We start from the raw sequence: 116,518 nt of genomic DNA, 5'->3' as shown, positions 1-116,518 counted from the left end.
TCCATAGGTAGCGATCGGTCTTAATTTTGGTTTGAGTCTTAAGCGTTCGGTCGGTTTGGTAGTGTTTGTGATCGTTCGGTTTTGGCGTGTTGATATACTAGTGTTTGTAACGTTCGGTTTTGGCGTTTTGTTTCACTCGAGTAACTCTTAAGCGTTCGATCCTGATATGTTCGGTCTGAGCGTTCGACTTGGATCAGAGGTTTTACCTTGTGAACGTTCGGTCTGAGCGTTCGGTCATTGTATGTGAACGGTCGTTCATTTTCGTTAGCGTTTCCCGTATTGACCGAGCGTCCAAAAAGGTAGTTGTGGCTGTGTTTTTAAAAAATTTAGAGCGTTCGGTCATGTAATGTGAACGGTCGTTCATTATCGTTAGCGTTTCCCGTATTGACCGAGCGTCCAAAAAGGTAGTGGAGGCTATGTTTTTAAAATGTTTAGAGCGTTCGGTCATGTAATGTGAACGGTCGTTCGTTTTCGGTATTGACCGAGCGTCCAAAAAGTAGTGGTGGCTGCGTTTTAAAATTCGTCTGAGCATTACAGCGAAGATTCCCACCTTCAGCTGCCGCTGTGCGCCATTAACCGTCTGGAAAGCCACTCACAGTATGGGTTTCTGAAAAGAGAATCATTTTTGCTGACACTTTCACATTTTTGGTTGTCATCCACCGAGTGCCCATGTGGTGCCTGTACAGATTCCATCTGTAAAGTCTGGCGAGACCACTACACCAGGGAAGGGGGGATCACTATTCATTGGTGGCGGTCAGGCAGGGACAGGGGTCCTTTTGGGATTCTTCATCCTTACCTCACGCTTTTCTAACTCAACAAGATCATCTCCCATCAACCATCATCTTTATCCATATACCATGGCCGAACTCTAAACCCGATTCACACCAAGGACACGGGGACAGGGAGGCCATCCAAGATGCACAGAGACGTTACTGGAAAAAAGGGAGTCAGCCAAAGGAAAGGGGGGGACTCATTGGAGACACAAGGTTGGTAAGACCGAACCAAGCTTCAAGAGGTAAGTAATGCTTTGCAATCCATGTTTTACCGATTTGGTTATTTGCCCTTGAACGTGTCTCTGTTACGTTTGTTCGCATATGATTGTTGATAAATGCATTCCTAGTGTGGTGGATAGTTGTATATGTCTATTGTTAACGACCATCATCTTCATCCTTACTCCCCCACCCTTTAATCATCAGCTATTTTTCCATAACTACTTTGAAATCCCAAATTTGTGAACCCCTCATGCGGGTCTCGTAACAGAAGCCACCAAACTCATCTTCCATCAGCAATCATGCACCTATGTCGTCATCACCATTCCATTCCCCACTGGAACCTCCCTCCAAACACACGCATAAAGTCGAGCCTCTAACCGTTTTTTCTCACCATCTCCATGCCTTCATCTTCTTCCACACCAAACAACACCCACGGCTACTGGAACACCCTTCCATCAATCTTCATAACTGATTCCTTCTCTGCTCATTCTCATCCCCAACTCCATTGCCTCCAACACTCATCACCTTCCACCCCAGCCATCACTGATCTCAATCTCCAACCCATCCCATTCGGTCAAACAAGAACTACATCTCACGACCTTCAACAATTAGAGACCAGTACTCTCTCTGCGGAACCCCTTTGATCATCCACAACCCAGACCATTAACTGCAAAAACAAAATCCAATCCCTCCATCACGCATATCACAGACCATTAACGCATATCACAAAATCCAATCCCTCCATCCACAACCCAAACCATTAAAAAACAAAAACGGATCCGTTTTTTCCTTAAACGGATGTTGACATCCGTTTTTTCCTTAAACGGATGTTGAAAGGATGTTGACATCCGTTGAAGGATTTTGACATCCGTTGAAGGATTTTGACATCCGTTGAAGGATGTCACCTCTGTTTAAAGGTTACGTTTTTTATTCGAATACGCACCTTGAGGAAGTAACACACGCACTGCACCACTCCACACATTGCACCACGAGAGCGACACTGCACCACGAGAAGGAGATTGCTTGATAATTCTTTCCACCACCATCAACCTTTACAACTTGTAGTATCTCACACCGACAAAAGGAAGAGAGGAAGAAATATAATGTTAAAATAAAAGAAAAATATTTTACTCATATACGAAGGACTGAAATAAGTTATTAGTGGAATAGGTTGTGAATGGGTAAAATTAAAAAATAACCCTAAAAAAAATTTTACTTAAGGGCAAAATAGTAAATGGGAGGTGGAGGGAGAAAGGTGTGGTGGTGGAGGGAGCAACACCCAGGAGTTAGAAATGGTTTTGAGTGAAATTTTAAATTATTTTTATTTGTATTTTTAAAAAACAATTATTTTAGTTCTTAATTTTGAATGATGATAAAATTTTGTTCATGTGGTAAAGAATATAATGACACGAAGCTGTCATGTGTTTAATTTTTTAACTAAAATTATTTTTTTTATAAAATCCAGCACAATGAATTCTTGGGAGCGTGAAAATTAAAATTGGGAGTGTAACATCCCAAAAAAAAAATTACCCAAAATAAAAAAAAATATCAAAACTTAAATGTTGTAATAATACATAACATCCCGAACATCAACTAAAATCTATACATCAGTTTTAAGCTCAGACGCAACTGCAAAGATAACATTGAATCCTTCTAATTCGATCTTCCATCTCTTCCTTCATTTGCACAGGATCACGTGACAATCCTTCAACTGCTCCCGTATAACATCACACATTATACGATCATCGCATTCACATGCACAAACAAGCAAAGTAAGGGTGAGCTAACCTGAAACACATCATTTATAAAACTTGCATAGTTATTTCAACACAAATATCATATGATAATTAAATCAGACATCCTCAAACCAACGTACCACAATTCCTGTTGGACACTCATCCCATAATACCTAATAATCAATCCAGTACACAATAGACTCTCATCCGGATGATACATTGATGAGCAAATCAATGGAAGGTGCCCCACTTGTGATTTCATTCTTAGTCCCCTCAATATATCCACAATCAACCACAGATCAAGACATCCTACTACAGTGCACTCAACCTCAATACATACCCAGATATCATATCATTACTGAATCAAACGATAAATCAACGAACTTATATTACATCGGATACTGTTTATACGAACATTAAGATTGATCACTTAAGCTCGAAACTAAACATCAATGCTATTATACCGAATACCATTAGGTTGAATACCAAAAGATCAAACGCTGATTAAGATCAAGTGCTTAGACTTCACGTTAAGACAGTGTACTCTACTAGAACAATTACTATTACTTCGAACACTATTCGAACGATTGCTCAAAGATCAAATCTCGCACACCACAGATTAAGTACCCTTCAGACGAACACTTAATTGATCACTTTACTGGATTTAATTCTATCTGAGGGTAACCTCATCGAGACCGGATGTTCCCTACGTACAACCACTAACTATTAATGATCCTTACCTGAGACAATCATCATCCGACCCGAGCATTACCTATGAATGATCACTTCCTGAATCATGCATCATCACAACTAATCACTATTTATTAATCGATTGTTACCTCAACGACTATCAAGGCTGGTCACTCCCTATAAATGATTACATCCTCAGAGCAACATCACCAATAAAGATCATTCCCTAAGAACCATCGCTACGAGACAGAACACTATAATAAAGAACGCTTGAGTCTGGGTTAAACACCTAGAGTACTCTGCTGAACACCTCAGTACTGACCGAACGTAATCAAACTAAACCTCAGGTTACCAAATTAAGATCGGACGCTAGCTACCTCAGATCCACTAACATCAAGATCAACTGTTACCTAATAACACTCGCTACCAGAAAATAAATAACACGAAGACCGAACGTCGTTAGTAAGAACGCTCGTTACTACCTATAGATCCAACAAGTTTTACTTCCCGTCTCTCTCTTGAAGTATTCCAAATCCAACTTTATCTGCACTACCATCTCTCCCGTATCTGTACGACTATCACAGTTAGAAGCCACAGCCACAACATGCAGATGAATAACCAGAATTATCACATTATAAACCCACTACAAATACTATAACAATCCCCATGATAAATCGACTCACATGACTCTGCAGACTAGTCTTTCATAAACTGATGTCGTTAATTCGTCGTCATAACCTGCTCTCAATAACAGGCGACCCGAGCCGTCATCCATCGCGACTTCAGACCTATCTCCCCGACTCCTCAAGGACTAACGAGTAAAAACATCGATACTACGCGTAACGATGCACTATACTCAACACGAGCCGAAGTCAGTGGGCGAGACATTCACCTCCTCGCGCAGAAGAAGGTGACACTCGAATCTCCGTCTCACGCGTGAGACTAGCAAAAATGCTAAAAAGACCGACGAAGTTACAAGTAAATAACATAGTGTATGTACCACCTCTAACCGAATAAACGTGCTCAATCACGAAGTCATACATATTCTCAATAATATGTATAACTAGAATAAACGTGCTCAATCACGAAGTCATACATATTCTCAATAATATGTATAACTAGAATAAACGTGCTCAATCACGAAGTCATACATATTCTCAATAATATGTATAACTAAACCAATATTGGATCAAAGAAATAACCCACAATTCTCAATAATTGCTTCAAAATACTCCCACGGATTCATGCATTGCCGAACGTTATTTCCAACTCTGATACTGTCTGAACGAACGTTCTGAAATCAATCCTCATAAAAGGCCGAACGCTGCCGATAAACACCAAACCTAATCGAGCTCCAAGGACGAACGCTCACAGACCAAGGACGAACGCTCACAAACCAAGGACGAACGTTCACAAATCAAGGACGAACGCTCCCCAAAACCAAGGCCGAACGCTCCCAGAGCCAAGGACGAACACTCCCAAAAACCAAGGCCGAACGCTGCCAGAGCCAAGGACGAACGCTCAGAAAGACAAGGACGAACGCTACTAAAACCGAGGACGAACGTCCAAGATCCACACCGAACACTTAAAACCGAACGCTCACTTATACCAAAAACCGAACGTTCATTTATATCCAAAAGCCGAACGCTCACCTATACCAAAAACCGAACGCTCACTACGGAGCCGAACGCTAAGATCAATTACTTAGGCCGATCGCTAAACCATTGGACGCCATCCTGCATTCCTCACTGTTTGGACGAGCGCATAAAGATCAAACATCCTCAAAGAACGAACGTTCGTTAATCCATAGTATGACCGGACGCTCATTACAACCTACGGACGTTCGTCTTGAGATCAAGGCCGAACGTTCAAGATTACTCCACCAAAATACTAAGTTACGAACGAACGCTCATAAGTTACTGTTTAAATACCACTTGGACGAGCGTCCCTTATATTATGACGAACGAACTCGGACGTTCGTGCAGGACCGAACGCTCAATCAATTTGGACGAACGTCCAATTTGACCAGAATTGGACGAACGTTCTGAAGTTGGTCGACCACTATCTGGTCGAGCACTGTTGGGACGAACGTCCAATTTTGACTCACCAAAATTGGACGTACGCTCATTCTGCAGAATTCTGCAGAATCACGCAGGTTCCAGAGAAAACCCAGAAACACCCTATCTTCATCCCCTTCTTCCCAAATCCTACCCAGATTTGCAGCAAACACAACTATCTTAAAAATCAAAGAAATAAAATAAACTCCCCTTACCTCTTGAAGACTTCCTTGCAATTTTTGAGATTTATCTCCTCCCAAATGTGCAGCTCCAGATCTCTTTGTAACCTCAACAATTCTTCACTTCCTCTCCCAGATCTTGCTGCAAGGACTCCCCTCTCACCAGATGCTCAACCAGATCCTCCTCTCAGCCCTTCGGAAGTTGGTATAGCTTCCCATGGTTGCTCCTTGAACGGCTGGAAACGGAAGGGAGGAAGGGTTCCCTTCTTCTGGCTGCTCTCCCACATGGCTCTCTTCTATGCTTTTGATTCACAGCCACACGGCCCATGGCCATTCATTTTGGCAGCAAGCAATGTTTTGGAATGAAGTTTAAGAGAGAGAAAGAATGTATTTGGAAAATGAATGCTGGCTCTCCCTTTGCTAAGCTTCCAGAAGTGATAATGCACCTCCAATAAGTGCATAATGATAGTCAAAGAGGTGGGTGACCACCATGTCCCCTCCATGTCCCCTCCATCCAAAATTTACGGGTCTTACAGGGAGCATGGAAAAATTGGATTCAACTCACTTCTTAACTCTTTTTCAAAAGAAAACATTAAGAAACAACAATTTTCTCCTTGTCTCCTCTCTAGTGTCCAATACTAACACCACATTTCCCATTTATGGTCACATCTTCCACGGTTGGACAAAGAAACTGCCATGAACGTAGACCACCATTGGCGACCGTCACCATTGATGTAACGTCTCTTTCTTCATCCTTTTCTCAATGCATAAGAGCTCCTCCATATCTGACATAAGCCTCCATCGTCCAGACCGTCACAGGCACCACAATTGTCATCACCAATGTCATCGCATTTGGGCTTTCCTGCTCCATCTTCTTCTCTAGGGAAGACAACTTCTTTGTCGTTTTCCATCTCCCATTAAAGTCTTAGTGGTTTATCCTTCTCCATCGTCAACTTTGTTCTTGTTATGTCGTGTGATGCGTTCAGGGACAAGATGTTGATTGGTTTCACAGACGACACTTCTCTCTGCTTCCTTTTCTTATATTCTGAATCAAAATTTAAGTTTAAATCCCATATTAGATAGAAATGAGAAAAGAAAACACTTTATAAAGATAAAAGACTCGTTAACTCATCTCTTTAAGATCATGGTAGAAAGTGATGTCAATCCCTTGTATAATTAGACAGACACTATCCTTTTACCTACCTTTTTTTCTTTCATTGATTGTTGTGTTGTTAAAAATGTGTGTTGGCAGTGATTGAAATGAAGAACCCCCAATTTTTCTAGTGTATATCACAGTTTTGTGTGAACAATGTGATGATGAAGAAAGTGAATATTTGAATCAAAATTTATGGTCTACATTTGTTTAAAGTTTATTGTAAGACGATTTTCAATTTTACATAATAGTATATGGATCAGAAACATACTTAATTTTATTTAACTTCTTTACTATGGAATATTATCTCTAATTTTAAAATAAATTAGAGATTATGACAGGCAAGTGAAAAAAAAATCTATACCTTTCATAAATTAGCTAAAAAGGAATTGTAAAGAAGAGAGAGAATTGCAAGTAGATGAAAGAGGAAAACTCTAATATCATTAACTATATTTTGCTCTTGATAATATTTTACATTCTTTTATAAAATATAAAGATGAAATTGGTACATATTTTGAAATAGGAAAGAAATAGAATTTTAATTAATAGTTTGAAAAGAAAACACAATTAATCCATTTTTTCTAATTAAAGTGTAATTATACTTACCATACAAGTTTTAGTTACCATTTCATTAATTTAATACATTTACTATATTAAACATATATTAGGTATGTCTTTTAAAGACTTTAGATTATATTCTTAAATTAATTAAATACATCTCTATGTTATAATTTAATATTTTTTAAAAAAAATTAATGAACATTAACCAAAATTACTTTAATGATTATAGATGTTACCTTTGGCAATTTTAAAATCTTGTTGATTAGTATTTAATATTTTTCTTTTTTTGAAAAAAAAAATCCTCCATTTTATCCCACAATTATTTTTAAAGCTTATACTATGCTTATTCATTCATTCTTTTCGTAAATAAATTAACATCTCCTTGAATAAATGCATTTTGAAGAAGACAAGGGAAAAAAAGGTCCCTGACAACCTCTACCATTTTTTACATATTTTCATGCTGAGTTTAAGGTAACTGACAGTTAATTAATTTCTACCTGTATTTAGTTCATTTATTTTGCAACGTTATTCATTTGGGTTATGCAATTATAGTCTCTTTCATTGAAGTATAAACTTTTTTTACTGGTTGTTTCTCCAAACGAGATAGCTTCACTTCTTCTAAAAGAAAGAAAAAAAAAATGTCTCTATCAATTGTAACATCCCAATAAATAGTAATTACCATTAATTAGAACTAATCACATTTACAGAGTTAAACAGTGCAGTCTTAACTAAAATCAGCTAATTAAAAGCCGAACGTACAAAATATACGGGAAATCAAAATCTATACACAATTCCAAGTTCTGGACGAACGGCTCTCCAAAACTAATAAGCCGAACGTCCCAAAATACAAAAAACACTAATAGCTACAACTGGACGAGCGCTCTACTGCTCAGCTTTAACTTCAACTTCTACCAGGTTGACGTCCTCCAAATTTTCTTCTTCTAGCATCTCATCAAGTGGCACCTCTCCATCTGCTCACATCCACAACGGATGATCATTGCATTGACAAGACGGACGTACATAACCAGTAGACAACACAAGGAATTTGCAAGGGTAAGCTTAGGTAATTTAATTCATACAATCAACATATTTTAACATACACAATCAATCATACAGTTCATACAGCAATAGGCATATATCCAAACATATAATAACTCATTCAAACTCTCATAATTAACGACTGTCCGGACTGTATGAAGCCATGTATCTACAGGCGTTCTTGCACCCGGGTGGTGTGGTAACTGGGAAACACTCAACAGCTGCCACCCGAGGTTAACCCTATCAGTCCAAAGTACTCAATAGGACTAGGGCCTCCTGCCATTCCCACGCATGACCTACTTCCCCCTACATGAGGACGAGCACTCACGGAATATCAGGATGAACAGCCATCAGCAGCTTTACCATGGTCATACTACATAACTTACACATTCAGATCATATAGACGTTCCTCCTTGGAACGTTCGTTCAAATTTCATTTTCAATATTTCACTTAAAATAACGTTCACACATCTTAACCATTTCTATTATTCACATTTTCATTCTATGTTCCACTTCCATAAAATAACGAGCGCTCATCCTTTTCAAAATAAGGACGAACGTTAGTTCATTACAGAGAAATAATCGTTTCTGAACAAAAGAAACGAACCTTTGTCCTCTGACGGACGTTATGAGTAGTTAAATAAAGTAGTTGAATTGATTCCAAAAGATCTGAATAATACTTAGAAAAATTTTAAGTATAAAGACTCTAGGTCGAATGAAAAGGATAAAGACATTACCAAATTATTTATATAAACAACAGAGTATGATTTAATTCAGAAGACAAAACTGTCAGGCAATGACCGAACGTCAATTAATAATTTGGACGAACGCTATTTACGTTCGCTCATGAATCAATGATAAGGACGAGCGTTCAAGTATAAACCGTACACAGCTTAGGACGAACGCTAGGTGAATGACCGAGCACTAAAATAGAACGAACACTCATTTAGAACGAACGTTCGGTATTAGACCGAACGCTAATCAGGACGAACGCTTGATCTAAGACCGAGAGCTCATTTGGACGAACGCTCAGTATAAGACTAAGCGCTACCTATGACGAACGCTGGAATATAAAACCGAGCGTTACTAAAATACTTCAATTTATTTCAATCGTTGGACACGCTAGGCTGAGCCGAATGCTCAAACCTAACCCTTCACACAAAGGACGCTCGCTCTTCATCAGGATCCTTTCCGAATGAAAGAATTCTTATTCTAAGTCCTTTTCAAGGGAAACCGAACGGTATAAGACCGTTCGATGACGAGCGTACATTATCAAGCAGAGAATATGATATTTTCCAGATTTTTCATTTTACAATAACTTTACAGTTTTCATACGATTCATAACTTATAATTTCTCTCCACCATAAATCTCATACATTACAAAATTCATATTATCATCCCAAACCATACAGAAATTTAATCATATTCCAAATCATACGTTTCATTCTCAGCATACAGTTCAAACAATATTCATCATATACATCCAGTGCAACCATGCTCGTTCATGCATACTTAAACATCAAATATTTCATGCATTTCAGACATCCCGTACACTTCATTGCTTTCATACACATCAAACAAGTATTAAATTAAATTACTAAAGCTTCCCTTACCTGGTTCAGTAGTGCACTTCCAAATGCTTAAGGTTTCTCTCGTGCTCTCACGGCTTTCTATCCAGAATTTCACTCAACAACTTCCACTTAACTAATACACCAAAATCATAAACAGATCAGACCTCTAACCCACACATGCAACCAGAATTTTGGTTCGCATGAACTAAATAGACGAGATGCAGAGACGAGAACTTACCAGTTCAGATCTCGGTTTTGTTCGGTTCAGCGCGATGCTCACAGTGCAGGGAACGTTTCTACGGTATCTGAAATGGGATCGGAGGGGATGATGGTGAGTTATCTTAGAGAGAAGATGAAGACGGTTTAGAGAGAGGGCAGAGAATTTGAAAGCAGAAACTCTGGGAAGAAGATGAAGCATGCAGAAGGGAGAGGAAGAGTTTTCCAGAAAAGTTCATTTTGTTCCTTCCCACATCCGCACGATCGTGCGTCTCCCCTGCCGACACCTGTATCCCCATTACTGATTCCCATTCTATTTCGGTGACACTTGGCATTGTGACAGAGGGAGTGCATGTGCGTTATTAATGCACTGCAGAGGGGTTTTCCCTTCATAAATATTGATTTGACAAGGTGTTTATCATGATTAATTTTCCAGGGTTCTACATTCTCCCTAACTACAAAAATTTTCGTCCTCGAAAATTCTAAAGCTTACTAGGAAATAGGTGCGGGTACAATTTCTTCACAGCCTCTTCAACCTCCCACGTTGAATCACCAGTCTTTGCGTCCCAAACCACTTTTACAAGACGAACGTCCTTTCTTTTGTAGAGTCTAGTGCGGCTGTCTTCAATGCAGACTGGTTGCATTTCCAGCGTTCGGTCTGGACGAAGTTGGACGTCTTCCAACTCCAGTACGTGTGATGGATCAGCTACATACTTCCGGAGCTGAGAAACGTGAAAGACTGGATGGAGGTTGGACAGTTGAGGTGGTAGGGCTAATTCATACGCCACTGATCCAATCTTCTTCAGAATTTGATAAGGTCCTACAAACTTGGGTGAAAGCTTCTTTGGGCGAAGGACTCTTCCCACTCCAGTGATTGGATTCAGCCTGAGAAATACGTGATCACCAGCAGCGAACTCTAAGGGTCTTCTTCTCTTATCAGCATAAGATTTTTGTCTGCTTTGAGACGTCTTCAATCGTTCCTGGATCAGTTTCACCTTCTCGGTTGTTTGCTGGATTAATTCAGGTCCGGTTAACACACTCTCGCCTTCTTGGAACCAACACAATGGAGTTCGACATTTCCTTCCATAAAGAGCTTCAAACGGTGCCATCCCTATGCTTGCCTGAAAACTATTGTTATACGTGAATTCAACGAGCGGCAGAACTTCATCCCATACTCCCATATGATCAATGACGCACGTCCTCAATAAATCCTCGAGCGTCTGGATGGTTCGCTCAGATTGGCCGTCCGTATGAGGGTGATAGGCAGAACTCATTTGCAGTTTGCTTCCCAATTCTCCTTGCAACGATTGCCAAAAACGAGATGTGAATCTTGTGTCTCGGTCTGAAATGATGCTCGAAGGGACTCCATGCAAGCGAACGATCTCCTTAACGTATAATTTGGCCAAGTTTGTCATGGACATTTTCAAGTTAACGGCCAGGAAGTGGGCGCTTTTTGTCAATCTATCCACAATCACCCAAACTGAATCATGGTTTCTGACCGTGCGTGGCAGATGGGTCACGAAATCCATGGAAATGCTATCCCACTTCCATTCTGGAATCTCCAATGGCTGCAGCAATCCACCTGGTCTTTGGTGTTCGGCCTTTGCACGTTGACAAGTTAAACAAGACGCTACAAAACGTGCAATGTCACTCTTCATTCCAGGCCACCAAAAAGACAAACGGAGGTCTTGATACATCTTAGTCATGCCCGGATGCATGCTAAGACGGCTGTGATGTCCCTCCTCCATTATAACCCTCTTCAACTCACCATCGTTTGGAACGCACGTTCTACCCATATAGCGCAGTAGACCGTCCGTCCCAGTACTAAACTCCTTAGCCTGGTCTGTGCCGAGCGTCCCTAATATCTTTACTAATTCTTCATCCTCACGCTGCTTCAATCTGATCCGATCAAACACATCACTAGAAAGTCTAAGGTTACAGCATCTAATAACGTTCGTTCCTAAGTCGAACTGTAACCTTAGATCTCTAAAGCTTTCCACCAAGCTCAACTCTTTTACCATCATTGCCGAGACCCTGACTGTCTTCCTACTCAAAGCATCCGCCACTACGTTAGCTTTTCCAGGATGATACAACAGCTCGAACTCATAATCTTTCAAGAATTCAAGCCACCTCCTTTGCCTCATATTCAACTCCTTTTGATCAAAGAGGTACTTGAGACTCTTGTGATCACTAAAAACCTGAAACGTTGCTCCATAAAGGTAATGCCTCCATATCTTTAATGCAAACACGACTGCTGCCAGCTCCAAGTCGTGTGTGGGATAATTCTTCTCATGGATTTTCAACTGTCTAGAAGCGTACGCCACTGCCCTTCTTTCCTGCATCAGTACACAGCCCAAACCTTGATACGAAGCATCACAATATACTTCAAAAGGTTTGGTCGTGTCTGGAATGACCAACACAGGAGTGCTCGTTAATTTCCTCTTCAATTCTTGGAAGCTCTCCTCACAACGATCCGTCCAAGCGAACGGTTGGTCCTTCCTGGTGAGATAAGTCAGAGGGGCTACTATCTTAGAAAATCCCTCAATGAACCGCCTGTAGTAGCCCGCGAGCCCCACAAAGCTTCTAACCTCCGTGACCGAACGTGGGCTCTCCCAATCCAGGACTGCTTTCACCTTGGCTGGATCCACTGCAATACCACCAGCAGAAACAACGTGCCCCAAGAACTGGATCTCCTTCATCCAAAATTCACACTTCGACCTCTTGGCATACAATTCCTTCTCCCTCAACACGCTCAAGACGATCCTCAAGTGGTCTTCATGTTCGTCAAAGCTCTTGGAGTAAATGAGGATGTCATCAATGAACACTACTACAAATTTGTCCAGGTACGGTCTGAAGATCCGGTTCATGTAATCCATAAAGATTGCAGGTGCGTTCGTCACTCCAAAGGGCATCACCACGTACTCATAATGTCCATAACGAGACCGAAATGCAGTCTTATGAATGTCTCCCTCCTTCACTCTAATTTGATGATAGCCCGAACGTAGATCAATCTTTGAAAACACGCACGCACCTTGCAACTGATCCAGTAGATCATCTATCCTCGGCAGTGGATACTTGTTCTTGATGGTCAGCTTATTAAGTTGCCTATAATCAATGCAGAGCCGAGAGCTACCATCCTTCTTCTTAACCAGCAACACAGGCGCTCCCCATGGTGAAGCACTCGGCCTGATGAACCTCTTATCCAGCAACTCCTCAATTTGCTTCTTAAGCTCGACCAACTCGGCTGGTGCCATTCTATAAGGCTGAACAGAGATGGGTGCAGCAGTTGTCACCAGGTCGATCGTGAACTCAACCTCGCGAACGGGAGGTAGACCAGGGACTTCATCCGGAAAGACGTCCGGGAATTCATCTACTACCGTTCGTCCTCCACTGCTCTCAACATTGGACGAACGCTCTACTTCGTTGTCTTCATACGTCATTATCAGGAAACAGCTCGCTCCTTCCATGATGTCTTCCTTCCACTGACCGAGCGTAACTGTTAACTCCTCCTCTTCTCCATCCGGAAAGACCAACTCCTTCTTCCCACAATCAATGAGAATTCGATTGGTAGCCAACCAATCCATCCCCAAAATCACCTCTAAGTCTTGAAGGGGTAAACAAATGAGGTTGACCTTATATCTACGCCCCTCAACTTCTATAGGACATCTTACACAAACTGTAGACGTCTTGATCCCACCAGCCGCTGGGGTTGACACCACCAAGTCGAACTGTAATTCACTCTCCACTAGCCCCAGTTTCTCAACGCACGCCTTCGAGATGAAGGAATGAGTTGCCCCCGAATCATACAACACACCACACGGCTTTCCAAACAATAAGCAAATGCTGGTGATGAGTGTACCTGAACGAGCAGCTTCAGCACCCGTAATAGCATAAACTCTTCCTGTTGCTTGCGCACGTCCACCTCTCCCTTGTTGGGCTCTTCCAGCGTTCGGCGGCCTCATTGCCGCACGTCCTCCCATATTGCACTCGTTCTCCAAGTGCCCATTCTGCCTGCAACGAGTACAATATTTTCCCCCTGATAATTGTGGACAAGCCCACCGATAGTGCGGTCCTCCACACTGATAACAAGTTAAGCTCCTTGGCTGTCCAGATTGGCCGACAGTGACCAAGGCTTGTGATCCGCCAGGGGACTGAGTTGGACGAACGTATGGGGACCTTCTCTGAACAGAACCTCCCCTGGACACTATGGGTCCTCTACTCACTTGTTGTTTCTTCTTGTGTCGTTCAGCTTCTGCCATATTTTTCTCCAAAACCTTGGCCCTTTCAACCATGGCAGGAAACGTCCGTATACACAAGCTGGAGATCAAAACCTTCAAGTCACTCCGCAGTCCGTTTTCAAACTTACGGCACTGCCATTCTTCGTTTGTGGCCATCGTGTTGAAACGAACCAAGTGTTTGAACTTGTTCGTATACTCAGAAATAGACATCCCGCCTTGGACCAGTTGAAGAAACTCCACCTCTTTTGCAAACCGAACGCTATCAGGAAAATATTCTTCGTAGAATTTACTCCTAAACGCTTCCCAAGTAATAGGAGTTTGAGCGTCTGTCAAGAGAGCTTTCACGCTCGCCCACCAGTGGTTCGCTTCACCAGTCAACAAATACTCAGCGTACGCCAACCTGTTCACATCTGGGCAGCGTTTGGCGTTGAAAATTCTCTCAATATCTCCCAGCCACTGATCAGCCTCATCAGGGAGGCACTTTCCACTGAACTTAGCTGGGTGATGCTGCAGGAAGCTCTCCAAACTCCACTCGGCAGTAGGTTGAGCAGCGTTTGAAGAGGATGCTCCAGGTGTACCTCTGGTGGCAGCAAGAATCTCCATCAATTGTCTTTGCGTGTTTTCAGAATTTACACGCGAAGCCTCCAAACCTTGCATAGCAGCCTGGTTTTGCTGCATCAACGTGGCGTTCTGCTCCAGTAACGTTGTGTTCTGTTGATGCAGCCTTTCAACCACGGTTTCCAACAACCTAGTGCTGCTGGACGTATCAGACTCGTTCGGTTGAGGAGGAGGAGGTAGCCTAGGTGCCATTTGTTCTCTGGATGCAGAGAAAAACAAACGAGTGTTAGTTATGTCCAAGAGTTAAAACAATAATAACTCGTTAAACATGCAATAAGCACACAGCAAAGACACAGTGCACTCATAACCCTACAGTGTCCTTAAAAGAACAAAACTGCTCTGATACCAATAAATGTAACATCCCAATAAATAGTAATTACCATTAATTAGAACTAATCACATTTACAGAGTTAAACAGTGCAGTCTTAACTAAAATCAGCTAATTAAAAGCCGAACGTACAAAATATACGGGAAATCAAAATCTATACACAATTCCAAGTTCTGGACGAACGGCTCTCCAAAACTAATAAGCCGAACGTCCCAAAATACAAAAAACACTAATAGCTACAACTGGACGAGCGCTCTACTGCTCAGCTTTAACTTCAACTTCTACCAGGTTGACGTCCTCCAAATTTTCTTCTTCTAGCATCTCATCAAGTGGCACCTCTCCATCTGCTCACATCCACAACGGATGATCATTGCATTGACAAGACGGACGTACATAACCAGTAGACAACACAAGGAATTTGCAAGGGTAAGCTTAGGTAATTTAATTCATACAATCAACATATTTTAACATACACAATCAATCATACAGTTCATACAGCAATAGGCATATATCCAAACATATAATAACTCATTCAAACTCTCATAATTAACGACTGTCCGGACTGTATGAAGCCATGTATCTACAGGCGTTCTTGCACCCGGGTGGTGTGGTAACTGGGAAACACTCAACAGCTGCCACCCGAGGTTAACCCTATCAGTCCAAAGTACTCAATAGGACTAGGGCCTCCTGCCATTCCCACGCATGACCTACTTCCCCCTACATGAGGACGAGCACTCACGGAATATCAGGATGAACAGCCATCAGCAGCTTTACCATGGTCATACTACATAACTTACACATTCAGATCATATAGACGTTCCTCCTTGGAACGTTCGTTCAAATTTCATTTTCAATATTTCACTTAAAATAACGTTCACACATCTTAACCATTTCTATTATTCACATTTTCATTCTATGTTCCACTTCCATAAAATAACGAGCGCTCATCCTTTTCAAAATAAGGACGAACGTTAGTTCATTACAGAGAAATAATCGTTTCTGAACAAAAGAAACGAACCTTTGTCCTCTGACGGACGTTATGAGTAGTTAAATAAAGTAGTTGAATTGATTCCAAAAGATCTGAATAATACTTAGAAAAATTTTAAGTATAAAGACTCTAGGTCGAATGAAAAGGATAAAGACATTACCAAATTATTTATATAAACAACAGAGTATGATTTAATTCAGAAGACAAAACTGTCAGGCAATGACCGAACGTCAATTAATAATTTGGACGAACGCTATTTACGTTCGCTCATGAATCAATGATAAGGACGAGCGTTCAAGTATAAACCGTACACAGCTTAGGACGAACGCTAGGTGAATGACCGAGCACTAAAATAGAACGAACACTCATTTAGAACGAACGTTCGGTATTAGACCGAACGCTAATCAGGACGAACGCTTGATCTAAGACCGAGAGCTCATTTGGACGAACGCTCAGTATAAGACTAAGCGCTACCTATGACGAACGCTGGAATATAAAACCGAGCGTTACTAAAATACTTCAATTTATTTCAATCGTTGGACACGCTAGGCTGAGCCGAATGCTCAAACCTAACCCTTCACACAAAGGACGCTCGCTCTTCATCAGGATCCTTTCCGAATGAAAGAATTCTTATTCTAAGTCCTTTTCAAGGGAAACCGAACGGTATAAGACCGTTCGATGACGAGCGTACATTATCAAGCAGAGAATATGATATTTTCCAGATTTTTCATTTTACAATAACTTTACAGTTTTCATACGATTCATAACTTATAATTTCTCTCCACCATAAATCTCATACATTACAAAATTCATATTATCATCCCAAACCATACAGAAATTTAATCATATTCCAAATCATACGTTTCATTCTCAGCATACAGTTCAAACAATATTCATCATATACATCCAGTGCAACCATGCTCGTTCATGCATACTTAAACATCAAATATTTCATGCATTTCAGACATCCCGTACACTTCATTGCTTTCATACACATCAAACAAGTATTAAATTAAATTACTAAAGCTTCCCTTACCTGGTTCAGTAGTGCACTTCCAAATGCTTAAGGTTTCTCTCGTGCTCTCACGGCTTTCTATCCAGAATTTCACTCAACAACTTCCACTTAACTAATACACCAAAATCATAAACAGATCAGACCTCTAACCCACACATGCAACCAGAATTTTGGTTCGCATGAACTAAATAGACGAGATGCAGAGACGAGAACTTACCAGTTCAGATCTCGGTTTTGTTCGGTTCAGCGCGATGCTCACAGTGCAGGGAACGTTTCTACGGTATCTGAAATGGGATCGGAGGGGATGATGGTGAGTTATCTTAGAGAGAAGATGAAGACGGTTTAGAGAGAGGGCAGAGAATTTGAAAGCAGAAACTCTGGGAAGAAGATGAAGCATGCAGAAGGGAGAGGAAGAGTTTTCCAGAAAAGTTCATTTTGTTCCTTCCCACATCCGCACGATCGTGCGTCTCCCCTGCCGACACCTGTATCCCCATTACTGATTCCCATTCTATTTCGGTGACACTTGGCATTGTGACAGAGGGAGTGCATGTGCGTTATTAATGCACTGCAGAGGGGTTTTCCCTTCATAAATATTGATTTGACAAGGTGTTTATCATGATTAATTTTCCAGGGTTCTACATTCTCCCTAACTACAAAAATTTTCGTTGCAAGGATACACCAAATCCTTGCTTGAAGAGGTAAGAAAGTTCTGTTCCAAAGTTAATTTAGTTTTCGCATGCATTTAACTATTTCTTCGTGATGTGTTTAGAATTTTCAATCTCATGAAAATTTTGCTTTCTGTTTATGATTTTCTTGTGTTAAGATAACTTGAACAGCTCATTACAAATTCAGTAATTTACAATTCATGTTTAAGTCATTTCGATTTCAATTCTTTTCTTCCATTGACAAAAAATAATATCTAGTAGAAAAATTCATGATATTCAACAATGTTTCTTTACATGATAAAACGAGCATGTTTGGGTATATTAGAAGTTCTGCACACATAAGTTTTGGTTATTGGATACATAAGATTTAGTAATTGAGGATAATAAACTATTATTTTAGAATGTGCTTGAGAAAAAAATTGAAGACAGATAATGAATTTTGGGTGTTTAGTGTTAGACATACGAGTCTAAGTCTCACATTAGACAGAAATGAGAAAAGTAGATATAAAGTACGATGCATTAATTCATTGTTTTAATATTTTAGGTAGAGAAAGATGTCAATCTCTTATGTATTTAGATTCAAATTTTATTGATCTGATCTCTAGTGAATCTTTTTCGTAAACCTTACATTTAGTATGGAGGAAAAAGAAAGAAAAAACAATATTTATGAATCATTGTCACGTCCCATTAATGTGTGTGCTGAGTCACCACTGTGCTGCCATAAATGCGCCCACGCTCCAAGTGCAGTGCAATTAAAACGCACTCACATTCCCTGACCCCTCTCTGCCATGTGTCAATTCGGAAGGTTCTGAATGCAGTAGTGGAAGCCAGGTGTCAGCGCAAGAGATAACGTCCGTTTGACTATGGGAAGGGAATTAATTTTTCTGAAACACTTTTCCCTTCTCTGCGCACACCTTCATCTTCCTCAGAAATTCAAACCTCCATTTTCTCCTCCTTCTCTCTAGAACCTTGCTTCTTCTCTCTTCTGTAACTCACCATTCTGCACTCCGATCACGTTTCAGAGCCGTGAGGACGATCACTGCACCAAGAGCTCCAGATTGAACCGAACAACTTACAGTTCTGGTAAGTTTTATTTGGACGCTCGTTTCTGGAAATTCCTGCAAACCATATTCCGGTGCATGCAATGGTGTGGACTAAGTATTTTTTTTTTTTTGGTTAGTTTAGTTGGAAAGCTTGAGTGAAACGTTGAGAGAGTCTCGGTTAGACGAATCAAGATCCACTCCTTTTAGGACGTTCACTACAATCCGGGTAAGGGAAGCTTATTGGTTTGATTCATGTGAATTTCTGTACTGCATGTGTGTTATTGTGATGTTGAAAATATGATTTATGATTTTGGACTTTTGGTATGAGAATATGATTCTGAAATGATGTATGAAAGTGATGTAATGTGCTATGGTTTGAATTATTTGAAACATGAACTGTATGATGAGATGCTGCAATGAAAATGTATGGAGTTGTATCATGATATGAGTAAATTGATGTATGAAAGATTATACTGAAAAATGTGTATACTGTAAGTTGATTTTGAATATGTAAGACTATGAAAATGAACGTTCGTATCGATACGGTCATTTACCGTTCGGTAGTCTTAGTAATTTCCTTGAAGTAGTTGAACCCTTTCATTTGGAAAGGACTCCCTTTGAGGACGAACGCCCTCTTATATAGCTTTACGTTTGAGCATTTGGCCAGACGTACACTTCATGAGTGTTGCGTGAGAATTGAGAAGCTTGATATCATCCTTTTTGATCACTTAGTCAAATTGTAAGACTTAAATTTAAGTATTTTATCTTAATAGAAATCCCAAAACTTCTTTGATTTTGGGCGCGTACGTCCTGAAGTGGCGCTCGGTCTTAGCCCGAACGCTCGTCCTCAAAAGAGTAAATGATAAGTAGCGCTCGGTCTGATACCGAACGCTCGTCCAAATGAGTATGTGGTAAAAGAACGCTCTGTACCATACCGAACGTTCGTTCCTTCCTAAATTATCAACGAGCGGTAATAGCGTTCGTCCCAAATTTGAAATAGCGTTCGTCCGTAAAAATCTAAATAGCGGTTGTCCAATAATCCTAGTAACGTTCGTCCAAGATTTCAGTGACGTTCGTCCAAAAGTTTCATTTTAACGCTCGGTCATTGACTGGCGGTTGACTCTTGAATTAAATCGTGTTTGGATCCTGTATCTAAACAATTTGTGATATATCTATCCATTTGATTCGTTCCAGAGTTATTGAATTTAAATTATTCTAAGTATTATCCGGGTCGTACTAAAGTCAGTTCATTTAACTGATTCAAAGGAGTCTTTCTCGGTCTCGCTCTCGACGTTCGTCCTTGTTATGAAGGGGAGTGAACGTTCGTCCTTTTTATGCAAGTGGAACATAGAATGAAAATGTATTTAAGAGGAAGAATTAAGATGTGCGAACACTATAAGAGTTGAAATTGTGATTATGGTTTTTGAACGAGCGTTCCATGGAGGAACGACTCTTGAATGGAAATTGAGATTTTTGTAAAGTATGAATGTGGTAAGCTTAGCTGGCGGGTCATCCTGATATTCCGTGAGTGCTCGTTCTCAAGTAGAGAGGAGCATGTCATGTGTGGGAATGGCAGGAGGTCTTAGTCCATAACTGTAACTTGGACAGAACGGACTAACCTCAGGTGGCAGCTGACGCGTATTCCAGCTCTTCCACCTGGGTGCACGGACGTCGTAGCTACACAGAATTCATACAAGTCCGGACGGTCGGTTTAGTATCAGGATTTTGATTAAGTTAATGATTGAATGAAATGTATGGGTTGTGACTTATTTGATTGTGTATTTGATATGTATGAAAAGTATGTTTGATTTGAATTAAATTAAGTAAGCTTACCCTTGCACTTCCATTGTGTTGTCTGTCTATGTATGTCCGTCTTGTCAAATGCAATGATCATCCGTGTGGATGTGAGCAGATGGAGATGCTTCTCTGGAGCAAGCGCTTGAAGAGGAAGTGATTGCTGAAGATAACTTAGTTGAAGTTGAAGTGAAGGCCGAACAGTACAGGCGTTCGGTTTAGTGTAGTTAGAATAGCGAGCGGCTGTGAGCGAGCGCTCTTTTGTTAATTGTAAATATTTGAACGTTTCGGTCAGGTTTTGTAAACCGTTCGTTCTAATTATTTTGTAAACGCTCGTCAAATTATATTATGAAAGGCCGTTCGGCCATTTATGAATTTCTGTTTCCTTTTATATTAAAACTGTTTTGTTATATTGATTAATGTGATTATTCTAAGTATATAGTTGATGACTGTATAATTTTGGGATGTTACATTATTGGTATCAGAGCAGTTTTGTTCTTCTAAGGACACTGTAGGTTATGAGTGCACTATGTTTTTGCTGTGTGCTTATTGCTTGTTTAACGAGTTATTGTTTTAACTCTTGAACATTATTAACGATCGTTTTTCTCTGATCCAGAGAACTAATGGCGCCTAGACTCCCTCCTCCTCCGCAACCGAGCGAGCCTGATACGTCCAACAACACCAGGTTGTTGGAAACAGTGGTGGAACGACTGCATCAACAAAACACCACTTTAATGGAGCAGAATGCTGTTCTGATGCAGCAGAATCAGAGCGCCATGCAAAGTTTAGAGGCTGCTCGCGCTAATTCTGAGGAAACTCAGAGACAATTGATGGAACTCATCTCTGCCACCAGAGGCACGCCAGGAGCGTCCTCTTCCAATGCTGTTCACCATACAGAGTGGAGTTTGGAGAGCTTTCTTCAACACCACCCGGCCAAATTTAATGGAAAATGTCTACCGGACGAGGCAGACCAGTGGCTACGGGACATGGAGAGAATTTATAATGCTAAGAGGTGTCCAGATGATAATCGCTTAGCATTCACGGAGTACCTTCTGACGGGAGAAGCGAGTCACTGGTGGGCGAGCGTAAAAGCAATTCTGACGGACGCTCACAGCCCCATTAATTGGGAAGTGTTCAGAGCCAAATTTTACGAAGAATACTTCTCTGACAGCGTACGGTTTGCCAAGGAAGTGGAATTTCTTCAGCTGGTTCAGGGAGGAATGTCCGTTTCAGAGTATACAAATAAATTCAAGCATCTGGTAAGGTTCAACACGATGGCCACTAGTGAAGAGTGGCAATGCAGGAAGTTCGAAAATGGGCTGAGGAGTGATTTGAAAGTACTAATTTCCAGCCTATGTATCCGTTCGTTCCCTGCAATGGTGGAGAGAGCGAAAGTATTAGAAAAGAATATGGCTGAGGCCGAACAGCATAAGAAGCAACAAATCTCCAGGGGATCGATTCTAGCAAGATCAAATGTGAATCGGAATAGAACTCCCTACGCTCGTCCAGGACAGTCAAGTGGATCGCAGACAATGGTAGTTGCTGGACAGTCGGGACAACAGGGGGCAGTAAGATGTTTTCAATGTGGAGGGCCCCATTACAAGTCAGCTTGCCCTCAACTGATAGGAGTGAAATATTGCACTCGTTGTAGAAGACACGGCCACTTAGAAAACGAGTGTAATATGGGTGGACGTGCAGTGATGAGACCACCCAACACTGGAAGAAATCAAGCAAGAGGTGGTGGACGAGCCCAAGCTGTTGGGCGTGTATATGCGATTACTGGTGCAGAGGCAGCAAGTTCAGGTACACTTATTACCAGCACGTGCTTGTTATATGGAATGAAATGTTGCGTGTTGTTTGACTCGGGGGCGACACACTCCTTCATCTCGAAGGCGTGCGTTGATAAGTTGGGGATAGTGGCGAGAGAGATGCAGTTTGATTTGGTGGTGTCAACACCAGCAGCTGGTGAGGTTAGGACGTCTACCATGTGCGTTAGATGTCCTATTGAGGTAGAAGGGCGTAGATATAAGGTGAGCCTCATATGTTTGCCTCTCAAAGACTTAGAAGTAATTTTGGGAATGGATTGGCTGAATACCAATCGCATTCTCATAGATTGTGGAGCTAAGAAGTTGGTGTTTCCTGAAGAAGACGAGGAGTATTTGGGTGTGACGCTCAGCCAGTTGAAAGAAGATATCATGGAGGGCGCGAGTTGCTTTTTGATCATGACGAACGAAGACAGAGAGAGTGCGGGTAAAAGTTTTGAACGTTCGTCCAATAAGTACACTGAAGGACGAACGGTTGTGGACGAATTCCCGGATGTATTTCCGGATGAAGTGCCAGGACTCCCTCCTGTTCGTGAAGTGGAATTTACGATTGATTTAGTAACGACCGCAGCACCCATATCCGTCCAACCATATAGAATGGCACCAGCCGAACTGGTGGAACTCAAGATGCAAATTGAAGATTTAATGGACAAGAAATTCATTCGCCCAAGCGTGTCACCTTGGGGAGCGCCCGTATTATTGGTGAAGAAGAAGGATGGCAGCTCTCGGCTATGCATTGACTATCGTCAATTGAATAAGCTGACCATCAAGAATAAATACCCATTGCCTCGGATTGACGATCTACTGGACCAGTTGCATGGAGCGAGCGTCTTCTCTAAAATAGATTTGAGGTCAGGCTATCACCAGATTCGGGTTAAGGAAGGAGACATCCAGAAGACGGCCTTCCGTTCGCGATACGGACATTATGAATACGTGGTCATGCCGTTTGGTGTGACGAACGCTCCAGCTGTCTTCATGGACTATATGAACCGGATCTTCAGGCCGTACTTAGACAAGTTTGTGGTGGTGTTCATTGACGATATTCTCATCTACTCCAAGAGTTGTGAAGAGCATGAAGAGCATTTGAGGTTGGTACTTGGAGTGTTGAGAGAAAAAGAGTTGTACGCTAAGCGGTCCAAATGTGAATTTTGGATGAAGGAAGTGCAGTTCTTGGGTCACGTTGTGTCTGCTGGTGGGATTTCAGTTGATCCGGCTAAGGTACGAGCGGTCTTGGAATGGGAGAGTCCACGCTCGGTCACTGAAGTGAGAAGTTTCGTGGGACTCGCGGGCTACTATAGGCGTTTCATAGAAGGATTTTTTAAGATAGTAGCACCGTTAACACAACTGACCAGGAAGGATCACCCGTTCGCCTGGACCGATCGGTGTGAATCTAGTTTTCAAGAACTGAAGCAGAAGTTGACGAGCGCTCCAGTTTTGGTAATTCCGGACACCGCCAAACCTTTCGAAGTTTACTGTGACGCATCTCACCAAGGTTTGGGGTGCGTTCTTATGCAAGAGAAGAAGGCAGTGGCGTACGCTTCTCGGCATTGAAGATACATGAGAGGAATTATCCGACGCACGACCTGGAGCTGGCAGCGGTCGTCTTCGCTTTGAAGATTTGGAGACACTACTTGTATGGATCCGTTTTCAAGGTCTTCAGCGATCACAAGAGCCTCAAGTACCTCTTCGATCAAAAGGAGTTAAACATGAGACAAAGGAGGTGGTTGGAGTTCTTGAAGGATTATGACTTCGAGTTGCTTTATCATCCTGGTAAAGCGAACGTTGTGGCAGACGCGTTGAGCAGAAAGGTGGTACATGTGTCGTCCATGATGGTACGTGAGTTGAGCCTTGTGGAAAGCTTTAGAGACCTAAGGTTGCAGTTCAATTTAGAACCGGACAGCATCAAATGCTGCAACCTTAGGATATCCAGTAACGTGTTTGACCGGATCAGAATGAAGCAGCTTGAAGATGAGGAATTGATGAAGATAAGAGGCGCGCTCGGCACAGATCAAGCAAAACATTTCAATACTGGAACGGACGGCCTATTACGTTATATGGGTAGGACGTGCGTTCCAAATGATGGAGAGCTGAAGCGAATCATATTGGAAGAAGGACATCACAGTCGTCTTAGCATGCATCCTGGCATGACTAAGATGTATCACGATTTAAAGCAGTCGTTCTGGTGGCCAGGAATGAAGAATGATGTCGCACGTTTTGTGGCTTCATGTCTAACTTGTCAACGTGCCAAAGCTGAATATCAAAGACCGGGCGGCCTACTGCAACCTTTGGAGATTCCAGAATGGAAGTGGGACAGCATTTCAATGGACTTCGTGACACACTTGCCTCGCACATTCAAGAATCACGATTCCATTTGGGTGATAGTGGATCGTTTAACAAAGAGTGCTCACTTCCTACCCATCAACCTGAAGATGTCATTGACCAACTTGGCAAAGCTCTACATCAAAGAGATCGTTCGTCTGCATGGAGTGCCGTCCAGCATTATTTCTGACCGAGACACCAGGTTCACCTCTCGGTTTTGGCAGTCGTTGCAAAGTGAACTGGGCAACAAACTCCAAATGAGTTCAGCGTACCATCCTCAGACGGACGGTCAATCCGAGAGAACAATTCAGACGCTCGAAGATTTATTAAGGACGTGCGTACTCGATCACATGGGAGTTTGGGATGAAATCCTGCCGTTAGTGGAGTTCACCTACAACAACAACTTCCAGTCAAGCATTGGAATGGCTCCTTTTGAATCTCTTTACGGACGTAAATGCTGCACACCACTTTGCTGGTTTCAAGAAGGAGAAAACATATTGACTGGACCCGAGCTCGTTCAACAAACGACTGAAAAGGTGAAATTAATTCAAGAGAGGTTGAAGACGTCCAGAAGCAGGCAGAAGTCATACGCAGATAAGAGGAGACGACCCTTGGAGTTCGAAGCTGGCGATCATGTTTTTCTAAGGTTAAATCCAACTACGGGAGCAGGAAGAGCATTGCGTTCAAAGAAATTATCTCCTAAGTTCGTGGGGCCGTACCAGATCACAAGAAAGATTGGACCTGTTGCATACGAGCTAGCCCTACCTCCACAATTGTCCAACCTTCATCCAGTGTTTCACGTCTCGCAACTTCGAAAGTACGTAGCTGATCCCTCGCACATATTGGAACTGGAGGACGTTCGTCTTCGACAAGACCGAACGCTAGAGATGAAACCGATTCGCATTGAAGACGAACGCACCAAGTTATACAAAGGAAAGAACGTTCGGTTAGTTAAAGTGGTGTGGGACGAGAAGACGGGCGACTCTACCTGGGAAGTGGAAGACGCTATGAAAGACTTGTACCCTCACCTCTTCCCTGGTAAGACTTAATTTTCGAGGACGAAAATTTTTTTTAGTTAGGGGGATTGTCACGTCCCATTAATGTGTGTGCTGAGTCACCACTGTGCTGCCATAAATGCGCCCACGCTCCAAGTGCAGTGCAATTAAAACGCACTCACATTCCCTGACCCCTCTCTGCCATGTGTCAATTCGGAAGGTTCTGAATGCAGTAGTGGAAGCCAGGTGTCAGCGCAAGAGATAACGTCCGTTTGATTATGGGAAGGGAATTAATTTTTCTGAAACACTTTTCCCTTCTCTGCGCACACCTTCATCTTCCTCAGAAATTCAAACCTCCATTTTCTCCTCCTTCTCTCTAGAACCTTGCTTCTTCTCTCTTCTGTAACTCACCATTCTGCACTCCGATCACGTTTCAGAGCCGTGAGGACGATCACTGCACCAAGAGCTCCAGATTGAACCGAACAACTTACAGTTCTGGTAAGTTTTATTTGGACGCTCGTTTCTGGAAATTCCTACAAACCATATTCCGGTGCATGCAATGGTGTGGACTAAGTATTTTTTTTTTGGTTAGTTTAGTTGGAAAGCTTGAGTGAAACGTTGAGAGAGTCTCGGTTAGACGAATCAAGATCCACTCCTTTTAGGACGTTTCACTACAATCCGGGTAAGGGAAGCTTATTGGTTTGATTCATGTGAATTTCTGTACTAAATGTGTGTTATTGTGATGTTGAAAATATGATTTATGATTTTGGACTTTTGGTATGAGAATATGATTCTGAAATGATGTATGAAAGTGATGTAATGTGCTATGGTTTGAATTATTTGAAACATGAACTGTATGATGAGATGCTGCAATGAAAATGTATGGAGTTGTATTATGATATGAGTAAATTGATGTATGAAAGATTATACTGAAAAATGTGTATACTGTAAGTTGATTTTGAATATGTAAGACTATGAAAATGAACGTTCGTATCGATACGGTCATTTACCGTTCGGTAGTCTTAGTAATTTCCTTGAAGTAGTTGAACCCTTTCATTTGGAAAGGACTCCCTTTGAGGACGAACGCCCTCTTATATAGCTTTACGTTTGAGCATTTGGCCAGACGTACACTTCATGAGTGTTGCGTGAGAATTGAGAAGCTTGATATCATCCTTTTTTATCACTTAGTCAAATTGTAAGACTTAAATTTAAGTATTTTATCTTAATAGAAATCCCAAAACTTCTTTGATTTTGGGCGCGTACGTCCTGAAGTGGCGCTCGGTCTTAGACCGAACGCTCGTCCTCAAAAGAGTAAATGATAAGTAGCGCTCGGTCTGATACCGAACGCTCGTCCAAATGAGTATGTGGTAAAAGAACGCTCTGTACCATACCGAACGTTCGTTCCTTCCTAAATTATCAACGAGCGGTAATAGCGTTCGTCCCAAATTTGAAATAGCGTTCGTCCGTAAAAATCTAAATAGCGGTTGTCCAATAATCCTAGTAACGTTCGTCCAAGATTTCAGTGACGTTCGTCCAAAAGTTTCATTTTAACGCTCGGTCATTGACTGGCGGTTGACTCTTGAATTAAATCGTGTTTGGATCCTGTATCTAAACAATTTGTGATATATCTATCCATTTGATTCGTTCCAGAGTTATTGAATTTAAATTATTCTAAGTATTATCCGGGTCGTACTAAAGTCAGTTCATTTAACTGATTCAAAGGAGTCTTTCTCGGTCTCGCTCTCGACGTTCGTCCTTGTTATGAAGGGGAGTGAACGTTCGTCCTTTTTATGCAAGTGGAACATAGAATGAAAATGTATTTAAGAGGAAGAATTAAGATGTGCGAACACTATAAGAGTTGAAATTGTGATTATGGTTTTTGAACGAGCGTTCCATGGAGGAACGACTCTTGAATGGAAATTGAGATTTTTGTAAAGTATGAATGTGGTAAGCTTAGCTGGCGGGTCATCCTGATATTCCGTGAGTGCTCGTTCTCAAGTAGAGAGGAGCATGTCATGTGTGGGAATGGCAGGAGGTCTTAGTCCATAACTGTAACTTGGACAGAACGAACTAACCTCAGGTGGCAGCTGACGCGTATTCCAGCTCTTCCACCTGGGTGCACGGACGTCGTAGCTACACAGAATTCATACAAGTCCGGACGGTCGGTTTAGTATCAGGATTTTGATTAAGTTAATGATTGAATGAAATGTATGGGTTGTGACTTATTTGATTGTGTATTTGATATGTATGAAAAGTATGTTTGATTTGAATTAAATTAAGTAAGCTTACCCTTGCACTTCCATTGTGTTGTCTGTCTATGTATGTCCGTCTTGTCAAATGCAATGATCATCCGTGTGGATGTGAACAGATGGAGATGCTTCTCTGGAGCAAGCGCTTGAAGAGGAAGCAAGCGCTTGAAGAGGAAGTGATTGCTGAAGATAACTTAGTTGAAGTTGAAGTGAAGGCCGAACAGTAAAGGCGTTCGGTTTAGTGTAGTTAGAATAGCGAGCGGCTGTGAGCGAGCGCTCTTTTGTTAATTGTAAATATTTGAACGTTTCGGTCAGGTTTTGTAAACCGTTCGTTCTAATTATTTTGTAAACGCTCGTCAAATTATATTATGAAAGGCCGTTCGGCCATTTATGAATTTCTGTTCCCTTTTATATTAAAACTGTTTTGTTATATTGATTAATGTGATTATTCTAAGTATATAGTTGATGACTGTATAATTTTGGGATGTTACAATCATTGTTCTATTTCTAACTTTTTTATTATCATCTCTAACATTTTTTTATAGGCAAATAATTATATTAAATAGAGCATTTGAGATCTTCAATCCATATATATATAAGAGAATAGTGAAATGTTTTGAATCTAAACATTTAAAGTCTCCAATTTTACATTTGAACAACCTCCACAACAACATTGAATGTTAAAATAATTTTTTATTAAGCCTACGATTATAAATAAATTCACAAAAACTATTTTTATTATGAAAAAAAAAAACATATAAACGAGACAGATGACATAAGAGAGATCAAAAGAATAGGTAGTAAAAGAAAACCATGAATAAACCGGAGAAAAAAATCCTTCATGTATATCCAATATAAGATAATTAATCTCATACATGTTTCCTTGATGAATCTAGGTAAGCTAAATATTTGGACCATAGGTTGGTCGAATTGATCCAACTAATTAACACTCCTAACAAACACAGCAATGGTGAAATCCAATCTTTTATAATTAATCTCTATGTGTAAATGCAGAATACAGACTTAAAATCTCAAACTCTTGGTTGATTTATCATTTGGAATATTAGATAAAGAAAAACATCAAGTTAAGAAAAAAAGTAAAAGAAAAGTTGTAACTTTAAAGTATTGGGGGGACGAACTAAACATGGTGCAACCTAATGCCGGTTCAATCTTCACATCAAGAGTCAATTTTTGGTAGTTGATTCTCCTCCAATGGACTAATTCTTTTTTTTTCTGCTATCTATACCCTGTTTTAAGAACTGCAACCTATTTCTGCACAAAATTTACATTACCAGAAATCAACGACAAGAAAATAAAACAATTAACGAATGAAGGGCATTAACAAATACCAAGACCACTGCACAAGTGCGAAACCCTGAATCCACTAATCAGACTGCTAATATAGCTTCATAGGGATATTTACACGGTAAGGGCAAGTCAAAACCATTTAATAATCCAATAACCGTACTTGATAGCAAAAATTTGATGAAAAGATATTTAAAAACTGAAATTCCAAGATCTATGTACTGCAAACCTGGATAGCCCAAAACACCAGCCCGCATAAATTACAAATAATATGACAAAGGCTTTACATGTATAGCATGGAACACAAGATAAAAATATTGTCAATCAAGTGATGTGCCACAAAAACACAATTATGGATGATAAACCTTACTTGGAATCAGTAAGGCGGCCATGTAGGCTCCATCTTTGGCGAAAACCTTCAATGCCCTCAATTCCACTAGCAAGAATTAGGCGCCTATACATATGAAACCAAGGTACATAAGATGTCCACAGATTGAAAATTCTAAACATCACATTCACACACCCAAATGTCACACGATATCCAATACACATATATTGTCAAAAGTTTTGGGTGCTAAAGTGAGGAAATAAGGTCAATCAATAGAAGTATATAAGGCAATCCAAGAGCTCTTATGAATTTAGTTTATAGTTTTTAGTGCCTAAAGAGAACTTATTTTATACAAATTCACTACCAACTTCAATAAAATAAACTATGTGCTTTAGATATTGGAGATCAGTTTGAAAAAACAAAATAAAACTTAGTCCTAGGTTTTGATTTATTTTTTAAATAGATATTAGAAGTCCAAATAAGAACAAATATTCTTCTCTACCATCATAAATTTTGGGATAAGTACAGTAATATCTTTAGAAGAGTAAGATAGAGCACCACCTTCCTTAAAATAAAAGCAATGAAATGTTTAGTCATAAAAGATAATAATGTCTAAAGAAGCTGAAGTTTCTGTAGTTTAAAATCTTAGGAAAAATCATTCTTCAAGGATTTATTAAAAGCTTGCTTTATGCTCCATTAGGATATGTAAAGAAAAGAAACATTCTAGACAATGGACCACATTACAGGACTACTTGAACATACCTCTCCAATGATGTAACTTCTGCCTCAAGCTGAGAGGCCCTCCCCTTGGCTTCATCTAGAGGCATTGATAAACCCAACTTCAATTCACTATCTTGAAGTCGCTTCCGTATCTCCTTATCCTGGAGTTTATTTATTTTTATTCCAAAAAAAAGTAAAGGTGATGATAATCTAACAAACTTAATTGTCCTAAATCTTTATCTCCAACAATAACAATTAGCAAATACTACACATATTAAAGATCATTCAAAGAAGATTACATATGATTTAGTGGTAAAATGGAAGAGATGGAGTAAGGAGGAAGAAAAATAAATGAATATTCATAAATGATATCTGATAACAATGTTCTCACCCTTCGTTCAGCACATTGCTTATATAAAGCAATTTCATCTTGACAAAATGGTTCAATGTCATTGATTTGCAAGCCTGCAAGATATAATAAAGCTCATAAAACGTTCAGATAAAAAAGGCTGCAATAGACAAACATCTAATATTAAAAACAATTATCTCGTTAACATACTGCACTGTTACTGAACCTTGTTGAAGTTTTAGTCCTTTAACTTCTCCAATCTGGGCATACCAAAAAAGTGTACCCACTTTTTTTACAAGGTCGGAAAAAAATCAAGTGACTCACGTTCCTACATAACCCTAATCCTAATTACAAAACAACGAAGCAAAATAACTGCTTAATGCATGTTGTAAGGAATCGTAATTAAAAAAAAAAAAAAAAAAAAAAAAAAAAAAAAAAAAGAAGACAAAACAAACGGGGAAGGAAGGAACGAGCGCTGGAAAGCGCCAGTTTTGCTGGCCATAAGGGACAGCAAACGTTGCTTCCATTCCCCATTCAAAAACAAGAAAAAGAAAATAAAAAGGGAGTATGGGGGTGGAAATCATTCCTGCAAAACTGAGAGAAGGTGAGGTGGGGAGCTGCTGAAGTGCAAGGAGGCTTTGGTGCTGCATCTGGAGGAGTGGAAGAGTGGCAGCAAGTTCTGGGAAAGAGGAGAAGTGGAGAACTTTTGAAGTTGGAAGGAGATCAAACCCTTTGGAGATAAATTCAAGGAAGTCTTCAAGAGGTAAGGGGTGCTAGATTTTTCGTTTTGATTAGTTAATCTTACTGTTTTTGTAGAAATCTAAAAGCTTTAGAGTTAAAAATGGAGGTTTTTCTGGTTTTCTGGAAAACCTGTGATTCTGCAGAATCTGCAGAATCGCGTTCGTCCAATTCGGTTTCAAATTGGACGTTCGTCCAAAACTAGACGAATTGAACGTTCGCCCACTTCGATTTGAACGCTCGTTTTTCTTTAGCCTGACGAGCGTTCGCTCATGCTTTCGCTAATGCGTTCGTCCTAACAGTATATGACCAAATATAGGTGGGTTTCTGAGCGTTCGTTCATATAGTGGATTAACGAGCGTTGGTGATCAGGATTTGAGTAGAGAGCGTCTGTGTGCGCCTGTGAACGTTCGTTCATTTTCCGGGTAAGGGAAGCTTATTTGATTTAATTCATGTTGTGTGCTTCGTTTGAACGTTCGTTAATTACTGTATGAATATATTGCATGATGTGCTGTGATTTGAGTTGCATGAACGTTCGTTATTTACTGAGTGAAAAATGATATATGACTAAGTTTACGTATGTTGTATGAAATATATGAGATTTGGATGATATGGATTATATGAAGATTGTAAATTGTACCATGACATGAACGAATGGAATTTATGAACTTGTATAATGAGAAACGAACTGAAAAATGGATTTTTGTAAGAATTTTCCCTATGAAAATGCACATCTGTACTGAACAGTCATTGACCGTTCGGTTTTTATCTTGTTTTGGAGGAGCGTCCTCTTATCTAAAACCTATGCTTGAGCGTTCGTCCATATATTAAATTGAACGTTCGTCCTAATCTTCTATTGAACGTTCGTCCTAATCTTCTATTGAACGTTCGTCCTAATCTTATATTGAACGTGCGTCCTAGTCTTATACTGAACGTTTGTCCAAGTTGGTGTTCAGTCTTTTATTGAACGCTCCCTCTAATAGGCGCTCGGTCTCACACTGAGCGTTCGTCCAAATTGGCGCTCGGTTTTGAACTGAGTGTTCGTCCACATAGTGCTTGGTTCTGAACTTAGCGTTCGTCCTAAAGGGTGTTCGGTTTATACTGAACGCTCGTCCTAATGGTGCTCGGTTTTGAGAGGAGCGTTCGTCCTAAAAATGAGGCTCAGTCTTATACTGAGCGCTCGCTCTAAATGGTGTTCGGTTTTATTGAAATAGCGTACGTCCAACTTCAGATTTGCCACGTTCGGTCATTTATTTAAAATTCACGAGCGTCAGTTCATTTAACTGATTCTCAAGGTAATAACGTTCGTCCCAATGAACTCGGTTTCTAAGATTAGCGTTCGTCCTTTAGGGTGTTCTGTTTTAGACTGAACGCTCGTTCTAAAACAGGGGCTCGGTCTTAGATTGAGCGCCCACTCAAAATGGTGCTCGACATATACTGAGCGTTCGTTCTCTGATTCGAACGAGCGTCCTTTGGTCCCGTTTCCAGCGTTCGTCCTCGGCCTTATTGGGGACAGAACGTTCGTTTTTTTTAGTCTACAAAGAAATGATGAAAATAAATATGAAATTATAAAGGTTGAGAATATATGATATGAGAGCAAATTGTGACTTTTGAACGAGCGTTCCAATTAGGGACGACTCATTGATGAATAGTAATTTTGGAAAGTATACGAGATGAAATGAAAATATGATTATTGAACGAGCGTTCCAGGTAGGAATGACTCAGATAAATGTTGAAATTCGTAAAGTATGACTGTGGGAAGTTAATGCTGGCTGTTCAATCCTGATATTCCGTGAGTGATCGTCCTCAAGTAGAGGCGCACGTCATGCGTGGGAATGGCAGGAGGTCGACGTCCTTAGAGGTACTTTGGACGGACGTACTAACCTCGGGTGGCAGCTGATGAGAATGCCAGTTACCACACCACCCGGGTGCACGAACGCCTGTAACTACGCAGAATTCATACAGTCCGGACAGTCAGTCGTGTTGAGTTTTATTGAGTAAGTACGTTGAAGTGTATTGTTATGTAATGAATGTGTATGTTGAAATATGCATGTGTGATGAATGGTTTATTTGAAATTGTATGTTGATGCATGAGTTAAATTAAGTAAGCTTACCCTTTCGTTTCCTTGTGTTGTCTATTGTCCTTGTACGTCCGTCTTGTCATTGCAATGATCATCCGTGTGGGTGTGAGCAGAGGGAGACGAGCGTTTGGAAGAGGCGCTGAATGAAGAGAACCTGGTTGATGTCGAAGTGAAGACCGAGCAGTGAGGCGCTCGGCCAGTTATGTAGCCTGTATTAGAATGGTCGTTCGACCATCTTGCCTTGTTATTTTGATAGACCGTTCAGTATTTGTGCCGTGTAAACCGTTCGGTCAAGTCTCGTGTACGTTCGGCTTTTTCATTTGTAACTCTGAAGACGTGTGGCTTTGCGCGTCTGTTTTGTTACTATTGTAAGACTGTACTCAAGGACATTCGTCCTTGAGCGTTGTTTTGTTTTTAGTTGGAAAACTGTATCGAAATATTATTAAATGTGATATTCTGATTTTATGGTTTATGCTGTATTTTTGGGATGTCACATTAGTGGTATCAGAGCAGTTTTGTTCTTTTAAGGACACTGTAGGTTATGAGTACACTGTGTTTTTGCTGTGTGCTTAAATTGCGTTTAATGAGTTATTTTCGACTCTTTGAACAGGACTAACGTTCGTTCTTTTCTCCGTTCCAAAGAGTCAATGGCACCTAGACTTCCTCCTCCTCCACCACAGACCAATGAACATGATGTGCCCAACAACACCAGATTGTTGGAATCGGTGATCGAAAGGCTACAAGAGCAGAATGCTGTTCTGATGCAGCAAAACGCGACTAATTCACAAAATCTCGAAGCTGCTCGCGCTAATTCTGAAATGACTCAGAGGCAGCTGATGGAGATTCTTGCAGCTACTAGGGGTACGCCAGGAGCATCTGCTTCAAACACTACTCATCAGGCTGAGTGGAGTTTGGAAAATTTCTTGCAGCATCGTCCTGCAAAGTTTGATGGGAAATGCCTTCCTGACGAAGCTGATCAGTGGATAAGGGACATGGAGCAGATCTACAATGCCAAGCGATGTCCAGAAGACAACAGGTTAGCGTATACTGAGTATCTGCTGACTGGGGAGGCAAGTCACTGGTGGACAAGCGTTAAGATGATACTAACAGAAGCTGAAAGCCTTATTTCCTGGGAAGTGTTCAAGGAAAAATTTTATGAGGAGTATTTCCCGGACAGTGTCCGTTTCGGCAAAGAAGTGGAGTTTCTCCAGTTGGTGCAGGGCAATATGTCTGTTTCTGAGTACACTAACAGGTTCAAGCACTTGGTCCGTTTCAATACCATGGCTACCAGTGAAGTGTGGCAGTGCCGGAAGTTCGAAAATGGGCTGAGAAGTGATCTAAAGGTACTAATCTCCAGCCTTTGCATTAAGTCTTTTCCTGCCATGGTTGAGAGAGCAAAAGTGTTAGAAAAAAATGTGGCTGAAGTAGAACGACTGAAGAAACAACAACAACCAACTAGAGGGCCAATCATGTCCAGGCCTAATCTGAATCGGAATAGGTTGCCATATGCTCGCCCAGCACAACCATCTAATTCCCAGGCTATGGTTGTTGGTGGCCAGTCTGGACAGCACGGATCAGTCAAGTGTTTCCAATGCGGAGGACCACACTACCAGTCGTCTTGCCCTCAGTTATTGGGAGTAAAGTCCTGCACTCGTTGTGGAAGAAATGGTCATATAGAACGTGAGTGTAGAATGGGCGGACGAGCGGCAATGAGGCCGCTAAATGCTGGGAGGATGCAACAGGATCGGGGTGGACGAGCACAAGCTGTCGGTCGAGTGTATGCGATCACGGGCGCCGAAGCTGCCAGCTCAGGTACGCTCATCACCAGTACTTGTTTGCTGTTTGGAATGCCTGTTTGTGTATTGTATGATTCGGGGGCAACGCACTCCTTCATTTCGAAGGCGTGTGTTGAGAAATTGGGATTAGCCGAACGCGAGATGCAGTTCGACTTGGTAGTATCAACCCCAGCGGCTGGTGAGGTTAGGACGTCTACTGTATGTGTTAAGTGTCCTATAGAGGTTGAGGGGCGAAATTACAAAGTGAATCTCATTTGTCTACCCTTGAAAGATTTAGAAGTAATCTTAGGAATGGATTGGCTGGCTGCCAATCGCATTCTCATAGATTGCGGTGCAAAGGAATTGGTGTTTCCAGACGAGTATGAAGTGGATCTATCTGTGACGCTCGGTCAATTGAAAGAAGACATCGGGGATGGTGCCAGTTGTTTTCTGATCATGACGCATTCAGACGAACGAATTGAAGATTTGAATCATGAGCGACCGTCTAGTAAATCGAATGGAGGACGATCAGTCGTGGATGAATTCCCTGATGTATTTCCCGATGAAGTGCCTGGATTACCTCCTCCACGCGAGGTAGAATTTACTATCGACTTAGTGTCGAATGCTGGACCTATCTCTATTGCACCTTATCGGATGTCGCCAGCAGAGTTAGCTGAACTCAAGGAACAGATTGAAGAGTTAATGGATAAGCAGTTTATCAGACCTAGCGCATCACCTTGGGGAGCGCCAGTACTCTTAGTGAAGAAGAAGGATGGCAGTTCTCGTCTCTGCATAGATTACAGGCAATTAAACAAACTGACTATCAAGAACAAGTACCCTTTGCCTCGGATAGACGACCTGCTAGATCAATTACATGGCGCGGTCATATTTTCAAAGATTGATTTACGGTCGGGATATCATCAGATTCGGGTGAAGGAAGAAGACATCCAGAAGACAGCCTTCCGATCTCGATACGGACACTACGAGTATGTAGTAATGCCGTTCGGTGTGACAAACGCCCCAGCAATATTTATGGACTACATGAATCGTATCTTCAGACCGTATCTAGACAAGTTCGTAGTCGTCTTCATTGATGACATTCTTGTCTATTCCAAAAGCTATGAAGAGCATGAAGATCACTTGAGGATCGTTCTAGGTGTGCTAAGAGAAAAGGAGTTATATGCCAAATTCTCCAAATGTGAATTCTGGATGAAGAAAGTGCCATTCTTGGGACATGTGGTTTCAGCTGAAGGAATCTCAGTAGATCCGGCTAAAGTAAGAGCAGTACTGGAATGGGAGAGTCCACGCTCAGTTACCGAGGTTCGTAGTTTTGTGGGACTCGCGTGATACTATAGACGGTTCATTGAAGGATTTTCCAAAATAGTAGCTCCGCTTACTCAGCTGACCAGAAAGGATCAACCGTTCGCTTGGACCGATCGGTGTGAAGGAAGTTTCCAGGAATTGAAGAATAAGTTAACAAGCGCCCCGGTACTGGTCATACCTAACACGGCTAAACCCTTCGTGGTATATTGTGACGCGTCTCATCAGGGTTTGGGCTGTGTACTCATGCAAGAAAAGAGGGTGGTTGCTTACGCCTCTCGGCAACTGAAGGTTCACGAGAGGAACTACCCAACTCACGACCTGGAATTAGCAGCGGTCGTCTTTGCTTTGAAGATTTGGAGGCACTACTTGTATGGATCAACTTTCCAAGTGTTCAGTGATCATAAGAGTCTCAAGTACCTTTTTGATCAAAAGGAGTTGAATATGAGACAGAGACGTTGGCTGGAGTTCTTGAAGGACTATGACTTTGAACTACTTTACCATCCGGGAAAAGCAAATGTTGTAGCAGACGCTTTAAGCAGAAAGGTAGTTCACGTCTCCTCCATGATGGTCCGAGAGTTAAGTTTGGTAGAGAGCTTTAGAGATCTAAGGTTACAGTTCGACTTGGAACCGAATGTTATTAAATGCTGTACTCTTAGAATCTCCAGTGACGTATTTGACCGGATCAGAATGAAGCAGCGAGAAGACGAAGAGTTGGTGAAGATCTTGAACGCACTCGGTACAGATCAGGCCAAGGAGTTCAACACGGGAACAGACGGTTGTCTACGATACATGGGTAGGACGTGCATTCCGAATGATGGTGAGTTGAAAAGGATGATTCTTGAGGAAGGACACCACAGTCGTCTTAGCATACACCCTGGTATGACTAAGATGTATCAGGACCTCAGGAAGTCGTTCTGGTGGCCGGGAATGAAGAGTGATGTCGCACGTTTTGTGGCATCATGCTTAACGTGTCAACGAGCCAAGGCTGAACATCAAAGGCCAGGCGGTCTACTTCAGCAGTTAGAGATTCCGGAATGGAAGTGGGACGGCATTGCGATGGACTTCGTGACCCACTTACCTCGAACTGTCAGGAATCATGATTTCGTGTGGGTAATTGTGGATCGACTAACGAAGAGTGCTCATTTCCTAGCAGTCAATCTGAAGATGTCCATGACGAACCTGGCTAAGCTTTACATCAAGGAAATTGTTCGTCTACATGGAGTTCCGTCTAGCATTGTTTCAGACCGAGACACGAGATTTACTTCTCGGTTCTGGCGATCATTACAAAGTGAGCTCGGTAGTAAACTCCATATGAGTTCGGCTTATCATCCTCAGACGGACGGTCAGTCCGAGAGGACCATCCAGACGCTTGAAGACTTATTGAGGACGTGTGTTCTAGATCACGTGGGCGTTTGGGATGAAGTCTTACCTTTGGTAGAGTTCACCTACAACAATAGTTTCCAAGCCAGCATAGGAATGGCTCCCTTTGAAGCTCTGTACGGTAGGAAATGCCAAACGCCATTGTGTTGGTTTCAGGAAGGGGAAAAAGTGTTAACAGGACCAGAGCTCATTCAGCAGACGACTGAGAAGGTGAAGTTGATTCAAGAAAGGCTGAAGACGTCCAGGAGTCGACAGAAATCCTACGCTGACAAGAGGAGAAGACCCTTGGAGTTCGATGCAGGAGATCATGTTTTCCTTAGACTGCATCCGACCACGGGAGTTGGGAGAGCCATTCGACCCAAGAAGTTGTCTCCCAAATTCATCGGACCTTATCAGATCTTGAGGAAGATCGGGCCAGTTGCGTACGAGTTATCTTTGCCGCCTCAGTTATCAAACTTGCATCCAGTCTTCCACGTTTCTCAACTTCGGAAGTACGTATCCGACCCTTCTCACATATTAGAGTTAGAAGATATTCGTCTTCGTCAAGATCGTACATTGGAGATGCAGCCGGTACGCATTGAAGATAGCAACACCAAATATTACAAGAGGAAAGCAGTCAGATTGGTGAAGGTCGTCTGGGATGAAAAGACGGGTGACTCTACATGGGAAGTGGAAGATGCCATGAAGGATTTGTATCCCCACTTGTTTCAATAAGCCAAATTTTCGAGGACGAAAATTTTTGTTGTTGGGGAGAATGTAAGGAATCGTAATTAAAAAAAAAAAAAAAAAAAAAAAAAAAAAAAAAAAGAAGACAAAACAAACGGGGAAGGAAGGAACGAGCGCTGGAAAGCGCCAGTTTTGCTGGCCATAAGGGACAGCAAACGTTGCTTCCATTCCCCATTCAAAAACAAGAAAAAGAAAATAAAAAGGGAGTATGGGGGTGGAAATCATTCCTGCAAAACTGAGAGAAGGTGAGGTGGGGAGCTGCTGAAGTGCAAGGAGGCTTTGGTGCTGCATCTGGAGGAGTGGAAGAGTGGCAGCAAGTTCTGGGAAAGAGGAGAAGTGGAGAACTTTTGAAGTTGGAAGGAGATCAAACCCTTTGGAGATAAATTCAAGGAAGTCTTCAAGAGGTAAGGGGTGCTAGATTTTTCGTTTTGATTAGTTAATCTTACTGTTTTTGTAGAAATCTAAAAGCTTTAGAGTTAAAAATGGAGGTTTTTCTGGTTTTCTGGAAAACCTGTGATTCTGCAGAATCTGCAGAATCGCGTTCGTCCAATTCGGTTTCAAATTGGACGTTCGTCCAAAACTAGACGAATTGAACGTTCGCCCACTTCGATTTGAACGCTCGTTTTTCTTTAGCCTGACGAGCGTTCGCTCATGCTTTCGCTAATGCGTTCGTCCTAACAGTATATGACCAAATATAGGTGGGTTTCTGAGCGTTCGTTCATATAGTGGATTAACGAGCGTTGGTGATCAGGATTTGAGTAGAGAGCGTCTGTGTGCGCCTGTGAACGTTCGTTCATTTTCCGGGTAAGGGAAGCTTATTTGATTTAATTCATGTTGTGTGCTTCGTTTGAACGTTCGTTAATTACTGTATGAATATATTGCATGATGTGCTGTGATTTGAGTTGCATGAACGTTCGTTATTTACTGAGTGAAAAATGATATATGACTAAGTTTACGTATGTTGTATGAAATATATGAGATTTGGATGATATGGATTATATGAAGATTGTAAATTGTACCATGACATGAACGAATGGAATTTATGAACTTGTATAATGAGAAACGAACTGAAAAATGGATTTTTGTAAGAATTTTCCCTATGAAAATGCACATCTGTACTGAACAGTCATTGACCGTTCGGTTTTTATCTTGTTTTGGAGGAGCGTCCTCTTATCTAAAACCTATGCTTGAGCGTTCGTCCATATATTAAATTGAACGTTCGGTTTTTATTTTGAGCAGCTGTTGTAAAAAATTTAAGACTGCACTGTAATCTCTGTAAATGTGATCTTTTCTGATTAATGGTGATTACTATTTATTGGGATGTTACATTTATTGGTATCAGAGCAGTTTTGTTCTTTTAAGGACATGTAGGGTTATGAGTACACTATACTTTCGTTGTGTGCTTATTGTGTGTTGATGAGTTATTATTTTTAACTCTTGAACATAACTAACTTACGTTTTCTCTGATCCAGAAAACGAATGGCGCCTAGACTTCCTCCCCCACCTCAGCCAAACGAGGCTGACACTTCTAGCAACACCAGAATGTTGGAGACAGTCATCGATAGGTTGCAACAGCAGAACACAACCTTAATTGAGCAAAATGCTGCCTTAATGAGGCAAAACCAGGAAGCACTGAATAGTTTGGAGGCATCACGTCTCAGCTCTGAAGCAACTCAGAGACAGTTGATGGACCTGCTGACCTCTACTAGAGGCACCCCAGGAGCTTCTTCTTCTAACGCTGTACCTCATGCAGAATGGAGTTTGGAAAGCTTCCTGCAACACCATCCTGCCAAATTCAATGGAAAGGGGCTTCCGGATGAAGCGGATCAGTGGCTAAGAGATATGGAAAGGATTTATGATGCCAAGAGGTGTCCAAATGAAAACCGTTTGGCATTCACAGAGTATTTGTTGACGGGTGAAGCTAGCCATTGGTGGTCCAGTGTGAAGATGTTGTTGACAGAATCCCAAAGTCCAATTTCTTGGGAAGTTTTCAGAACTAAATTTTATGAAGAGTATTTCCCAGACAGTGTGCGTTTTGCTAAGGAGGTGGAGTTCCTTCAATTGGTGCAAGGCAGTATGTCCGTCTCAGAATACACCAACAAATTCAAACATCTTGTCCGTTTCAATACCATGGCTACCAGTGAAGAATGGCAATGCAGGAAGTTTGAGAACGGGTTGAGGAGTGATATGAAAGTATTAATATCCTGCATGTGTATCAGATCTTTCCCTGCTATGGTTGAGAGGGCAAAGGTGCTTGAGAAGAACATTGCTGAGGCCGAAAAACATAAGAAACAACAAGTGAGTAGGGGTCCGGTTTTGTCCAGAGGTACATCAAATGTGAGAGGGTCCCCATATACTCGTCCCACTCAATCCTCTGGCGGATCACAAGCTTTGGTCACTGTTGGCCAATCTGGACAGCCGAGAAGCTTAACCTGTTATCAGTGTGGAGGACCACACTATCGGTGGGCTTGTCCACAGTTGCCAGGAGGAAAATATTGTACTCGTTGCAGACAGAATGGCCACTTGGAGAACGAGTGCAATATGGGAGGACGTGCGGCAATGAGGCCGCCGAATGCTGGGAGAACCCAACAAGGGAGAGGTGGACGTGCGCAAGCCATAGGAAGGGTGTACGCAATCACTGGTGCTGAAGCTGCTCGTTCAGGTACACTCATCACCAGCACTTGCATGTTGTATGGAAAGCCTTGCTGTGTACTGTATGACTCGGGGGCAACTCATTCCTTCATCTCGAAGGCGTGTGTTGAGAAACTAGGAATAGTGGAGAGTGAATTACAGTTTGACCTGGTGGTGTCAACCCCAGCGGCTGGTGGGATCAAGACGTCTACAGTTTGTGTAAGATGTCCTATAGAAGTTGAGGGGCGTAGATATAAGGTCAATCTCATTTGCTTACCCCTGCAAGATTTAGAAGTAATTTTGGGGATGGATTGGTTGGCTACCAATCGGATCCTCATTGACTGTGGGAAGAAGGAGTTAGTCTTTCCAGATGAAGAAGAGGAAGAACTGTCAATCACTCTTGGGCAGTTTAAGGAGGATATCATGGAGGGGGCAAGCTGTTTTCTTATCATGACGTATGAAAGCAGTGAGGTGGAGCGTTCATCCAATGTTGATAACAGTGGAGAACGAACAGTAGTAGAGGAATTTCCAGATGTTTTTCCGGATGAAGTACCTGGTCTACCTCCCATCCGTGAAGTAGAATTCACAATTGATTTGGTAACCACTGCTGCACCCATCTCGGTTCAACCTTACAGAATGGCACCAGCTGAGTTGGTGGAGCTTAAGAAGCAAATTGAAGAGTTAATGGACAAGAGGTTTATCCGTCCAAGTGCTTCACCATGGGGAGCACCTGTGTTGTTGGTTAAGAAGAAGGATGGCAGCTCACGGCTATGCATTGATTATAGGCAACTTAATAAGCTGACCATCAAGAACAAGTATCCTCTCCCAAGGATAGATGACCTGCTGGATCAGTTGCATGGTGCGTGTGTGTTTTCTAAGATTGATTTACGTTCGGGCTATCATCAAATTAGAGTAAAAGAGGAGGACATTCAGAAGACTGCATTTCGGTCTCGTTATGGCCATTATGAGTATGTGGTGATGCCCTTTGGAGTGACAAACGCACCTGCAATCTTCATGGACTATATGAACAGAATCTTCAGGCCGTACCTTGATAAGTTTGTGGTGGTATTTATTGATGACATCCTCATTTACTCCAAGAGCTTTGACGAACATGAAGAACATTTGAGGATCGTCTTGAGTGTGTTGAGGGAGAAAGAGTTGTATGCCAAACGTTCAAAGTGTGAATTTTGGATGAAGGAGATCCAATTCTTGGGGCATGTTGTTTCTGCTGGTGGTATTGCAGTAGATCCAGCCAAGGTGAGAGCAGTACTGGATTGGGAGAGTCCCCGTTCTGTCACGGAGGTTAGGAGCTTTGTGGGACTCGCGGGCTACTACAGGCGGTTTATTGAAGGATTTTCTAAGATAGTAGCCCCTCTGACTTACCTCACCAGGAAGGACCAGCCGTTTGCTTGGACAGATAAATGTGAGGAGAGCTTCCAGGAATTGAAGAGGAAATTGACAAGCGCTCCTGTGTTGGTCATTCCAGATACAGCCAAACCTTTTGAAGTGTATTGTGATGCATCATATCAAGGTTTGGGCTGTGTACTGATGCAGGAAAGGAGGGCAGTGGCTTATGCTTCCAGGCAGCTGAAAATCCATGAGAAGAATTACCCCACACACGACTTGGAGCTAGCAGCAGTCGTGTTTGCATTAAAGATCTGGAGGCATTATCTGTATGGTGCAACGTTTCAAGTGTTTAGTGATCACAAGAGTCTCAAGTACCTCTTTGATCAAAAGGAATTGAATATGAGGCAAAGAAGGTGGCTTGAATTCTTGAAGGATTATGAATTCGAACTGTTGTATCATCCTGGAAAAGCAAATGTGGTGGCTGATGCCTTAAGTAGGAAGGCAGTAAGGGTCTCGGCAATGATGGTGAAGGAGCTGAACTTGGTGGAGAGCTTTAGGGATTTAAGGTTACAGTTCGACTTAGGAGCGAATGTTATTAGATGCTGTAACCTTAGAATTTCCAGTGATGTATTTGACCGAATCTGGAAGAAGCAACGTGAGGATGAAGAGCTGGTGAAGATATTAGGCGCGCTCGGTTTGAGTAAAGATAAGGATTTCAATGCAGGAACAGACGGCATGTTGCGTTACCGGGGAAGGACGTGTGTCCCTAATGATGGCGAGCTGAAGAGAATCATATTGGAGGAAGCACATCACAGCCGTCTTAGCATGCATCCTGGCATGACTAAGATGTATCAAGACCTCCGGAAATCATTTTGGTGGCCTGGTATGAAGAGTGACATTGCACGTTTTGTGTCCTCTTGCTTAACTTGTCAAAGAGCCAAAGCTGAACATCAAAGACCAGGAGGATTACTGCAGCCATTGGAAATTCCAGAATGGAAGTGGGACAGCATCTCTATGGATTTCGTGACTCATCTGCCACGTACAGTTCGAAACCATGATTCAATTTGGGTGATTGTGGATAGATTGACTAAGAGCGCCCATTTCCTGGCTGTTAATTTAAGGATGTCCATGACAAACTTGGCCAAGCTGTACGTCAAAGAGATTGTTCGGTTGCATGGAGTTCCCTCAAGCATTATATCAGATCGAGACACGAGATTCACATCTCGTTTTTGGCAGTCATTGCAAGGAGAATTGGGAAGCAAACTGCAAATGAGTTCTGCATATCACCCTCAGACGGATGGCCAATCTGAGCGAACCATCCAGACTCTTGAAGACTTGTTGAGGACGTGTGTTATAGATCATATGGGAGTATGGGATGAAGTTCTGCCGCTTGTTGAATTCACATACAATAACAGCTTTCAAGCAAGCATAGGAATGGCACCGTTTGAAGCTCTTTATGGAAGAAAGTGTAGAACTCCATTGTGTTGGTTCCAAGAAGGTGAGACTGCATTAACCGGACCTGAATTAATCCAGCAAACAACCGAGAAAGTGAAACTGATTCAAGAACGTTTGAAGACGTCTCAAAGCAGGCAGAAATCGTATGCTGATAAGAGAAGAAGGCCCTTAGAGTTTGCTGCTGGAGATCACGTGTTTCTGAGGTTGAATCCAATCACTGGAGTGGGAAGAGTCCTTCGTCCAAAGAAGCTTTCTCCCAAATACGTTGGACCATATCAAATTCTGAAGAAGATTGGATCAGTTGCGTATGAACTGGCTTTACCACCTCAACTGTCCAACCTTCATCCAGTCTTTCATGTTTCACAACTCCGGAGATATATAGCTGATCCATCACATGTACTGGAGTTAGAAGACATCCAAATTCGCCCAGACAGGACATTGGAGATGCAACCTGTTTGTGTGGAAGACAGCCGCACCAGACTCTACAAAGGAAAGGATGTTCGTCTCGTGAAAGTGGTGTGGAATGCAAAGACTGGCGACTCAACATGGGAGGTTGAAGAGGCTGTGAAGGAATTGTACCCGCACCTATTTCCTGGTAAGCTTTAGAATTTTCGAGGACGAAAATTTTTGTAGTTAGGGGGAATGTGAGAACCTGATTTAATTAGCACAATAATTCATTCTCTGATCATCAATTAATGCACTGTGCCACGTCAAAACTCCACTCACTTTCACACTGCATGCGCCTGCCATGTGTCACGGTTAGAGTACTCTGAGATTGTTAGTGGAAGACAAGTGGTGTGTGGAGAATGGGAGTTAGTTTCTGTGAAGGAAGGAAGTGAATTTTCAGGAAAACTCTTCCCATTCTCTGCATGCAATCACCTTCTTCCTTACGAAACTCTAGCCTTTCTTCATCTCTGACTTCTCTCTAAACCGTTTCATCTTCTCTCTAAGATCACTCACTACCAATATCTCTGCTTCCATTTCAGAAACCGTAGAATAATTCTCGGTGTTGAAAGCTTTCATTAGAACCGAACAAGTTAGAATTCTATGGCTGGTAAGTTCTCTTCCCTTAACGTTCTCTTCTTCTGTTTCTGCAAACCAAATTCTGGTTGCATGAATGAATTATAGGTCTGAACTGTATGTGATTTTGGTATCTTAGATTAAGTAGAAATCGTGGGGTGAATTTCTGGATAGAAAGCCGTGAGAGCACTAGAGAAACCATAAGCATTTGGAAGTGCACTGCTAGATCAGGTAAGGGAAGCTTTAGTAATTTAATTTAATACTGGTTTGATGTTCATAACAGTAATGAAGTGTACTGGATGTCTGAAATGCATGAAATATTTGATGTTGAGTATGTATGAAAGAGCCTGTGGCACTGGTTGTATATGAATGATAATGTGTGAAACTGTATGTTGATGCTGATATGTCTGCACTTGAAAATGGATAATTCGGGTTGATGAGATGATGAATATTGTTGGATTTTATGCAGAATGTGTAATATATGATTTGGAATATGATTGGAGTTTGGATTTATGAGATGACAATATGAATTCTGTAATGAATGAGATTTATGATGAAGATGAAATTGTAAAGTTCTAATCATATGAAAACTGTGAAATTATCTGTTTGAAAAATCTGGAAATTCTTATCTTCTCTGATTGATCATGTACGCTCGTTATCGAACGGTCTTATACCGTTCGGTTTCCCTGGAACATCACTTAGCATGAGGATTCTTTCATTTGGAAAGGACTCTGATTAAGAACGAGCGTTATTGGTGTCAATAGTTAGGCGTGAGCGTTCGGCTTAGCCTAGCGTGTCCAATTATTGAAAATAAAGTGAAGTATAGTTAGGACGCTCGGTTTTGTTTACCAGCGTTCGTCATAAGTGGCGCTTAGTATTATACTGAGCGTTCGTCCAAATGAACTCTTGGTCTTAGATTGAGCGTTCGTCCTAGTTAGCGTTCGGTCTGATACCGAACGTTCTATCAAATGCGCGTTCGTTCTATTTGGTGCTCGGTCATTGACCTGGCGTTCGTCCTAAGCAGTGTTCAGTTTCTACTGAACGCTCGTCCTTATCATTGCTTGTAAGCGAACTTCACAGCGTCCGTTCAATTTATTAATTAACGGTCGGTCTTTGACTGGCAGGGTTTGTTTCCGAATTTACTAATGCTCTGATTATTTATTTGAAATCATTTAAACTGTGATGGTCCTTTTCATTTAACCTCAAGTCTTTATACTTAGAATTTTCCTAAGTAATTATTTGGATCTTTTAGACTCAATTTCAATTAAATTAGTCAATTGTCTCAACGTCTGTGAATGAATAATGGTGCGTTTCTTTTGTTCAGAAACGTGATAACAGTGTACTGTAATACAATCCTCTGAATCTATTAAATGATAAACTTTGATTAAATTAAGAGAGTGAAACATAGAATGAAAATGTGAATAAGAGAACTGGTTAATATGTGCGAATGGTATTTGAATGAATTTTATGGGATTGGATTATGAATGAGCGTTCCAAGGAGGAACGTCTCCATGATGTGAATATGAGAAGTAGTGTAGTATGACCATGGTAAAGCTGCTGATGGCTGTTCATCCTGATATTCCGTGAGTGCTCATCCTCATGTAGAGGGGAGTAGGTCATGCGTGGGAATGGCAGGAGGCCCTAGTCCTACTGAGTACTTTGGACTGATAGGGTTAACCTTGGGTGGCAGCTGATGGACGGTTCCAGTTACCACACCACCCGGGTGCAAGAACGCCTGTAGATACATGGCTTCATACAGTCCGGACAGTTGTCATTTATGAGAATTTGGATGAGTTATATTATGCTTTGTGTATGTACTGTTATTGAATTGTACAATTGATTTTATATGTTAAAGTTTATGTTGGTGAGATGAATTAAATTACCTAAGCTTACCCTTGCGTTTTTCCTTGTGTTTGTCTACTGTTTCTGTATGTCCGTCTTGTCAATGCAATGATCATCCGTTGTGGATATGAGCAGATGGTGAGGCTCCTCTGGAAACAATGCTGGAAGAAGAAAATTTGGAGGATGCCAACTTGGTAGAAGTTGAGGTTAAAGCTGAGCAGTAGAGCGCTCGTCCTGTGGCTGTTGTTAATCTTTCTGTATAGTATTTTGGGGCAGTAGGTGTATAGTTTTGCAGACCGTTTGTCCAGGGTCTCGTTTTATTTTTGGTAGATTCTGAACGCTGTAAATTTTAGTACGTTCGGTTTTTATTTTGAGCCGCTGTTGTAAAAAATTTAAGACTGCACTGTAATCTCTGTAAATGTGATCTTTTCTGATTAATGGTGATTACTATTTATTGGGATGTTACAGAATTCAATACATTTATTCACTTAAAGGAAATGTTTATATATACATACTATACCGCAACAAGAAAAACAGAAAATACAACTACAAACTATATAAAAAACAAACTAACATTCCAAAAATAATACCAAAGATGCCGAATAAATTGTGTACCTTGAATAAATTGTTCCCTAATTTTATGCAAGAAAAGGAATTAAGGGAAAGAACAGTTGCACCTGGTTAATGAAAACGATACTTACAGAGAAATAGATTCCTGAGAAGTCCATCACACAAATCAACACCTTGGAGGACATGGGAGGCTATTTCCGGTGGTACTACAGGCGATGGAGGACCGGTCATTAAATCATCACCAACCAAAATTGTTTCATCCATAGTTGGCTGCGAATCGACTGAAACCCACACAAAAGTTTATTAGCACTATTCATCTTCCAAACATTTGAACCTTTTCATATTTTAAGGTATGTGACCTAAAGCAAAACAATTTAACATGCCAGTAAAGACAACATAGTCAGTATAACAGAGATGACGTACCATCCATGGTTGCTTTCTGGTAATCCTTCCGCAAAGAAAACACAACAATTCTGGTTTTTTCTGTTCTTTTTCTTTTTTATAGCAGCTCACAATATACGACTGCAGAAAAAAAAAACACGGATTACAATATCATAGTATAGTTGGTATTGCTATTGGTTGGCTAGCGGTGATCGGTGAGCTAAGGCTGTACAAGGGAACGGTTGATGGGTATAAAACTGCAAATGCAGGGTTTACCGTGGCCTTCACGGTTATTGTATTTCAGAAGTGTGTCTATCTTTTTGAATTTAATTCACAACATAAGGGAAGTGAATGGAGGAATAAATGGTGAGTGAAAAAAAGAAACAACCAAGTAATGTGATTAAATTTTTATAAAAATATACCAAATGACTAAACAAGTATTTCACCGTTACGGACAGTTTTTCATCATTTCTACAAACACCTTATGGGCATATAATTTCTACAAATGCTAAATGAAATGATGATGACCCAACATTCTTAAAATGTGAGGAAAGTGAAATCGGAGCACGCACCGGCACCGGAACCGGAGGAGGAGGCGATGCCGCCGGCGAGTCTGATCAGCCAGGACTTGTATTGGCTTTCGGCGAATCTGGTTAAATGGAGAATAGCTAGGGTTAACTTCGGCTATGAACTTGTCGCTGACAATGGCTTTGGTCAAGTGGTAGAGTTGCAATCGCAGGAGAAGTTTGATGACTGGCGCCAGTACAAGTGGTTCTGATTTGGGCTGAAGTAACTTGGTGGAGCTCTGGAGAAGGTTTACGCAAAAAGAGTATTTTATGCAAAAATGAAATGAAATTATTACTTAACAAATTTAATTTTAAAACTTTTGAAGGATAATATCAATTCAGAAATGAATACTGTATTTTTTATTTATTTAACCAAATTAAATAAATTTAATAAATATTCAAATGCTTTTATTTTTAAATAAGTATTTATTTTAATTTTTTTAAAACAGACCGAATTCAAGGGATATAATTTAGAAAATAGTGATATAATGAATCTTATTTATCTTAGGAAGGGGTAATGAAAATGGCTTAGGGGAAAAAGAATTTTAGTTTTAAAAAACATTTAGCAAATAAGAATAAAAAATAATAAAAACACATAATAATGATGCTCATATTTGTTATATCGGTAAGGTTCTACAATAAAATTAGAAAATTTTTCTGAATTCATAATACATTTTAGAAAAATTTAAATTGTTCCTTTACAATAATTTAGAAACTCTGGATACCTTTTTCATTTCTTTAGATTTCTTACTTAATAACTATCATATGATGTTGTTATATGGGAGAAAAAGAAAAGGAGTTATTATTTACACAGCTCTGCAACTGGTGGTTACCGAAGCTGTCATAAGCTGTTTGAGTAATTGTGTGAATGAAAATGGATAAGATATATACAGAGTTATTAATTCCTTTGCTTGCATAAAATTAGGGAACAATTTATTCAAGGTACACAATTTATTTTTCTTCCTCCTTACTCCATCTCTTCCATTTTACCACTAAATCATATGTAATCTTCTTTGAATGATCTTTAATATGTGTAGTATTTGCTAATTGTTATTGTTATAGAAAAAGGAAAAGTTGTTCTAAAACTCACATTTGAGAAAACTATATTAGAGAATTCATTACTTTCTCTTTTCATGTATTTTGTCTTTTTACCAGTCGGAGGAATCCATAAAAGTATTACATACAGAAATTCAACTGTCAAAAAAATGGGCTTGAACACTTTCCTCTGTCGCCAACCCCCTTTTCATGCTCTTGTACTATATAAAAAAACACAGCATTTCACCAGTTTAATAACCCAACATGACTCATGCACGCCTGTATTCATCTCCGCAGTCACCAATCACTTTTAGTAGATCCTTTCCTTTCGCCGTGGCTTCTCTTATGCTGCCCACATCGTCTTCATCAAGAGCAAGAGAAAATATAGCATTGGCGTCTTGAATATGTTCTGACAAGCCAAGTCTGACACCAATCATCGATCCTGCTACAGCAGGCTGCATGTTTGACAAGAGGCAAAATGAAAGGGATATATACCAGGCCTTATCAATGTAACATGAGAATGAGATTTTATAGCAATAAGCACATCAAATTCTGGAGAGAGAAGAAATCAATCAACTAAATTCACCTGATCTAATATATACTTCACTGCAACCGTTGCAATTGAAACACCATGTTTAGAAGCTACTTGTTTCAGAGTCCGAAGTAGTCCCTGGAACAAATTCCATCCTCCCCAAGCATCTACCATCTGTCAACAGATGCAAAGTACAGAAAAAAACATATGAATATAACTAAGTTATGTGGACAAAAATTCAAATCATCAACTTGAATTGTTATATAGCCTACATATTGATTCAGAGTTATTTGTCATTGATAACCCTTTTCCAGACCATCTACCAAAAAGGCTTATCTTAGCTTTACAATGTAGCATATTTAGAAGAGACATAACCTTTTTATAGAGCACAAAAGGTGCTAAATGTTTCTTAAACTACCTACAATTAAAGAAAGGTTGTCATGAAATCGTACCCTTTTGTACTTTTGGAGGGAGGGAGTGTTTATTGAAGGACCAGCAAAAGGAATAGCTATGTTGGTGTCAAGGAACTTCTCAGACAATAGACCACCCATTACCGTTCCATACCTGCATCAGAAATTGATCTAAGTGGAAATTCTTTTAGATAAATTCTACTAAACTTTCATCTAGTATTTGAAAGAACTATTTTCTATGCTGAAAATTCTTTATCCTCTAAGAAAGGGAGAGAGAGAGACGTTATAAGTTTGACTCCTGTATGCTGACAAAGCTCTGCCATTCTTTGTTGAGGACGCATATCGACAAGTGAGTGTTGTACCTGAAATCGAAGATACCAATAAGGTTCACGAACTATATAGATTATTAAAAGAACTCAAAAATTAAAGCAAGTGGATATACCTGATTGCTTACAACAGGAATCTCATTTTCAAGAATAATCTGTAACCTCTCTGTATCAAAATTTGTCAGAGCCACAGTCTTGATTTTACCTGTATCAAAATTTAACTAGCGTAGTTTGATCAAAGCAAGAAATGTGAACTTATATGTGAATTCGTAACCGTTAATCAGAAACAAAACTAACCTTCTTCTTTCAAGTCTGTAAGGTGTTTTAGCGCATCCAAGTAGCCTGGATTTGAATAATCCCACCTAAATCCATTAGAGATAGAGGTGAATTGTCACAGGAATCCTGAACTTCAGAGAGTTAGAACTATTTACAGAAGTAGTTTGGCTAGATAGTGGGAATCCAGTACTCATTTCACTATTTCAGTACAGAATCAAAATGTATGATGTTTTGTATGATGGTCTCATGGTCATGGATGATGGTAATCGTTATGATTTTCCCTAAAAATTTCAAGAATTGCAAAATGTGGATAAATAATTATGCTGCTTGAACCATGATAGTTTGTAGATCAAATAAACACAATACAGAGGGATTAACTACCAATGGAACTGAAGCATGTCCAAGGATTCTACATCCATCCTCTTCCTTGAAACATTGATGCTGTCTTTTACATAGCTAGCAGTCATCTTAACTGGCGGAGGCACCCACTTAGTGAGACTGCACCAAATAATACAATGGACAATAAGAAAATACTTTCCTTTATATTTTCAATAACAATTTGGAAATATATGGTAGGACGCTTACCAGCCAAATACTATAAAAGTAGCTGCATCTTCTTCAAATCTTCAAATAGAAGAAAAAAGTATAAAAGAATATGAAGTTACTGATCAACTCACCCTCTGATCTGTTCCAATAATTTTGGAGGACGCTCACGACGAACTCGGTTGATGAAAATCCCATATAGATCTTCAGCAGGTCCATCTGCAAAGCCCGAAGAACACAACAATGAGAACAATCCTCAAAAGGCATAACCTCTAAGAAGGCTTGCAAAAAGCTCATGTTGGGAAGAATCCACATCTAAAACATCCAACAATCACATAACACTCAAATTTGAACACATCAAATCTACTATCGCCTTCTATTCCTCTAAAGAATAACTTCAGCGTGTAGTCAAGGAATTTCCTTAAAGGGGTACATTATTTCAAACAGAAAAGCAAGTAGAAGCAGTTAACTAAGTTGTATACATATATCAGCCATATCAAAAGTAGTGAGTCCAGCATCAGCATATTTAAGCATAGCATCAACAGCATCATCCCTATCAATTCTGCCCCACCCGCCACTGGTCTGCCACATCCCATTCACAACCCGGCATATATCCAGAGAATCATTGCCATTCTTCACGACAATGCTTCGATTATCCTGTGTGCACACACATTGAAACGGCCTCAGATGCCTATATTTTGGTGTTACTACTATTCCTCTCCTAGTTGGTGTTCCATTTGGACTGAAAGTGAATTTGCCCAAAGAATGCGGCAACAACTCTGACATTTCCAAAGTGCTCAAGAACCTATAGTGACAGTAGGAAATACACAAAATAAGACAGTTCCTTTCAGCAAATTTACGTACAGTGATCGGCCATGTCGAAGGTAGATAGGCCGGCGTCGGCGTAACGAAGCATGGCCTCGACGGCGTCGTCTCTATCGATTCGGCCCCAACCGCCGCTGGTCTGCCACATCCCGTTTAGCACTCTGCATATATCCAGTGAATCGCTCCTGTTACTCACTCTCACTCGCCGATTCTCATTCGTGGCCGTGCTCACATCGGCGCACCGAATGGAGTTTGCGCCGCTCCCTCGCCGCCGCGAGTCTCTGGTGGCGGAGTTTAAGCGCGTGGCGGTGGAGAATAGGCGGTGGTGGTGGCTTAATATAACTGTCATTTCTTGTGGACCGAGCTTGACACAGAAGACGCAGAAGAGGATAACGAGAAGTAGACTCAACTATTCAGAAGGAATGGTTTCATTCCTTCACCCGTTTTTCAAATGGGCCCGCAAGCCCGTACATATTCTCAGACGAGCCCTTTTCTTACGAAACCTATGTGATCGATTATTTTCCAACTTTATATAAATTAGAATAATTATTTTAATTAATATATATCCATGATCTATAATTTATATCTATCATTCTATAATTATTAATAAAGAAAATTTATATTTTATAATAGTTTTTTAATATACCAATTTTACTTTTTCAACGTAACCTATTTTATTCATTTCATTATTTATAAAAAATACTTACAATAACTACTAATTATATTCAAATAGATTATAATTATAAGATTATAAAATTTAATAAAAGATACTTATTTAAATAATTAAATTCTTATAACTTCAATTAATAGCTTTTTAATTGTATTTTTTATTATAAAAAAAATACTATGCACCTATGTTTCATTAGCTTTTTAGCTATTCTTCTCTAGGGTAGGCAAGCTCTTCGCCATTCTCCATCTCAGCTTTGTCATTGTTAGGTCGTGTGATGTGTCTTATGTTGTTACTAGTGCCATCGACATCACTTCCCTCTCCTTCCTCCCTTTTCTTCAAGTGAAAAGACTCTTCCAAGTCTTACCCGTTTTTCCTTTAATTGATTGCTGTGTTCACTGGCTAAAGTGCAGATCCTCGATTTATCTGGTCTGTGTGTATATCCTGGTGTGTTGTGTGAACAATATGGTAAGGAAAAAGACGAAGAGTTTGAGGGAGAGCGATGAAGGAATTTATGTTTTGTCTCTGTGTTTGTATAAAGGTGAAGATGATCATGTACGCGTTATCACGATGTATTGGATATAAACAAAGTCGCACATTAGATAAAATAAGAAATGAATATGAGTTTATACACACATAAAATATTTTCATTAGTAAGAGATCTTTTAAAGTGATACCAAAAATAAATTCGTGAAAGTATAGTTCAAAGCGGGACCATGTAAAGTTGAAATTTGAAGATGGTAATGAATTTGTATCTATTATGCGTGTGTGAAAATAATTATGATGATGCTTTTGAAAATTTGGAAGAGTATAGAAATGAAATTTGTATCTATTATTTGTACAAAATTATTTATTTTATACATTTTAAAAGTTACATTAGTTATTTAAATAAAATTCCAAAAGTGTTTATACTGTTAAATGTAGTTTTTTTTTAATAATTGTATCTTTATTATTATTTTAATTAATCGGAGCAAGGTTGTCTACAATGAAAACCATTAGTATCATACAAAAGTTGATAAAAGCACACAATACAACAAAATGAGAAATGTACATAGTGTTATGTAAGAGTTGAGTTTGGTCAAGGAGAATGAGAATATATAGACTCTACTTTGGTGATTGAGAAGTAGAGGCTGGTGATTGAGATTCTCAAGTCTAATAATCCTTTGCTCCATCTGTGAATTAAACAACAAGGTAATTAAACATAAAATAAGAGTGAAAATGAACAAAAGCTAAACTATCTTTTTCTCGTATCATTAATGTCTTTATGAGAGAAAGGAAAGAAAGATATTATATATACCTGAGCAAAGGAAGCCAACTTATTCTTGGTACTGCCAAAATCCTTTTTTAATAACATCAAACTTCGAGAAAAACTGAACATCAGAATTCATACACAAAAATTAATTAGTATCAAATCTAACAGTGAAATGTATCAAAATTACAGACTTTCAAAATAACTTGAAATATAAATACAATACACTTCAAATATAAATACAACTTCAAATAATATTCAGAATAATCATATTCTGACATGCATGATAAGAAAAACTACAATACACTTGTTAATGAAGATGATATATTTATTAAATTATCTAAGGTCCAAAATTGAGTAATTAAATGACTTTTTTAAACTATAAGATTTATATGAACATTTTATATATATATATATATATATATATATATATATATATATATATATATATATATATAAACATAGGAATTAACATCAAATGTTTGTTTATGCTATCAAAATCAAAGGAAAAATTATGGATGATTAGATATAGTTATGAATAAATAAATGTAGTAATAAAATTTGTATGAGCTTATAATAAATAAATTCAAAACTACAACATTTTTGTTCAACTTTTCAAATTAAATATGTTCTCTCTCCAATAAAAACTAATATTGTAAATGATTTATATATCTAAATAATGCATTGTAGATTGTTATTTATCTATTTTGACTAACTAAATTGGAAAACTTTCAAACTTACGTACTTATATGAAGACTTGTGTTTACACATAAAATTAAGGTTTAATCCTTTACTACATCCCTATTTATGTACGAATTTCTCAATTGGGTCCTCGTTTTTTAAAGTGTATCAAAATGGTCCTTAATTTTGAAAATTGATATCAATTGAGTCCTTTCCGTTAAGTTGGCTGGACGGCGTTAAAAAAATTGATGAGTGGATGCTGTGATGACGAACGAACGCTCGTCCACCAGCGAACGAACGCTCGTCGACCTCTTACTGCTGGACGACCGTTCGTTCCACACTGGACGACCGTTCGTTCGGTGGTCGACGAGCGTTCGTTCGCTGGTGGACGAGCGTTCGTTCGCTGGTGGACGAGCGTTCGTTCGTCATCTCAGCATCCATTCATCAATTTTTTTAACGCCGTCCAGCCAACTTAACGGAAAGGACTCAATTGATATCAATTTTCAAAATTAAGGACCATTTTGATACACTTTAAAAAACGAGGACCCAATTGAGAAATTCGTACATAAATAGGGATGTAGTAAAGGATTAAACCTAAAATTAATATTGAATGTCTTCTATGTTATTCATTAAAATTTATAGCATATGCATATGGAACCAACTTTATGGAGAACTTGTTTTCTTCCTTGCATAATTAAACAATGTTATGTAAAAACTTGACTTTTTAGAAATGGTCTTTAACACTCATAATATCTATTCTAATATGCACAATAAAGATATAACAATATATTTGTCAACAGTGAAAAAGGAACATCATATATACTACATTGGTTACTATGAAATTGTAATAAAAAAATAATTGAATTGACACTTTTATAAATAACACTTGCATATTACATTATTTATTCTAATAAATGTCAAAAATCACGTACTACCTCACTTATAAAAAGAATTGATGTATTATTTGAACATTATTGGGGTAAAAATAGATGTGACTTTACACTTTGTTATTTTTATCTTTAATCATCTTTCTATGTTTTCTGCTTGTTCTAACAATGTTACTCTTATGAAATCTTTCATTACAACACATCACCTCCACACGAAACCAATTTGCATACAAAATCCATCGTGTGAAGTATCTCTCCACACATAGTAATAACCTTGTTCTTCTTTCTTCACGATGTTGCCTCCTTCAATTGCATGAAGGCAACAATCCATGCAAAAGTCACCACATGACGCTACCAATTAATGACCTCCTTCCGTAATCTATAATATACTAATAATTGCGTTGAATATGTTTAATTTTTGGTTTGTGGTTGTCAATAAATTCATACTTTCCTTTTATCAATGGTTAAAGTTTTCTTGACTTAGTATCTTATTTGGATTCAAGTCTTTCATGTAGAATCTGTTCTCTTTTTTGTTTAAAATTAAACAATTCTATATAAAAGTTTAACCATTTTGGAAAAGTGTATCTTTAATACTCACAATAGTCATTTTAATACGTATGGTAAAATAATATTGTATATGTTACTTTGGTTACTGTCATAAAAACAATGTAGTGACATTTGTATAAATAAGTCCTCACATATTACATTGATTTTATTAAGAATCAATATAGTATTTCACTTAATACATTAGTTCCTATTATAACCATAAGTTATAATAAGATTTAATGTAATATGTGGGCAATATCAAGGTGTAAATGATTGACTTTTCATATTTTGTTATTTTTTGTTTTTGAGCATCATTTTCATCTTTGTTTGCTTTCATGATGCTACTCATGTAAGAAATCTCTTATTGCAACACATCACTTTTATGCAAAGTCATCTTTGCATAAAAAAATCCACCATGTGAAGTCACCTCACCATGTTTAACAACAACTCCCTTCTTATTTTTCATGTTTCCTCCTTTAATCATGTGTAACCAACATTCTACACAAAAATCACCACCACCTAGTGCTTCTCTTTTTTCATAATGTACTTATTTCTACCACACTCAATAGTCACACATCGTTTAGGAGACTAGACCTATTATTTTAAACACTCATTCTTCCTTTCATCTTCCAAAACACCTTTTAAGAACAAAACAATGACTAAACTCTATAGAGTCAAAATGGACAATACCTTAAATGAGGATTGATTGATCCTAACAATCTCACTTAATAAATTTGGGATCAGAACATTGATATCCATCGTGGAGGCTAGTGGTGAAATTTTCTCTATATGTGTATTATTTGAATTTAAATATGTAAAAGTATCATTTTGTTTCCATTTTTTTGTCAAAAAAAAAATATAACATCAATTCATCATTATGTAACTCATGTTATATGTGAAACTTTTTCCATAAGTTAAAGTTATATAATATATATATATATATATATATATATATAAACTGTATAACCAATATAAAATAATTATATAAAAAGCTTATTCATTCATCATGTATTTGGTGAAAATTTAATATTGATATAATAAAATAATGAATTATATATTTTAAAGTTTCACTTAGTAATAACCAAAATTTAATATTAAATAAATAAATAAAATCTTTCACACTCTACAATTTTTTATAAAAACTTGCATGCTTTTAAATGAAAATTAAGATACAATGTTTTTTATGTTGTCTATAACAAAGGAGAAATATGGTGACTAAATATAATGACAAATAAGTGAATAAAACAATAAAAAGGGTGTGACTTATAATGAATAAAATAAAAATTACAATACTTTAAATCAAATTATCATATGTTACTCAAGGAAGATGGGTTTAATGTTCAACCAAATTAACTATATTAACCACAAACTGGTATAATGTTTTTCTTTCCATAATTTTACTTGATATTCTAAAATTTCGTTTCAACTATTACAACATTCTTAAGCATTGCTTAACAACATTAGTTTTTTCCTATACCAAAGTAAAAAGTAACAACAAATGTATCAAAATGCATAAAGTTAACTAACCACTCATTTTTAAAACACATTGTAATAAGTAAATATTGAAAGCTACCTTGTGCTTTTATCCTCTATTTCACGAGCAAGAGGGGTTGTAACATCCCAAAATTATACAGTCAGCAACTATATAATAGAATATTAACATGTATTAATATTATATAACAGTTTTACAATTAAAGAGAGCAGCGAGCAAAAATGGCCGAACGGTCTTACATATACACACAAAAATAACAAGCGTTCACAAAAAGAATTAGGACGAACGGTTTACAAAATAATGACCGAACGTCCAACTATAAACAACCAACAAAAGGGCGCTCGCTTAAGTGATCCGCTATTCTAATTTCTCTAACCAAAAACCGAACGTCTTTACTGCTCGGCCTTCACTTCCACTTCAACGAGATTCTCCTCAGCTAGGATTTCTTCTTCAAGTGTTTGCTCCAGGGAAGTATCACCTTCTGCTCACATCCACACGGATGATCATAGCAAGGACAAGACGGATACACATATACAGACAACGCAAGGAAAGTGCAAGGGTAAGCTTATTGAATTTAATTCAAGTCAAATATATATTTCATACTTATTAAATACAGCAAGTAAATTCACAAACATATACATTCAATTCATATAATAATTCCATCCAAATCCTGATGCTAGACCGACCGTCCGGACTGTATGAATCCTGTGTAGCTAAGGCGTCCGTGCACTCAGGTGGGGTAACTGGAATGCTCATCAATAGCCACCTGAGGTTAGTCTTTTTGTCCAAGTTACAGTTATGGACTAGACCTCCTGCCATTCCCACGCATGACATACTCATCTCTACTTGAGAACGAGCACTCACGGAATATCAGGATGAACCACCATCTAAGCTTACCACGTTCATACTTACAAATCTCAATTTCCAACCAAGAGTCGTTCCTCCCTGGAACGCTCGTTCAAAACCAACAATCACAATTTCATTTCTCGTGGTGTTCGCACATCTTAATCTTTCATCTCATTCACACTCTCATTCTTAGTTTCACTTCCATAAAAGAACGAACGTCCAGCCCTCTTTGTAATAGAGGACGAACGTTAATGCAATACCAAAAAGGCTTGTTCACGAACTTGAATCAGTTAGATGAACTGAATCTAGAATGATCTGGAATTTACTTAGAATAATTTAAATTCAATAACTCTGGAACGAATCAAATGGATAGATATATGACAAATTGTTTAGATAAAGAATCCGAACACGATTTAATTCAAGAAACAACCGTCAGTCAATGACCGAGCGCTAAAATGAAACTTTTGGACAACGTCACTGAAGTCTTGGATGAACGTTACTAGAATTATTGGACGAACGCTATTTAGATTTTAAGGACGAACGCTATTTCAAATTTGGGACGAACGCTATTACCGCTCGTTGATAATTTATGAAGGAACGGACGTTCGGTATAGTACAGAGCGTTCTTTTACCACATACTCATTTGGACGAGCGTTCAGTTATAAAACCGAACTCTGCTTTGGACGAACGCTAGGTAAATGACCGAGCACTAAATAGAACGAACACTCATTTAGAACGAACGTTCGGTATTAGACCGAACGCTAACTAGGACGAACGCTCAATCTAAGACCGAGAGCTCATTTGGACGAACGCTCAGTATAAGACTAAGCGCTACCTATGACGAACGCTGGAATATAAAACCGAGCGTTACTAAAATACTTCAATTTATTTCAATCGTTGGACACGCTAGGCTGAGCCGAACGCTCAAACCTAACCCTTCACTCAAAGGACGCTCGTTCTTAATCAGAATCCTTTCCAAATGAAAGAATTCTTATTCTAAGTCATTTCAAGGGAAACTGAACGGTATAAGACCGTTCGATGACGAGCGTACATTATCAAGCAGAGAATATGAAAATTTCCAGATTTTTCATTTTACAATAACTTTACAGTTTTCATACGATTCATAACTTATAATTTCTCTCCACCATAAATCTCATACATTACAAAATTCATATTATCATCCCAAACCATACAGAAATTTAATCATACTCCAAATCATACGTTTCATTCTCAGCATACAGTTCAAACAATATTCATCATATACATCCAGTGCAACCATGCTCGTTCATGCATACTTAAACATCAAATATTTCATGCATTTCAGACATCCAGTACACTTCATTGCTTTCATACACATCAAACAAGTATTAAATTAAATTACTAAAGCTTCCCTTACCCGGATTGTAGTGAACGTCCTAAACTGAGTGGATCTTGATTCGTCTAACCGAGACTCCCTCAGCGTTTCACTTACGCTTTCCAACTAAACTAACCAAAGAAAAAGAAAGGACTTAGCCCACGCCTTTGCATGCAACGGAATAGGGTTTGCAGGAACTTCTAGAAACGAACGTCCAAATAAACTTACCAGAACTGTAAGTTGTTCGGTTCAGTCTGAAGCTCTTGGTGCAGGGAACGTTTCTGTGGTCTCTGAAACGTAATCGGAGGAGAAGAAAGTGAGTTATGGTAGAGAGAAGGTGGAGGTTCTAGAGAGAAGGCAGAGAATCTGGAAATCAAAAGCTTGAGGAAGAAGATGAAGCGTGCAGAGGAATGTGAAGAGTGTTTCAGAAAAATTAATTCCCTTCCCATAGTCAAACGGACGTTCCTTCCTGTGCTGACACCTGGCTTCCAGAATTGAATGCAGAACCTTCCGATGTGACACATGTCAGAGAGATTCAGAGAATGAAAGTGCACATTAATGGCACAGCACGTGGAGGGGCGTGGGTGTATTAATGAGACACAGAGGCATTAAATGGGGCGTGACAGGGGTCAACTTATGCAAGTCAATTTTTTGATTTTCTCTGCAAATGTTAAAAAAAAATATCAAAATGAAAATACGCAATTATTTAATATGAACATAAAGTAAATAATAAAATGACCAATAACATTACTCATGACGTAAAATTTCAGCCAAGATCCTTTCAACATCTGCAACATATGTTTCTATCAACTGCACAACATGATTTGGTTCACCAATGCGCTTCAAAGCCATGATCTCGTTAAATTGATCATTCACTACCCCTTCGTACATAAGAAATATGAATAAACATAAATTATTTTTAAAATTGTATAATTTGATTGAAAATAATAAATAAAAAACGAAAAAAATGTTAGAAATAGAACAATGATTCATAAATATTGTTTTTTCTTTCTTTTTCCTCCATACTAAATGTAAGGTTTACGAAAAAGATTCACTAGAGAGATCAGATCAATAAAACTTGAATCTAAATCCATAAGAGATTGACATCTTTCTCTACCTAAAATATTAAAATAATGAATTAATGCATCGTACTTTATATCTACTTTTCTCATTTCTGTCTAACGTGAGACTTAGACTCGTATGTCTAACACTAAACACCCAAAATTCATTATCTGTCTTCAATTTTTTTCTCAAGCACATTCTAAAATAATAGTTTATTATCCTCAATTACTAAATCTTATGTATCCAATAACCAAAACTTATGTGTGCAGAACTTCTAATATACCCAAACATGCTCGTTTTATCATGTAAAGAAACATTGTTGAATATCATTAATTTTTCTACTAGATATTATTTTTTGTCAATGGAAGAAAAGAATTGAAATCGAAATGACTTAAACATGAATTGTAAATTACTGAATTTGTAATGAGCTGTTCAAGTTATCTTAACACAAGAAAATCATAAACAGAAAGCAAAATTTTCATGAGATTGAAAATTCTAAACACATCACGAAGAAATAGTTAAATGCATGCGGAAACTAAATTAACTTTGGAACAGAACTTTCTTACCTCTTCAAGCAAGGATTTGGTGTATCCTTGCAAAAGTCCTCTGAGAATTGATAGAGACATTTTTTTTTCTTTCTTTTAGAAGAAGTGAAGCTATCTCGTTTGGAGAAACAACCAGTAAAAAAAAGTTTATACTTCAATGAAAGAGACTATAATTGCATAACCCAAATGAATAACGTTGCAAAATAAATGAACTAAATACAGGTAGAAATTAATTAACTGTCAGTTACCTTAAACTCAGCATGAAAATATGTAAAAAATGGTGCAGGTTGTCAGGGACCGTTTTTTTCCCTTGTCTTCTTCAAAATGCATTTATTCAAGGAGATGTTAATTTATTGGGTTAAATATGTTTTTAGTCCCTAAACTATTGGCCGTTTCTGGTTTTCGTCCCTCTTCCAAAGTAAGGTACAATTTGGTCCTCATTCTTTAGAAAAACGTTCGTTTTAGTCCTCAAAATTTTGTTTTTAGTCCTCGTTTTAGTCCTCAAAACGTTCGTTTTTTCGACTAAAACGAACGTTTTTTAAAGATTGAGGACTAAATTGTACCTTACTTTGGAAGAGGGACGAAAACCAGAAACGGTCAATAGTTTAGGGACTAAAAACATATTTAACCCTAATTTATTTACGAAAAGAATGAATGAATAAGCATAGTATAAGCTTTAAAAATAATTGTGGGATAAAATGGAGGATTTTTTTTTTCAAAAAAAGAAAAATATTAAATACTAATCAACAAGATTTTAAAATTGCCAAAGGTAACATCTATAATCATTAAAGTAATTTTGGTTAATGTTCATTAATTTTTTTTAAAAAATATTAAATTATAACAGAGAGATGTATTTAATTAATTTAAGAATATAATCTAAAGTCTTTAAAAGACATACCTAATATATGTTTAATATAGTAAATGTATTAAATTAATGAAATGGTAACTAAAACTTGTATGGTAAGTATAATTACACTTTAATTAGAAAAAATGGATTAATTGTGTTTTCTTTTCAAACTATTAATTAAAATTCTATTTCTTTCCTATTTCAAAATATGTACCAATTTCATCTTTATATTTTATAAAAGAATGTAAAATATTATCAAGAGCAAAATATAGTTAATGATATTAGAGTTTTCCTCTTTCATCTACTTGCAATTCTCTCTCTTCTTTACAATTCCTTTTTAGCTAATTTATGAAAGGTATAGATTTTTTTTTCACTTGCCTGTTGTAACATCCCAAAATTATACAGTCAGCAACTATATAATAGAATATTCACATGTATTAATATAACAAAACAGTCTTACAAAAAGAGATAACTCTCGCAAGTGGCCGAACGGCCTTACATATAAGCACCAATATACGAGCGTTCGCTAACATTAAAGGACGAACAACTTACAACAATAAAACACGGATCGTCCAAGTATTTACAATCAACAAAAGGACGCTCGTCCTCCAGCTGCACACTATTCTAATTACACAAACTCAAAACCGAACGACCTACTGTTCGGCCTTCACTTCCACGTTTATGAGATTTTCTTCCGTTATGATTTCTTCTTCAAGCGCTTGCTCCAGAGAAGCATCTCCCTCTGCTCACATCCACACGGATGATCATTGCAAGGACATGACAGATATACATATACAGACAACACAATGGAAATGCAAGGGTAAGCTTATTGAATTTAATTCAAGTCAAACATATATTTCATACTTATCCAATTCAGCAATTAAATTCACAACATATACATTCATTTCATACATTAATTCCATCCAAAAATCCTGATACTAGACCGACCGTCCGGACTGTATGAATCCTGTGTAGCTAAGGCGTCCGTGCACTCAGGTGGGGTAACTGGAATGCTCATCAGTAGCCACCTGAGGTTAGTCTGTTATGTCCAAGTTACAGTTATGGACTAGACCTCCTGCCATTCCCACGCATGACATACTCCTCTCTACTTGAGAACGAGCACTCACGGAATATCAGGATGAACCACCATCTAAGCTTACCACGTTCATACTTACAAATCTCAATTTCCATTCAAGAGTCGTTCCTCCCTGGAACGCTCGTTCAAAAACCACAATCACAATTTCAACTCTTATAGTGTTCGCACATCTTAATTCTTCCTCTTAAATACATTTTCTTTCTATGTTCCACTTGCATAAAAAGACGAACGTTCACTCCCCTTCATAACGAGGACGAACGTCGAGAACAAGACTGAAAGAAACTTCTTTTCTGAAGGAATAAAGCTGACTCATCTTTCATGACGAATATTATTAAAAGTTGAATCAGTTAAATGAACTGATTCTAGAACAATTTAAATTATACTTAGAATGATTCAAGGTTTCAGATTCACTTCAACTGGACGAATATAAAAATACGAGTACTAAATGTACTAAGTACCATTTAGTTGGAATAACCTCTTGCCAGTAAATGACCGAACGCGGTACGAAATTTTATTGAAGATTAGGACGAACGTTATTTTGAGTTTATGGACGAATGCTATTACAAATTCAGGACGAACGTCATGAAAATTCAAGACGAACGCTATTTCTGCTCGTTGGCGATTACGGGAAGAACGAGCGTTCGGTATAGGACCGAGCGCTACTTATCATTTACACTTTTAGGACGAGCGTTCGGTCTAAGACCGAGCGCCACTTAGGACGTACGCTTTTAAGTCGAGACTATTCACTGATCCAGAATCATGGAAATTGGGATTTATATAATATGAGATTACTTAAAGTTGATGTTTTAATAATTTGACTAATAGTTCAAAGGAATATTTTCAGGCTTCTCAGATTCTCATACAACACTCATGATGCTTACGTCTGACCGAACGCTCAAACGTAAACTATATATAAGAGGGCGTTCGTCCTCAAGAATAATCCTTTCCAAATGAAAGGGTTAGACTACTTCAAGGATTTTACTGAGAATACCGAACGATAAAAGACCGTTTCGATAACGAACGTTTATTTTCATAGACTTAATATTCAAACTCAAATTACAGTATACACCTTTTCCATTACAGTCTTTCATACATCAATTTACTCAAATCATAGTACAAATCCATACATTCTCATGCATCATCTCATCATATAGATCATTTTCCATTTAATCAAACCATAGAATAATTCGTCATTCACATGCCACAATTCAAATCATACTCATATACTTCAAAAATCCAATATCAAACATCATATTGCATACAGGTTCTCAGAACTCTCATATAATACACAACATAAAATTTCTAGTACACTCATGCATCACCGTAAATTACAAGAATTAAACTCAGTAAGCTTCCCTTACCCGGAATGTGCGTTCGTTCTTCAGAAGGAAAACCAGATTCCAGTACACTCTTCTACCCTTAACGTTCAACCCAAAATTTCTTAAACTAAAATTACAGAAAACCAATATTGGTTCAGAGAAGGTGCATGCAAATTCAGAATGAGACTTGCATGTTGAAAATGAAGAGTAGTTGAGGACGTGCAACTTACCCGTTTCAGAATCCAAAACCGTTCGGTTCAAAATGAAGCTCACGGTGCAGGGAAGGTTTCTGCGTTTTCTGAAATGTGATCGGAGAAGAGGATGGTGAGTTGCAGAAGAGAGAAGAAGAAAGGTTCTAGAGAGAAGGAGGAGAAAATGGAGGTTTGAATTTCTGAGGAAGATGAAGGTGTGCGCAGAGAAGGGAAAAGTGTTTCAGAAAAATTAATTCCCTTCCCATAGTCAAACGGACGTTCTCTCTTGCGCTGACACCTGGCTTCCACTACTGCATTCAGAACCTTCCGAATTGACACATGTCAGAGGGATTCAGAGAATGTGAGTGCACATTAATGGCACCGCACGTGGGGCGTGGGTGTATTAATGAAATCACAGAGGTGACTCAGCACCTTAATAAATGAGGCGTGACACCTGTCATAATCTCTAATTTATTTTAAAGTTAGAGATAATATTCCATAGTAAAGAAGTTAAATAAAATTAAGTATGTTTCTGATCCATATACTATTATGTAAAATTGAAAATCGTCTTACAATAAACTTTAAACAAATGTAGACCATAAATTTTGATTCAAATATTCACTTTCTTCATCATCACATTGTTCACACAAAACTGTGATATACACTAGAAAAATTGGGGTTCTTCATTTCAATCACTGCCAACACACATTTTTAACAACACAACAATCAATGAAAGAAAAAAAGGTAGGTAAAAGGATAGTGTCTGTCTAATTATACAAGGGATTGACATCACTTTCTACCATGATCTTAAAGAGATGAGTTAACGAGTCTTTTATCTTTATAAAGTGTTTTCTTTTCTCATTTCTATCTAATATGGGATTTAAACTTAAATTTTGATTCAGAATATAAGAAAAGGAAGCAGAGAGAAGTGTCGTCTGTGAAACTAATCAACATCTTGTCCCTGAACGCATCACACGACATAACAAGAACAAAGTTGACGATGGAGAAGGATAAACCACTAAGACTTTAATGGGAGATGGAAAACGACAAAGAAGTTGTCTTCCCTAGAGAAGAAGATGGAGCAGGAAAGCCCAAATGCGATGACATTGGTGATGACAATTGTGGTGCCTGTGACGGTCTAGACGATGGAGGCTTATGTCAGATATGGAGGAGCTCTTATGCATTGAGAAAAGGATGAAGAAAGAGACGTTACATCAATGGTGACGGTCGCCAATGGTGGTCTACGTTCATGGCAGTTTCTTTGTCCAACCGTGGAAGATGTGACCATAAATGGGAAATGTGGTGTTAGTATTGGACACTAGAGAGGAGACAAGGAGAAAATTGTTGTTTCTTAATGTTTTCTTTTGAAAAAGAGTGAAGAAGTAAGTTGAATCCAATTTTTCCATGCTCCCAATTTTAATTTTCACGCTCCCACGAATTCATTGTGCTGGATTTTATAAAAAAAATAATTTTAGTTAAAAAATTAAACACATGACAGCTTCGTGTCATTATATTGTTTACCACATGAACAAAATTTTATCATCATTCAAAATTAAGAACTAAAATAATTGTTTTTTAAAAATACAAATAAAAATAATTTAAAATTTCGCTCATAAACCCATTACATATAAACTATAACAATTTCCATGACTTAATATAAATCGACACACATGACATTGCAGACTAGTCTTTCATAAACTAATGTTGTTTCCTTGTAATTCGTCGTCATAACCTGTTCTTAATAACAGGCGACTCGAGTCGTCTTCCATCGCGACTTCAGACCTATCTCCCCGACTCCTCAAGGACTAACGAGTAAAAACATCGATACTACGTGTAACGATGCACTATTCTCAACACGAGCCAAAGTCATTGGGCGAGACATTCACCTCCTTGCGCAGAAGGAGGTGACACTCGAATCTCAGTCTCTCGCAAGAATCACATTTATTTTAGTATTAAAATGCTCATAAGACAGACGAAGTTACAAGTAAATAACATAGTGTACGTACTAACATCAAACAAAAATAAACGTGCTCAATCTAGGATTCATACATGTTCTCAACAACATGTATAAATAAACCAATATTAGATCAAGAAAATAACCAACAATTCTCAATAATTGTTTTAAAATACTACCAAAGAAATTACGGATTCATACATATTCGCCGAACGCTATTTGGACGGACACTATTCACCAAACGCTATTTGGACGAACACTACTCACTGAACGCTATTTGGTCGAACACTATTCACCGAATGCTACTTGGACGGACGCTAAAAGTATATTTTTATTTTACACAGGTCTTACAGGTACACCCTCCACGAGGTTGTTACACCTCATAAACTTCATCCATAGGATTGGTACACCCTCCACGAGGTTGTTACACCTCAATTCTCTCAGCCTTGTTCATTTTTTTAAAAAAAATTTCTCTGTTTGTTTCCTGTTTATTTTGAAATCCGAACGAAATTTGCGTTTCTTTCTTTACTTAGCTTTTACTTCTATAATACAAAAATCTCAAATTTTCATATTATGCAGTAATATCTAAGTAAAGAGGGGCAACTGTCATTATCCAATTTCGTCCGGATTGACTAATAAATTTATTTTTATCATGAGTGTAAAAAAAAATAATAATAATAAAACAAAAGAAAACGTTCGTCCTCCACCGAACGCGTTCGGCTCCTTCCCCTGCATGAAACCGTTCGTCCTGTTTTGCAATATCGCAGACCGTTCGTCCTCTACCATGCGTTTCTTTTATACACTCGGCCGCTCGTGCTCAACCGTTCGGACGCTCGTGCTCCACCGTTCGGTCATGCTAAAGCGTTCCATTACTCGACCGTTCGGCCATTCAGTCTCATTGACATTCGGCAATTCTCAGCTTCAGCCGTTCGGTCATCCTCAAGCGTTCCACTAGTCGACCGTTCGGCCATTCAGTCTCATTAACATCAGGAAAATTCTCAGCCTCAGCCGTTCGGTAATCCTCATGCGTTCCACCATTCGACCGTTCGGCCATTCAGACCTTTAGGACGTTCGGCATTTCCTAGCCTCAACCGTTCGGTCATCCACAAGCGTTCCACTATTCGACCGATCGGCCATTCAGAACTTTAGGACGTTCGGCAACTCAGGATCTACTGCCATCCGAGTGTTCAAGCGTTGACCGTTCGGCTTCGCAGGTTTACCGTCCGTTCAATTGTAATTGTTGGCGTTGGATCATATTGTTTTATTTGAACGTTCGGTCTTCATTTGAACGTTCGGTCTTGGTGACGTTATTCTCATTTGAACGTTCGGTCTTGGTGACGTTATTCTCATTTGAAAATCTTAATTGGAAAAGATATAGTATATAATTTAGTGAAATAATTAAGTGAATTAAGGAGGTAATTAAATTTGATCCTATATGAGTGAAGAATAGAATAATTGCATATTTAAAAAGATTTGGTGTGAGAGGAAAGAAAGTAGAACAAAAGAAGAAGGCGTTTAGCAGAGAAAGGATGGCAATGGAGTCAGAGCAAAGCAAAGCAGGAACAGAGATGCTCCTTCTTCCCCATTCTTCATCTCCTCTCCAACCCAACAATGCTGCAAAGCCAAAGCCAAAGCCAAAGCGTTTCGTGAAAAATCAAATTCCAGATTCAATCCTCAACGACCCGCTTCTCAACGCCGCCATCTCCGTCCTCCCCTCCAACTACAACTTCGAGATTCACAAGTCCGTTTGGCGCGTGCTCTCCACGGGCGCCAAGCGCGTCGCCCTCCAGTTTCCCGAGGGCCTCCTTATGTACTCTCTTTCCCTCTCTGACATCTTCACCACCTTTGCCGCTGTCACCCATTGCTACATCCTCGGCGACGTAACCTACGGCGCCTGCTGCGTCGACGACTTCTCTGCCGCCGCCCTCGGTGCCGACCTCCTCATCCACTACGGACACAGCTGCCTCGTCCCCATCGACGCCACTACGATCCCCTGCCTCTACGTTTTCGTCGACATCAAAATCGACGTCCCCCACTTCGTCGACACCGTCAGGTTGAACCTTGAATCCCGTCCCCAAACACTCGTTGTCGCTGGGACAATTCAATTCGCCTCAGCGATTCGCGCTGCGAAGCCCCAATTGGAGGAGTTAGGGTTTAGGGTTTTGGTTCCTCAGTCGAAGCCGCTTTCCGCGGGTGAGGTTCTGGGTTGCACGGCGCCCAGGGTCTCGGCGAATTCGCTTGGTTGTGGCGTTGGTGAAAGCGTTTTGGTGTTTGTGGCGGATGGAAGGTTTCATTTGGAGGCGTTCATGATTGCAAATCCGGGGATTAGGGCATTCAGGTATGACCCTTACATGGGGAAGTTGTTTCTGGAGGAATACGATCACGTGGGTATGAAGCGGTCGAGGAAAAATGCGATTTTGAAAGCGAGGGAGGCTCGGAGTTGGGGTGTGGTTTTGGGGACTCTTGGGAGACAAGGGAATCCGAGGATTTTGGAGAGGTTGGAGAAGAAGATGAAGGAGAGAGGGTTGGATTACACTGTGGTTTTGATGTCGGAGTTAAGTCCTGGGAGGGTTGCTCTGTTTGAGGATTCTGTGGACGCCTGGATTCAGATTGCGTGTCCGAGGTTGTCCATTGACTGGGGTGAGGCGTTTGTGAAACCGGTGCTTACTTCGTTTGAGGCAGAGGTTGCTCTGGGAGTGATACCTGGGTGGTGGGAGAAGAATGAAGTTTGTGAAGATGGTGTGGGTTGTTGTAAGAGGAGTGGTGCTTGCTCTGAGGGGGATGCAAAGGGAGGGGAAGATTTTGGTGGAGATTATCCAATGGATTACTATGCTCAAGATGGTGGCGAGTGGAATTCATCTTATGTGAAGAAGTCTACTCGTCCTGCCAGGAGAGTTTCAGTCTCCTCTGATGCTGGTGCTGCCATTTCGCAACAGTCTTAGATTTCGCAACAGTCCAAGGTTTTCAAAACACAGTTAGGACTGTGAGTATGTCAAGGTTTTTGCAGTTTTTCTGACACGACAAAGCAAGCAAAACTACGGCAGCATTGACTTTGTTTGATCATATTTTCTTAGAATATCAAAGATACAGCGACAACCACAATTTAAAACTTTGGTTATAACAATTTGCTTTGAAAGGGTAGCGTCAATATGGTCCATTGTTTTCTTTTGTTTTTATGAGTTATTCCACCGAGAAATCCCATATCCCCAAATAAAATAAAATGAGAAAATAAAAATTATTTCTATCCCATCCACTTTAAACACACTCGACCCATAAAGAATTATTTACATTTTTCAAAGAAAGAATAATTTAAATTCTTACTTCAACTACATCTCCATCTTTGAGTTTTGTGTTGGGCAGTACTAACTGTCCATTAATCAAAACCAGCTTTCCTTCCAAACCAACTCTTTGAGCAGCATCAGTAGCAGTGCTTCCAGCTTTTAACCTCAAAATTTCACCATGAGGCCAACAAATAATTACCACTTCCCCAAGAGAACCGTGAAGATCATAAAACTTTGAGTCGTATTTTGTTTGCTTGACACTTACTTCAGAGCGCAATTGCTCTTCCCAGGAAAGCATTGTTCTCAAAAGCTTCACCTAAAGGATGAATTACATACACAATCACCGAAACATTCATCTACATTCACAAATCTACTGGAATGAATAACAAGGTGAAAATAAAATATCAACTTTTCAAGAAAATAATTGCATTTATATAATTTGATTCGCAATGAAAACAAAGGAAAGCAAACAAAAGAAATCTCCATTTGCACAATCTGTGTAAGAGAGGTAAGATGGTTGCCAAATACCTTGTTATTGATGCCGGCTTCAGCAGAAGCTGATGCAACCAAGTCAAATTTTGAGTGAGATGTTATCCAGTTAACTTGTCTGCCCTCAAACACGGCCGCCACAACAGCCCAATATTCAGATTCTTCTTGCTCAGTAAAATTGATAACTTGGATGAAAGTTGGGAGTAGTCTCCCAAATTGATCTTGCTGCGAATGATGCAAATAATAATATAAAATTCTTCAGTACAGCAGTCTGCGTTTGCAAACCCACTGTAGTTCTAAGAAAATCAGTAATGAAAGAAATCAACATTTGTGAGAACCTGATAAATTAATAAACACTAATCTATTCTCTGATCACATTTTACTGCACCTTGCCACGTCAAAAATCCACTCTCTTTCTCTCTGCATGCACTGAATGCCATATGTCACTTTGGAAGCTTCTAAAAGCTGTAGTGGAAACCAAGTGGCAGTGAGTAACTGCTCAACCGTTTGACGAGGGAGAGAAAATAATTTCTCTGAAAACTCTTCTCTTCCTTTCATGCAATCTTCTTCTTCCTCACGAATTCTGATCTTCCATCTTCTCTGCATTTTCTCTGCACTCTTCCATCTTCTCTCTAAAATACCTCACTATCAACTCCTCTGATCTAATTTCAGAGACCGTAGACGCCTTCACTGCACCGTGAGCGTTATTCTGATCCGAACCAAACTGAGAACTGAACTGGTAAGTTCTCGTCCCTGCACTTGTCTGTTTTAGTTCATGCAAACCAAGATTTTTGGTTGCATGTGTAAGTTAGAAGTCTGATCTGTTAATGATTTTGGTGTATTAGATAAGTGGAAGTGGTTGAGTGAATTCTGGATAGGAAGCCGTGAGTGGTCGAGATAAATTCTAAGCATTTGGAAGTGCAGTGTTAGACCAGGTAAGGGAAGCTTTAGTAATTTAATTTAATATATGTTTGATCTGTATGACAGTAATGAATTGTGATGGATGTCTGAAATGTATGCATTATGCGAATTTTGAATATGCGTGATGAAGCAGAATTGAAATGGATGTATATCAGGAATGTTGTATGAAATTATGCAGTGAATGAAATGTATGAGTTGTAATGTGATTGATTCTGCATAATTTGGAATGATTTTGATCTGAACTGTATGTTGATATGATATGTTTGAAACTGGAAGATGGAAGACTCTGTATTTATGGATTGATAATAGGAATTTTGGAATGCATGAGAGTTATGTTAAAGATAAATTCTAAGTTATGAATCGTATGTAAAACTGTGAAATTCTCGTGTTTGAAAATCTGGAAAGTCTGGTCTTCTCTGATTGATGGTGTACGCTCGTCATCGAACGGTCTTATACCGTTCGGTTTCACTGGACAATAACTTAGAGTAATAATTCTTTCATTTGGAGAGGATTTGGATCGAGAACGAGCGTTATTTGTGTGCAGAGTTAGGTTTGAGCGTTCGGCTCAACTTAGCGTGTCCAACCATTTAAAAATTTAATTGAAGGGTATTAGTACGCTCGGTTTTGTCCACCAGCGTTCGTCATAAGTGGCGCTTAGTATTATATTGAGCGTTCGCCCAAAGGAACTCTCGATCTTAGATTGAGCGTTCGTTCCAGTTAGCGTTCGGTCTGATACTGAACGTTCGTTTACATGCGCGTTCGTTCCCATGAGCGTTCGTTCTATTTGGTGCTTGGTCATTGACTGGCGTTCGTCCTAAGCAGTGTTCGGTTTTATAACTGAACGCTCGTCCTATCCTGGATTCGTGAGCGAACGTATATGGTGTTCGTCCAAATTCTTATTTAACGTTCGGTTTTTTTTTCAATGACAGTGTTCATATCTGAATTTCTTTCATATTCTGGTTATCTATTGAAATATATCTAAATTATACTTATCCTTTTTATTCAATCTCCGGTATTATACTCAGAATTATTCTAAGTATTATTCAGATCTTCTTGATTCAATCTCAAATAAATTCTTAAGTGTTCTTAACTCACGTAAATGGATACAGATTCGTTTCTTTTGTTCAGAAACGAGGCTACAGTGCACTGTAATACAGTCGTCTTGATCTATTAAAGAGTAACTTGTATTTAAATTAAGAGAGTGGAACACAGAATGCAAATCTGAATAAGAGAAATTGTGAATATGTACGAATGGTGATTTGAATGGAATTATGAGATTTGGATTGTGAATGAGCGTTCCAAGGAGGAACGTCTCCATGATGTGAATATGAGTAGTAGTGTAGTATGACCATGGTAAAGCTGCTGATGGCTGTTCATCCTGATATTCCGTGAGTGCTCATCCTCAAGTAGAGGGGAGTAGGTCATGCGTGGGAATGGCAGGAGACCCTAGTCCTACTGAGTACTTTGGACTGATAGGGTTAACCTCGGGTGGCAGCTGTTGAGGGCATCCCAGTTACTACATCACCCGGGTGCAAGAACGCCTGTAGATACATGGCTTCATACAGTCCGGACAGTCTTTAATTATGAGAATTTGGATGAGTTACTGTATGCGTGGATATGTGTTTAATATTGTATGAATTGTATAACTGATTTTATATGTTAAATTATGTTGATTTATATTGAATTAAATTACCTAAGCTTACCCTTGCAAATTTCCTTGTGTTGTCTACTGTTTCTGTATGTCCGTCTTGTCAATGCAATGATCATCCGTTGTGGATGTGAGCAGATGGTGAGGCACCCCTTGAAACTATACTGGAAGAAGAAAATTTGGAGGATGCCAACCTTGTGGAAGTTGAAGTTAAAGCTGAGCAGTAGAGACCCGTTTCTGTATTAGCATTAGTCACTTTTCAGTGCTGTATTTTTGATAGTTCTGTGTATAGTTTCGCAGCGCTGTTCATACAGTATTAGTAGTAGTTAGTCTTTCTGTATAGCATTTTGGGACGTTGACTGTATATTTCTGCAGAACGTTTGTCCAGTAACTGGTTTTGTACCTTTTATGAATTTCTGAATACTGTAATTTGCTGGACATGCTGTTTTATCTTGAAGCAGCTGTTAATTATGCTAAGACTGCACTGTATTTTCTGTAAATGTGATTAGTTCTGATTAATAGTAATTACTATTTATTGGGATGTTACATTTATTGGTATCAGAGCAGTTTTGTTCTATTAAAGGACACTGTAGGGTTATGAGTGCACTGTGTTTTTGCTGTGTGCTTATTGCATGTTTAATGAGTTATTATTGTTTAACTCTTGGACATGACTAATGCTCGTTTGTTTTTCTCTGCATCCAGAGAACAAATGGCACCTAGACTTCCTCCTCCTCCTCAACCGAATGAGTCCGAAACGTCCAACAACACTAGATTGTTGGAAACCGTGGTGGAAAGACTGCATCAACAGAATACCACGTTGATGGAGCAGAATGCTACCTTGATGCAGCAAAACCAAGCTGCTATGCAAGGTTTGGAGGCCTCGCGTGTTAATTCTGAAAACACGCAAAGACAATTGATGGAGATACTGGCTGCAACTAAAGGTGCGCCTGGAGCATCTTCTTCAAACGCTGCTCAACCAAATGCTGAATGGAGTTTGGAAAGTTTCCTTCAGCATCACCCTGCCAAGTTCAGTGGCAAATGTCTTCCTGATGAGGCGGACCAATGGCTAAGGGATATGGAGAGAATTTTCAATGCCAAGAGGTGTCCGGATGAGAACCGTTTGGCATACACTGAATACTTGTTGACAGGAGAGGCGAGCCACTGGTGGGCGAGCGCTAGGGCCATTCTAACGGATGCTCAACAACCTATTACTTGGGAAGTTTTCAGAAACAAGTTTTATGAAGAATACTTCCCTGACAGCGTACGTTTTGCCAAAGAGGTTGAATTTTTACAGCTCGTTCAAGGCAGTATGTCCGTTTCTGAGTATACCAACAAGTTCAAGCACCTTGTTCGGTTCAATACAATGGCCACCAGTGAAGAGTGGCAGTGCAGGAAATTCGAGAACGGTCTAAGAAGTGATTTGAAGGTTATGATTTCCAGCTTGTGCATACGAACTTTTCCTGCCATGGTTGAGAGGGCAAAGGTGTTGGAGAAGAACATGGCAGAGGCGGAGAAGCATAAGAAGCAACAACAAGTGAATAGGGGACCAATAGTGTCCAGGGGAGGTTCTGTTCAAAGGAGACTACCTTACTCTCGTCCAAATCAGCCATCTCATGCAAGTGGATCCCAAGCCGTGGTCACTGTAGGCCAATCTGGACAGCCGAGAAACTTAACTTGTTATCAGTGTGGAGGACCGCATTTTCGGTGGGCTTGTCCACAATTGTCAGGAGGAAAATATTGTACTCGTTGCCGGCAGAATGGACATTTGGAGAACGAGTGCAATATGGGAGGACGTGCGGCAATGAGGCCGCCAAATGCTGGAAGAGCGCAACAAGGGAGAGGTGGACGGGCACAAGCCACAGGAAGAGTTTATGCTATTACTGGTGCTGAAGCTGCTAGTTCAGGTACACTCATCACCAGCACTTGCATGTTATATGGAAAGCCTTGCTGTGTACTGTATGACTCGGGGGCAACTCATTCCTTCATCTCGAAGGCGTGTGTTGAGAAACTGGGAATAAAAGAGAGTGAATTACAGTTTGATCTGGTGGTGTCAACCCCAGCAGCTGGTGGGATTAAGACATCTACAGTTTGTGTAAGATGTCCTATAGAAGTTGAGGGGCGTAGATATAAGGTTAATCTCATTTGCTTACCCCTTCAAGACTTAGAAGTAATTTTGGGGATGGATTGGTTGGCTACCAATCGGATCCTCATTGATTGCGGGAAGAAGGAGTTGGTTTTTCCCAATGAAGAAGAAGAAGAATTGTCTCTCACTCTCGGTCAGTTGAAGGATGATATCATGGAGGGAGCAAGCTGTTTTCTGATAATGACGTATGAAGATAATGAGGTAGGGAGTTCGTCCAACAATGAGAGCAGTAGAGGACGAACAATAATAGATGAATTTCCGGATGTCTTTCCGGATGAAGTCCCTGGTCTACCTCCTATTCGTGAGGTAGAATTCACAATCGATCTGGTAACCACTGCTGCACCCATCTCGGTCCAACCTTATAGAATGGCACCAGCTGAATTAGTGGAACTCAAGAAGCAAATTGAAGAATTGATGGACAAGAGGTTCATCCGTCCAAGTGCTTCACCTTGGGGAGCACCTGTATTATTGGTAAAGAAGAAGGATGGCAGCTCCCGTCTCTGTATTGATTATAGGCAACTTAACAAGCTGACCATCAAGAACAAGTATCCTCTTCCAAGGATAGACGATCTTCTGGATCAGTTGCATGGTGCGTGTGTGTTTTCTAAGATTGACTTACGTTCGGGCTATCATCAAATTAGAGTGAAAGAGGAGGACATTCAGAAGACTGCATTTCGGTCTCGTTATGGCCATTATGAGTATGTGGTGATGCCCTTTGGAGTGACAAACGCACCTGCAATCTTCATGGATTATATGAACAGAATTTTTAGACCGTACCTGGATAAATTTGTTGTGGTGTTTATTGATGACATCCTCATTTATTCCAAGAGCTTTGAAGAGCATGAAGACCATTTGAGGACTGTCTTGAGCGTATTAAGGGAGAAAGAGCTGTATGCCAAGCGTTCAAAGTGTGAATTCTGGATGAAGGAGATCCAATTTTTGGGACACGTTGTGTCTGCTGGTGGTATTGCAGTGGATCCAGCCAAGGTGAAGGCAGTGCTGGATTGGGAGAGTCCACGTTCAGTCATGGAGGTTAGGAGTTTTGTGGGACTCGCTGGCTACTACAGGAGGTTCATTGAGGGATTTTCTAAGATAGTAGCCCCTCTAACTTACCTCACCAGGAAGGACCAGCCATTTGCTTGGACAGATAGATGTGAGGAAAGCTTTCAGGAACTGAAGAAGAAATTAACAAGTGCTCCTGTGTTGGTGATTCCAGACACGGCCAAGCCTTTTGAAGTATATTGTGATGCGTCGTATCAAGGCTTGGGCTGTGTACTGATGCAGGAAAGAAAGGCAGTGGCATACGCTTCCAGGCAGTTGAAAGTTCATGAGAAGAATTACCCCACACACGACTTGGAGCTGGCAGCAGTGGTGTTTGCGTTAAAAATCTGGAGGCATTATCTGTATGGTGCAACGTTTCAAGTATTTAGTGATCACAAGAGTCTCAAGTACCTCTTTGATCAAAAGGAGTTGAATATGAGGCAAAGGAGGTGGCTTGAATTCTTGAAGGATTACGAATTTGAATTACTGTATCATCCTGGAAAAGCAAATGTGGTGGCTGATGCATTGAGTAGGAAAGCCGTAAGGGTCTCTGCAATGATGGTGAAGGAGCTGAATTTGGTGGAAAGCTTTAGAGATCTAAGATTGCAGTTTGACTTGGGAACGGACGTTATCAGATGCTGTAATCTCAGAATTTCCAGTGATGTATTTGACCGAATCTGGAAGAAGCAACGTGAGGATGATGAGCTGGTGAAGATATTAAGCGCGCTCGGTTTGAGTAAAGATAAGGATTTCAATGCAGGAACCGACGGCATGTTGCGTTACCGGGGAAGGACGTGTGTCCCTAAGGATGGCGAGCTGAAGAGAATCATATTGGAGGAAGCACATCACAGCCGTCTTAGCATGCATCCTGGCATGACTAAGATGTATCAAGACCTCCGGAAATCATTTTGGTGGCCTGGTATGAAGAGTGACATTGCACGTTTTGTGTCCTCTTGCTTAACTTGCCAAAGAGCCAAAGCTGAACATCAAAGACCAGGAGGATTATTGCAGCCATTGGAAATTCCAGAATGGAAGTGGGACAGCATCTCTATGGATTTCGTGACTCATCTGCCACGTACAGTCCGAAACCATGATTCAATTTGGGTGATTGTAGATAGATTAACTAAGAGCGCCCACTTCCTGGCCGTTAATTTGAAGATGTCCATGACAAACCTGGCCAAGCTGTACGTTAAGGAGATTGTTAGATTGCATGGAGTTCCTTCAAGCATTATATCAGATCGAGACACGAGATTCACATCTCGTTTTTGGCAGTCATTGCAAGGAGAATTGGGAAGCAAACTTCAAATGAGTTCTGCATATCACCCTCAGACGGATGGCCAATCTGAACGAACCATCCAAACTCTTGAAGACTTGTTGAGGACCTGCGTTATAGATCATATGGGAGTATGGGATGAGGTTCTGCCGCTTGTGGAATTCACGTATAATAACAGTTATCAAGCAAGCATAGGAATGGCACCGTTTGAAGCTCTTTATGGAAGGAAGTGTAGAACTCCTTTGTGTTGGTTCCAAGAAGGTGAAACTGCATTAACCGGACCAGAATTAATCCAACAAACAACAGAGAAAGTGAAACTGATCCAAGAGCGTTTGAAGACTTCCCAAAGCAGGCAGAAATCGTATGCTGATAAAAGAAGAAGACCCTTAGAATTTGTTGCTGGAGATCACGTGTTTTTGAGGTTGAATCCAATCACTGGTGTGGGAAGAATCCTTCGTCCAAAGAAGCTTTCTCCCAAGTACGTTGGACCTTATCAAATTCTGAAGAAGATTGGAGCAGTGGCGTATGAATTGGCTTTACCACCTCAACTGTCCAACCTTCATCTAGTCTTTCATGTCTCTCAACTCCGTAAATATATGGCTGATCCATCACACGTATTGGAGTTAGAAGATATCCAACTTCGGCCAGATAGAACCCTGGAGATGCAGCCTGTTTGTGTGGAAGACAGTCGCACCAGACTTTACAAAGGAAAGGATGTTAGTCTCGTGAAAGTGGTGTGGAATGCAAAGACTGGTGACTCAACATGGGAGGTTGAAGAGGCTGTGAGAGAATTGTACCCTCACCTATTCCCTGGTAAGCTTTAGAATTTTCGAGGACGAAAATTTTTGTAGTTAGGGGGAATGTGAGAACCTGATAAATTAATAAACACTAATCTATTCTCTGATCACATTTTACTGCACCTTGCCACGTCAAAAATCCACTCTCTTTCTCTCTGCATGCACTGAATGCCATATGTCACTTTGGAAGCTTCTAAAAGCTGTAGTGGAAACCAAGTGGCAGTGAGTAACTGCTCAACCGTTTGACGAGGGAGAGAAAATAATTTCTCTGAAAACTCTTCTCTTCCTTTCATGCAATCTTCTTCTTCCTCACGAATTCTTATCTTCCATCTTCTCTGCATTTTCTCTGCACTCTTCCATCTTCTCTCTAAAATACCTCACTATCAACTCCTCTGATCTAATTTCAGAGACCGTAGACGCCTTCACTGCACCGTGAGCGTTATTCTGATCCGAACCAAACTGAGAACTGAACTGGTAAGTTCTCGTCCCTGCACTTGTCTGTTTTAGTTCATGCAAACCAAGATTTTTGGTTGCATGTGTAAGTTAGAAGTCTGATCTGTTAATGATTTTGGTGTATTAGATAAGTGGAAGTGGTTGAGTGAATTCTGGATAGGAAGCCGTGAGTGGTCGAGATAAATTCTAAGCATTTGGAAGTGCAGTGTTAGACCAGGTAAGGGAAGCTTTAGTAATTTAATTTAATATATGTTTGATCTGTATGACAGTAATGAATTGTGATGGATGTCTGAAATGTATGCATTATGCGAATTTTGAATATGCGTGATGAAGCAGAATTGAAATGGATGTATATCAGGAATGTTGTATGAAATTATGCAGTGAATGAAATGTATGAGTTGTAATGTGATTGATTCTGCATAATTTGGAATGATTTTGATCTGAACTGTATGTTGATATGATATGTTTGAAACTGGAAGATGGAAGACTCTGTATTTATGGATTGATAATAGGAATTTTGGAATGCATGAGAGTTATGTTAAAGATAAATTCTAAGTTATGAATCGTATGTAAAACTGTGAAATTCTCGTGTTTGAAAATCTGGAAAGTCTGGTCTTCTCTGATTGATGGTGTACGCTCGTCATCGAACGGTCTTATACCGTTCGGTTTCACTGGACAATAACTTAGAGTAATAATTCTTTCATTTGGAGAGGATTTGGATCGAGAACGAGCGTTATTTGTGTGCAGAGTTAGGTTTGAGCGTTCGGCTCAACTTAGCGTGTCCAACCATTTAAAAATTTAATTGAAGGGTATTAGTACGCTCGGTTTTGTCCACCAGCGTTCGTCATAAGTGGCGCTTAGTATTATATTGAGCGTTCGCCCAAAGGAACTCTCGATCTTAGATTGAGCGTTCGTTCCAGTTAGCGTTCGGTCTGATACTGAACGTTCGTTTACATGCGCGTTCGTTCCCATGAGCGTTCGTTCTATTTGGTGCTTGGTCATTGACTGGCGTTCGTCCTAAGCAGTGTTCGGTTTTATAACTGAACGCTCGTCCTATCCTGGATTCGTGAGCGAACGTATATGGTGTTCGTCCAAATTCTTATTTAACGTTCGGTTTTTTTTTCAATGACAGTGTTCATATCTGAATTTCTTTCATATTCTGGTTATCTATTGAAATATATCTAAATTATACTTATCCTTTTTATTCAATCTCCAGTATTATACTCAGAATTATTCTAAGTATTATTCAGATCTTCTTGATTCAATCTCAAATAAATTCTTAAGTGTTCTTAACTCACGTAAATGGATACAGATTCGTTTCTTTTGTTCAAAAACGAGGCTACAGTGCACTGTAATACAGTCGTCTTGATCTATTAAAGAGTAACTTGTATTTAAATTAAGAGAGTGGAACACAGAATGCAAATCTGAATAAGAGAAATTGTGAATATGTACGAATGGTGATTTGAATGGAATTATGAGATTTGGATTGTGAATGAGCGTTCCAAGGAGGAACGTCTCCATGATGTGAATATGAGTAGTAGTGTAGTATGACCATGGTAAAGCTGCTGATGGCTGTTCATCCTGATATTCCGTGAGTGCTCATCCTCAAGTAGAGGGGAGTAGGTCATGCGTGGGAATGGCAGGAGACCCTAGTCCTACTGAGTACTTTGGACTGATAGGGTTAACCTCGGGTGGCAGCTGTTGAGGGCATCCCAGTTACTACATCACCCGGGTGCAAGAACGCCTGTAGATACATGGCTTCATACAGTCCGGACAGTCTTTAATTATGAGAATTTGGATGAGTTACTGTATGCGTGGATATGTGTTTAATATTGTATGAATTGTATAACTGATTTTATATGTTAAATTATGTTGATTTATATTGAATTAAATTACCTAAGCTTACCCTTGCAAATTTCCTTGTGTTGTCTACTGTTTCTGTATGTCCGTCTTGTCAATGCAATGATCATCCGTTGTGGATGTGAGCAGATGGTGAGGCACCCCTTGAAACTATACTGGAAGAAGAAAATTTGGAGGATGCCAACCTTGTGGAAGTTGAAGTTAAAGCTGAGCAGTAGAGACCCGTTTCTGTATTAGCATTAGTCACTTTTCAGTGCTGTATTTTTGATAGTTCTGTGTATAGTTTCGCAGCGCTGTTCATACAGTATTAGTAGTAGTTAGTCTTTCTGTATAGCATTTTGGGACGTTGACTGTATATTTCTGCAGAACGTTTGTCCAGTAACTGGTTTTGTACCTTTTATGAATTTCTGAATACTGTAATTTGCTGGACATGCTGTTTTATCTTGAAGCAGCTGTTAATTATGCTAAGACTGCACTGTATTTTCTGTAAATGTGATTAGTTCTGATTAATAGTAATTACTATTTATTGGGATGTTACAACATTACATAAATATATTGTTTTTTCTACATCTTCAATATAAAAAAGTTTTACATTCTCATGTAATCATGTGCAACAACTTCACTAAATCAGTTTCCTCACAATGCAAAGTAAATTCTAGATTATGATCAAAATTTTGAAAACAATTATTTTATCCATCACGTGGCATTCGAAACATCAGAGACTAAATATCATATTTATCTTTAACACTAGAAATACGATAAAGAATGACATAAATGATGAAAAATTAAAAAATGTGACCGATTAATATGGATACAGAGAAATAACAAGATATCATCAGAACGGTAACTATTATTTATGTTCCGGAATATAATGCTAGTTGTATAATTCATTTGATTTTAATATTTTTCTGCACTACCTGAGGACATAATGTTTCCGAAAAGTATCCGTTCCTTATGTTTTATCGAGCATTTAGTCAACACAGGAGAATGAGCTCTAACACAAATTTGCTGTTCCTCACTCATGTGTGTGTGTGACTACAACATTACATTAATATAATTGAGCACTCTCAAAGCAAAAGAAACATATTTACTAATAGAAGACCTGTAGAACAGCAAAGCATAAATCTTCCAGTTCAGCTTTCAAGGCCCACAGTCCCAATCTTGAAGCAAGTGAACACCAAATGATTAAGGTCTCCTCAGCAACAGCTTGAGCTTTTTGCAATGGTAGAGCATGACTGAAAAGAGAGATAGTGTCACACAATAAAAATGACCTATGAAACATAACTTATAATCCTTTTAGCAAAAAAAGTCAAAAGGCCCCATGTGGCTTAAGTATGCTGGTTGAAGACAACTACTATCGCAGGGAAGTAAAAACTCACTACTAAAAACCATGAAGAATTGAGAAGGCTATAGTACTAAAATAAATTTTATTTCATCTTCAAATAATAATAGATCTGAAATAAAGGGCCAGAAAAGGGAAAATAAAAAAGACCAACAATAATTGAGTATAAAAGAAAAGAAGTTAAGATGCCCAGAGTAAGTACATTGTTCTCATGTTGTGAAGGCGATCTGCAAGCTTGATGAGCACAACACGTGGATCATCAACCATTCCCAAAAGCATTACTCGTAAATTACTTGCCTAACAGATTTTGAATGTAACATATCAGAAAAGTATGCTGCTAATTCCACCACCCACTACCACGTTTTACAAATTTCAGAATGCATATAGTTTCAGTATTGTCTAGACCAACTACCAAATGCATTACATTGATAGATACAAAAGATTGTTTTATTGGCCTGTATTTTGGAAGCTTAGTTTTGTAAAGTGAAACGGATTATGCACAAAATTGGCCAACCTCAAGCTTCTATAGGAATAAGTATTAAATATATATTACAAAGAAAGATGATGATATGATACATTTTTCTCTTCACAATTAATCCTTGTATTGTTTAAAAACCATCTCAGGCATCCATTGTTTTCAGCATATTTTGATATTGATGATTAACATGATACCAAAGTAAACTTGAAAGTCTCGGGCTAATTGATGCACACGTCAAAGGCAGATTATGTACCTCTTCTTGGCCAAGCACACCCTGGTTTACACTTACCCTCCTATGTCTGCGTAATAGCTGCAAAAGATAATGCAGTTATTCCTTATGGTAATAAAGGAAAACAGAAACAGTCTCCAGATTTGTTAGGAGAATTGAGCTTCTAATCCACAAATACAATGAAATAGAAGAATATGCCACTAAACTCTTTCGGTATTAGACCATACATCTGCATTAGTTATGAGATAGGTGTTAGAGATTAAGATTTCTAAAAACTTGAGATATTAGGTGCATTGAAAATGGTTTACAGTTTCATAGTAACTTGCAATGAAATTTGTTTCTATTACGAAAAATGGAGCAGCTGATAGAGACATTAATACCATGTCCAAGACCAATACGAGCCAAAAGCTTTAGAATCAGTTTGTCAGATGAACGCATAAGAAGACTTCTATATCTATATTTCAATCAAGTTGTGTAAATTGAATTCTAAAATCTAGCAAGATAACTATTATGTGCCTTCCACCTTCTTCAAGATACAAAACAATTAAAAAAGACATTCTTTATGGTATCTGATTAATATAGCTTAACCTTGAAACACTAGCTACCAACTTGACCACATCATCCCCAAACTCTGCCTGAATGTCCTGCAGACTTTGGCTAGTGTCGTCAACCACATCATGTAAAATCCCAGCCACGACAGTGTCAACAGCCTGAAATAGAGTATTACTATCTCAAACAAAGGAACAATTGAATAGAAACATGTTTTCAACCTGCACTGCATTAAGCTGAAAAAATGCAAACGATAACAGTAACATAAATCTTAATGCAGTTCAAAAGTAGTAAAGATTCAGTTTAGCTGTCTCAGTGATATCATAGGCTAAATCTGATAAAAAGAAAATCAATATTTTCAAATAGCTTTTCAAACAATCAAGAAATTGAGATGTGCAGCCCCAGAAAAAATTATATCATTCATTATCCATAGTTTAAATATCAATACTAAAAATTATGGATAAATAAGATAAATGATATTGATATGTATCATTGTAATTAATAATACTTCGTCAACTTTAGTGTTCCACTAATATGTTTCTTCAGAATTGTTGTAACATCATAAAAGAAGACCATCCACAGCATGTTCATTGAAATTTATGGTGTATTAAAAAACATATATGTTCTAATTAATGAGAATGTCATTATATGCTTGGTTAAATGATGATGGCATCATGATCAAATTTATCAAATTACAGTTGGATGTGCCAATTTAGTTGTTCCATAATGGTATGGGTTCTCCGTATACGTTGATGATGAAGGGGCATTGAGGAGGAAAGGAAGTCAGCCAATCCATTCTTTGTTTTCCAGAAAGTAAAATAAATACCATAACAAATCTAGTCACTAGTACTAGCTGTTCATTGGAGTTCATACTCGTTTACCACTTGATGGAACCAATGCAGCCAAAATTCTTCCTGTGTGGATACAATGTGTTAAATAAGGGTCTCCAGTCTTCCGCATTTGTCCACGGTGTGCTTTTCTTGCAAATGCTATAGCCTTCTGTACCTGCCTTCACACATAAGGTGTTTTAATGATGTAACGAGATAACATATAAGTCAATACAACCCCAATGCAGATAGTAAACCTTTGCATCGTTAAATATTGGGAAACCAGTAACATCTACTCCATCCAGCGTCACTGTACCTGCATGTACAAATTTAGGTAATAAGAAACCTTATGAATAGACCCCAACCCTATCATGTGGTGACAGAAGCGGCAACAGAAACTTTATGTGGCATGCAAAGAGGTATGAATTGCATATTTCAGCACTATTTAGTGACATGCCTTGATGCTCCCCCTCAAGCATTTCAGTTATGATATGACACTTAAAAACATATATAGGATATGATAAATGTGGACTACATATGTACAAGTATAATAAAAAATCTAAAAACATAATAAATATATAATTGTAATTTCAAATTAATAATATGATTCCCATACATTAGTAATGTGGAGATGCCATGTTGAGTAGGAATAAGGCAAGATTATAATATATAAACATGTCAATCTTTCTTACAAGATTTTATGAAATTGAGTTAGACATAAACCTACTTACTAAAATAGTATCAAAGTCATTTCAGATTCTATAGCAGTCAAGGTTTTTGAGACAATTATGCTACCGTTATTAGGCTCCTAGTGTAATAGAGTATTGTATTGTAGATTTTACATTGACTAAAAATAAAATTATATTATAATATATAAGTGACGTACAACTCGATTTTATGAAATTGAGTTGTGTTTAAATTCACTTACTAAAAACTAATAACTTTATAATTGTGACTCTTTGCCCTCAGAAATCACTTCATAATTTCTAAAGAACTATTGATCTTATTCCTTTCTTAAACTTCAACAATGAAGGGGATTAGTTTCCGTTTTTGGTTCATCCGAGAACAGTGCTTCTATATTTCTATCATATACATGTTTCTGTGTCTCGAATGTAATCTGCAATACTATATTTTCATAACCTGTTTAAAGATTTGGATATGTTTGAAGTACAGTCAGAATTGAATACACGAAGCAAATATAAGTATCCGCGCACGTGCTTCATATGATACTATCTACAGCAAAGTTCTTCAATCCGCAAATTCGTGAAATTAAACAATCATAAGCGCTAAAGCGACTCTTTAATTTGGCATCACAAATCATGTCAGCATATTAGCACCTATCATATTCAAACACAATTGTGCAGGAGAATTTAAAAATAAAATAAAGAGAGGAAAGCAGCAGCAGAAAAGAAGAATAAGAAGATGCGCAACCTGGTTGCTCCTGCAGTTTTGGCCATAGGAAATCGACCTTAGTGGAAAGACAAGCGCCAGAGGCAATTGCCACGGCGGTGACAGCAACCTGTGTGATGGCTGAAGAAACGGCGCTATGGACGGAGGCAGCTTTGGCAGCGGCGGCGATTAAGTAAGAACAGGAGAGAGAGAGACGTCGGAACAGCGATTTGGTCAAGCAAACATCGAAATCTGGAACGGTGAGGTTTGAAGGATCGGAATCTGCGAAGAAACGGAGATTGGTTCTGAGTTGCTAATGTAAGGACCGTGCGTCCATTTTAAAAGAAGAAGTGGGGAAGAGGGCGGCTGCACGTTCGTGTAGTGGTGGGAGAGGGGCTCCACGTCCAGCAAAGAAGTGGGCAGCAGCAGATGGTGGTGGGTCTCTCCACCTGGAAGTGCTCCAGCCATCATCAGGAACCTCCATCATCTCCTTCGTTAGTGGACACTGCACTGAGGAGTGGAAGGGAACGGTTGTGGTTCTTCCAGCAGTGGAGTGTCCAGTTCCTCTTCCCTTAAAGGGAAGACTCCATGGATTCAAGGGGGCTGGGTTCTGCAGATTGGAAAGGTTGCTGCAAAAACATCTGTGAGAGGGTGAAGTGGGAGCTGCTGAAGTGCAAGGAGGCCTTGGATTGCAAGTCTTGGGAGAGATTGATTCAAGAGGGGTGTTCGGTGCTGCATCTGGAGGAGTGAAAGGCTTGCTGCAAATCTGGGAGAGGAGAAGTAGAAAGCTTTTGGATTTGGAAGGAGATCAAGACACTGCATTTCAAGATTCAAGGAAGTCTTCAAGAGGTAAGGGGAGTTAGATCTTTTGTTTGATTGTTGAAATATACTGTATTTGATGCAAATCTGGGAAGAAGGGGATGAAAAATGGAGTTTCTGGGTTTTCTAGAAAATCTGGTGCGATTCTGCAGAATTCTGCAGAACGCGCGTACGTTCAATTTTTGGTGAGCCAAAATGGGACGTTCGTCCCATTCGCTCGACCAATTAGTGGTCAGCCAAATAGTATGACCGTTCGGTTTTGGTGTTCTAAAGTATCGAGCGTTCGCGTTCGTCCTTAGGTAAAGTTAGAAATATATTAAACGTTCGGTTTTGTATTATCATGTACGAGCATTAGCGTTCGTCTAAACAGTATTCCACCTCATAGCGATCTTCCTATTAAACGTTCGGTTTTGATGTAATAGTAATGGTAAGCGTTCGGTCTTTACTTGGTGTTCTTAGGTTTGGATCTTAAACGGTCGGTCTTAGTGTTAGTAGCTTTCGGTCTTAATTTGGTATGCTTAAGTGTTAATCTTGAGCGTCCGATATTGATCTGATATACTTAAGCTTATGATTTTAGCGTTCGGTCTTAAATTGATAGGTTTCAAACTTGAGTGTTCGGTCTCATACGATTGGGTCGATGTGCGTTCGTCCCAAACAGTGCTTACATATTGGGTTTCGTTGTATTTGGCTATGTGCGTTTGGTCTCATAGTATTGACTTTATGTGCGTTCGTCCAAAAAGTATTTACATGTTCGGTTTTGTAGTATTTTTCTATATACGTTCGGTCTCTTCGTATTTGATCTGTAAAGCGTTCGTCCAAACAGTGATTATTCGGTCTTATCATATTTGATCTGTACAACGTTGGACTAAACAGTGTTTATTCGGTCTCTTCGTATTGGATCTGTAAAGCGTTCGTCCAAACAGTGATTATTCGGTCATATCATATTTGATCTGTGTAGCGTTCGTCTAAACAGTATTCGCAGTAATCTGATAGTGTTCGTCTTATTGAGCGTTCGTCCAAACAGTGTTCATTGGATTCTGATAGTGCTCGGTATATTGTGCGTTCGTTCAAACAGTATTTACCTCATAGTATTCGGTCTCGTGGTAATTAGTCTATAGACGTTCGTGCACACAATATTCGATCTCATTACGTTTGGTCTGGTAGTGTTCGTCCAGACTGTTTGATCTCAGTGTTCGATTTCTTAGTAATGTATTAAATCTGATAGTGTTCGGTCCTGATGTTGCTTGTTCTCAGGTAACGAGCGTCCATAAGTTGCTTTTGATCTTGATAATAATTGTTCTCAGGTGTCCTCAGGTAGCGAGCGTCAATAAGTGGTTACGAGCGTTCGGTCTTGATGTTGCTTGTTCTCAGGTAGCGAGCGTCCGTAGGTAGTAGCGAGTGTTCGTATTAGTAGCGATCGGTCTTCGTAACGTTCGTTCAAAAAGTATTGAGAGTTAGATCTATATAGTGTTCGGCCTTATAGTGTCTAGTAAATAACGTTCGTCCAATAGCGTTCGGTGAATAGTGTTCGTCCAAGAGCGTTCAGATGAATAGTGTTTGGATGAATAGTGTTATGCAAATAGTGTTGGGTTCTAAGTTGAGTTTCTCTGGAATTGAATTATGTGTACAAATGTTTGGAATATATGCTGCGATGTGATGTATGTGAAAATATGAGAATGTATGAAATATGATAAATTACTGTGATAATATGATTATGAATGTAAAATGATGAATTTGAGTATGATTCGGACATCTTGGGGAGAGATGGATGAAAGTGGTTATGTGGGGGATTGTGGTTGTAACATCCCAAAAATACAGTAAACACCATATAGTAGAATTAATCACATTTAGTGATAAACCAAATCAGTCTTAATTAAAACGAAAGCACAGGTTCTGGCCGAACGGCCTTACAAGAAGATAAATAAGAATAAAGACGTTCGACTTAATCATTCTTGACCGAACGGTTTACAAACCAACACCGAACGATCATAAAGAAACATAAAAACCAAAAACGGACGAACGTCCACATAACAAAATAAGAAAACACAGGCCGAGCGTCCTATTCTTCGGTCTTCACCTCGACTTCCACTAAATTCTCTTCCCCCAAGTATTGTTCTTCCAACGCCTCTTCCAACAAGGCATCTCCTTCTGCTCACATCCACACGGATGATCATTGCAAGGACAAGGACGGACGTACAGATACAGGACAACACAAGGAAAATACACAGGGTAAGCTTATATAATTTAATTCAATTAATAACATACAATCACATATACCAGCAATCAAATACATTCTAATAGACACTTCCATCAAAACCCTGATGCTAGACTGACTGTCCGGACTGTATGAATCTTGTGTAGCTACGACGTTTGTGCACCCAGGTGGAATAGCTGTAATTCTCATCAGCTGCCACCCGAGGTTAGTCCGTTCCGTCCAAGTTACAGTTATGGACTAGGACCTCCTGTCATTCCCACACATGACATACTCCTCTCTACTTGAGAACGAGCACTCACGGAATATCAGGATGAATCGACAGCTTAGCATTGCCACATTCATACTTTACAAATCTCAACTTTCATCCAAGAGTCGTTCCTCCCTGGAACGCTCGTTCAAAATCCACAACCATAATTTCATTTCTTATACCGTTCGCACATTACAGTTTTCCACATTAATATCAATTCAATCTTTCGTTCCTCTTTCATAAAATGACGAGCGTTCAGTCCTTTTCAAGATAAGGACGAACGTTAACACGATACATAGGAATCCTCGTTTCTGAACAGAAGGAAACGAATACCTTTCCAATGACGGACGTTGTGACAACTTGAATCAGTTAAATGAACTGATCCTAGAACATTTCATATGATACTTAGAATAATTTAAGTACAATAACTATAGATCGAATCCAAATGAATAGAGACACCACAAGGTGTTTAAATACTTATACAGAGTATGATTTAATCAAAGAGACTAACCGCCAGTCAATGACCGAACGCGGTAATGGATATTTATTGAAGTTTTGGGCGAACGCTATTTCTCTCGTTTGTCAATTAAAGGAAAGAACGAGCGTTCGGTATAAGACCGAGCGTCACTCATAACGTACGCTTTAGGTCGAGACCCATCGCTGATTCAAAATTATAGAAAAAGGGATTTATATATGGCGAGATGGGAAAGTTATGTTTTTAACAGAATGACTAAGTGTCCGAATGTATACTTTTAAGCTTCTCAATTTCTCACACAACACTCAGGATATCTACGTTTGGCCGAACGCTCGAACGTAAGACTAATATAAGAGGGCGTTCGTCCTCTGCTGGAATCCTTTCCAAATGAAAGAATTCCATTTTAACCAGTTTACTAGAAAACCGAACGGTAGAGGACCGTTCGATGACGAACGTACATAATCATAGTCAGAAGTTCATATTCAAATTTTGCAACTATTTTTAACTTAAGTTTTTCAACATACCAGTTCATACTTTTATTCTTCACATCAAATATCAATTTTTAGACTTTATAGCATCCACATTAATAATTCATACTTTGAATTAATAACTCATTTTCACATTTATACAAATCAAACATCATTATACAGATCAACCAGCATACACCATATTCATTCAAATCAAACAGCGATCGTTCATACAAAACACAACATACGAATTAAATCAAATAAGCTTCCCTTACCTGGATTTTGTGAGCAAATTGTCCTAAACGCAAGATTTGGGGCTCGTCCAACTAACGTTTTCTACCCTCAACGGTCACTTAATTCTTTCAAACTAGAACAATTTACAGAACCAAGATTTTGATTCAGACACAGTGAATGCATGCAACCAGGCTTGGTTTGCATGTTCATACGAACAACAACTAGGGACGAGCGACTTACCAGTTACAGATTCTGAAGCTGTTCGGTTCAGAATGAAGCTTATGACGCCGGGACTCCTTCTACGGTTTCTGAAATGGGATCGGAGAAAGGAGGGATAAGTTTCAGTAGAGAGAAGGAAAGGTTTTCTAGAGAGAAGGAGGAGAAAATGAAAGGTCTGATTTTTGGAGAAAATGAGTGCATGCAGAGAGTGACGCTGTTTTCAGAAAGTCAGTTTTGTTTAAAAACCAACGTCCGTTCTCTTGCTGACACTTGTCTTCCACTACTGATTTCAGAACATTCCATTCTCGACACATGGCATACGTGATCAGAGTGTTTGGGTGCGTTTTTAATGCACTATAGAGGGGTTTTTAATGCATTAATTTGATTTGACAGAGGTTTTGCAGAGTTAATTTTCTAGGGTCTTACAGTGGTTGTTCTGTATAACTGTGTGGAGCTTTGAACTGGTATGTCTATCCCTACACTCAAAGCATTGTTCATGCTCAAGTAGAGAAGAACAATGTAAGTGGTGAGAGTAGAGGGAGGTCCTCGTCTATAGTCTTTGATGGTAGACATAGACAAATTGGAGAATTTACCTTGCATAGTGTTGGGGGACCAGCTAAACTATGCAAGTGCAAAGACGACCAATAGTTCGACAGTTATACAAATCTGGATGAGTCGTGTGAGTGTGTGAGTTGTGGTTTAATGAGTATGCCTTACTCGTTCTTGTATATGAATCTATCTATGATAACATGAATTAACTGTGCTATTGTATAACATGCTTTTTATATCTAGCTCACCCTTGCATTGTTTTTGTTATGTGCTGTTTGGGTATGTTTCTTTGGCGATGATCATCCACTTGGATGGGAGCAGATGTTGTCGCGGAGATTCCCTTGGAGCAAGAGCTGGAGGTTACTGATGTTGCGGAGTAGTCTTCTTAGGAATTTCCTGATTGAACACTTATAGTGTTTAATCCTTTCAACTGTTCAAGTTTAAATTTTCAGTTTCTTTTATTTCTGGATGACTGTAATTTCACATTTAATTACACGTCATACTCCGACCGTTCTCTTTATTGGTATGTTGACGTCTATATTATATAGTATTCGTTAGGTTTAATCCTTTTTGACGTCCCTATTTGTGTAGGAATGTCTCAGATAGGTCCTCGTTTTCTAAAGTGTATCAAAATGGTCCTTAATTTTGAAAATTGATATCAATTGAGTCCTTTCCGTTAAGTTGGCTGGACGGCGTTAAAAAAATTGATGAGTGGGATGCTGAGATGACGAACGAACGCTCGTCCACCACCGAACGAACGCTCGTCCACCAGCGAACGAACGCTCGTCCACCAGCGAACGAACGCTCGTCCACCAGCGAACGAACGCTCGGCGACCACCGAACGAACGGTCGTCCAGTGTGGAACGAACGGTCGTCCAGCGGTAAGAGGTCGACGAGCGTTCGTTCGCTGGTGGACGAGCGTTCGTTCGCTGGTGGACGAGCGTTCGTTCGCTGGTGGACGAGCGTTCGTTCGTCATCTCAGCATCTCACTCATCAATTTTTTGAACGCCATCCAGCCAACTTAATGGAAAGGACTCAATTGATATCAATTTTCAAAATTAAGGACTATTTTGATACACTTTAGAAAACGAGGACCTATCTGAGACATTCCTACACAAATAGGGACGTTAAAAAGGATTAAACCAATGATGTATTACTCAATTGATGTTATCCACTTGGTAGAAGGATTGTTGAATGAATCTGATTCAACATGTGTTAGTGTGTTCTCCTAGCGTTTAGAGAGTCAAACGTATAGGACTCATAGTATGTCTGATGTCATACTCAACATTATCTAATGCAATCCCTCCACAGACCTTCACAAGCTTAAGCACAAATCGCATATAACAAAATCATAGTGTGATTTATGACATGCCACTCAAGATATAACTCCTTTTAGAACTTAACCCTCCGCGTCATAGTCTATTAGGTAGCACTCATTTAAATAAGAAATGAGGATTTCTTTTTCTGACAATTACAACCTTATGATCACACTCTTTCCTCTCACATCAATACTGCCAAATCGAAACCCTTCGTATTCTCCAAAGTTACGAAAAACCCTCGTCTTCGTGTTCCTCAAGCCACAACAACCATACTCTCAAAAATCTCTTTTTTTTTTCTAAAAAGAGCCTCTATAAAACCATGGTTGTTCAACCTGAAGAAGTCATCACCTTTGATGAAGTTTTCTCAAATGCAAAAAGGGCATCCACTCTACCTTCACCCATGGACAAAGCAATCAGAATTTATGTGGAACACTGGTTGATCTCTAGGAACTAAGAATCCATGGCTACGACATACTGCATGACACACATCAATGCGGGATTCACCGGTTCTTTGAACGGGATTCTCCCATTCTACCTGAACTAATCTATCAGTTCTGGACAAATATGGAACTAAGAGGAAAGGAGAATTACTTTGAAAGTGCTAGGTAGAATAGTAACTCTCAACATCAAGACCATAGCCAAGGCTACTGAATGTCCTAGAGTGGACAATTGATACTACGACAATTGGGACTTTGTGTATAAAGAAGAAGGCAAAGTTGGGAAGCTACTCTATGGGCAAAACTTCAAACCTGAATATGTGGATATAGAGTTAATCTACAAGGATCTGACCCCACACGCAAAGATACTTCAACAAGTTTGCTCTAAGACATTCCTTCACAAAAATAGCTCTTGCGATCACATCACAGAATTGGGTAGATTTGCCATCTTCCATATGATGATTGGTATTCCATTCAATCTACCCCATTTAATTTACATAAACTTGATGAGCAGAATTAGAGGAATGGACAGTTACAACTTTTGGAGTTATTACCCTTGTTTGATCTCCCAATTAATGGAACACCACTTAATGTCACCATCCACTTCATCCCCAGACAGAAACCCCATTCTGGTAAATAGTGTAGTCAGAAGTCAAAAGTTCAATACCGGGAACATCAAACAAATGAAGCTAGAAGTGAAGAAACTCAGCAAGGTTCCTCCTTTAGAAACAAAAAGGTTAACCATTGAAAGTCAAAACAAACTGAAGAAACGGACAACATCTTCAAACAAGAGAAAAGAACTAAAAAACAAGTCTGTTAACCAAGAGCCAACACTAAAAAAAAACTGGTGATCAGATGGTCTGCAAAACTAGTGCCAAGTGTTCAAGCGTTCAAATCTAGTTAGGCAAAAACTGATATTCAGATCATTCAAGGTGTAGAAACTCCTCACTAATCCAAGGAAGTGATGCTAGTCGACCAATCAATCTTGAAAGAAACCAGGTTGCTATAGTTAAAGACATGTTTTCCATGGAATCACATACAACTAAAACTCTTCCACGACCTAATGATCCTCAAACACTTCTACCTCTACCTTTGCGTGCTGAAATTGAACCACTGTCAAATCAACTTCTTCAAGAACCACCTAAACCATCTACAATCCATGACTTAACCTTCAGACCTACCTTAAATATACAATCCTTCTATCCCTTAGCCTTTCAACCCATACCATACCAACACTTCGACTATCCACTTCTTCGTACCCCGCAAAACCAAGACTATGAACCTAGGCCTCCACTTGACAGTCGTAAAAATATGCCCACCTTTGAACCCTTTCACAAACTCCTTGTTGAAATATCCTATAATATAACTCCCTATCAATCGTCATACGACCATACCCCTTCACCAGAATACCAAAAGCTACCACAAAACTCTATTGTTGCTCTTCCAACACCCATTATCGTGAAAGAAGTATATCCCAACCTCAAGCAATCACCACCTAACCATATACCAAAAGGGGCTATGGCATTCATCTGCTATGACTCACATCCAACATATCAACATATAGACATTGAAGAATACAAATTTAGGATGGCAATAGAGCGATCATAGGCTGAATTTAACCATTCGAATTCAGTAAGAGGTTATATTGATCATGTTTAGTCCTATACTCATCTATCTCAATTCCCTGTTGTCCATCCACTATATGTGAAAGGTAGCCTCCCTATAGAATTCTATCACAACATGGCTCTGACAATACTGTAGGAAAATGAGTATGGAAAAAGGCGTCTAAGATAGGTACTTGTAATGTTAGAGGCAATTGCTCCAAAGTTTCCCGTTGTGGATAAAAAATGTCTAAAGATGAAGAAGGTCAGAACTATCAAAGAAATAAGATGAGCACCCACAAAACCATCGTTGACAGACCCTAGACAGACTTGAGATAAGAATATCCATGCTCACAATAATGAATCAAATGTTTATCTCTACTAGAAGCAAAGCATATTCAATGTGACTGATGAGTCGAAAATTGATCATGCTTCAACAAGTGCATTCTTGTTCAAGCACGAAACGAATGAAATACAGCCCAAAGGAGCGTGTCTTCTACAACCAAATAGGATTTATCATTTTGATGACACCAATGATGCCTTCCTAAGAGATGCATATGACATTGGGTACTGACTTCTACCTAGTCTTCCTCGTGCACCTCCCTTCAACAAGCTATTGGCCATACTGAAAAATGTCAAACTAGAAGTCATATGCATAAACCTCATCAGGCTAATGAAGAAACAAAAAGAAAATGATGTTGAGTTACTTAGATCAAAGACTTCCACCTCACCACCAAAGATGGAAGAAATTCACAATGAAGAAGCATCTAAACATGATCAGCTTGAGAACTCACCCTTGTCAGATCAACCACAATCAGTTGTTCCTACCCTATCATCCTCACAACTCATACTTGAAGATGTCCTAATTGTGGTCAGGTCAACTCTAGCGAAGCAGGATGCTAAAGTCGAAGCAAGACTTGAAACACTTTCCTCCCAACTACAACTTCTTATTCAACTCGTCACAACCAAGCCCCTCCTCAAACCCTCTAGTCATGAGTCATAAACACAATGTTTAACCCATTTAAAATAATACATTGAAAAATACTTTTAAGTGTGTGACTTACTATATTCATTAATACTCATACCTTGTGGTAATTAACAACTGTATCATAGATAGTTCACATAGACATGCATATAGACCTAGCATCATGTGATGTATGATAATTGCACCTGATTGTTGAAAATATCTACCTTCACACACTCTAAGTCAAAATAGTTGGACAATATGTTTGGTTAAACTTCACTTTGGAATACCCTTTTTATCATTTATCAAATAAGGAGGAGATAGTTTTGGATGCTATCTTCGACATAGTATTACAGTCATGGTTGATAGTCTAGGATAACATAGAATGAGGGGGACTCTCCAGATTATTAGAAGTTCATCTTAGGAGTCCATATTTAAATTCATGTTTATGTGTTTATCATTAATGTTTTACCGCATTATATTTCATGCTCTAATTGTTTACCTTGCTTTACTTAATTGTTTTCATATATATTTTGACTTTGTCCACTAACCTGCATGCACAAGATAAAAACAATAAAAGAGATAAAACTCTTTGATGAACCAAAAGGGATCATATTGTTTAGATGTGTATTTGTTAAATATTAAAAAGGGAGAGATTGTTAAGACAAAATCGTCTACACGTCCAAACACTCTCATGTTTTGAAGTTTAATCAAATAACATTAAACGAGATAATAAGAATCTGAAAATACCAAAGTCTAAAGAATTACATAGATAGAAACACAAACGCTAGAAATAAGATTCCTAAATCATCCATCAACATAGAAAAGCCTTAGGAAAACAAGTAGAATAAAAGCTTCCAACACAACGCTAAAAGACCCACAAGGAAAAGCGTCGAAAGAGAGTTAAGCTACACACATGAGCTATATGTACCCAAGGGTATTCAGTTAAAACTCTCAAAAATCAAAAAGGGGTCAAGGCAATGTCTCAAAAAGAAGGAAACATGTTAAATGCTCAAGATCTAAAAGGCAATATTCCAAAAATCGTTTACATCAGCCTAGACGATACCATAAGCTAAAATCTTTACTTCGTCCAACGAGGAAGTTCCAACTCAATGCTTATTATCTTAAAAAAAGCTTTAATGATAAATGTACCTCAATGGTAGAGAATTGAAAAAGCACTTTATTGTTCTGAACAAGCATTAAATTTCATTAAATGCTTAACTTTTAAAAATGATAACCCTTTGGCAAATGTACCAAAATTGTCTCAAGTAATAAAGTGAATAAGTAAAAGTATTGTCTCCCAAGGAAATTTGAGTCAAGTTATCTAATCAAGTTTGTTTATCAAGATCAATTTAATGATTATAGTCTTTGATTCCATACTTGGAAAATTGCATAAAATTAACAAACGTAGAAATTTGATATTGTAAATTTAAATGAAAGTGTCATTGGAATTGGTTTTAGAGTAACATTACAGTAACATCTTGAACAGTATACATTCTATATTCAAGCATTCACATCAACGTATCTTGATTTAATTCCTTAAAACAAGTTCTAAAGTCATCTATTAAATCATTAATTCCTGAATTAATTTAACAAAAACTTTGCATTAAAATTTGATGTTAAGAATGACCAAAAGATCGAAAACTATTCCTAGCATCATTACTTTTGGTTGCTTTTCTTACGTTTATGTTCCAAAAATACTTCCAGTTCCAAAAATACTTCCAGTACCAAAGAACGTTTAAATCAAATTATACTTTCGTATAATCGTAAGCAAGTCAAGAAAAAAACATGAACATAAACATATATTGCACAGGAAAGTTACATTAATGAAGAGTCATTACAACCAATTCAAATGAACAGTAAAATTAGTCACTCCTAGTCATCTAGAACATACTCTTTACTGCAATTCCTTGCAGAAAGTGAAGTCTTGAAGCCTTAGAGTCGTCTCCTGATGTTTCTCCAGTATTTTTCGTGTTGTGTTATGTCAGAAGAAGCCTCTTTCTTTTTGTCTCGACTTTTAAAACCAACTTCATTTAATTAATTCGCTCAACCCACAACTATGCATGTGCTGAGCAAAAATCTCAACTGCACACCTCCAACTACCTCAATTCGCTCAACGCATAGTTCTGGTGCAATGTGCGAGAAGTCTTCTTTTGGATGAGCGACTGATGATGTGCGCTTTGTGAAACAAGGTTTTCAACACTCCAAATAATGTAGAATTTCCTGTACAATTGTTTACAAAACTTTCTACTTCCTATTACAACTTTTTAATGAGGAAACACATGAATAAGTATAACTTTGAGCTCATATATAAGTATAAAAACAAGTATTTTTCACACTTATAAAAAAAACAACAAAAGTAATAAGAGATAAGACATATTTATTGCATGCACAATCTACTCTATTTTATGTGGATAGCCTACTACACGCATCCACTACTTTATTTGAAATATATCATAAGTGGACGTTTGAGACAAAAGAGACATTCATATAATGTTCTCTTCATAAGAAGAAGTGTCTGAAAGAAAGTACAACTTACTTCAAGCAAAGTACTGAAAAAGCATGTATGCTTTGACAAGTTGACTTTAACAAACGACTGCTTCAAAAGAAAGAGAAGACACAAGATTCAAGGCCAAGAGCTCAGTCTAACGAATATTTTTTCAAAGAGCCTTTAAATAATACATCACTCAAAGAAAGAATCAAGAGGATAACACAAGAGAAAAGCTTACAACGAAAATATTCATCCTACAAAAAGCGTTTAGAAGAGAAGCACAAAAAGGCTCAAGAAAAAGAAATTATCTGAGTAGAGAAAAAGAAGAATAATCAAGCAACACGTTTGAGCTTCACTATATTATTTGCTTACTATTGTAAGAAGAGATAAAAATATAAAAGAGAGAAACACCCAGGGAGTCTCTAGACAGTATTGTATTGTACACATATCATCTCTGTCAGAGTAATAGTCTAAACGACTTGTAAAAAATCGTTTATTGCATTTCTAAAGAGAATTAAAACACTTGTTGTTGAAACTCTGAGGAGTTAAGGAAATCTAGGTAGCATGTCAAAGGATATCAGGATTGTTGTTGACAATATTTTTGATCTCCAGCAACGAAACCAAAAACTTGTTGATGGATCGGCAAGTGTACCGAATCGCACAAGTAATATAAAATGGTAAGACCAAGTATCGTATCCCTGAAGACTCTCGGCACTAAACAGTTGTGTGATGACTCAATTAATTAAGACTTAAATAAAATGAGATTGTTGGTTTCAAATGCAAAGACATAAAATTAAATATGAATGCAAATTGATCAATAGTAGAGTAACACAAAGATGAACGGAGGTTGTTTATAAAATGAGATGAATATGTTGTTAGGGTTTGATTTCACCAAGTTTACTCTCATGTATATAAGAATTCTTCTTTTTTACATTAATATTAACGTCACTCACTAAATTACTTAGAACCCGATCCCTCAGCGCAATAAGCCTGCCTTAATTCCTAGTTCGTGCAATTCCTAGCGTTCCTAGAAAATTAAGTCTGAAGATCAAGAGCTTAAGACGACCAAGTACTCATACCCTCATCCCTGAGAAATATTACCCTTGGGAGAATTCAACAAGAACCTGAATTGTAAGGAATCTCCCAGCACTCATGCAATTCATAAATCATGCTACTAAATGAATTAAATAGAGCAAGCATTGAAACGGATGAATTCCCTAACAATTAATAAATAAAGCATATATGATTAAGAATCAATTCAAATACATGAGATTTCACAAGGTTACATCATTCCCCAACAAAAAATAGAGTTTAGTTCCCCATAGACATGGAGAAACTATATGAATAATGGAAAAGCATGAGATAGTGAAACCCTAAGAGTAGAAGAGGAAGCTCCCGCCTCCAGATCCGCCTTTAGAGAATAAAAGAGTGTGTTGTTGTGTTGCTCCAGCCAGAGATACAAAACTTAGAGCGCCTGGGTCCTTTAAATAGAGTTGGAGCAGAGTAGAAACAAGGCCCGGTCGAAAAGAGTCGAAATAGAGCAAAAACTGGGCCAGATCTGCAACGCACGACGCTCGGGCGCCCCATATAGGGCGCCCGGGAGGTGGACGTCGATTTCCGTAGGGCTTGAGCCTTCGATTTTGCCCAGGCTTCAGGGTTCGACGCCCGGGCGACCTAGGGCGCCTGTGCGATGGACATCGATTTTTCAACGCTCAAGCCTCCTGCAGGTCGCCCAAGCTTCGTGCGGTTCCCTCTTCTGGTGCTTTTCAGGCCTTTCTGAGCTCTATATCCTTAGCACTTCATCTCTGCTTCTTGTATTAACTCATTTTCTATCAAAACAAAGGGAATTAGTCATAAAATCATCAAATTCAACCTCAACTCTCTTATTCACACAGCTTAATTAAAAAGCATGAGTGCAAGCAAGTTTCTAAGTAAAAAAGCATGCATTTAGTATCAAAATTACATCACAGATAACAGTATTTTAAACCGTTAACAATTGTATAGTACCAGAAGTGGTGCGAATACTCAATTAGTCTAGGGTAACAAAAGGTTATTCGCTGACTAGGGATACCAGGAGTGTCTAGGGATACCAAGAGTGGTGACAATACTCAGTTGTAGTATTGGTGAAAATTATAGTGGAACCCTCTATGGATAGAGGAGACTGGATGTAGATTAGCTGGAGTGAACCAGTATAAAAATATATGTGCATTTGTTAGCTAGAGTGTACCACTACCCTCTAGTAGCATCCTCATGCTACTCCACCGATGACTGGCTTCCCCTGATAGCAAATACTAAGTGAAAGCCAATATGTTCTCATCTGAACATCTCTTAGCATTAAGGATCCTCTCTATATCCCTGAACCACTAATATGCTTCATCAGGACTGACTTTGCAACTAAACTTGGTCGAACGATGCTACAAGAAACTCTAAAGACTTCACTCTCGAGGTTGAGCAGAAGAAGATGATGAAGGTCTAGGTGTAGCCTAGCCACTACTCATGAGCTCCACATACTATCTCTAGGAGGCCTCTATTGACACCCTGGCAGCATCTAATTGTTGCAAGGCCACCGTATTCTGCTGAACCAATGTAGCGTTTTGTTGTTGTATCGCATTAAGGATAAACCCCAAGACTAAACTCCTGCATTCATTCTAAACATACTTGAACATCACCAAGAGGATTCACTTTGGAACTTACTTTCACCACTTTGAAACCATACTTTCATTTTGAAACATAACCCATGACATGATCAATCATATACCTTATTACACATTCATACATACTTCATAATGAACCCAAAACTTCATTTAAATCAAACTAGAACAAGGAAATAAAGAGGAAACTAACACATGGACCAGTCGCACAGCGCACACAATCGCTAAGCGACCATAGACTTCTTTCGCACAACGACCCAACTCGTTATGCGAATCCACTAACAGTACCCCTAACCACCAAACCACTCGATCAGCGACCCAACTCGCTGAGCGAACTAAACTACCAGTGGTACCAGACCCCACCCTCTCGCTTAGAGCCCCAACTCGCTATGCAAGAGTTCAAACAGTGTCCAGACCCTCCAAACACTCGTTGAGCGCACCCATTCGCTATTCGAATAAAACTCACACTACTCTCAGACCTCAAACAATCGCTCAACGCACCTTTTCGTTGTGTGAATCATCAACAGTGAGCCAGCCTCCACAACCACTCACTAAGCGACTCCACTCGCTCAGCGAGGCTGCATAATTTACAACACCAAATCTGTAGAATTACGCAACCTACACCAAGTTTACCAATTCTAACTATTTTCCCCAACTTCTAACCCTCCTAGATTGTGTTATATACCTAAATATACTTAACCAATGTTGTCTAAACATTTCTAACCTCAATCTAAACAAGTAGACTCAATCTCACCCAAAAAGTTAAAAAAACTCAACTTAGAGACTCAAATTGAATTCTACCATTTGTGGAACAATTCCAAGCAACTTAGGGACTCTAACAAGTCCCAAATGACTTACCAAGACTCTCCACATTGACCAGTTGCACACAGAACACAAAAATCAAGTTTTCGCTACTCCACTTCATAAAATTTTAGTTCTAAACCAAGTAAAACTCTACTTCATTACCACCACACCCTCCTAACTCAATTTTCTAACATTCCAAATGTTAAACAAAACCCAAACCAGTTCATAAACAACCTCAAATTCACCAAAATCAGTTCAACCACCCATCACATCATTCTACTACCTTAAGCTCCTATTTTAGACCAACAAATCCATACTCAAGATGTTCTCTACCTTTAACAGCCCCATTTATACAGTTTAAATTCATCAACATCAATAACAACATCACAAATAAACATACCATAGATTTCAGACATTAACAACATCCATTCACATACAAAGTATACATTTTATCCAATTACTGAAATGATTATTAACACAAAACCACATTTTCTAACTCAAGCATTTTAATCATCATAAACCATCAAATTCACACCATATATTTCTATTGAAAGTAGTTTACTAGCTTCCCTTACCTCTAGCAAACTCACACCACTCAAACAAACACTCCGATCGTGACTTGCATTGCAATGAACTTCTAAAAACACCTACAAATCACCAAATGGTGATAGAAGAGGAACCTTAGAACTTAAATTGAGTCAAGAAAATAAGAAGAGGGACTCTTGATCCATGCAAAAAGAATTTCTTCACAGGACCAAGAACCCTAAACGCTAAAGGAAGGGGTTAATCGCTTACCCGCTCGATTCGATCAATTGATCAGTCAGATTTGTAGCCCTTGACGTCGTGATCATCTAGGTACCTCCTGATCGTCAAATAGAGGATCCAATCGTGAGAAGAGTTAGAGAGATATGAGAGAAAGGGAAGAGAAGAATGTTTTAGAGAGATAAAAGGTATTTAGATAATGATACAAGCTTTAGAATTTTCTATTTGTATTATACGATTATTTGAAAATAAAATAGTCGGTCTCATTGTTTTAATACACATATATACTCTAATACTCTATTTTTTAGGTTCTTACATTCCCCCCAACAACAAAATTTTCGAGCTCAAAAATTATACTTACCAGAGAACAAGTGCGGATACGACTTTCTCATGACTCCCTCTAACTCCCAAGTAGAGTCACCTGTCCCAGACAACTCTAACTAGATTGATGATCTTTCCTCTAAGTTGTTTCGTCTGGCTTTCCACAATCCTGACAGGCTGCACCTCCACTGAAAGATCTTCTCTAATCTTCACATCCTCCACTTCTAGCACATGAGAGGGATCAGGCACATACTTCCTGAGCTGTGAGACATGGAAAACAGAATAAAGATTCGCTAGTTGGGGTGGCATGGCTATCTCATACGCCACTAGCCCTACACGTCTCAAAATCTGGTAAGGAACAATGAACCAAGGAGATAGCTTCCTGGCACGAATGGCTCTTCCCACACCAGTAGTAGGAGTCACTCTGAGGAAAACATGATCTTCAATTGCGACCTTCAACGGTCTCCTTCTTTGATTAGCATAGGACTTTTGTCTACTCTGAGACGCTCTCATCCTTGCCTGAATGAATTTCACCTTCTTAGTAGTCTGTTGAATCAATTATGGCCTAGTCAACACAGACTCTCCCTCCTGGAACCAACACAAAAATGTCCGACAACGTCTACCATACAATGCCTCGAACGGTGTCATACCAATACTAGACTGAAAACTATTGTTGTAGGTGAACTCCACCAACGACAACACCTCATCCCAGACTCCCAAATGATCCAACACACACGTCTTCAACAAATCCTCAAGTGTTTGGATCGTCCTCTCTGACTACCCATCAGTCTGGAGATGATAAGCTGAACTCATCTGAAGTATGTTGCCCAACTCACTTTGTAACGTCTGTCAGAATCTAGAAGTGAACCGCGGATCTCTATCTGATACGATACTAGAAGGCACCCCATGCAGTCTCACCATCCTCTGATATACAACTGAGCAAGCTTCACCATAGACATTCTCAAATTCACAGCTAGAAAATGAGCACTCTTGGTCAACCTGTCAACAACAACCCAAATAGCATCATGACCTCTAACCGTTTGTGGTAAATGGGTAACAAAATCCATAGCTATGTTATCTCATTTCCACTCAGGAATCTCCAACTGCTACAACAAACCACCAGGTTTCTGATGCTCCACCTTAGCTCTCTCACAGGTTAGACAAGAAGCAACAAACCTTTCTACATCTCCCTTTATCCTAGACCACCAAAAAGACTCTTTGAGATCCTGATACATTTTAGTCATGCCAGGATACATGCTAAAACGACTCTGATTACCTTCCTTGAGGATCAATCTCTTCAGCTCATTACCATCAGAAACACAAACTCTGCCTCTGAATCTCAAATACTATAAGCCCCTAAAGTAAAGTCTCTGCCCTGCTCTATGCCCATCAAAGCCACTGATCTTTGTAGCTCAACATCTGAAAACTGCTTCTCTCTGATACGGCTCAACAGATCACTCAAACTACCAAGCTACTGCATCTGATACGATCTGACTCCAAATCCACCTACAGCCTCAAATCTCTAAAGCTCTCAACCAATTCTAACTCTTTGACCATCAATGCAGACACATGCATTGTCTTCCTACTCAATGCATCTGTTACCACATTCGCCTTCCTAGATGGTAGAGTAAATCAAACTCATAGTCCTTCAAGAACTCCATCCACCTCCTCTGCCTTATGTTCAGCTCCTTCTGATCAAAGAGATACTTCAAACTCTTATGATCATTGAACACCTGAAACTGTGCACCATAAAGATAGTGTCTTCAAATCTTCAAGGAAAAGACAACCGCTGCCAACTCCAAATCATGAGTGGGATAGTTCTTCTCATGAACCTTGAGTTGCCTTGAAGCATAGGCAACCACTTTCCTCTCTTGCATCAACACACAACCTAGCCCCTGATAGGAAGCATCACAAAAAACCTCAAAAAGTTTACCTGTGTTAGGGATCACTAACACTGGAGCACTCGTCAACCTCTGCTTTAGCTCTTGACAGCTAGATTCACATTGGTTCATCCAAGAAAAAGGTTGATCCTTCCTTGTCAACAGAGTCAATGGCGCTACAATTTTAGATAATCCCTCTATGAAACGACGATAGTAACCCGCCAAACCTACAAGTATCTCCCACTGAAGCACCGCTTGCACCTTAGCTGGATCCACATAAATACCGCAAGCTGAGATTACGTGCCCATAAACTACACCTCTTCCATCCAAAACTCACACTTGGACAACTTGGCATACAATTTCTTCTCTCTCAACACCCCAAGCACTGTCCTAAAATGCTCCACATGCTCCTCACGAGTCTTGGAATAAATAAGTATGTCAACAATGAAGACAACAACAAACTTATCTAGGAACAGCCTGAAGATTATGTTCATATAGTCCATGAAAATGGCTGGAGCATTAGTCACACCAAAAGGCATAACTACATATTCATAGTGGTCATATCTGAAGCTGAAGGCAGACTTCTGCAGATCACCTGCCTTTACCATAATCTGATGATAACCTGACCTCAGGTCTATCTTATAGAACACTATAGCTTCATGCAGCTGATCCATCAAGTCATCAATCCTAGGCAACATATACTTATTCTTAATGGTTAACTTGTTCAATTTCTTGTAGTCCACACACAACCTAGAGCTACCATCCTTCTTCTTCACAAGCAATACAAGCGCACCTCAAGGTGAAACACTCGGCCGGATAAACTACTTGATGGAAGACCATCAAGAAATCACATTGGAACTCTTACTAGAGCCATGGCTAGGAAGATTCAAGAAGAAGAAGGATCACCTAACATTTTAATTCTATGGAAGGTTACTTATAAAAATCCTTCTTCTAAAAACTAAAGCACTTATACTTTGTTTTGTAGGGACTAATAAAGCTTGGAGACCATGATTGAGTCATCCAAGAAGTTAAATCAATAAAGGAAAGCAAAGGAGCCAAAAAGGGAGGTGCTTGCGGAATGGGAAAGGCACCAGAATTTTTCACGTGACTTGGCTGAGCTGGAATGAGGCATGGACTTTACTGGATGAAAATGGACGTGCATCCTATTTGAATTTAGGAGGGAACTAAATCAGCAATTAGGCTCCTCTTCACCTATAAATAAGAGGGCCTCCTCTTTGTATTTCCTCACTTTTGAGCTTAATGATATGCTGCAGGATTTGCTTTCCAGCTTTTGTGCTCTTAAGTCACCTTTGATTTACTACTTCTTCTTCCTTTCCTCAAGCTTCCTTCCTCTTTAGGAAGGCCCTCTGAGCTGTGAGGCTTCACCCATACACCTCTTCTCCATTAAAACACTTCAAACCACTACACTGTTTCATCAATCGCTGCACCTTCAGTCATTGCTGGTTTCTTCTGGTTTGGAGCTTCTGCCTGCTTGTTTCCCGCTGGGACTACTCTCCATCACTACTTCTCAAGCAAATCTTCAATTTGCTTGTTTAGCTCAGACAACTCTACTTGATCCATCCTATAAGGAGCTATTGATATTGGCCTTGCACCTGGCACTAAATCAATAGAGAACTCAACCTCCCTCTAAGGAGACAACCCCGACACTTCCTCAGAAAACACATCCAAGAAATCACTCACAACTAAGTGATCTAGACTCTGCCCACTCTGATCAACCTCCAAGTGAGATAGCACAAGAAAACAACAGGACCCTTCCAATAACTCTTGCTTTAACTACACTGAAGAAAGCAACATTGACTCTTCTACCTCAGGAAACACTAACTTCTTCTCACCACAGTCTATGAGAATGTGATTGGCATAAAGTCAATCCATCCCTAAGATCACATCCAATCCTTGCAAAGGTAAATACATAAGGTTCACCTTGAACTAACGTCCTTCTACCACCACTGGACATCTAGCACACAATGTAGATGTCTTAACCAACCCCGAAGTGGGAGTCGATACAGTCAAATCATATTGTAGCTCTCTCAAAACCAACCATGACTCCTCAGCATAAGCCTCAGACACAAAAAAGTGTGTCACTCTAGAATCAAACAACACACCTCAACTCTTACCAAGCAACAAACAACTCCCGATGATAAGATTACCTGAACGGGTTGCCTCTGACCCAAATAAAGCGTACACACGGCCTGTTGCCTACGGTCTGCCACCGCCCCTCGGTTGAGATCTACTCGCCTAATGTAATTGCTGACTTGTCCTCCTAGCAATGGAACAATCTTTGGCATAATGACCTTCAGCTCTGCAAATGTTACACCCCCTGTAATCGGTCATCTGAGAGCAAAAAGACTGAGGATGTGGTCCTCAACAGATGTAACATCACATACTCCCCGTATGGCTAGACTGCCTTGACGACACTAAAGACTGAGAAGATGAACCCCTAGACCCATAGGAAGGAGGCCTAGAGTAAGGTGTCCTCTTGGAACTGAAACTTCCTTGAGACCCAAATGGCCCTCCAATCTTCAACGGTTGACTCCACTGACCCTCTACTTCCTTCTTTGTCTTCTCCATCACTCTTACCATCACCACCAAAGCAGATAACTCTTTAATGCATAAAACTTTGACCAACAACTTGATGTCACCCCTCAGACCATTCTCAAACTTCACTCACTGTCACTCCTCATCCATAACCAGATTATGGAATCTAATAAGATGCTTGAACCGATCAGCATATTCAGATACTGACATATTCCCCTGAACCAACTGAAGAAACTCTATCTCCTTGGCAAATCTTACACTATCAGGGAAGTACTTCGTGTATAACTTCTTCTTGAACAACTCCCAAGAGATAGGAGTACTACTATCCTCCTATAGCATCCTCATGCTATTCCACCAATGACTGACTTTCCCTAATAGCAAATACACAATGAAAGCAAATTTGTTCTCATCTGAACATCTCTTAGCATTAAAGATCGTCTCTATATCCCTGAACCACTTATCTACTTCATCAAAACTGACTTTGCCATTAAACTTGGTCGAACGATGCTGCAAGAAACTCTCAAGACTTCACTCTTGAGGTTGAGCCGAAGAAGATGATGAAGGTCTAGCTGTAGCCTTGCCACTACTCATGAGCTCCACATACTGCCTCTGAGAGGCCTCTGCTGACCCCCAGGCAGCATCTAATTGCTGCAATGCCACCGTATTCTACTGAACCAATGCAGCGTTCTGTTACTGCATCGCATTAAGCACATACTGACTCTCCACATTGACCAGTTGCACACAGAACACAAAAATCAAGTTTTCGCTACTCCACTTCATAAAATTTTAGTTCTAAACCAAGTAAAACTCTACTTCATTACCACCACACCCTCCTAACTCATTTTTCTAACATTCCAAATGTTAAACAAAACCAAAACCAATTCATAAACAACCTCAACTTCACCAAAATCAGTTAAACCACCCATCACACCATTCTACTACCTTAAGCTCCCATTTTAGACCAACAAATCCATACTCAAGATGTTCTTTACCTTTAATAGCCTCATTTATACAATTTAAATTCATCAACATCAATTCCAACATCACAAACATACATACAATAGATTTCAAACATTAACAAAATCCATTAACATACGAAGTATAAATTTTATCCAATTATTGAAATGATTATTAACACAAAACCACATTTTCTAACTCAAGCATTTTAATCATCATAAACCATCAAATTCACACCATATATTTCTATTGAAAGTAGTTTATTAGCTTCCCTTACTTCTAGAAAACTCGCACCGCTCAAACAAACACCCCGACCGTAACTTGCCTGTAATGAACTTTTAAAAACACCTACAAATCACCAAATGGTAATAGAAGAGGAACCTTAGAACTTAAATTGAGTCAAGAATTGAAGAAGAGGGACTATGGATCCATGCAAATAGAATTCCTTCACAGGATCAAGAACCTTAAACACTAAAGAAAGGGGTTAACCGCTTACCCGTTCGATCAATTGATCGGTCAGATTAGTAGCCCTTGACGCTGTGCTCGTCTAGGTACCTCCCAATCGTCAAACAGAGGATCCAATCGTGAGAAAAGTTAGAGAGATGTGAGAGAAAGGGAAGAGAACAATGTTTTAGAGAGATAGAAGGTATTTAGACAATGAAACGAGCTTTAGAAAATTTTATTTATATTATACGATTATTTTAAAATAAAATACTCGGTCTCATTATTTTAATACACTTATTTACTCTAATACTCTATTTTCTAGGTTCTTACATTTTATATATACATATTACACTAATTTAATCCCTGACAAGACGATATTACATGATAAATACTTTAAAAATATTAAAATAACGACTGAATAATTATATTTACTGATAATGAAAAAAAAATTAAGAAGTTTAGATATGATTAAAACAAATGGTCATTTAGACTTTTCCAACACCCTCGTGTAGGTGCAGGAATAAACCATGGAATGCAAAAAGTAATGTTTTTCAAGTGGTTGGAGTAGAAACAAAAGTTGTAAATCATGAACTTAGTGGCCCATTGTAGAATTTGGGCCCAAATTAAGGTACCCTTCATTAAAGAGTATTTCTTTTTCACCTTCCATTTTTCTTCCTGCTACTGTAAATTAAATGAGTCACTATCAAACTACCTCTCACTAAAATTATAATAAAATTTTCTACAGCTCTTTATTTTTAATATTTTCCAAATTCGGAAGATACTTTTGGAACTATAAAATACTTTTCGGAACATTCAATCTTAAAAGTTAAAAAAAAAAAAACATTTCAGACTGAGTATTCTAGAAAGTATTTCAGAATTTGAAAATACTTTCCAAAAGTATAATTTTAAAATTTTATTTTAAGGTTAATTATGTTTTGTTCTAAACTATCACGTGTTTTTTTTTCTACTTTTATCACTACTCTCTAAGAAAGTTGCAAATTTTTTAGTCCTCAATAATTGAAATGATTAGCTTTTTTTTTTCCTTTACTTGACAAATATTGTATTGTATCCTAAGTCGACAAGACACTTTGTGGAAATCTTTGGGCCATATTCCTAATCTGGTAAAGTCGACAAGACAAACATACTATCTTTCCTTATTAGAAAGATTAGGTGGATAGAAAACTTAAATAGCTCGATGGGAAGCTTAGATAACTCAATAAAATGTATGGATAACTCATAACTTGGTGGGCACCGTAGGTAATTTGGATAACACCGAATTATCTTGCTTCTCATTGAATTATTTGAGTTCTCTATGCATCTTACTAAGCATATCTATATCGTCCACCAAACTATATGAGTTTTTCATACACTTTATTGAACTATCTGAACTTTTCATCGAATTATCAGAATTCTCCATACATCTTATCAAACTATCTGAACTTCTCATCTTACTATCTGAATTCTTTATTCACTTTATAAATTATCTGAACTTTCTACTAGACTATTCAAATATCGTATATATAAAGAAACATTACACATATTTTGTCAACCTAACAACATCGTATACATATCTTATCTTAAACTCTGTGAAATCATTTGTTAGTAAACAAAATAACACCTACATATATCTTAAACTGTGTCATTGTGACGTAAAAAAAAAGTAGTAGAATTAGTCGTGAAGGGCTACTTCCATAACTTTTTTGAAAGTAAAGACAACCAAATTAGAATTAAAAATCATAATTAACATTTTATTTTATATTCTATAATGACTGTTCGAGAAGGTATTTTTTAATCTTGAAATACTTTCTAGAAGAGTAAATCCAAAATGTATCTTTTTTAACTTTTCAGGTAACATCCCATCCAAAAAATTTCTTTCCTTTTTTTTCTCTTCTTCTTCCATGCGGAAACTCAATAGCCATGATCTTCTTCACCAATTCATTGGAATGCATATCTCCATTATGCAACACAGGTGCCTCTTCCTCTCCATCCTATTCTCACCCAATCTGGATTTTTACACAATTCGATTTTCACTCACTTGCCACCAACCATCCTTTGGCCTTCAAACTCATACTCTTTGGAGGGTATGCGCACATCCATCAAACAAAACCTGACAATAGGGATAAAGTACATTCCAGAACGGTGAATCCGAAACGAGTGCACCCAATTTTAATCTCTTCTTCTTCGCTTCATATTGTGGTTTTGGGTTGGCGCCATAACATGGTGACTTGTCGTCTTAACGATCTGTGTAGGTGCAGGAAACAAGGAAGCGGCAGAAGGTAGATGGAAGGAGGTGCAGAAGAAATGAAGATGTCAAATTAAGGTTTGACTAAATATTGACCCAAGGGTTAAATTGAAATATTTGAATTTAGCGGCGTGTAGACAGAAACAAAGTGAGTGCAGGAAGAAGCGCCCTTCAAACAAATTTAGACTCAGCCCTCAAATGAGGCCTGAATAGTTCAAAGCTGATTCTGCAATTTAATTTCTCTGGTACAATTTCTTGCAACCTTCCATTTATCTTGGAAAACCATGACCTCCTTGCAAACACTACTTCCAAAAGCTTTTTTTAAATTAAATATTAAAGTTAAATACGTTTTTATTTTTAAATTATTATAAAAATTAAGCTTCAATTTTAAATTTAATTATAAAATATTCCATGTGTATATCTTCTAAAAATTATATAAAATATTTTTCTCAAAAAACAATATGTGAAGATTATATTATAATTTATTGTAAAATTTTGATTCTCATATAGAACACTTCACGTGTTATTTATTGAAAATTATGTCTCATGCGACTTTTATAGATAAAAATGGAATATTTTATAAATTAGTATATGAACGAAATACATTGTTTATAATATGTGTTGTATATGTTCAAGTCTCTTGGACATGACAATATATGACTGGCTATTTGCTAAATATATATCGACTTACTAAATTGACATGGACTCAGCTCGTACCTATTTAATTAAGACGAGATCATGTCAACTATCTATTAGTTATAAAATTTATAAATAAAACTAGAAGATCAGCAATTAACTAGGAAAATTTAAGATTAATAAATAAATAGTTCATGTGATCTAGATTCATCTAAGTAAGAATCTTTTAATAGTGGTATAAATAGCATATTTTATAAAGTATATTAACTATATTCATTAATTATTATATTTGTCATCATGTTTATGCACTTAGGTGACTTGTACGTCAAAATGACCTCTATAGACACAACTCCTATTTAGCTAAAAGAAGACAAATACTTTTAGAAATGACGAATACTCCTTAAGTTAGAAGTTTGGAAGGTTTGGAGTGTGTACTGAAGTTGACCCTATAAAAATATAATAATTAAAGAACGAAAATCATATTTAATCATAATTTTTTTAATAATCCACTCCTTCTTATCTTCTTATTAAGAGTATAAAAAAATTAAGGTTTGAAGATCTTCATCACGTCAACCACTAACCACTGTTCCATGCTTTTCCTTTCACAACAAAAAGAAAATAAACATTCATATAATTCAGCCATGACAAAAACATTTGACATTTTCCTCGATTGCAATATGATTCTCATTAAGTTGTATCCAGTTGTACCATTCATATCATTAAAAAAAATTATACATTTTCACCTGTCCATTATCCTAAAGAATTAAAATATATTAATATAATTAAATTTAATTATAACTTAACCTGTTGAAATCAACTTTTTAAAATTAATTTACTATAATTATCATAAATTTATTTTATTTTAACTAATATGAAATCTTTGACTATCAGAAATGAATTTTATTTTGTGTTGTATAGTTAGATTTTGAAGTTGGTTAGGTTTTATTTTCCTTTTATGTTTTAACCTCGAGACTTATAAGAATAGATAACATATATTTTTCTTTTCTTTTTCCTATTATACATGGTATCAGAGTTTTAAATGAGCTTTATCCTAATAAAATTTGTTATTTATCAGACTTATTGTGTCACTTGTTATCGGACGCTTTGTTGTTTGTTGGATTTACCTTGTCATTAGTTATCAAATCACTTATATGTAATTGTACACTCGAAATGTATGTTTTTATGTGAAAGAATGTTAGAGATTTCACATCGACTAAAAATAATATGACTTTAAGTATATAAATGAATAAAATCTCACTTTATAAATTAATTTTATGAAATTAAATTAAATTTAAAATATACTTCTTAACCTCCTCATCCAATACAATGTTTTAGAGGTGGTCATGATTTGGTTAGGATTCGTTTTTTAGGGCGAAGAGGACAATGAGAATAATTTAGAAAAGCATGAAGCATGTATCTTCTCCTTGTTGTGCTTTAGTTGGACAAAGTTCTAAACGAATCGATTAAATTAAGTAACAGAAAGTTGTAGAAGTTCATAGCCTACTACCCGAAACAATCGTTTTCGAAAAGTCAAGCACAATGTTTGGAACTTTGATAATGTGCAATAGGGATAGTTACTGAACACACTTGTAGAACTATGAAGCTACGACCTAGACTTCCCATTAATTCAATTAGTGGGCTAATATGCCAAACGCAGCTTATCATGTCAAATTGTTTAACCAATTAATGCTATGCGCCACAAGCACCCTTGTCGGCTCCTTATTTATGCTCTACATCTTCTTCATAATCCTCATTAATTATTTTTTCAATGCACATTCATTGTGCTATGAGCATCCCAAAAGCATCTTCACCATGGAACAAAGTTTTCTAAACCAACTAATAACACACGTTTACACCTCGTTTTCATTGCTAGCTTCTCTTTTTTCGAACTCACCACCTTGTTTTTTTTGGCTTTTGCGTTTGACTTACGATCATGATAACTTTCTTTACTCACTCACTAACTCACTGTTTCAGGTTGTGGTTTATGAATCTTTTTTCTTTTGACCAATCTCTTCCTTCATTTCTTTTAATATCTACTAATCACAAAGATCATGGTTTTCAATAAACAAACAAATTAGAAAGATCGTGATATTGAATAATCTTTGACCAATAATTGGAGTATTGTTGCATAAACACCTGTCCATTATTAAACCTGAAAAAGGCTACATTACTCTTTCAGTCCTGTATATTATATTATAGATTATATATGCTAGTCATGTAATTTAATTATGAATTAAATTTCTTTTCTGTGTAGAGTTATAAATATTTAATATAGCTTTCAAATATTGAAAATGAAAAGAATGAATAGTTATCCGTTGGAGCAGTTTTATTAACTAATAATTGTTTTGTTTTAAGTTACATCACAAACATATATCGAAATTGACTTTCAAATTATGTATCATTATTAAGCTATCCTAAAAGGGAATAAAGCAAAGGTGAATAAATTAGAAAGTGAATGGAAAGTAAGAACAAATCATACGTAAAGGAGATTATCCAAAAGGGACAAAATTAATACTTAAATTAAAGATGTCAAAAGATTTCTCTTTTGTACAAATGGAAGACCAAAATCAGCAATTCAACAAATTTTTTAGCCTTTAGATAACGATGAGATGTGGAGTTTGGACCACATTATATGAATAATATACACTTACATCAACAAAAAGAGTTAATATGTTAACACCTTGACTTTTTATACAATGCTACTCTCATGCTTATTTTTCTAGTGGAAAAAAATACTTTCGGAAAATTCAATTAAATTTCTCCTCGTCCTCCTTTTTTTTTTCATTAAACAAAAGATATATAGAGATAGTGTAAATTAAAAAAGGGTGTGAGAATTTTCTTAAATAGTGTATAATCATATTAATAAATGCAACACTTATATTTAACTTATGAAGCAAGAGCTAAAGAGAGAAAAAAAACATGCAAGAAAAAAACATAGAAACTATTCATAAATTATAAAAATAGTGTTGTTACTTTTCTTAATATGTTTGGTTTTGTTGTAACGTAATCCACTTTGTATTTATGATCAACGGTAATAAGAAAAATGCTATAATAACTTTAATATTATATTCTTTTATTTTTTTTCTTTTATATATATTTAGGAAATAAATTATCTTTAAGAATTAAAGTGTCAAGTTCGAATATCATTTTCCCATAATTCTATTTAAAATATATATATATATTACGAACTTAGGGTTAGTGATGATCAAGGACCACCTTACTTATACACTTCCTTGTGTGGATATGTAACAAGATTTTAAAATTAAAATTAGTTCCAATTTTATTTTCATTTAATAAAAAAACTAGTGAGTTTCTACTTGGCAACAAATCTTATATACACTACTGAGTTTGTACTTTGTAACATTTGTTATATACTAACATGCTCCATTAATAATTTGCTGACTAATAAATTCAAGTGGTTGTCTATTTATGAATAAAAAACAAAAAAGGTTGAAAAAAATGATGGACGATGAAAGGGAAACTATGCACGTGCACTCCGAAACAGCACAAAAAAAAAGCTGCTCTTTTTTCTCTTTACATATTATTGAACACGTGAAAATCAGAAAAAGTAGAGTTTAACCAAAAATAAATGTTATATTGTTTCTACTCAATTTTCATTTATTTTCATCATATTACTTGTGTTTCGTTCTGATGGTAAAAAGCGTCCCTCTTCCCTCTTACATCAATTATATCATTAATAAAAAAATTTAAATTCTTTAAACATAATTTTAAAATACGATTTTTAAATAAAATCATTAAAAAAATTATTAGAAATAACAAGTGAGATTCTTGAACCATAATTAGTTATAATTCGAATAAGTAAATAGTTCATATTATCGACATAATGAAAAATAATCATACTTTAAGAATAATATAATTTATAATGTGTTTTAAAAACATTCGTAAACGTTTTTAGAAGAATAAAATGAGTTTTTTCATAAACTAATTTGTAAAGTTATTGAATATAATTTTTCTAAATTTTTATCTTTAATTTATGTATAAATTAATTTAAACTATTAAAAATTTATTTATTTATTTTCTTCAATTCTAAAAGGATGATAACGCAATGGTGTAAAAAGTGGACACAAGTCTTAGATGACTCTTATTGAAGTCTCTTTTTTTCTTTATGCATTAACTTTGCTCACTATTTGATTATTTTTTCGTATAAGTCTCTTCTTATTTTTCTTTTATATTGTGATAATGTGATCTTTTTATATGGTGACGAAATGGATGATTATGTATCAAATATGTATATTTAAATTTTTTTACGCACCCATAATTATGAGAACTGGCATTATAAAAGAAAAATGGTTTTCTAAACGGGATATAGTTAAGAGAACATAAAAAGGATTAAATTTAAATGAAAATATTTATATATTTTTTTATTATTTTGTTATAAAAATAAAATTTCATTTCTGTAATTCAAACAGGATAAGTTGACATAAAAGCTATCATGATTATCATCGAATTGAGGCTTTAATTTTAAGGTAAAGAAAAAAAAATTAAAATTTGCTCGTTCTTATAAAACATATTCATATTTCCATTATTATTATTATAATATATTAATATTTTATTTTAGTTTTTAAAAAAAAATCATTGACATGAAGTTTTACAAATAAAATATTTTTCATTGACATAAAGTTTTACAAATAAAATATTTGTCATGGACATAAATATTTGATATAATGATTGTAACATGAACTTAGACAATAATTTTCATTAAATAAGTAATTAGATGATTAATTGAAGAAACGGAGTTAAGACAATACACAAGTATATAAATTATGCTTATATATATGTAAAATTCTATAAAGAAAAATATTATAAATAAGCAAATATATAAACATATGCATTCTTTATTTATCCTCCACAAAAAAATATAATATATCTCTAATAACATGAAGAACTTGTAATATAATAAAAGATAATATATAATCTTGTCTCAATCAAACTTCATAGCGTCATTTATATACATGAAAAAAAAAATCTTCAAATAACAAAAGAAAAATATAATAGAAAA

At 38.4% G+C, this 116,518-nt stretch overlaps 7 protein-coding genes and 4 long non-coding RNA genes across 20 annotated transcripts; 3 read left to right on the top strand and 8 right to left on the bottom strand.

Moving 5' to 3' along the window:
- Positions 1-10,675: 10,675 nt before the first annotated feature.
- LOC148193233 (uncharacterized) lies at positions 10,676-13,633 on the bottom strand. The gene is made up of 4 exons (XM_088099389.1): positions 13,389-13,633; positions 12,782-12,840; positions 11,962-12,303; positions 10,676-11,355 (listed from the first exon to the last, which is right to left on the bottom strand). Exons 1-4 carry the CDS (start codon positions 13,631-13,633, stop codon positions 10,676-10,678), a joined length of 1,326 nt encoding a protein of 441 aa, XP_087955515.1.
- A 361-nt stretch (positions 13,634-13,994) lies between these two features.
- LOC148193232 (uncharacterized) lies at positions 13,995-15,088 on the bottom strand. Its single transcript, XM_088099388.1, has 3 exons — positions 15,010-15,088; positions 14,181-14,841; positions 13,995-14,052 (listed from the first exon to the last, which is right to left on the bottom strand). The coding sequence occupies exons 1-3, from the start codon at positions 15,086-15,088 to the stop codon at positions 13,995-13,997; spliced, it is 798 nt and encodes a 265-aa protein (XP_087955514.1).
- A 6,417-nt stretch (positions 15,089-21,505) lies between these two features.
- LOC148193231 (uncharacterized) lies at positions 21,506-24,256 on the top strand. The gene is made up of 3 exons (XM_088099387.1): positions 21,506-22,685; positions 22,995-23,398; positions 23,519-24,256. The coding sequence occupies exons 1-3, from the start codon at positions 21,506-21,508 to the stop codon at positions 24,254-24,256; spliced, it is 2,322 nt and encodes a 773-aa protein (XP_087955513.1).
- Positions 24,257-29,066: 4,810 nt separating this feature from the next.
- LOC148193230 (uncharacterized) lies at positions 29,067-31,275 on the bottom strand (the record flags this gene model as incomplete). Its single annotated transcript, XM_088099386.1, has 5 exons — positions 29,067-29,540; positions 29,944-30,027; positions 30,664-30,782; positions 31,013-31,086; positions 31,197-31,275. Coding segments are annotated over 5 exons (411 nt in total), but the record flags the coding sequence as incomplete, so codon positions are not given.
- A 16,475-nt stretch (positions 31,276-47,750) lies between these two features.
- Positions 47,751-49,078, bottom strand: LOC148193229 (uncharacterized). Its single transcript, XR_015782201.1, has 3 exons — positions 48,812-49,078; positions 48,282-48,380; positions 47,751-48,139 (listed from the first exon to the last, which is right to left on the bottom strand). It is a non-coding gene; the product is annotated as an uncharacterized LOC148193229 (long non-coding RNA).
- An 818-nt stretch (positions 49,079-49,896) lies between these two features.
- On the bottom strand, positions 49,897-53,209 carry LOC148193228 (putative oxidoreductase At1g06690, chloroplastic). Of its 2 annotated transcripts, none has more exons than XM_088098801.1 (9): positions 52,792-53,209; positions 52,062-52,146; positions 51,766-51,882; positions 51,406-51,470; positions 51,225-51,313; positions 51,065-51,144; positions 50,825-50,936; positions 50,427-50,546; positions 49,897-50,295 (listed from the first exon to the last, which is right to left on the bottom strand). In XM_088098801.1, the coding sequence occupies exons 1-9, from the start codon at positions 53,099-53,101 to the stop codon at positions 50,110-50,112; spliced, it is 1,164 nt and encodes a 387-aa protein (XP_087954927.1). In that variant the 5' UTR covers positions 53,102-53,209; the 3' UTR covers positions 49,897-50,109. The 2 variants fall into 2 exon arrangements, with proteins under 2 accessions (XP_087954927.1, XP_087954928.1); XM_088098802.1 differs by lacking the exon at positions 52,792-53,209 and adding an exon at positions 52,410-52,739.
- A 5,331-nt stretch (positions 53,210-58,540) lies between these two features.
- Positions 58,541-61,087, bottom strand: LOC148193227 (uncharacterized). The gene is made up of 3 exons (XR_015781869.1): positions 60,703-61,087; positions 60,517-60,605; positions 58,541-58,755 (listed from the first exon to the last, which is right to left on the bottom strand). It is a non-coding gene; the product is annotated as an uncharacterized LOC148193227 (long non-coding RNA).
- A 7,899-nt stretch (positions 61,088-68,986) lies between these two features.
- Positions 68,987-70,430, top strand: LOC124843136 (uncharacterized). The gene has a single exon (XM_088099129.1). It carries the CDS (start codon positions 69,018-69,020, stop codon positions 70,428-70,430), a length of 1,413 nt encoding a protein of 470 aa, XP_087955255.1. The 5' UTR covers positions 68,987-69,017.
- A 279-nt stretch (positions 70,431-70,709) lies between these two features.
- Positions 70,710-71,480, bottom strand: LOC148193226 (uncharacterized). The gene is made up of 2 exons (XR_015782083.1): positions 71,298-71,480; positions 70,710-71,085 (listed from the first exon to the last, which is right to left on the bottom strand). It is a non-coding gene; the product is annotated as an uncharacterized LOC148193226 (long non-coding RNA).
- Positions 71,481-82,272: 10,792 nt separating this feature from the next.
- LOC148193225 (putative GTP diphosphokinase RSH3, chloroplastic) lies at positions 82,273-87,464 on the bottom strand. Of its 9 annotated transcripts, none has more exons than XR_015782077.1 (7): positions 86,251-87,454; positions 85,077-85,135; positions 84,866-85,001; positions 84,032-84,153; positions 83,468-83,524; positions 82,939-83,033; positions 82,273-82,629 (listed from the first exon to the last, which is right to left on the bottom strand). XR_015782077.1 is itself a non-coding variant. In XM_088098450.1 (6 exons), the coding sequence occupies exons 2-5, from the start codon at positions 85,109-85,111 to the stop codon at positions 83,500-83,502; spliced, it is 318 nt and encodes a 105-aa protein (XP_087954576.1). In that variant the 5' UTR covers positions 85,112-85,135; positions 86,251-87,464; the 3' UTR covers positions 82,273-82,629; positions 83,468-83,499. The 9 variants fall into 9 exon arrangements, 1 of the variants encoding a protein (XP_087954576.1); XR_015782082.1 differs by having other exon boundaries at positions 84,874-85,001; positions 86,251-87,445; XR_015782075.1 differs by having other exon boundaries at positions 83,468-84,153; positions 86,251-87,453.
- On the top strand, positions 86,916-91,971 carry LOC148193224 (uncharacterized). Its single transcript, XR_015782084.1, has 2 exons — positions 86,916-87,057; positions 91,755-91,971. It is a non-coding gene; the product is annotated as an uncharacterized LOC148193224 (long non-coding RNA).
- Positions 91,972-116,518: the final 24,547 nt, after the last annotated feature.

The sequence above is a fragment of the Vigna umbellata genome, chromosome 9 (assembly GCF_029865625.1).
Source record: "Vigna umbellata cultivar VRB3 chromosome 9, Vumbellata_1.0, whole genome shotgun sequence".
NCBI lineage: Eukaryota > Viridiplantae > Streptophyta > Magnoliopsida > Fabales > Fabaceae > Vigna > Vigna umbellata.
This window is presented reverse-complemented; position numbering and strand designations above follow the sequence as displayed.

What these genes read in the sequence shown, in the direction of transcription:
- LOC148193231 (XM_088099387.1), top strand. Translation starts at nt 21,506, where the DNA reads ATGGCGCCTAGACTCCCTCCTCCTCCGCAACCGAGCGAGCCTGATACG. An exon ending in TGCAGAGGCAGCAAGTTCAG is followed by an intron (nt 22,686 to 22,994) that starts GTACACTTATTA and finishes GCATTCTCATAG; the next exon opens with ATTGTGGAGCTAAGAAGTTG. An exon ending in TGTCACCTTGGGGAGCGCCC is followed by an intron (nt 23,399 to 23,518) that starts GTATTATTGGTG and finishes CTACTGGACCAG; the next exon opens with TTGCATGGAGCGAGCGTCTT.
- LOC148193232 (XM_088099388.1), bottom strand. Translation starts at nt 15,088, where the DNA reads ATGCAAGGTTTGGAGGCTTCGCGTGTAAATTCTGAAAACACGCAAAGA. An exon ending in GATTCTTGCTGCCACCAGAG is followed by an intron (nt 14,842 to 15,009) that starts GTACACCTGGAG and finishes AACGCTGCCCAG; the next exon opens with ATGTGAACAGGTTGGCGTAC. An exon ending in AATGGGCACTTGGAGAACGA is followed by an intron (nt 14,053 to 14,180) that starts GTGCAATATGGG and finishes CTGCTCGTTCAG; the next exon opens with GTACACTCATCACCAGCATT.
- LOC148193228 (XM_088098801.1), bottom strand. Translation starts at nt 53,101, where the DNA reads ATGACAGTTATATTAAGCCACCACCACCGCCTATTCTCCACCGCCACG. An exon ending in TACAGACTTGAAAGAAGAAG is followed by an intron (nt 51,314 to 51,405) that starts GTTAGTTTTGTT and finishes ATTTTGATACAG; the next exon opens with GTAAAATCAAGACTGTGGCT. An exon ending in TTCCTGTTGTAAGCAATCAG is followed by an intron (nt 51,145 to 51,224) that starts GTATATCCACTT and finishes CTTCGATTTCAG; the next exon opens with GTACAACACTCACTTGTCGA.
- LOC124843136 (XM_088099129.1), top strand. Translation starts at nt 69,018, where the DNA reads ATGGCAATGGAGTCAGAGCAAAGCAAAGCAGGAACAGAGATGCTCCTT.
- LOC148193233 (XM_088099389.1), bottom strand. Translation starts at nt 13,633, where the DNA reads ATGACGTATGAAGACAACGAAGTAGAGCGTTCGTCCAATGTTGAGAGC. An exon ending in GAGGAGTTGCTGGATAAGAG is followed by an intron (nt 12,841 to 13,388) that starts GTTCATCAGGCC and finishes GTGGTATTGCAG; the next exon opens with TGGATCCAGCCAAGGTGAAA. An exon ending in GCCCACGTTCGGTCACGGAG is followed by an intron (nt 12,304 to 12,781) that starts GTTAGAAGCTTT and finishes AATTCTTGAAAG; the next exon opens with ATTATGAGTTCGAGCTGTTG.
- LOC148193225 (XM_088098450.1), bottom strand. Translation starts at nt 85,111, where the DNA reads ATGTTACTGGTTTCCCAATATTTAACGATGCAAAG. An exon ending in CAATATTTAACGATGCAAAG is followed by an intron (nt 85,002 to 85,076) that starts GTTTACTATCTG and finishes TTATGTGTGAAG; the next exon opens with GCAGGTACAGAAGGCTATAG. An exon ending in TTGGTAGCTAGTGTTTCAAG is followed by an intron (nt 83,525 to 84,031) that starts GTTAAGCTATAT and finishes TATCTTTTGCAG; the next exon opens with CTATTACGCAGACATAGGAG.